General features: G+C 37.4%; 1 protein-coding gene and 1 non-coding gene across 10 annotated transcripts; one reads left to right on the forward strand and one right to left on the reverse strand.

The window, feature by feature from the left end:
- Positions 1-18,781: 18,781 nt before the first annotated feature.
- KIF27 (kinesin family member 27) lies at positions 18,782-100,765 on the reverse strand. Of its 9 annotated transcripts, none has more exons than XM_065946409.1 (19): positions 100,628-100,644; positions 100,125-100,220; positions 93,581-93,965; positions 85,053-85,253; positions 80,667-81,610; positions 77,345-77,488; positions 70,064-70,270; positions 62,440-62,609; positions 61,857-61,960; positions 60,431-60,586; positions 57,219-57,424; positions 52,487-52,684; positions 43,420-43,530; positions 40,487-40,663; positions 34,501-34,716; positions 31,505-31,711; positions 29,883-30,081; positions 26,409-26,573; positions 18,782-20,683 (listed from the first exon to the last, which is right to left on the reverse strand). In XM_065946409.1, the coding sequence occupies exons 3-19, from the start codon at positions 93,876-93,878 to the stop codon at positions 20,199-20,201; spliced, it is 4,188 nt and encodes a 1,395-aa protein (XP_065802481.1). In that variant the 5' UTR covers positions 93,879-93,965; positions 100,125-100,220; positions 100,628-100,644; the 3' UTR covers positions 18,782-20,198. The 9 variants fall into 9 exon arrangements, with proteins under 9 accessions (XP_065802481.1, XP_065802482.1, XP_065802485.1 ...); XM_065946410.1 differs by lacking the exon at positions 100,628-100,644 and adding an exon at positions 99,724-99,794 and having other exon boundaries at positions 100,125-100,168; XM_065946413.1 differs by lacking the exon at positions 93,581-93,965 and having other exon boundaries at positions 100,628-100,765.
- TRNAG-UCC (transfer RNA glycine (anticodon UCC)) lies at positions 82,947-83,019 on the forward strand. Its single transcript has one exon. It is a non-coding gene; the product is annotated as a tRNA-Gly (tRNA).
- Positions 100,766-110,757: the final 9,992 nt, after the last annotated feature.

The raw sequence follows: 110,757 nt of genomic DNA on the forward strand, positions 1-110,757 counted from the left end.
TGCCAGCCGTTTGGGGGCCCGACCTCCGGTCGGTTAAGTAAGGATGGTCCTGCAAACAAGATTTGAATAGAAAGTCTGCGTCAGCTCTGCAAGGAAAATAACGAACATCGATTAGTTAGTTCTCTGTAGAGTTCTCTCCCTTAGTGTTCCATCAAGTAGTAGGATTCCCGTTGCCCAAGCCAAGTTAAGCACCTTAGCCAAAGCCTCACGTCTAATAAATGGCAGAGCAGGAACCCGACTGTCCTGACTTCGGATTCTCTGCTGCTTACCGTTGCATCACGTTATCTTCCTAAATCACTTTGATTTCAACTAATAGTAGACGCCCCCATAGGTAAGACGCTGCAGGGTTACTGAGGGAAATTGAAGATGTTACCTTGCCTTCAGAATAAGGGATAAAACAGTTATAATAAAAAATAAATCATGATAAGTGCCACGTGAAAAATAGAGTACTGCACAATATCAGCAAACTTCTCAGACCAGTCCGGGGAATGAGGAAAGAAAGGCAGTAAGGAGGAGAAGGCGTTTGGGATTGACCTTGAAGGAGATAGGGATGAGATAACATGAGAACAGGTATGAAGGCGAATCAGTGAAAGTCGTGTTAAGGAAAAGAAAATGGTAACACTCTAGGGCATGTTGAGAAGTGGCAGACAGCGACGAGAATGGGGCCTGGAATGCTAAGTGGAAGAATTTGTATTTAAAACATTACTTAGTTTTAGTGGTTTAAAAGATTGGAGGTTTACAACAGGGACCTACTGTGTAGAACATGAAACTCTACTCAATGTTATGTGACAGCCGGGAGGGGAGCTGGGTTTGGGAAAGAGTGGATCCATGTATATGTATGGCTGAATCCCTTCCTTCTTTACCTGAAAGTATCACAACATTGTTAATTGGCTATACCCCAATACAAAATAAGTTAAAGATAAAAAATAAAAAATTGGAGGTTTAAAAGCTTTGCTTTTCTTTCACCTTTTTGTAACTGGATACAGAAATTAGAGGTGGGAAAATGGTCAGAAAAATTTGCAATAGGCCAGGTAAAAGGTGTTGATAAATCTGGACTAAAAGGTAAAGGCAGGAGAAATTTTAAAGGGCTTGGCTGAAAGGTAATGTGGAAGCAGAATCTACAGAATTTGGCAACTGAGTCATTGGTTTTCCAGTAAGAGGGGATAGCATAACATGCATGAAGGAGGAAGAGAAAAATAAAAGGTATTGGAGAGTTTGAGTTTGGAGATAATTATAGAAGACAGAAAAAAGACAATTATCAGTAGGAACAGGAACTAAATAAAAGGTATTGGAGAGTTTGAGTTTGGAGATAATTATAGAAGATAGAAAAAAGACAATTATCAGTAGGAACAGGAACTACTTTTTGAGAGATCAGTTTGAAAGTGAAGTCGCTCAGTCGTGTCTGACTCTTTGTGATCCTATGGACTGTAGCCTACCAGGCTCCTCCGTCCATGGGGTTTTTCAGGCAAGAATACTGGAGTGGGTTGCCATTTCCTTCTCCAGGGGATCTTCCCAACCCAGGTCTCCCACATTGTAGGCAGACACTTTACTGTCTGAACCACAAGGGAATTCGAGAGATTAGCTTAGACTTGGACATTTAAAGGTCTGAAAGGTTGTTGAGTCAGTCAAATAGAGGTGGACAACTAAGAAGTTAGATGTAAAGGTTTTGAAGTAAGGGAAAGAGGGTTGAACTAGAAGATAGTTTGGCAAGTTCAACCTAGCAGTGATTACATGTGAGAGAAGAGAAGAAAACAAAGGACAGAATCTTGGGGAACATCATCTTTAGAACTTTGTGGTCAATGGCCCAGCAGCACTGGCATCACCAGGAGGTTTGTTGGAAAGGTGGAATCTCAGACCTGCTGAATCGGGTCTTTAACAGGAACCCCAAGTGATTGTATCACCTTGAAGTTTAAGAAGCTCAGACCTAGACAAGAAAAGCCAACAAATAAAGAAGGGATTTCATCTAGATAGAGAAGTCAACAAAGAAGGAGAGGAGGAAGTGGGAGGAGAACCAGAGTAACACAGAATCACCAAACCAAGATACATTGGAGTTTCACAAAGACAGGGGCAGGAAGGAGAGTTGATCGCAATATCCAAAACCACAGAGGTCAAAAAAGCACCAGGAAAGAAGGTATGTTTGAACTTGTAATTAGGTGATGTGGTCATTATGACCATGTTGTTCTAATTGAAAGCTTGGACACAGCCCCTTTGGGAACAGCCTGGAAAGATAAGCCCTCCAGTCTCCATATATATGAGACATCCTGAAGTAGGCTTGTGGATCTGATAGCGGGACAAAGTAGACGTTCTTTTCTAGTTGCTTCTATTTTCTCAGTGAAATAAGAAACAACATCATTTTAGGGGACTGCTATTTGTCCATCACAGTGTATTCTCTCATTCTTCCTGGGCACAGAGACTATTTTTCTCAGGCTTTCTTTCAGTTGGTTATGGTCAAATGTGAAGTTATTGCTACTGGAATGTGAGCAGAGATGATGTGGGCTACTTCCAGGCCACTATGCCTCCTTCATTCATTTTTTCCTTCCTGCCAGCTAGATTATGCACATGACTACAAGACCTTGGGATTGGCAGACAGTAAGAAAGAAGGTGTAAAGATGAAGGAGAGTTGCCCTGGAATACCCACTAATACCTGGAATACCCACTCTGGATTATTATGTGAGCAAGATACAAATTTCTGTTGAGTGGGAGCTATAACATTTTTGTTACAGCAGTTTAGCTTACTCTGGTTCCTGTAGTTATTAACTGAAAGTAGTGAGGGGGGTTAGTAGGGGAGGGGGGAGGAAGAGAGGTGAAATACTAGTCTGTGAGTGTGGGAGAGGGAATTGAGAGAAACATGGTAAGGTTTCCAGGCACTACTAAGGGCCCACATGAATTTATAATGAGATCAGTCAGTATAGTGAGGGCTTCCCTGGTGACTTAAGACAGTAAAGAATCTGCCTATAGTGCAGGAGACCCAGGGTTGATCCCTGGGTCAGGAAGATCCCCTGGAGAAGGGAATGGCTACCAATCCAGTATTCTTGCCTGGAGAATTCCATGGACAGAGGAGCCTGGTGGGCTACAGTTATGAAATAAGTCAGTATAATCACACATTTTTCTCCAGCCAGATTTGGTTGCCCATGTGCAGGTACTGAGTAGGCAGTCCGATTACCCAGGCCTGAGATTTGGTCAGGCAAGTATGATGGGGAGAAATGGGCAAAGGGTGGTTGAAGACAGATGCAAAGGAGGCATTCCATTTTCAGACACGGTAAGAAGTAAGGCTTTGAGAGGGAAAGGTGGAGAACTGAGAGCTGTGGGGAACTATGAAAAGGTGGGAGAGTGCGCGGAATGTGTTTCTCATCAGGTTGAAGAATTGCTGGAGTTTAGGTACCATAGAGAATGACCTGAAAAAAGAAGAGATGGGTTGGAGAGTTGTTGGCTTGAAATTAAAATTAGAAGTAACGACAAGGCATAGGGAATGACCATAAGAGTGGGTACCTGAGATAGCAGAGGGCAAAGATCATTCCAAGAGAGGTCGAGGACTTGAGAGGCAGAAGGATTGAAAGATATATCTGGGTCTTGCAAAGAATTATCTGCGAAGTAACAGTGAAGTTGCAGTATGAGTGGCCTTGGAGAGAGTGATAGTGAACCTTGTCCTCAAATCTACAGAGAATGAAGAGCTAAATTCTCTGAGTAAGGGTGTTCAAGGCCATCAGTGCTTTAAGATATTAAACTCTGGCAGTTATGTTTCATTTACCCAAGCGTTTTAGTGTTGTGTTACTAACATGGGATTTGTAATTGCTTCTCTTTGACCCCTCAGATTACAGACGGTAACTGCTTTCTTTAACAGGAAAGGCCCATCTGTCTGTATTATAAAACAAACACATGCCAGGATTCCCAGTTTAAATGACTCTGCTTTAGAATTTGTCATAAATTACTCTCTTCTACCTCCAACATGTATCTTCAAATAGACACTTCAAAAGTGATGCTAGCCTTGCCACAACAAATAATGTGCTGTAAATACGCAACATCTATGAGAAAAACCTCAGCTATAGCTTAAGTTACCAATAAGTATAGATTGACTAGAGACCTGACAAGTTGAAAATAAGATTTCCTGGGACTTCCCTGCTGGCCCAGTGGTTAAGACTCTGAGCTCCCAATGCAGGGGGCTCAGGTTCGATCCCTGATCAGGGAACTAGATCCCACATGCTGCAACTAAGACCTGGTGCAGCCAAATAAATGAATAAATATTTTAAAAAAAGAAAGAAAATAAGATTTCCTGTAGTTTAGAAATGATGTACCACATTATATAGCATAGGTACTCTGGAGTCAGACTGCTAGGTGTTGAATCACAGAATCCATCTCAGGGCTATTGTGAAGATAAAATGTTAATATGTATATATATATATATATATATAATATATATATATAATAAAATAAGCATTTAAAAGATGGTTTAGAGACTTCCCTGGTGGTCCAGTGGTTAAGACTCCATGCTTCCAATGCAGGGGGCACAGATGTGACCCCTGGTTAGGGAACTAGGATCCTGCATACTGTACAGCACAGCCAAAATGTTTTTTTTCAAGGACCATTTAGCACATATTAAGCACTCAATAAAATTTAGGTGTATTATTGTACTTATATCTACGTCTTATAGAACTGCCTATAGTCATACCTGGACTTTTCCTACTTAGAAAAGATGTTCACTACATCTATGATGTTAATGGTAAGGAGACTTCTGGTTAAACGTGGTTCATTATCACACATTTTTCTTTTCTCACTACAGATACCTCATTAAAATGAAAGAGAAGGGATTTTTTTTTTTTAAAAAGGTATAAACCCATAAAGACAAAGCAAACAGGAAAAGAGATCCCTGCTGAAGAAGGATGTCAACAAACTTAGGAACATGGAAGGAGATGGATGAGTGATAACTAGCTTACCCAAACTGAGAAATTTAGTACCTAAGCTTTTGGGAGGGGTTTGAGCCAGCCAGGGTGAACCTTTTCACGTCCCAGACCCTGGAAAGGCTCTGAAAGTAGAGCTGCCCCCACCTCTGAAAGCAGTAGAGTGGGCCTGAAAATGAGAATGTATGATGAAAGTTTTGTATTATGTATTATTGTGAAGAACAGTGGGGTCCTTCTTACCCCCAGTCCCTATCTCCACTCTCTGCGACCTTAACTCTGCATTCAGGAAGTTTGCTTTCTGGAGGGTTTGACTCAGAGCTCCTCTGGATACCAGGCAGAGCTGAGGGCAGGGGTGACTCACTCCTTAGAAAAGCAGAATTAAACGAAGTTGTGCATATTGAATTAGGAGACATATTCCCATCACCCCACCCCCACTAGTTTCTTTTCCAAATTCAGATTCGTGCTGTGATCTTGTCAGGGAATTAGAAGCTTCCTCTGGGTGGAAAACCAATTGGTACACAAGAAAAGGCACACAAATACTGATAATTGAGGAGAATGGAGAACGTGGCTTTTCACCTCTTTACAGTGAAGCCCAACAGTAGACAAGTCCTAGTCCCACCTGCAGAGACTCTCATCAACTTTTAATCACCTCATTCTTAAACATGGGTGGAGTCAAGGGTCTCCAGATATTTGAAGACACCTCTTTACATGAAAGAGCCTGAAATGAACAAACAGGAGAAAGAAAGAAAAACAGAAAAAGGCAGAGAGAGAGGCAGAGGAAAAAAGAAAGAAGAAAAAAGAAAAGAAATAGAGCCAATGCAGGGAGCAGAAAAAGATGTCAAAGCAAAACTTTTCCTTGCCTGTGCCCAGGAATCTGCTAGAGAGAGGTGTGTGCCAAGTTGCATCAGTCACGTCCCACTCTGTGTGACCCTATGGATTGTACTCCTCTGTCCGTGGGATTCTCCAGGCAAGAATATTGGAATGGGATGCCTTGCCCTCCTCTAGGGTATCTTCCCAGCCCAAGGATCAAACCCACATCGCTTATGTCCCCTGCATCGGCAGTAGGGTTCTTTATCACTAGCGCCACCTGGGAAGCCCAGCAGAGAGGTATCTCATCAAAATAAGGGTAGAAACCAAGAAAACCTACCTGGTTTTCCTCTTAACCAGGAGCAACAGCAAAGGAGAAAGTAGGGAGAATTCCTGAGATAAAGGTGAAGGGAAGTTCGAAGAGGACAACTGTGGAGCCGACCCAGAGCACAAAGCATCTGCTCTGACACAGAATGCAGGGCTCCAGGGAGGGATGTCTCCAAGAGAAAAAACATAGCAGTGGCAACCGAAGCCCCCCACACAACATGATCCATTTCCTAACGTGTTGGAACCTTCTGTTTCACAGCTCTGGTGGAACATAGATGAAACGGTGATACATCTAGAGAAAACTAAGCAGCCCAAGAAAGAAGGGACTATAACTTCCAGGGAAAACAAAACAAGTGTAGTGGGCTGTATGACTGTTTGAGAATGCCTGATGTTACTTCCCTGGAGGAGAATTATACTTCCCTGCCCACTGATGTCAGGCCTGGCAGTGTGAATTACAGTGGCAAAGGAAATACGATCACAGGTGAATGCGCCACTTCTGGGCAGAAGCATTAGGGCCCCGTCTCTCGGCCTGCTACCAGGCGGACCCTTGTTGGAGGCTGCCTCTGGCCATCAGAGTCCCAGGTGCTGACACTCTAGCATGAACTGCAGCTGGCCTGCTGCTGACATGCAGTGTACATGAGAAGTTACCCTTTATTGTTGTAGGCCACCGAGGTTTTTGTGGTAATTTGTTAATGCAGCATAACTAACCTCTCTTGACTGGTAGAACATGGAATGCGGTGGACAATGTATAAAAGAGGGGTTAAAATATATACAGTAAACACTGAACAATATGATATATATATACTGGGAAATTAGGAAATGGCATAAAATAGCTAAAACGGAACAACTAAGACATGGCAGTAAAAGGATGCTTTTCAGAAACATGGAGTTAAATAGCAGGACAGCAGTCTCCTTTGGGAAGCAGGCATCACAGTGATGGCCAATGAAACAGGGCCTTCTGTTTCTTGTATGAACTTTGTAATCATATGACTCAAACCATATCACTGTCACATTGAAAAAATTAAAATTACATTTCTTTAAGGAAAAATTAATGCCAGGCAAGAAGAGGGAAAGGTTATAGTTTTATTGTTTTTAATTCAGTTAGTTTGTCTGATCATGAATCATCCCATAGTAATATTAAGATTGTGAGTAGAACTACTCCTGATTAATACTTTTAAAAAATACCTTTTCCAGGAGAATTAAACAAATCTAAGCACTAAAGGCTAAACTTTCTCATTCCACCTTCACACTGCCCGCTACAAAACTGAAATGTTAATATGGCTTTGATAGTATTTTGACTCAGCTACCTTTTTCCCTTGCCCTGACTGTGGTGTTATTTATAGTGTACTATTTATATGAAGTCAAATGTCACTAACTTGAAAAATGACCTACATGAATATGGAATTGTTTCATGAAAGGCTATTTTATACTTCAAATATAATTTTTAAAATACCCTCTCTCACACTAGACCAAAAAAAAAAAAAGTATTTTCCTCAGGAGTTTTGCTTGAAATCAGTGTAATATATAAATATAGACATAGATATCACCTATTAGTTATTTGCAAATAATTAGTTCTACACTCACTGTGGATGGTGATTGCAGCCATGAAATTAATGACCAACCTAGACAGCATATTAAAAAGCAGAGACATTACTTTGCCAACAAAGGTTCGCCTAGTCAAGGCTATAGTTTTTCCAGTAGTCATGGATGAATGTGAGAGTTGAACTATAAAGAAAGCTGACCGTCGAAGAACTGATGCTTTTGAACTGAACTAAATGGGTTTTAAACTCTCTTCTGGTATTTTGTACATCATCTGTACTGTGTCTAAAGAAAAAAGATTTCGGGCTGCAAATTAAACCAGTCCAATTGCTGTGTAAATTGCACAGAATAAATGCAACAGGCTTTCCATAGCCTTTCATGTCTTTGGTATGGTCCTTCAGTGATCTCGGCCACCTTGCTATCCTCAGCTCCAGCCATCTGTTACATCCAGTGCTAAATTCAGTCACTCAGCAGACCCTTATTTGTAGTCTCCAATATACTAGGATAATTACTTCCCTGCTTACAGTTCCCTGAGTATATGATCATGTCTTAGCCTTTGCAATGAGGTTTCTTGGTCTAAAATGCTATTCCTCTTGCTCTTTTTTTTTTTCATTTATTTTTATTCATTGGAGGCTAATTACTTTACAACATTGTAGTGGTTTTTGCTATACATTGACATGAATATTCTTCTTGTTCTTATACCTTCTAAAAGCCAAGTTGTCTGCACACAACAGGCACCTTCTGAGGGATGCCTTCCCTTACCCTTGAAAGTTAAAAGCCCTTTGTCCATATTACCATTGTGCCCTCTGTGTTGTTGTTTTTTTTTTAACCAGAGCCATTATATTCTGCTTTAGATTGTGAGTCCCATTAAAATAGAAACCTGGCCTGTAACTCACTTGTATGTCACTACAGTGCCATGCTCCTTCACGCATTCAAATGGTCAAAATGTTACTGTCTTTACTCAGCAGACTATGTGCTCCTTGGTGGATGGATTTGTCATTTATCGAACTATGTTTTGTTTGGGCTTCCCCAATGGCTCAGTGGTTAAAGAATCCACTTGCAATGTAGGAGACACAGGAGACTCAGGTTTGATCCTTGAGTTTTCCTTATCATTTAGCACTTAGCATAAGACCTAGAACATAGAAATTGGCTGAATAAATTAGCTTTCTCTGCATCACCATTAATCTTTACAATGTATAGCATTGAGGAATATACAGAATGTATTCTCATGATACAGAGAGACAAGGTGCTGAGGATTTTTCCTTTGGTGTTTTACTTAAATAGGAAAAAATACACGTGAAAGACCTGAGTATAGACAGCAAAAGCCAAATTACCTGCCTGTGCTCTACGTTCCTCCCACTCACTCCTCACCTAGCAAAAAGAAAAACAGAAGTAATACTTGAAGGAATAATCTTAAAATAATCAGTTAAAAAGTTATCAACAACAATAACAACAAGTTGGATTTCTGCTCATTAAGTCAGTCTATGGGTGAACATTACCTAAGTTCCTTGATTCATGCTATGGTGTGTTTCTAACCCAAATTTACTATTCACCACAAATTGGGATCAATATAGAAAAATGAGTCATATTTCTACACACTATCGATGAAAAACCTGAAATTGAAATTAAGAAAACAAGCCCACTTACAATAACATCAAAAAGAATAAAATATTTGGGAATAAATTTAGCCAAAGAAGAGTAAGACTTGCACACTGAAACCTATAAAACTCGGCTGAAAGAAACTGAAGAAGGTCTAAATAAATGAAAGATAGACCATGCTTATGGATTGGAAAACTTAATTCTGTTAAGATCTCAATACTCTCCAAATATGGCAACTGATTCAACATGCTTCCTATCAAAATTACAACAGGGCTTTTTTGCAGAAATGGACAAGCTGTCCCTAAGTTGACGTTCAAACTCAAGGGACCCCCCCAATAGCCAAAACAATATTGAAAAAGAACAAAGCTGGTAGACTGACACTTCCCAAGTTCAAAATTTACTGCAAAGCTACAGTAAACAAGTGTGGTGCTGGCATAAGGACACAAACCAATGGAATAGAATCAAGAGTCCATAAACAAACTCAAACATCTATGGTCAACTGGTTTTTAACAAGGGTGCTAAGACAACTCAATAAATTAAAGACAGTTTTTTTCAGTAAATGGCGCTGAGACAATTTGATACTCACATGCAAAAGAATGAAGTTGGATCTGTATCTCACACCATATACAAAAATTAATTCAAAGTGGACCCAAGACATAAAGGTAATAACTAAAACAATAAAACTCTTATAAAGTAAGATGGGTATAAATCTGTGTGATACTGAATTAGGCAGTGATTTCTTAGATATGATAACTAAAGCACAAACCACCAAAAGAAGAAAATAAATTGAATTTTATCAAAAGAGAAAACTTCGGGAATGCAAAGGACACCATCAAGGAAGTAAAAAGGCAACATAGAATTGGAGGAAATATTTTCAAGTCATACATGTGATAAGGAACTTGTATCTAGAATATATAAAGAGCTCTTACAACACTGAAAACACAACTCAATTTTAAATGGGCAAAGGGTTTGAATAGACATTTCTCCAAAGAACATAAACAAATGTTTGATAAACACATGAAAAAATCATTATTCATTAGAAAAATGTAACTCAAAACCACAGTGAGATACCACTTCACATTCACTTAGGATGGCTAAAATAAGAAGACAGACAATAACAAGTGTTGCTGAAAATGGAAATAACTGGAACCCACTGTAACTGCTGGTGGGAATGTAAAATGGTGCAGTTGCTATGGCAAACAGTTTTTCAGTCTCTTCAAAAGGTAAACATAGAATTACCACATGAATCAGAAATTCCTCTTAAGCATATAACCAAGAGAACTGAAAACATACTCACATAAAAACTTGTACACAGATGTTTATAGCATTCCATAGTGTAGGTATTCATAATAGCAAAAAGAAACAACACAAATGTCCATTGACGCATGAATGGCTAAACATAGTTGTGGTATATTCACACAGTGGATTATTATTCAGTCACAGAAAAGAATGAAATACTGTTTTAGGCTACATGAATGAATCTTGAAAACATCCTAAGAAGTCATACGCTAAAGGATACATGAAATAAAGGATACATGAAATGTCAAAAATAGGCAATTCCACAGAGCGGAAGAGGTCAGTGGTTGCCAGTGGATGGTTGTTATTCAGTCACTCATTTGTCTCTGACTCTTTGCAACCCATCAACTGCAGCACATCAAGCTTCCTATCCTTCACTGTCTCCCTGAGTTTGCTCAAACTCATGTCCATTGAGTCAGTGATGCCATCCAACCATCTCATCCTCTGCCACCCCCTTCTCCTGCCCTCAATCTTTCCCAGCATCAGGGTGGGGAAAAATGGAAATTAGAGCTGATTGCTAACAGAGACACTTTGTTTTGGGCGTGTTGAAAATGTTCTGGAATTAGTAAGGATGCACAACATAGTGAATATACTAAAAATTACTTAATTATGCACTTTAAGATAGTAAATTTTGTTACATAAATTACATCTCTATTTTTAAAATTTTTAAGTGAAATGTGATCCTGAACTTGAAATAAGTCCTAAGCAATTGTAGAGATCAAAGAAGTAGATCTAGAACAGTTTCCTGTTTGTGAAAGGACAAAATGGCTCAGCAAAATTAGTCAGTGCTCTTCCCCTCCCACAAAAGCTGGCTAGATGTGATTTTTGTTCAGATGCAGCGTATGACACTTGCCCCTTTTGAGCATCCATGAATTAGTCCAATCGAAAAGCAACTTTGAAGTCAGCTTATACCTAGTTTTCACAACTTTGTGTTTGTCTAACTCAGAGACAATTTCCATCTTAAAAAAAAATCATCCTTGATTCTGTTCCCTTACTCTGCTTTATTTCCTACACAGAGTGTTACCACCAGAATGTAGCTACCTTGAGTGACAGGACTTTTAGTTCCCAGTTCTATCCTCAATAATAAAAGGTTAGTAGAAAACATATAGCAGGGGAAATGCCTATAAATTAAATATCTACAGAAAATTTCCCTCTGCTGTCTGTAGATGCCTTTTTTTATGATGTTTTCAGAATATGAGCCACTTTATCAGCTCACCCACCCTTTGAGATAGGCATAGATTCTTCCCCAACATGAGAACTAAACCCTGGGGCACTGGCCCACTTCTGAAAGGTGTTTTGGTTTGCTGTAGCCTGGTGCAAGCGAGTAGGACACAGCTGAGCAACTAAGCACAAGCCTGGCCAATTAAACTCACATATTCAGGTCCTTACATCTAGTTTCCCTCCTCAGTTACTAGCGAGATAGTGAAATTTGTAATAAACCTTACTAAAAGGACCTCAGTACCCACTGAAGGTAACTCTTTCAGGAAAAGCATACGTTAGTATTCTTCCCCTCTGATTTATTTGTTCACAATCCACTGGAATACTTCTGATTGTAGGTTCCATTCTGGCTAAAGTCTTGGCCTTCTCTTTGACTGCTTGGCTGCACAGGTTATGGGTGCTTTGATCAAATTAGAGACAAAATATTCCTTATCATTGGCAGATACTTGCAAACTAAGGAAAATAAGCTTTCCTCAGGATATTAACAGAGAAGTTCACCATTGGTAATGTCAGATTTAATTCTAATATACTTCTCATATATAGTAGCTAAGACTATCAATCCCTCAAAAGCCTGACTCTGCTGTCAATTTGATCACATACCTATCACATAGCAAAAAATTAACTTCTTCAGTTTCCCAGAGTGAAAAATTGGGCTTAAAATATTTACCAAATGGAAGGCAGACTTTTCAGTTTAAGGAAGTTATTTTCTAGCCAGAGGGATCATCAATAACTCAAAAATGTAATTGTTAGTAAAGAAATAAGTAGCAGCCCAAAACTGGTGGCTAAAACCCAGAAAAAACCATATTTTTTGTTCATAAATCAAAGAAATAGTCATGAACTACTTCTTGTGCTGTACTTAGTCCTCAGTTGTGTCTGATTCTTTGAGACCCATGAACTGTAGCCTGTCAGGATCCTCTGTTCATGGGGATTCTCCAGGCAAGAATATTGCAGTGGGTTGCCATGCCCTCCTCCCAGGGATCTTCTCAATTCAGGGATTGAACCCAGGTCTCCCACATTGCAGGTGGATTCTTTACTGTCTGGAGCCCATAAGAACTACTACTTAGGCCTATAAAAATAGACAGCCAAATCTTTAAAATATTTTCTTGTGAAAATAGAATTCACATGAAATTTTCCACAGAATAGTTATTTCTGCTATTGCTAACACATATAATTAAACCTCTGAGAGTTTAAAATGTTTAATATAAATTAAGCAACCACATTTGTCCTAAAGTTATTCCATTCTGTCAGTCAGCTCTATAGAAAACATAATTCTACCATAAACATATATGATGCTTTAGTCTTCAAAGTGATTTATATATTCAATTGATAAAGCAACAGGCTATTTACATATAGTAAAAATAGTAGAGCTCCCCATTTATTAAATAGAGTTGCATTTGAAAAATAAGATTTTGATTTTAAATATAAGGGAGTGACTCATAAATTGCTTTTTCTAGAAAAAAAAAGTCTATTTGGTGCTTTAGAAAATATAATTATTTAATGTACTCTATTAATAAGATTATAACCTGGATCACTCTGATCATGTTCTGGTCATCATCTAAGTCCTATTCTTCAGTTTGTTATGGCTGAAAAAATTTATCCAAAATAATGTTTCTTATAATTCTCTATTGAATGGCTCCACAATTTCCATTCAGATTCTGCCTAGAGTGTGTTTTCACATAATCCTGAATAAACAGTATTCATAAGAAGAGGAACTGGTGTAAAAACTGAGATGTGTATTTCCAAATGGCAAATTCAGTACCAACTTGAGTATTCTTCAGGTTTTAGAGATAGCCCATGGGTGAAGTTAAAAGTTTGTGTTGTTGCAAGAAAGATAAAATATATTCTCTCAAAATATTTTTGAAATTCCTTGCTGGCCTATGGAATGCTTTAAAGTAAAGCTCTTTTTTCTCCTGTTTTTATCAGAGCTTTTTGAATCCTGGAACTCTGTGGGGAGTGAGGGGTAAGTAAGCTATAATTTACCTATATTTTGTTCTTGTTACTTGGGGCAAGGCTCAAAAACTGGTTATTTTATTTTTTTTTTTTTGGCTACGCTGAAAGGCTTGGAGCATGGAGTCCTAACCACTGGACTGCCAGGGAATTCCCAAGAAGTGTTTCTTTTTAAGATATCTCTCAGATCAAATATTTTGAACAATATTTACCACTTTGGACTTGAAAAATCATATCTTGCTTTCCCTGGTGGCTCAGTGGTAAAAGAATCTGCCTGCAATGCAGGAGACGCAAGTTCTATCCCTGGGTTGGGAAGATCTGCTGGAGAAACAAATGGAAATCCACCCCAGTATTTTCGCCTGGGAAATCCCATGGACAGAGGAGCCTGGAGGGCTGTAGTCCACAGGATCACAAGAGTGGGACATGACTTACTGACTAAACAACATATACTGTAATAAGCTTGAAAACACAATAATACAGTGTGCAAATATTATTTCACTTCATTGATACATTGCTTTTGTTCTGCTTTAATCACAAGTATTTTTAGTTTTCTAGTCTTCTGTTGTGAATGGTTGTGGTCCTTGGGCATATAAGGATCTTGTTCATTATAACAAAGTGTGAGATTGTTGTATTTTTCTCTTCATGTAGTGCATATAACTCAGAAGTAGTGTGTTGTGTAATAATTTACCAACAAAAACTAATACCTAAATTTAAGTCAATATATTTGGGTTCAATTAAATTACACAATTGAATTAAATTTAATTCAATTAAATTAGCATTTCAAATACTGGCTATTCTGTTGATGCATTGTGGAAATTCCTAGGAAAAGAGATATTAAAAAGGGACAAATAAGAACTATGTAAAATATCAAAAGCCAATACTAAACATCAAGTTTTGCCGAGCTTTCTTTTTATAATTTCTATTGTTCTAATTACTGCCACACTGGGGTATTGTTGGGGTCAAAATGAAAATAGCTTTATAAAAATCAAACACTACTCCAATATGTGGTGTTATGTATGCTCTGTATTCCAAAGCAACGAATGGAAGTAGTCACCCCTGTTGCAAGCACTAGCCCACTTCAGTTCAGTCGCTCAGTTTTGTCCAACTCTTTGCGACCCCATGAATCACAGCACGCCAGGCCTCCCTGTCCATCACCAACTCCCAGAGTTTACTCAAACTCATGTCCATCGAGGCGGTGATGCCATCCAGCCATCTCATCCTCTGTTGTCCTCGTCTCTTCCTGCCCCCAATCCCTCGCAGCATCAGGGTCTTTTCCAAAGAGTCAACTCTTTGCATCAGGTGGCCAAAGTACTGGAGTTTCAGCTTCAGCATCAGTCCTTCCAATGAACACCCAGGACTGATCTCGTTTAGGATGGACAGGTTGGATCTCCTTGCAGTCCAAGGGACTCTCAAGAGTCTTCTCTAACACCACAATTCAAAGCATCAATTCTTAGGTGCTCAGCTTTGTTCACAGTCCAACTCTCACATCCATACATGACCACTGGAAAAACCATAGCCTTGACTAGATGGACCTTTGTTGGCAAAGTAATGTCTCTGCTTTTAAATATGCTATCTAGGTTAGGCATAACTTTCCTTTCAAGGAGTAAGTGTCTTTTAATTTTATGGCTACATTCACCATCTGCAGTGATTTTGGAGCCCCAAAGAACAAAGTCTGACATGGTTTCCACTGTTTCCCCAGCTATTTCCCATGAAGTGATGGGACCAGATGCCATGATCTTAGTGTTCTGAATGTTAAGCTTTAAGCCAACTTTTTCACTCTCCTCTTTCACTTTCATCAAAAGGCTTTTAGGTTCCTCTTCACTTTCTGCCATAAAGGTGGTGTCATCTGCATATCTGAGGTTATTGATATTTCTCCTGACAATCATGATTCCAGCTTGTGCTTCTTCCAGCCCAGCGTTTCTCATGATGTACTCTGCATAGAAGTTAAATAAGCAGAATGACAATATACAGCCCTGACGTACTCCTTTTCCTATTTGGAACCAGTCTGCTGTTCCATGCCCAGTTCTAACTGTTGCTTCCTGACCAGCATATAGGTTTCTCAAGAGGTAGGTCAGGTGGTCTCGTATTCCCATCTCTTTCAGAATTTTCCAGTTTATTGTGATCCACATAGTCAAAGGCTTTGGCATAGTCAATAAAGCAGAAATAGATGTTTTTCTGGAACTCTCTTGCTTTTTCGATGATCCAGTGGATATTGGCAATTTGATCTCTGGATCCTTTGCCTTTTCTAAAACCAGCTTGAACATCTGGAAGTTCTCGGTTCTCATATTGCTGAAGTCTGGCTTGGAGAGTTTTGAGCATTACTTTAGTAGTGTGTGAGATGCGTGCAGTTGTGCAGTAGTTTGAGCATTCTTTGGGACTGTGTTTCTTAGGGATTGGAATGAAAACTGACCTTTTCCAGTCCTGTTACCACTGCTGAGTTTTCCAAATTTGCTGGCATATTGAGTGCAGCACTTTCACAGCATCTTTTAGGATTTGAAATAGCTCAACTGGAATTCCATCACCTCCACTAGCTTTGTTCGTTGTGATGCTTCCTAAGGCCCACTTGACTTCACATTCCAAATGTCTGGCTCTAGGTGAGCGATCACACCATCGTGATTATCTGGGTCATGAAGATCTGTTTTGTACAGTGCTTCTGTGTATTCTTGCCACCTCTTCTTAATATCTTCTGTTTCTGTTAGGTCCATACCATTTCTGTCCTTTATCAAACTCATCTTGCATGAAATGTTCCCTTGGTTTCTCTAATTATCTTGAAGAAATCTCTAGTCTTTACCATTCTGTTGTTTTATTTCTTTGCATTGATCACTGAGGAAGGCTTTCTTATCTCTCTTTGCTATTCTTTAGAACTCTGCATTCAAATGGGAATATCTTTCCCTTTCTCCTTTGCTTTTTGCTTGTCTTCTTTTCACAGATATTTGTAAGGCCCCCTCAGACAACCTTTTTGCCTTTTTGCATTTCTATTCCATGGGGATGGTCTTGATCCCTGCCTCCTGTACAATGTCACGAACCTCCGTCCTTAGTTCATCAGGCACTCTATCAGATCCAGCCCTTTAAATCTATTTCTCACTTCCACTGTATAGTCATAAGGGATATGATTTAGGTCACACATGAATGGTCTAGTGGTTTTCCCTACTTTCTTCAATTTAAGTCTGAATTTGGCAATACGGAATTCATGATCTGAGCCACAGTCAGCTCCCGGTCTTGTTTTTGCTGACTGTATAGAGCTTCTCCATCTTTGGCTGCAAATATAATCACTCTGATTTCGGTGTTGACCATCTGGTGATGTCCATGTGTAGTCTTCTCTTATTTTGTTGGAAGAGGGTGTTTGCTATGACCAGTATGTTCTCTTGGCAAAACTCTATTAGCCTTTTCCCTGCTTCATTCCATACTCCGAGGCCAAATTTGCCTATTACTCCAGGTGTTTCTTGACTTCCTACTTTTGCATTCCAGTCCCCTATAATGAAAAGGACATCTTTTTTGGGTGTTAGTTCTAAAAGGTCTTGTAGGTCTTCACTGAACCGTTCAACTTCAGCTTCTTTCAGTGTTACTGGTTGGGGCATAGGCTTGGATTACCGTGATATTGAATGGTTTGCCTTGGAAACGAACAGAGATCATTCTGTCGTTTTTGAGATTGCATCCAAGTACTGAATTTCAGACTCTTTTGTTGACTGTGATGGCTACTCCATTTCTTCTAAGGGATTCCTGCCCATAGTAGTAGATATAATGGTCCTCTGAGTTAAATTCACCCATTCCAGTCCATTTTAGTTCACTGATTCCTAGAATGTTGACGTTCACTCTTGCCATCTCCTGTTTGACCACTTCCAATTTCCAATGCAAGCACTAAGGGGTGCATTATTTGCAGAGAATTTAAAACCAATAAAACTTATGAAAAGTCAGTCTACTTTTTTATTATCAGCATTAGGGAAACAATGACAGCGATAAAATACTTCTCCCATTAGACCAATGCTCCCATACCCACTCTTTGAACACTACTGCCCAGATGAGCTCAAAATACTGCATACACAATGCATTTGAGGTATTTATCACAGAGGGATCTCACTCGGCTTCACTCTCAATTTTTGAAAATACACGTTTTATCAATACTAGTCAAGTGAGACTGGCAATCTTTAAATGTAAAATACACATGAGTACTTTAAAAGATTCCAGTGAAGTTGAGAGAGGAATTATGTACATGAGTGGACAATGAACTTTCATTATTAATACACCAGTGTTTTATAAAAATCTTAAGTATGTGCCTAAGGAAATAAATGAAAGAGCAAAACATGTCATACTTTAATAACATATGTCATATCATTTAATGTGTAAGAATTTGTGCCTACAGAACCAAAATCCCATTAAGGACTTGACTCCTTAGCAATTCATTCTAAGACTCTGTATAAGACCCTTTGTTTTAAAATATAAGATGCCTATCCTTAAATTAGCGTTTATCACTTTATTGACCTGGGCTGTTACGAACAAGCCAATGGCAATCATTACAGAAGATCATATATGTATTTTTTTGCTGACTTCTTGGACCCTGACTCATGAAGATATGCAGAACTGAGGGGGAAAAAATTAGCAAAAGAAAACAAGCATTAAAGCACAAAAGCACCTCACTGATGTTCTTGCTACTCACGGTTCCCATATTCACAGTTCTCCAACTCTGTTATCTACAAACTCTGGAGTTAGGGAAGGAAGTAGTAGTTTATGGAGGCAAATATGTTTCTTTCCAAATGCTGTTATAGGTGGAAAAAATATAATGAACAAAAAACCCCCCACATATTTCATACACATGCAAAAAGGCAAACACAATGACAAAATATTCAGACTTAAAGACAGCATGTGAAATAAGAATAAAATTTATTAGTGGTATATGTAAGAAAAATTGTACTTGCTTTTGGGGAGGTGCCTTAAAATTTTTCTTTTTTTCCTTTGTGAGTGCACTGACTAAAAAGAAAAACAAAAGTTTCATTCCTAGAATATATTATTCAGGACCTTCTTAACATATGTGTGTTTGAGTATGTACATGAAATCCATTGTAGCATATAAAGGATATATGTTTAACCAAAAAGGGGAAAATTTGTATATTTGTTATTTAGAAGTCAGTTCACATTTGCATTATTAAATCTACTCACTGTTGGTTTAATATAAATTTTATTGCTTTGTTAGAGAGCTGGTTTTTAGAAAATGCATTTATATTTCCACAGGTAAAACAAGTATGTGTCAATTGCTTGGGCAGGCAGCAGAATTCCAAAGTCAAAATACATTTTTATATGAATTATTTCTAAATATTACTTAATCTTAGAAGGAATTTAAAATTAGGACCTTCATTAATAAACCTGTACTTATTATTAAATATATGATTGATATGCTTTTTTAAGATACTGGCCTTGTGCCATTTTAGACACATATCAGGCTTCCCTGTGGCTCAGCGGTAAAGATTCTGCCTGCCAATGCAGGAGATGTGGGTTCAGTCCCTGGGTCGGGAAGATCCCCTGGAGAAGGAAATGGCAACCCCTCCGGTATTCTTGTCTGGTTATTTCAAGGACAAAGGAACCTGGCAGGCGACAGTTCATGGGGTCACAAAAGAGTTGGACATGATTTAGCAAAACAACAATACACACATATCACACATTATATATGGTATATATTAAGTATATATCATACAAACCAAAGACAAAAAAAAAAAAAAAAAAAAACTGGCTTAAAACCAGTCTGGCTTCAAATAGCCCCTGTTACAAATAAAATTTCTAACTTGGTTTGTAAATTTGCTGGATGAGGCAGTTTCTAATTGGCTGACATTACATATTATGGTTCCATTCCCAGGTAAGTCCACAGAAGTCTGTTTAATCCATAATTTAAATTATTTTTAACACCATACTTTAGAGATACAAAAACTATTTACCAATTTAGAAGCTCGTTTTGGTTTCATTTTCTTCTCCTACAGGAACTGGTTTATACCAGTGAGACCAAGGAATCCTACTCCCTAGAGGCTAGAAATTAGAAGTCTGAGCACAGGGCAACAGTTTGCGTGCCAGGTAAGATGGTCAGCGTCGACAGCAAGAGAGGAAAGGAAAGACAAAATTCGCAGCACCAGGTAAGAACAGCTGGAGTCAGTAAGAAAGTGGGTTACTCTAACGGAGTAGACTTCCATAAATCAGGGTGGTTTTGCTGCTGTTCCACTCAAACATTAATTAGTTTAAGAAAAAACTTTATTTTACAAGTGAAAGGTTGGAAAAGTAACAAAATAACAAGTAACAAAATAGTAAAATGGGATATTTTCTGTGATTGAAAAATATGAAAATGTACAAACAGTATTTGTAGGGCAAATCAGTATTTAGTTCTTAATTCCAAACTGAAGTTTATATTATATAATATTTAGAGCAAAAAAATCTTGGAAGAAAACACACATTCACAGTATACAAAAGGATTGCTTCCTCCCCTTCTTCTTTATCCTGAGGGAAGAGCTAGTGAACTTAAACTTTAATTTTTAACAGGTTGGAAAAAGGAATCTTACACATCTGCTAAATTAAAGTTTTTCTTATTAAATGCCTAAATTTTTAAGTCGCTTGCTTTCCTAGCTACTTCAAGTGAATCAGCAGTCATAGATCCAACCCCAACTCCAAGATTGGAACGTCGTAATGATAGTTCCAAGGCAGAAATCTGGCGTAACTCTTTGCGACACAACTTTACAGGTGTGACGCCATGCAGCTGTCCCACATTTCTGACTGGCTGAATTTGGGATGATGGTCGACTGTTAGATTTTGTAAACTGATTTTCTTCTATTTCAGTTTTGTCCTCATTGCTTAACAAATGCCCACTAGTGGGTGCTACAGAGTTATACATTGGAGGTAATTCTGGGCCATCTTCCCAAAGCTTCTGAGGATTTGGTTGTGTTCTTAAATTGCTTGTGGAACTGTCTAATTGTCTTTCCCTTCCACTTAATTTCATACTTTCAGTTCTGGATGCCCATTTTAATTCTTCTGAAACCATGCCAGCTTTTTCTGGGTTCTGAACTCCATCTCCAGCATCATGATCTAAAAGTAATCAAAAAAGCAGAAAAATAATTAGAGGTTTCCTTAAAAACAGGTATTTTAATTATAGTATCATGCAATATAAATTATGTCTTCCAGCTTGTGTTGTTAAGTGACTTAAGTGTAAAAATAAATTATTTCACTTAGAGGCATTTGCATGCGAATAACTCAGAATTCTTTTATTAATGGAACAAAATTGAAAGAGATTTCTAGAGATTTTGGCACCCACAGAAACATAGGAGTGCTTTCGGCCTCTGTAGAGCCCTTCCACACCTGCCTCTGCTGGGCTTATCACTGGTGAATTACATCCCAAATCCTGGTCATATTTCCAGAGAATCTTCTGACTTGGCATATATATGTGAAAATCTAGTCTTGGTCGGGACTCCAAACAAGACAGCAGGGTTCTTCCACCTGAGCCTACTCTGGGGTACATACCTCAGCTCCCACCATCAAAATGGAAATTGACAGCATACCCCTCAGAGGGGACCATCTCGCTGGAATGAGTGATAGGAATGAGTGAAGATATCAAAGCTTGAGGCTGTCAAATCATAGATTCATCTAATATCAAAGACAAAACTTAAAGTCCATATAGGTACTAGACCTAACGCAAAGAAAAATGCAAACTTTAACATATGTTGATGATGCAATTAGTACACTTCTGGTCCTGTGTATATCGAGTTTAAAAACAGAAGGTGCACACTGGCAACTCCAAAGCCAAATCTGGCCCACAGATTTGTTTTACTTAGCCTATGAAATAATATGTGATGCAAAACTTAAAAAGTGGAAAGTTTCACATAAAAATACAGATTTCCAGATTTTATAGAAAAAGGAGAGAAACTGACAATTTCTGCCTGGAACAGCAGCCAGAGCAGCAGACTGCCAGTGTGGACGGCTATTGAGGCCCACCGCTCACTCTGGCTTCCTGGCTCCTGCAGCCATTTTAGTTTGTGAACCTGGTTTAAAATATAATTGATTTTCTATATAACCTTTAAAAATTGTGAATAACTCTGTTGTATACCTGAAACTTACATAACATCATACATCAACTTTATCTCAATAAAAAAAAAGATTGATTTTCTAGTTTTTAAAATTCTCAAAAACAAAAACCCTGAACTGGCAAATGACAGATCCTCAAATGGAATTAGCAGGTACAAAGTTAATCACAGTGGCTTCCAAAATTTGCTGCAAATTAGTGTCACCTGGAAACTTTTAAAAGTCCTGATGCCTAATAACCTATAATGGGAAGGAATCTGAAAAAGAGTGTATGTGTATACAAGTGATAAGTGAAAGTCACTCAGTTGTGTCCGACTCTTTGTGACCCCATGGACTATACAGTCCATGGAATTCTCCAGGCCATAATACTGGAGTGGGTAGCCTATCCCTTCAGCAGATGGTCCTGACCCAGGTATTGAACTGGGGTCTCCTGCATTGCAGATGGATTCTTTACCAACTGAGCTATCAGGGAAGCGTGTGTGTGTGTATCTGGATCACTTTACTGTACCCCTGAAAATAACACAATATGTAAATCAACTATATTTTAGTGAAAAAAAAAAAATTCCTGATGCCCAGGTCATAGTGTCTGGGGGAAGAAGCCAGGCATCTTAGTTTTTAAAGATCATAAGAGAAAGGGCAGAGATGGGCTCATTGGAAAGTTTCACTCCCAAGCCCACTTAGATTCACTCCCAAGCCCACTTAGATTCCTCACAATACAGTTTCCCTGTTCCAGAATTTCACCACTAATGGAACAGACTAAACAAAGATTTAACTCATCCATAATTACACAGGCAGTAAAAGAAATCAGCATCCCAACCAGATCTTCTGACTTTAATATCCTAACACATACAGTCTTATAAGTGATTTAAATTGATATGAGGATACTCTGTCAATATCAATTGCACCAGGGTGGCCATCTCTTCCACAAAGCCCACCTCAGGCCCACTGAGGAAGACTTGGCCCTTAGACTTTAACCTCTAGTTGACCATTTACTGGCTCTGCTCTGGTTTACAACTGAACCCACCATGAGACTATCAGCTCCCTGACAAGGACCTGAGTTCCATTCAGCTTTAGGTCCTCCATCACTCACAGCTAAGCCTACAAAATTTAATTAATGGGTGACATTTAAATAAATTAATTGATATAAGGATAGTTTTAAATAGTTAAACAAGTACATAGATCGCATTGGCATATTAACTGATTTTATCGTCACAAAATGTTAGAAAACAGATGCACTGGGCCAGAAGCATGATCAAGAAGTGACCAAGATATTTTAGTTAAAAGAGTAATTCTTTGCTACTTGAAAATACTAAAAATATTCAAAGCGTATAAAGTCTGGCAGGCAGACAATGAAAAGATGACTACTGAAACCCAATCAACTGAATACCAAAACAGTTATGTGTTAACTAGGATACTGGTGATTAAGCATGTAATACTTCATTCATATAGTTTATATATAGAGAGTTTTATATATATATAAATCTCTACAGCTTAGGGAACTCAAAATTTGATATATTTAAACAGCTATATTTTATAACAAATGGTCTCATTTTTAAAATCTCACACCAGGCTGTACCCATATCTGCAGCAGGTCTCCAAGGTGAACAGCCTCTGCCATGTTGGAACGTGAAAAAGGGTTCCATTATATTAGAGCAGCATTTTGAAATAGGATATAGTACAAGCTATTTCACCAATATAAATTCAAATGAATTTTTTTCAAAGCATAAGGAGATCACTGAAAAGAATTATGCTAAAATATTAATAGTTGTGGGTAGGATTATGGGTGAATTTTTCTGATTTTTTTCTATATTTTCAAAGTTTTCTATAATGACTATGTTACTTTTTACAGCTAAAAAATAAAGATATTTAAGATGGTTCTAGAGGAAATAGCAAATTAGCTGAGATAACATCTTCAACATCATTAAGACGTCTACCTCCAGGAATTCCTTGGTAGTCCAGTGGTTAGGACTTTGAGTTTCCAATGCCAGGGGCCTGGGTTTGATCCTGGTCAGGGAACTAGGATCCTGCAAGTTACAAGGTGTGGTCAAAAAAAAAGACTAGACTTCCCAGCTAAGTTGGTAAGATAGGAGTTATCCTTACTTTACACATCTCCAAGATTATTTAACTTTCTTTTTTTTTAGCTTTCTGTGTTTGTTTCATTAAAGAGCATGATGAGCCTAGGTTTTTTAAGCCTGTTTACCACCATATATCACACTGTCATTTTAAGAGATGTCTAGTGAACTCAGGAGTATAAAAATGGGCCATTTAAACAGTAAACAGTTAATTTCAGATACCTCAAATTTGAAAGTGTATTTTTAAAGCAAAAATATGGCTTTACACTAATTGCTTTGTTTCCTACTTAATACCTGTTTACATTATAATTTTTTGCAGATAGCATTTCAAGTAAAAGATTCAGCTACATGTCACAGGCAGAATTTCAAGTATATGTTTTAGTTATATGAGTAAATAATTCTGTATTACTACACTGAAATCAGAAAGGTTGGTCCCTTTGGCAGAATTGCTATGTTTGTATCACAGCTCTATCCTAAAATGACTTTTTACTAGAACACAGAACCAGGAGTTAGAAGACCAGGGACCTTAGACCATGTTCTATTTACTGGTCTGTTTTGGAGTCATTGGGCCACGCTAAGCTTTAAACTCCACATCTAAAAATGGGGTTAGCATATACCGGCTTACTGAAGTTTAGGACTAAATAGAACTGCTTGGGAAAATGCCTATAAATGATACATATAATAAATATAAGGTAGCATTAGAACTACTTTTCTAAAATATTACTGAGTTTTAACCACAATGAGGTACCATCTCATGCTGGTCAGAATGGCTGCTATCAAAAAGTCTACAAACAATAAATGCTGGAGAGGGTGTGGAGAAAAGGGCATCCTCTTACACTGTTGGTGGGAATGCAAACTAGTGCAGTCACTATGGAGAACAGTGTGGAGATTCCTTAAAAAACTGGAAACAGAACTGCCGTATGACCCAGCAATCCCACTGCTGGGCATACACACGGAGGAAAGCAGAATTGAAAGAGTCACGTGTACCCCAATGTTCATTGCAGCACTGTTTATAATAGCCAGGACATGGAAGCAACCTAGATATCCATCAGCAGACAAATGGATAAGAAAGCTGTGGTACATATACACAATGGAATATTACTCAGCCATTAAAAAGAATACATTTGAATCAGTTCTAATGAGGTGGATGAATCTGGAGTCTATTATACAGAGCGAAGTAAGTCAGAAAGAAAACACCAAAACAGTATATTAACGCATATATATGGAATTTAGAAAGATGGTAATGATGACCCTATATGCAAGACAGCAAAAGAGACACAGATGTAAAGAACAGACTTTTAGACTCTGTGGGAGAAGGCGAGGGTGGGATGATATGAGAGAATAGCACTGAACCATGTATATTATCATATGTGAAATAGATCTCCAGTCCAGGTTCGATGCATGAGACAGGGTGCTCAGGGCTGGTGCACTGGGATGACCCTAACGGATGGGATGGGAGGGAGAGGGGAGGCGGGTTCAGGATGCGGAACACATGTATACCCATGGCTGATTCATGTCAATGTATGGCAAAAACCACTACAATAATGTAAAGTAATTAGTCTTCAATTAAAATAATTAAAGAAACAAAACAACAGCAACAGAAAAATAAAATATTACTGAGTTTTAAGATTTAAAACCATGTTAATTCTGCTTACATATTCAGCACACATCTTTTCATTGTACATAGGTATCATTCTCTACTGGACTATTTTTTATGGTTTCAGTTTTTATAATTATCTTTTTAAGTTGAAATATAGTTGATATATAACATTATTAGTTTTAGGTGTACTCTTTACCTCTTGTAATCATCTTTAAGTACTGGGTTGGGCAAAAAGGTCATTCCGGTTTTTTCATAAGCTGGTACAGAAAAATCTGAATGGATTTTTTGACCAACCCAGTAGTTTTCTTTACAGGTACAAAATAGCTGTGTTCTTAAAAAAGACTATAAAGTCAACTTTCAAAACCATTCTTAACTTATTAGAAGAATACTTTCTCTAAAGGAAGGCTAATTCTTTTATAAAAAGAGAATATATTATTTTAGAGATATTGGTTGCTCTCTACTGGTGGGCTTAAAGACAGTATATTTTAATCACAGATATATCACGTTCATGGCAGGTTTTGCTTTCACAAAGTTCTTTGTCATGTTTTATCATTTCATTGAGGAAGGTGGTATTTCTACATATCTACATATAATTATGCCAGAAATCATCCTAGTCTCAACAATGGTTTTATTATGTTTTTGAATTTCCAGAGGTCACAATATGGAAAAACCTGACTGATCTCAGAAATACATATGATATTATTTTACTTTTAATTTTATTATTCTCTATTTATTGTAGTTTCTTACGATAATCATAAGGCTTCATTTCCTATAAAATAGGAAAACAACAGCTATCCTATATTTAGGGTTATTTTAAGAATTTTAGTGAGTTAGAAAATATAGGAACCCCTGGTACATGGTAGACAATCCAATAAATGATCATTTCCTACACACATATACATTTGTTCTTTTATTCTTTTATCCAGTGGTTCTGTCTTACACATAGACTAGACAACAATTTTTGTTACAGAGACAGAATTCTAAATAATCCAATCAGTTGGGAGAGGCTCCATGGCAAACCGTGCTATGGTGTTGGCACAACAGGTAATGCTAAATCTCTTACTTTCTGATGGTACTAGTTGCCGCCGAATTGCTTCCCCTACCAGTTCCTTCAGTTTCTTCTTCAGATCTCTGCTGGTTTTCTTATAGAAATAAAGATCTCTTTCCAGCTGCTGGATTTTATCTTCATAATTTTTTAAAGTTTCCACAATGCTTTCCCCATCTCGCTCTATAAAACAGAAACTTACATTTAAAATCAGTCTAAGATAAATGACTGAAAATCCTAACAGAGCTCTAGACTCTATTTAAAAGATGAGAAGTATGTTACATGTATCTGTTCCTTGAATGGATTTGTTTTCAGCTACAGTTTGGATTCTTCTGCCTGTAAAATGATTTCAAAGTAGGATGAGCCCTTCTCCATCCTAACCCTTAAAACTACGTATTTTTCATGATTCATAAGCACTTTTTGAGTAGTTACTAAATTTATCCTCAGAACATCAGAAGTAAGGTCTACATTTGGAACTCTGTTCAGCTGCATCAGTGTCTTAAAGTTTGTATCAGGAACTGTGGATATATAAAAGTCATAAGCCTAAGGTTTATACGCCCAAGAAATAGACGACTGGGACTTCGCTGGTAGCACAGTAGATAGGAATCCACCTGCCAATGCAGGGATCATGGGTTCGATCTTTGGCCCAGGAAGATGCCACAGGCCGAGGAGCAACTAACACCACGCGCCACAACCTCTGAGCACTGCTCTCGAGCCTGTCAGCTGCAACTACTGAAGCCCCTGCGCCTGGAGCCTGTGCTCCACAACAGAGGCCTTCGTGATGAGAAGCCCGCCACATCGCCGTGAAGAGTAGCCCCTAATCTCCGCAACCAGAGAGAAAGCCTCTGCAGCAACAAAAACCCAGTGCAACCAAAAATAAATAAATAGATTAATTTTACAAATAAATGCAATGCTTTAAGAAAAAAAAGACTTAAAAAAAAAAAAAAAGAAAGAAACATATAGCTAAGATCTTTCCAGTAGTTAAGACTCTCTGCTTCCAGTGCAAGGGGCATGGGTTCCATTCCTGGTCAGGGAACTGAGATCCCACATGCCTTCTGGCATGGCCAAGAAAATTGAAAAAAGAAAAGAAAAGAAATATAGAACCAGAAAAAACCAGAAACCTGTTGGAAGAGGCTGAAAGATTAAATTACAAAGGAAAAACCACCAGAAAAAGAGAAGAGGGGAAAAAGTCACAGGTAAACCTCTAGTTCATGCCACAATATAACTTAAAACTTCTAATTAATATTTAGGAATGTTTACAACTGTCCCCTTTAAGTTATGTTCTACAACCAGTAAAATTCAGTTTATTGATCTCTAGAAATACACACTTTCAGACCTACTCTCTCCTACTGGTAAATTCGTAAAACGGTCCTGTGCTCAGTTGCTCAGTTGTGTCCGACTCTTTGCGACACTATGAACTGTAGCATGTAGGCTTCCTGCCCTTTGCTATCTCCTAGAGTCACATCCTTTAAATCAGTGATGCCATCAAACCATCTCATCCTCAAACCGTCTCATCCTCTGTCACCCTCTTCTTTTTTTGCCTTCAATCTTTCCCAGTGTCAGGGTCTTTTCCAGTGAGTCAGCTCTGCATCAGGTGGCCCAAGTATTGGAGCTTCATCTTCAGCATCATTTCTCACAATGAATATTCAGGGTTGATTTCCTTTAGTATTGATCTCCTTGCTGTCCAAGGGACTCTTGAGAGTCTTCGCCAGCACCACAATTCAAAAGCATCAATTCTTTGGCACTCAGCCTTCTTTATGGTTCAACTCACACATCCATACGTGACTAATGGAAAAATCCTAACTTTGACTATACAGACCCACCCCTTTGTCGGCAAAGTGATTATCTCTGCTTTTCAATACACGGTTTAGGTTTGTCATGGCTTATCTTCCAAGGAGCAAGCGTCTTTTAATTTTGTGGCTGCAGTCACCATCCATAGTGATTTTGCAGCCCAAGAAAATAAAGTCTGTCACTGTCTCCATTGTTTCCCCACCTATTTGCCATGAAGTGATGGACCAGATGCCATGATCTTAGTTTTAAAATGCTGCATATTAAGCCAGCTATATTTCACTCTCTCCTTTCACCCTCATCAAGAGGCTCTTTAGTTCCTGTTCACTTTCTGCCATAAGGGTGGTATCATCTGCATATCTGAGGTTGTTGATATTTCTCCCAGCAATCTTGATTCCAGCTTGTGCTTCACCCAACCCAGCATTTTGCATGATATACTCTGCATATAAGTTAAATAAGTGGGGTGACAATATACAGCCTTGACGTACCCCTTTCCCAATTCGAACCAGTCTGTTGTTCCATGTCCACTTCTAACTGTTGCTTCTTGACCTGCATACAGGTTTCTCAGGAGACAGGTAAGGTGGCCTGGTATTCCCATCTCTTTAAGAATTTTGCACAGAATGTTTCCTACATAAATATTTTCAGTTACAACCTAGTTATGAAAAACTTGTCCCAGCTATAGTAATGAATGATTTAAAAAATGTTCTCATTTGGCTAAAGCATGAGCTTTTTTGTAAAATGCCAATCACTTGAAAAAACATATTAAAAATTCTATTAAAATATCACTTTTAGAGACGTAAGACAGAATAACATGATGTAAAAAGAACATGTTTGAATGAAATGACATATAGAATCCAGTCAAGGAAGTCCTATCATCAGGCAACTAGTTGCTAATTAATTGGTTATAAAATTTAACTTATAGGCAGACTGCCTCAACACTCCAATGCATATATTTTCCAATTTTCTGCTTACTCGGGTTGCTTCTTCCAGATCCCTTTTACCACATTTCCAGCTCTAGATTCATGAGAATGAAGACTCAACAGCTAAGCTGCCTGAACTGAAGCATTCCAGGTACTGATGTATCACCATGCAGTGATTTTGTTGCCATAGGAACTGTTTGTGTACCAGTCATAAGCCCAGGTATTGTGAAGACCAACTGCTATGACAAGCCTTTCCACACCACAGCTGACAGTTGAACTAAACTACTGTGTGCTAAGAAACAGTATGTGCCTGTCAATGGTAGATTAATTTTGACCTAAGCTATAATCTTTAATGCATAAAATTTACAACTGATATAACTAAAAGGAGAACTATAACCAGAAACCTTACAGAACCTATCACTTTAATTTTATAAAGGTAAAGTGATATAAATATCAAGGTTCTATATCCTAGACATGAGGAACTTTTCAGCTCTATATCACCAAGCCAGATGTCATCCCACATTCCTACATAGTAACCAAAGCAATAATTAACAGGATTGCAGCAGTTCTCTGTGTCGCTGGGGACAGGCAGAGGAGACAGCACTTCAGGCATGAGGTGCCTTACACTCACAGGGCTATCCCAGCATGTGGGCCCATCACACAGAGCACAAAACACCTGTTAGTAGTAATTATTCATGCGTGTTAGGCTTTAGCTGACCCAATTCCTTTCCCGATCTCCCTCCTCTACATCATCTTTACACAGCTGATGAGAAGGGGCAGTTACCTTTGAAATGATGTAACAGCAGCTGCACTTTTTGCTCGTGTTCCTTTTGCTGGAGGATCAGTCTCCGGTCACACTGAAATTTCAGATGTTCCAGTGCAGATTCCAACTCACGAACCACGTTATCCCGTTCCAGAACTTTCATTTTAATTTCTTCATTCTGTAACTTTAGTTTCCGTTCAACTTCTCGCAAATTAACCACCTAGCAAAGACATTTTTTGACCTTTTAACTGTCTTAGACAGCCTAATATAATAGATTAATTTACTTCTCCTTAGACTTCATAAAGATGAAGGCCCTTAATCACCATGGTATAACTATGCAAATGCTTTGTAACAAACCCACAAAATAACCTAACAGCCTTTTTAATTTGTTGGGATTCTGAATTGGTAACAACTTCATTTTAAATATAATGTTGGTCTAACCATCACCTCTCCATCATTTCTTAGACATAATCTTTGTAGTTTACATTTGTAATCCTATAACTATTTTCCCAGTCTAAAAAAAATCAAGAATTCTAAAGACTCTTGCAACATCTAGATAATTCTCATTTTTAACTCCAAGGTGGATGTTATAAATAAGTAACAGAATTTTTTCAGCTATAAACAGAGTTTGGCCTGACACTGTACTTTTAGTCCAATGGGTTCCTCTCTTCACTGATATAAAGTAAGAACACCAGACAATATCTGTGTCATAGTACTTGTTAATAATGTAAAGACCTTCTCTCCAGAAAAATAATAATTTCTACAAAGGGGTCTTAAGATCAGAAAAATCCACTGACCTTGGTCCTTGCACTAATACTACCACAAAAGAGTTATCTGTATCAAAGCCTCAGACAATATGCACCATTATTTCTGCCCTCCAAACACCCAGTGATGGGATACACTTGCATCAATGATAGAAGCGTACTTCTGACAGTTATTATCCAAGAGGAGGGCTGTGTATAACACTTCCATTAATTGTTCATCTTTATTTCACTTGTCTCACAAAATTAGAACTTTATTTTAAAACTTCAGTGTTTTATTTTTCATTAATTATCTATTATCTTAAACTGAATGTATTTTTCGAAGAGAAAAGGTAATCTACTTGTTTAACATTTCATAATATATATCTTAGGAGGAGGCATTGGAGAAAAGACGGATATAATTTTCAATGTTATGAAACATCTCTATCAGTAAACTGTCAAATCTATATAAAATATCTTAATTTATATTAAGCACATCCAGGTTAATGCTAAAATAGATCACTATCTTTGTCACTGATGTACCATTTCATCTCTATTTCAGTTCATAGAGTATGATGAGAAAGTATAGGCCCCTACCCAGCAATGAAGGAAAGGGAACCCAAACCTGGAGGGTCCCTTGATTTTTCATGAATGCTAAATAGGAACAACCTGAAGAATATTTGGACTAAATTCTTTGGATTTTAAAACTATTTCAAAAAATGTCCTCCTTTCAAGCAAACCTTCAATTTTAAGAACTTCACTAAAAGTTAGGCCTACAATACTTGGATAAGCACAAAGATTTCCGATGACAACATTCAGTACTATAAAGTCTACATATATGTGAGCTGTATACCCATCTTGATCCCTATTTATAAGAAAACCCTCTGTCCCTGAAAAACAAACCTTATTGAAATATCTGAAAAGAATAGCTCTAATCTCAACAGGACTCAGGCAAATTAGTTTTTCTAAGACATTTGCTTCACTATGAGAGAGGTTTTGAAATGAAGCTCTGAGCAAGTTCTGGCGACTCTGGATACTTTCGTTCTTGTATTCAATTGCGGCTTCCAAAGCTTCAATCCCTTCTTCAAGTTGAAAAAGAACATGTTCTTCCTAGATATAATACAATAGAAATCACTCATTTTAAATGAAATAGTATAACTAGGACTTTGTCATATTCTAAGATCTTACTATGCTATTTGGGTCTAATGGACATTACCATTCTTCTACCCTTCCCTCAAACCAATCCATGGTGGTTGCCAAATAAGTATCATGCACTGTGCTGTATTTTCACTACAAAACATTACAGTGTTTTTAGTTACAGAATTCCTCATAAAACAGAAACTCAAATGTTTCTTGAAGATAAGAACTGACCCTCTAGAAATGCAGATGGCTAACAGGTATATGAGAGGATAGATACTCAACATCCCTAATTATCAGGGAAATGCAAATAAAAAACCACAATGTGATACACACCTGTCAGAATGGTCATCATCAAAAAGAACACAAATAACAAATGCTGGTGAGGATATGGAGAAAAGTGAATTCTCATACATGGTTGGTGGGAATGTAAATTGGTGCAGTCACTGTGGAAAACAGTATGGAGGTTTCTCAAAACACTAAAAAAGAACTACTATATGACCCAGCAATTCTACTCCTGGGTACATACCTGGGAAGAAAAACTAATTTGAAAAGATACATGCACCTCAATGTTCATAGCAGTTTTATTTACAATTGCCAAGGTATGGAAGCGACCTAAGTGTCCATCAACAGATGAATGGATAAAGAAGATGTGGTATATAAACACAAAGGAATACTACTTGGCCACAAAAAAAAACCAAAATTTTGCCATTTGCAGCAGCAACAAGGATGGACCTGGAGGGCATATAGTAAGTGAGTCAGACAGAGAAAGACAAATGGTATATCACTTATACGTAGAATCTAAAACTTACAACAAACTAGTGAATATAACAACAAAAAAAGAAGCAGACTCACAGATACAGAGAACAAGACAGTGGTTACCAGTGGCAGGGCACATACTAGGGGTTGGGCAGCGGGAGGTACAATCAATTGGGAGTAAGCCAGGCTACAAGGATGTATGATACTACACAGGGAATATAGCCAATGTTTTGTAGTAACTGTAAATGGAGTATAACCTTTAAAAATTGTATTAAAAAATAAATAAAAATTAAAAATGGACACTACCACTCTGGAAACATAATTTGCTCATTCCTATCTCTATGCCTTATTTAACAGTGTTCTATCTAAAATGACCTTCTTTCTTATATCTATCAATACATACCATGTTTTTTATAATCCAACTCAAGATTCTGATTCACCAATGCTTCCTTAATTCAATCTTCCACCAAATGATCACTGCATTGCTTTGGATAAATAATGTATTAAGTATAGCTTTATTAGGTTTCCCTGGTGGCTCAGTGATAAAGAATCTGCCTGCCAATGAGGAGACGTGGGTTTGATCCCTGGGTGAAGAAGACCCCCTGGAGAAGGAAGTGGCAACGCACTCCAGTATTCTTGCCTGGGAAATTCCATGGACAGAGGAGCCAGGCGAGCCACAGGCCATGGGGTCACAAAAGACTCAGACATGACTTAGTAACTAAACAACAACAACATAATAGCTTTATTACATTATCTATGACTTGATTTTTATATTCATCAAGATTTAGAGTTTTCTCATCTTTCTGTCTCTTCTCCTCAGATGGAGTAGAATTCCTTAAGAGAAGCATAATGTTTTCTACTTTTTTGTTTCTTCCATAGGGCCCAGGAACTGTCCTGGGCATTCAAGAATTCCTTAAATGCTCAAATGTTTTGCTGAATTTTAGGTTCTCAGACCTTTAGATCTGCAGGGCTGCGGGCTGACTTTGACAACCTTGAGGGGAAAACCTCATTCTGTGGTCCTTGGCAAAACTACCCAAATTAAGTTATAAAATAGGGCAGTAGAAGTTCATGACGTCACATAGCTTCCAGTCAAGTTTATCTTCAATTTCTTTCATCAACTCAATGAATAATAATGTCATCAAATCCTCTCCCCTGTTCCTTCTTAACCAGCCCCTTCAACTTCTTCTCATACTTGCTCAAATCTAAAACACTACAAGATACAGTAAAGTGTGTGATTCCCAGTCACTTACTTTTTGCTAGCAACTTTCCCTTACTTTGGACATTGACCATAAATATTTGCAGAGAAAATCCGGGCTCAAAAGTTCATTTTTGTCTGATAAAATAATAAGTTACTGTTACCACTGCCAACTGAAATAAAATTTTGAAAAAGGACAAAGTCTGGGACAATTTTGTAGCCAATAAATGCAACACCTTTTACATAGTTAAAAAAGTGATGAAGAGAAGCCACATGTCCCCCTGAATGAAAACTCCTTGAAAGGTATTTCTACTGGCGGTTGAATTGTGCACATCTCCTTGGCCAGGACTTAGTGTGGAACAATGCGCCCGTACTTTCTAAAACAATTAACCCTTAATGCTCTAGGCCTCTGTCATAGATGATGAGTTGCCAAGTATCATCCAAGAAAGATGCGTAAAGAAAAGGTGCCCTCTAAAAATGAGAAAAAGAGTCCCTCAAATCATTTTCTGTGTTCTGTGAAAACCTCAGCTGAGAAAGGCCATACTCAAAGCAAGTGTGAGTCTCCCTGTCCCTGGCAATGCTAGGAAGGGGCCACATCATGTACCTCCATGAGAGGACATCACAGTCTCGAGTCAAGCATGGCTTATGGCACCAGACAGGTGCCAAGGAAACTCAGTACATCTGACAAAGTCTCAAGGAAACAAAGTTGGTCAGGTTTATCATTTTTATGTTTAGGTAACAAAGGTGAAGGAAATCATCCAAGTGATCCATCATACAGTACTTCCAGTTCCAAAGCATACTGACTTACTTCAGGTGACAACACGCTACCATTTTTAAGTTTCTCATCCACGCTGTTTTTTTGTCTCTGCAGCTGATCCTTTTCTCTCTGGAGGGCTTCTACTTGTTCTGAAATCTTTATTTTCTCCTCAGCTGTGCTGCTCTGGAGCTGCACATTCTTTTCAGACAACTCTTGGTCCAACAAGCTCAGGCGAGTTGATATTTTTAAACTGTCTGTGTTCAAAGCCTAAAAAGATAATCAACCAGACACCCTAAGGTCAGTTATTAGAAATATAGACTATAAATAAATCAGGAAAAAACAGAGAGAAAACTACTATGTAAACATATTGTTAGCTCTTACATTATTATTTTCTCCCATGGATTTTTTTGGGGGGCTTCATTTTCTAAGTCTTAAATTGAATCTTTTTTTTTTAAAGTGGAGATTAAAAAAAATTTTTTTTATTATTTATTTGGCTATGCCTAGTCTTGGTATTTCATCAAAATAATTACATGTATATACTACCATAAGGTTTATAATTTTTTTAAAAAGTAGTCTCCTACACCACCCTTTCCCCTGATTCCTGCTTCCTAGAAATGACCATCTTTAACCTTTTGAGCTTTTTCTTCTGGTTTATGTCCATGTTTTTAAATAACATTACCAATTTTAGATACTGTCTGCTGGTTGTCTATTACAGAAGATAAGGATTTAGCACTCTTATGCCTCCTTGTCTGTATTTCCCCTCCTTGTATTCTCCCAACTTAAGTTGTATTACAGTTTTTACTCAAATCAATAGTTTACATGACTTCGTGAATATTATTCATAACTGAACTATCTAGGACAAAATAATCATATTTCCATGTGGAACACTTTTTTCTGGTTACCTTATAACTAATTCTTTTCCAATAGAACTATAAAATTCCTCTCAACATTATTTTTTCAGTTGATCAAAACTTAATCAGGGAATATTTTCATTCTCTTCTCTTCTGGAAACATTTTGCCTGGAGTCTCCATCCTCCTGCTCCAAACTAGACTATAGTTGTTCCTAGACTTCCTTTGGTACTGTTGAAAATTTCCAGTCAGAGCACATTTTCTGGGTCCCAAGTCTTTCTTTTTCATAGCTTGTGTCCTCGTATTTAAGGAGCACATCTTCTAGTAGTTTCCTGAGACAGGCTGGGTTATAGATAAATTTTTTCACTTGAAAATGTCTGTATTCTACCTTCCCATTTAATTTATATTAGTCTAAAAAGAGACTCTTTGTTTGGATACCATTTTCCTTATGAGTTTTAAGACTGCTTCAGGTCTAATGAAGACGGCTGAGAACTCCAAAGCCATTCTGACTCTCAAGATTTACACAATATGCTTTTGGTGGTCTTTGCTATGCCCTTGATAAACTATTTCAACCCAGAGTTTCATATCCTCAGTGTTGGCAATTTTTTTTGTATTATGTCTTTGATAATCTCCTCTTCCCCTGTTTCATCTTTCCGGAATTCCTGTTACTTGGATGATGGACTCTGTGGGTTTATTTGTCAATTAAATTTTATTCCTCTTATTTTCTATTTATTTTTTATTTACTTTCTGAGATGTTTCTTTTAACATTATCCTTCAAAGCTTTTAATTTCCAAAAGTTCTTTCATGTTTTTTATAGCCTGCAGTTCTTGTTTTATGGATGGAGTATCAGCTTTTACCACCTTGAGGATATTAAGATTTTTTAAGTTTTTTCAACTCCTTGTTCTATCTCTAACTTCTCTGATCATCTTTTTTTTTTTTTTTCTTTTGTTTTGGCCTCCATCTTTAATGTTAGTAGCATTCTTGAGATCTCCATCATACTTAGGAGTCAGGTATTAAAACGCTGATACTGTAGTGGGTTAAGATTTATGACAGGAGGATATACCTGGAACATGGACATTTAGTTGGGGGCTCCCAAATTAAATTTGTAGGGTGTTTTTTCCTGGGACTGTTTCAGAAAAATCTACCAATCTTCTGCTGGGAAGTACAAGTCTGGCTGCCTGCATTTTGGGATCTATGAAGGGGTTAGGAAATGGATATCTCAGGATTAAGACTTTCACTCATTCCCTGTTTATTCTGACTTACCCCAGGCCTCTGCTGAACTTGGTTCAATCTTCAGAAAATAAATCATCTAGTCCAGAATTAGAAAAGGATGGTTTCCCGACCACGCCCTGTTTTCATTCTTAGGCCTCACTCCTCCCTTCTAAAATTCATGGTCCCTTCATTTCTGAGTTTTTTTTTTTTTTTCATGTTTGTGTGAATTATAGCTTGTGAAGCTGTTACTAAAAAAGCTAAGGATAAAGGTTTGACTCTCATTGGTGTCCCTCTTCTAGGCACTTGGATTTCAGCTTTTTCTGTTCTGCTAAGCCAGTAACCACTTATCTGCTTTCCAGCTTACATTTTTTTGGTAACTTTCTGTCTTCTGTTATCTCCCCTATTGTTTTTTCCCTTTGTGTGTTTATAGGTTTTTTTGAGTAATACCTTTACTAAAATATAGTTCATATACATTGATTTAAAGTGTATAATTTGATGACTTTAAGTATATTTGCAAACTTGTGCAACCATCACCATAATCAATCTTAGAACATTTTCATCAGTCTCTCAGAAGAGACCCTATGCCCACTAGCACTCATTCTATTTCCTCGCCAAGCCCTGATCCAGTTCTAAGTAACCAGTATTCTACTTTCTCTATGGAATTGTCTACTAAGACTGAGTTCTTCCACTTAACATTCATTTAACATCATGTTTTCAGGGTTCATCCATGTTGTAGCACATATCAGAGCTTCATTCCTTTCTACTGTTGAATAATAGTCCATTATATGAATGTGTACCACATTTCGTTTATACATGATCAGTTGAAGGACACTGGGTTGCTTTCATTTTTTGACTATTACGAATAATGCTCTTATGAATATTCATATACAAGTTCTTGTGTGCACTTATGTCTTCACTTGATTCGAATGTACACCTAGGAGTGGATGCTAGTTCATTTGGTAATTCTATGTTCAACATGCTAACCCAAGTAACTGCACCATTTTACAATCCCACCAGCAATGTGTAAGAGTTCCAATTCCTTCACATTCTCACTAAAATTATTTTTCTGATTATAGTCATCCTAGTGGGTATGAAGCAGTATCTCATTTAAATTTTGATTTGCATTTACAAGATGGCTATGATGTTGAGCATCTTTTCACGTGCTTACTGGCCATTCACAAATCTTTGGAGAAATTTCTATCTGAATCCTTTGCCTGTTTCTAAACTGGGTTGCCATTTTATTACTGAGCTGTTTAAGAGTTCTACATCTGTTCCAAATACAGACTTAATGATGTACAAACACCTTCTCCCATTCTATGGGTTATCTTTTCACTTTCTGGATGGTGTTCTTTACATTACAAATGCTTTTAATATTGATGAAGTCCAATTTATGTTATTTTTTCTGTTGTTTGTGTTTTAGGTATAATATTCAATAAACCACTGCTTAACCTAAGGTCACAAAAAGTTATACTTATGTTTCTTTGTAAGATGTTTATAGTTTTAGCACTTATATTTAGGTCTTTGATTCATTTTATTTGTATATGGTATGAATATAGACTTTTTAAGATACATCTTTTTTTTTTTAATTTACTTTGGGCTGTGCTGGGTCTTTGTTGCTGAATGGGCTTTCCTCTAGTTGTGGTGAGAGCAGGCCACTCTAGTTGTGGAGTGAGTTTCTCATTGCAGTGGCTTCTCTTGTTGTGGAGCACGGGCTTTAGCACGTGGGCTGCAGAAGTTGAAGTTCATGGGCTATGGGGTGCAGGTTCAGTAGTTGTGGCACACAGGCTTAGTTGCTCCACGGCATGTAGGATCTTCCTGGACCGGGGACTGGACCTGGGTCTACTGCATTGGCAGGTGGATTCTTTACCAATGAGCCACCAGGGAAGCCCTGAATATAGGCTTTTTTATACTGTGTTTCTTGTCGGAAATGCATACAATCGCATCTTATAGTATTTCTTAAATACTGAAAAAATACGTAATATGCTTTATCCTTTGTAATATCCTTTGTTCAAAAAGAACCATGAAATATGTCTCAAGTGTCTCTTCTGTTTAATTAAAACTATCTTCAAAGAATCAATTTTGCTATGATCTACTGTGGGTTTCATTTATTTGCACTCTATGCTTACCTCAGTATGTTCTTACTTCCTAAATATTACATCTTGTTGAAACCAGAAAACACCTATTTTCTTTTCTTTGTTTTTCCTGCATCATAAAGTAAATGTATTTCAGGAATAAGAGTTTCCTTCTCACTCCTTTCTTTTTCTCTTTTTTTCTTTTCTGATACAAAACATATCATAAAGGTCCCAGGTATTTCCTTCTATTTATTCACTTGATACACTGATTTGTAAATCCTCTTTGCTGTCATTACATGTTTCTTTTTTGCAGGGAGGTGGGCAGCTTCTAAAACCTGACGCTGACAGCCAGTGTGGACAAGTTACCTGGATGGAGCACCAGCAACTGGGCTGGTTAGAAGGGCTGCCCCTACCCCAGTGTCCAACAGCCTGCTGCCAAAAGCTATCTCAACATGTTTGGGAAACAGAAGGCAGAGCAGAGGTAACTATAGATCTTGTTCACATGTTACACTAAGGTGGAGAAGTTAGGAACATGTCACCATCACCCCAGACCTAGTAGTACATCTATGCTGGATGAAAGGCAGGTTTTTTAATAAAGAGGCAGAGCTTATTCCATGATCCCATGACTGACTCCAGACTCAAGGTCAGCTGGAGGCAAAGGTTTGTGCAGAAAGTCTTTTTTTACAATTTTTATAAACTGAAGTACAATTGATTTACAACGTTGTGCCAATCTCTCCTGTAGAGCAAAGTGACTCAGCTGTACACATATATATACATTATTTTTTATATATTCCATAATGGTGTATCACAGAATATAGTTCCCTGGGCTATACATTAGGATCTTGTTGTTTATCCATTCTGATGTAACAGCTGGGATCTACCAACCCCACCCTCCCAGTCCATCCCTCTCCCTCTCCCACTTTCCCTTGGCAAACACAAGTCCATGAGTCTCTTTCTGTTTTGTAAATAGGTTCATTTGTGCCATATTTTAGATTCCACATACAAGTGATATCATATGGGATTTGTCTTTCTCTTTGTAGAGAAAGTTTTCTTAAAGTCTAGGGCAAGTCAGCTTTATTTTCAGATGCTATTGTTGCTACTGCTATTATTAAAAATCTCCTGGTCCTTATAATACTTGTACAGTCATTTTTCAAAACCTGAAACTGAGGCAAAGTCCTTCATAAAACCACTTATATGAATGGCTCATAAAACCCAAGTCCTACAACAGAAATTTTTGTAAAGATACTCAAGTCTTTATAAGTAGAAAAATAAGCAAATCTGTATTATACAAAGTCTTTTTTCTTTTATAGGAATCCTGAGTAGTAGTATAGTTAGATCATTTTCAAGTCTATTCTTCCAATGTTCACGCAACGCTCACCTAAATGTTACCAATGTTCACGCAATGCTCACCCAATGTTCACTCTCTGATGGTACAGATTATTTTTAAAATATCCACTAAGACTAGTAATAGAGGCTTCCATAGGAAATGGCAAGCATGCTATTCTAAATGGTTACATAGTTTCTGTTTGGGATAATAAAGTCTGGAAATAGATAACAGTGATGGTTGTACAACACTGAATATAATTAATGATGCTGAATTGTACACTTTAAAATGGTCAAAATGGTAAATTTTATGTTATGTATAACACACTACAATTTTTAAATACCACCAAAAGTTAATAACAGATAACTCATACTTGGTAGAACACTGAACATTTTACTTCAAAACTGAAATAGATTTTCGTGATGGTCATTAAATAAGCACTAGTAAGTCAAATACACTGAAAACCAGAAGAGTTTTCTTTTGGTTCTAACTTCACAGTGGTTTGATTTACTTTATAAAAAAATAAATCTCAATTTATATGGCTTACAACCAGAATCAAAGAGCATATTAAATAGAATACCTGACTAGATCGCAACTTCTTACTTTCCAGGTGGCTCTTCTCCTGTAACAGGGCCTCCTTCTTTGAAACTATGGCCTCCCGTTTCTTTAAGTCTTCTTCCAGCTCCTCTAATTCTTGGCGTTGGTTCAGAACTTTCTCTACTTCTTCATCTAACCATTTCTTTTGCTTATCCAATTTCTACATTAAAATTCGAAAGAAATGTTACAATTTGTTTTTCTTCACCATAAAATTTATATGGTAATAATATAACTTCAGACTGACTAAAACACCTTAAATGAACATTTAAAAGCTATCTGGAACACCTTAAATGAACAGTGAGAATAACAAAATAGTGTCTGTCCAAAATTGTCAGGAAGTAAGTGGTTCTAAGTTAACATCTTCCTGTGTTGTTTTATAAGGAGTTAAAATTTATTCCTTGAAAATGCTTGAGTCTGGGATTTTTAAGGCTGACAATTTTCTTTATATATACTGAGAGTCAGTTCTGAGAACATGCTGGAAATCTTGTCTGTTCCAGAGGTGCTTACCTCCACCTCAGCACTAATGAATGAGCTCCTTGCCTGGCTGCAGGGACAAAGCTTTATGCCTCTCTAGCCCCAGTGCCTGCTATACTGCCTGGCTCATGATTGACTTTCAATAAAATGTTATATGAATGACTGAATGAATTTCTGATTCAATTAACCAATGAGGTGAATAAATGAATAGACATAGTGGAAAGACATAGGTGATAAGGCATGAAAATCTACTCTGCATTGTAACCTGTCGACATAAATTACAAAATAAATTGAGCTGTAAAGATTTCCAAAACAAGCTTCTCAGTATTATCTTGAGCTAAGGGTACCTAGAAATAAGTACAAACAAAAATATGAATGGGATAACTGTCCAAGATGGACTCTACCAAGTGCCCATCTGCACTGGGACAGAGTCATGAAGCAATGCTTCCTAAATAACAAGAAAACAAATCAATATAGTACTATTTTCCAGTTCTTCTCAAACTTGATAAAAAAACAAAACCTGTTCCCAGAAATCTATATTAAGACAATAAGACAGTGAATATGCACAAGAAAAAGTGAGCAAAGTGACCAAGGCAAAGTGAGATCCAGAGTCCAGAGCTCTGCAGTTTTTCATCCAGACCTAGATAGTATGGTTCTATAAGCAACAGCACATCTGAATAATACTAAACCCTAAAATAGCAGCTCTACAATTACTAGCAACAGTAAGGATACCCCAGAGCAACAAAAGAAATACTTTAGTTTTGTTATATCCAGCTCTATCTTAGAAACTCCACACAAGACCCTATGAAGACTAGCAACTAAAACATATTCTACAAACATTTCTTGACTGGGTGGGGTTTGAAAGTTAAGTAAGAGATCTTCTGTAAGCTCCATTCCAATAAAACAGCAACCAAAAAATGATGATTGTTGATAATAAATGCTGTATACAGCTAACTCCTAGGTATATGGATGCAAAAATGGAGGGCGGGACGGGTTCTGTCTGAGAGATGGAAGTAACATCAATGCCTGCCTCAGAGCAGGCAATACTTTAGCTGCGCTTTGAGGACTGGGTGCTGTGCTGTGCTTAGCCACTCAGACGGACTCTACGTCCCCATGGGCTGTAGCCCGCCAGGTCCAGGGAAGCCCTTGAGGATTGGGTAGCAGTCTGCTAACATAATAGGTTTTTTAGAGAAACAATAATGAATGAATGAATTTTCCTGCACTGGAGATAATAAAGTTATGATTTGTGCAATTCACAGTATCTTAGTAAGTTTTCTGAAAATTTCTTACTTTGTCTCTTCTCTCTTACAGTAAATAGTCCTACCACGCAGGCCAATTTTAAATACTTTCTTCTTATAAAAGAGTTTCATATCAAAACAAGGTCCTATTATAAGCTTTTTGGATAGTCATATTAATTAATTTATAATCTTATTTAGAGTCAAATTCTGGAAAACGTTGTTTCAGAACACTAAAAAGCAGGAAGGGTTTGTTTGTTTATTATTATTTTTAACCCAACAAAGTCAATGCAGGCTGTGAGAACCTATTATTGTATCCATTTAAATTTAGATTCTTAACATTCTGTAAAGCAGTGCTAACTATTCTATGCTTTCCTACCTCTTCGACTCCTCCACATACCCTTCCACCCAAAAATATTATTACCAGGCATGTCAGAGAGAAAGCTCTTTAACCAATTTCTAAAAAGCACTAGTAAAATAACTTAGAATACATGCATGTCCTAAATCTTACTGTTAAAATATTAATATATAAGATTTAAGAAGAGCAAATAATTTTTTTAGAATTAGGTTGATGCATTTGCATTTGAGGGTAATTATAGTTTTAAGTACAGTCATTTTTAAGACTTTTAGTACTGCTATTCCTAATTTACATAAAATTTTGTTTCTTTGAACTTTGATGTTAATTTATGAATTTCATTTTTTAAATGTGGCATTAAGACAATAGCTTTTTAATATATTACACATGGTGCATATACAATTTGGTTGTGCATATACAATTTGAGTAGAGAGCTCTTATCTTGAGAAATATATCTGTTTCTAGGGGAATAAACCAGTCTTGACATAAGGATAAACACAATCTAGTTTTCATGTTTACATTTCACAACATTCAAATAAACTCATTTCTACTGAAGTAAGAATACAGCATTCATGTTGATGTTTGGTAGAAACCAACACAATACTGTAAAGCAATTATCCTTCAGTTAAAAATAAATAAATTAAAAACAAAACAAAAAAGGACAGCACATTTCTGGATGAGAAATTAATTTTTAATAACAGAAAAGTTTCAAAAGAAATATTAGAAATTTTGTACTCCAGCAGCAAAGTCTAGTGTTTGAAGATTTTATTTACAGTCCACCTCTTTTTACCTCTACTTAGACAATCATCAAATCGAAAAGAAACCAGGAAACACTAAACAGAATCGACAAACCTGGAGTTGGTCTATACTTCCAAACGAACCTTTTCTCCTTTTCATCTTAAATGCATCAAGGTCCTCAGCTTTCAGTTTTAGATCTTTCTGTTCTGTTTTTAACTGTAGTTCCTATAGAAAACAGGAATTAAAATCACCTTATTGCTTTTACTACATGGCCATCATTAAGTATTTATGCAGATAATCATTTTAATATTTACTTTCCTAGTTACAAAAAGAAAGAAAACAAGTAGATGAAGCTTGGGGCTATTAAGGAAGAAAATTATGTTAGCCCTTCATTCAAGCATTAAAATCTCACAGCAAAAATCAGCATTTACTAGAAAAGCTAGGTATTTCTCTCATTTTTCTCCAGTGTTACAAATTAGAGTAACAGGGGTAAGAGTATGAAAATTATAAATCCACTTTTCTCTTGCCTTTCTGAGTTCATTACCTTCAGCGAGTCCACCCAAGGTACCCATCTGCAATAGGGATATTAGAATTTATCACAGGAGAAATGTAAAAAGAAAAGTAATACTCAGGTTCCAGCATTCAAAACTCAGATTTTGCAGCATGAGAATAGTATTTCAAGACTAATCATGGTCCTCTGAAGAGTATTTTCCAAATTCCTTGAGTTTCCATTCAAATCTTAAGAGTCAAGTCAAGAGGGCCCATGTGTTCTACTGGGGTTTAGAGATGATGTTACTGTCCACCACCAAAGCTTAGCAGGAATCTGGAAGGAGGCCATGAACTCAAAGTGGGCTGGTCCGCACTGCTATTTCTTACTGGTCCATGATGGATAAGTACAGAAATTAAAAGTAAGTGTTTAGAACCTTTTACAACAATTTAACAGAATAATTTTGTCTATTGAATCTAATAATTAAAGGAGACTTTTATTGTTTAATTTTTATTTCATTTTTCTACTAGTTCTTGTTTTACAAAGGTATTGGGCACTGACAAATTCATAATAAAATGAAAATTGTACCTTGTGTGTGTGTTAGTTGCTCAGTTGTGTCCAACTCTTTGTGACCCCATGGACTGTAGCCCACCAGGCTTCTCTGTCCATGGAATTTCCCAGGCAAGAATACTGGAGTGGGTTGCCATTCCCTTCTCCAGGGGATCTTCTCCGTCTAAGGATCAAATCTGAGTCTCCTGCATTGCAGGCAGATTCTTTACCATCTGAACCACCAGGGAAGACCCCCAAATTGTACCTTTTCCATACGGAATTTTGGAAGTATGGAAAAAAAGTAAGTAAAAGGGAAGTCCACCATTTTCCAGGTCTGGAAATGGCAGAAAGGAGGAAAAACAGAGTAAGAAATGTGTGTGTCCCAGTTCTCCTCTTGAGTTTTGACCTAGGAAGGGGATGGATAAGTAAAGGTGTCACTGAGGGCAGAGAGAATGGGGACTGCAGTGCAGAGGCTTCACACCCACATAGGTCCATGCAGCCTTGCTGAAAGAATAGAACTATGATCAGGGAATGGCGACTAATGGGACTCCTTGCACTTGGAGAATGAGGATGACAAGTTGAGGACAAATAGGGGTCAGTTATCCTGGGGAACTGACCCCAGAACTGAAGGTGAGGACAGACGCCTGGACTAGCAAGCTACATGGAAGACCTAGTAATCTCAAGAGGGATTTATAATGCCATTAGGAAAAGAGATGAAGCCAAAGTTCCTCCACACTCTACACTGAAAGTGAGACCAGTCTACAGACTACACTGGTTTCACACCAGGGGGCCAGGAGGGAAAGGCGGACAAGGGATCGCAGATTCCAGCCAGTCACATGCAAGAACCAACCGAAACTCAGGAAGTCCCTCCTCCTCAACTCCATGTGATGCAATAAAGCTGCACAATGGAACACCGCATACACTAGAGCTTATCTTTGAGAAGCATGGGGAGGAAGAAATTGAATATTCTTATTCAAGAGAACTGAGAATTATTTGAAGGAAATGTCTGAACTATCAGAATAAGGTTTGAACAGATTGGATATTTGGTTAGTTCCTATGATATGTCGAGCAGTTTTTATGACATGGATTGGGCTGGGCAGGGTGGGAGGAGTGTCATAAAGAACACGAGGCTTCTATAGACTCAATAAAGAAATTTTCTATGCCCACTTGAGTTGAATTATGAGTGAATTTAGACCCTCTTATATTTACTAACCGTTAATTTTTCATGCTTCCCTATTGGTTGTTCACAGGTGTAATTCAGCTCCTGTCACAGTCACGGCGACTTTAGGATGCTGAAATAAAGGCACCTTACACCAGGGCTGACTCTCTACTATTTGTTTTTCTGCACATGCTTTGAAAGTATATAACAGGTGATCTAATCCCCTCTTCTGTATGTTGCTCTAGACCTTATTACCTTTACCATATATTGTAATCCCTAACATAATATTTGGAGAAGGCAATGGCAACCCACTCCAGTACTCTTGCCTGGAAAATCCCATGGATGGAGCAGCCTGGTAGGCTGCAGTCCATGGGGTCGAGAAAGGTTGGACACAACTGAGTGACTTCACTTTCACTTTTCACTTCCATGCACTGGAGAAGGAAATGGCAACCCACTCCAGTGTTCTTGCCTGGAGAATCCCAGGGATGGGGGAGTCTGGTGGGCTGCCATCTATGGGGTCACACAGGGTCGGCCACGACTGAAGCGACTTCGCAGCAGCAGCAATATAATATTAAAATAGCTGTCTACCAGGTACTGTGCTATGCTTTTTACATCTATTTAATTATCTCATTTAATATTCACAATAATCCTATGAAACAGATACCATTATAAATCCCATTTTACAGATGAGGAAATTGGTGCTTAGAGAAGTCCCGTATCACACACTGATCCACAATTTCAGGGCTTCCCATACCTTTTCTTTACTATTTCAGTTAAGAACTGCTGCTCTAAAAAGAACCTATGCAGCAGTCCTAGTATTCACTGGAAATGGTTTAGTCATGTGAAAAATGAAATGTTAGAAAGCTAGTTCCAAAACAGCAAACAAGATGTCCCTTAAGACTCTGAGCAGATGCTGTTTTTGCATGAAGTAATAGAAATTTCAATATATTTTCAGGGCAGACTGTTTATTTTCCTGGAATACTCATTCTTGCCCTTAAATGGGTCATATTTCCCTAGAATAAGAGAGATGGCCAGAAGGAACAAAATTACCCTAGATAAGAAAGTGCCAAGTTTTAGTTACCAGAAGAGTTGCATTTCAGCAGACTATGTGTTCTACTCAAAAGTTTCTTTCTTTTCCCCAAACAAAGATTTAGACAGTGCTATGTCCTGTTGGTTTAAGCCAGGGTTCATGAGAGATGAGAAGCTGAGACCCAAAGACCACAGGACTGAGAGACAGGGCTGCTCCTCAGATTGGAGGAAGGACTGCAACAAACAGACCAGGCTGTTGGCAAGGAAATGAGAACTGACCACCAGAAGAGTCAGTTTATAAAACTTTTTGGTTCATTGGATACGGGTAAGGAGGAAGAGGACATGAGTCAAGAATGACTGATAAATTTCTAGTTTGCTCAACTGAATGCACTGAAATGTCATGTACAGTACTCTGGAAAACTATACTTTCTCCCCCATTAAGGGAGCAGGGAGGAAGAGCAGTGGGGAGATAAGTAAGGAAGATACTGAATTCACCTATAAGTCAGTCAGTTCAGTTGCTCAGTTGTGTCCGACTCTTTGCAACCCCATCGACTGCAGCACGCCAGGCCTCCCTGTCTATCACCAACTCACGGAGCTTACTCAAACTCAGGTCCATTGAGTTGGTGATGCCATCCAACCATCACATCCTCTGTCGGATCCTTCTCCTCCCGCCTTCAATCTTTCCCAGCATCAGGGTCTTTTACAATGAATCAGTTCTTCGCATCAGGTGGCCAAAGTATTGGAGTTTCAGCTTCAGCATCAGTCCTTCCAATGAATATTTAGGACTGATTTCCTTTAGGATGGACTGGCTGATCTCCTTGCTGTCCAAGAGACTCTCAAGAGTCCTCTCCAACACACCGTTCAAAAGCATCAATTCTTCGGTGCTCAGCTTTCTTTGTAGTCCAATTCTCACATCCATACATGACTACTGGAAAAACCACAGCTTTGACTAGACAGACCTTTTTTGGCAAAGTAATGCCTCTGCTTTTTAATATGCTGTCTAGGTTGGTCATAACTTTTCTTCCAAGGAGCAAGTGTCTTTTAATTTCATGGCTGCAATCACCATCTGCAGTGATTTTGGAGCCCCCCAGAATAAAGTCTGCCACTGTTTCCCCATCTATTTGCCATGAAGTGATGGGACCAGATGCCATGATCTTAGTTTTCTGACTGTTGAGTTTTAAGTCAACTTTTTCACCCTCTTTCACTTTCATCAAGAGGCTCTTTAGTTCTTCTTTGCTTTCTGCCATAAGGGTGGTATCATCTGCATATCTGAGTTTATTGATATTTCTCCTGACAATCTTGATTCCAGCTTGTGCCTCATCTAGTCCAGCATTTCTCATGATGTACTCTGCATTTAAGTTAAATAAGCAGTGTGACAATATACAGCCAATATACATACTCCTTTTCCTATTGGAACCAGTCTGTTGTTCCATGTGCAGTTCTAACTGTTGCTTCTGGACCTGCATACAGATTTCTCAGGAGGCAGGTCAGCTGGTCTGATACTCCCATCTCTTGAAGAATTTTCCACAGTTTGTTGTGATCCACACAGTCAAAGGCTTTGGTATTAAGATATTAAGAATAGGTGAAAGAATACACAGAAGAACTATACAAAAAAGATCTTCACAACGCAGATAATCACAATGGTGTGACCACTCACTTAGAGCCAGACATCCTGGAATGCAAAGTCAAGTGGGCCTTACGAAGCATCATTATGAACAAAGCTAGTGGAGGTAATGGAATTCCAGCTGAACTATTTCAAATCCTAAAAGAAGATTCTGTGAAAGTGCTGCACTCAATATGCCAGCAAATTTGGAAAACTCAGCAGTGGCCACAGGACTGGAAAAGGTCAGTGTTCATTCCAATCGTAAAGAAAGGCAATGCCAAAGAATGCTCAAACTACCACACAATTGCACTCATCTCACACGCTAGCAAGGTAATGCTCAAAATTCTCCAAGACAAGCTTCAACAGTATGTGAACCGTGAACTTTCAGATGTTCAAGCCGGATTTAGAAAAGGCAGACGAACCAGAGATCAAATTGCCAACATACACTGGATCATTGAGAAAGCAAGAGAATTCCAGTAAAACATCTACTTCTGCTTTATTGACTATGCCAAAGCCTTTGACTGTGTGGATCACCTATAAGACAACCTAATAAAGATGCCAGTGGTTGGATGTGTGAATCCATAGTTCTAATGGCAAATCTGGTATCAAGGATTAAATCTGGGAGCTGTCAGAGTTAAACTGTAGCCACGGGAAAAGAGATGAGATGTCAGCCAGGCCAAAGTACGGAAGATAAAGAGGACATAGGCTAGAGTCTGGAGTAATCCTTGTAAGTAAAGAAACAGTAGTGTAGGATAAGCTAGCAAGGACAAAGAACAAGTAATCAGAGAAGAAAAAACAAGGTGAATATAACTGCACAAATGCAAAGGGGAAAATATCTCAAGACGGAGGAAGTGGTTAACTATGCTGAATGCAGTGTTAATGACTTCAGTCACAGAGCGAGCACTGATGTACTTCTCAAGAGCTTTGAAGTGAATGGTACAGCCAAGACCCAGAAACCAGACTGGAGAAGACAAGAGAACAAATGAAAAGAAAAGATACAGAATCAAATATAGTAAACTTTTCCAAGCAGTTTGGTTATAAAGGGAAGAGGAGAGAGAGACAGAAGTATAAAGTTGATGAAGAATAATTTTCAGATGAGAAAAACCTAAGCTGTTTAAAGAAAGAATCTAGCAGAAAAAGAAAAGCTGGAAACATAGGAACATAAAAAGACATAAATGAGATGAAGCATGTAAGCACTGAGCACAGTATCGAATGAAGATAAGTAATAAATGTTATTTATTTTCTAGAATAATAATTATCACAGTATTAAGAATAAGTAACTCAAGGGTATTAAGATAGCAATTCCATTTACAATAACACCTAAAAGAATAAAATATCTGGGAATAAATTTAACCAAGAAGGTAAAAGACTAGCACACTAAAAATTATAAAATACTACGAAAGAAATTAAAGCAGAAATGAGAAGATCACCCCAGGGCTTCTCCCATGGCTAGGTGGTGGAGTCCACCTGCCAATGCAGTAGGCACAGGTTCAATTCCTGATCCCGGAAGATCTGACATGCTGTGGAGCAACTAAGCCCCTGCAGAACAACTACTGAGCCTGTGTTCTAGATCCCAGAACTACAACTGAGCTCACATGCTGCGACTAATGAAGCCCTTATGCCAAGAGCCCATGCTCCCCAACAAGAGAAGCCACTGCAATGAGAAGCCCGCTCATTGCAATGAACAGCAGCCCTTCACTTACCACAGCTAGAGAAAAAACCCAGAGCAATGAAGACTCAGCACAGCCAATGAAATAAATAAATAAATAAAATGGAGAAAACACTAAAAAAAAGACACCCCATGCTCCTGGATAAGAAAACTTAATATTGCCACACAGTCAACACAATCTGTATCAAAATTCTAATCACCTTTTTGCCAAAATGGAAAAGCTGACCCTTAAGTTCATATGGAATGGCAAAGGTCCTTGAATAGCCAAAACAATGCTGGAAAAGTACAAAGTTGGAGGACTTAATTCCCAATTTCAAAATCTACTGCAAAGCTACTGTAATCAAAACAGTGTGTACTGGCACAAGGACAGACACAGAAACAAATGGAATAGAACTGAATGTTTAGAAACAAATTCATAGATCTATAGTCAACTGATTTTTGACAAGAGTACCAAGTCCATTCAATAGAAAAATAACTGTCTTTCAGTAGATGGTGCTGGATTTCCACATGCAGAAGAATGAAAGTGGTCCCCTACCTCACACCACATACAAAAATTAACTCAAAATGGCCCAAGGACCTAAACACAAAAGCTAAAACCATAAAACTCCAGAAGACAACACAGGGGTGGGTAAATCCTTATACTCTGAGACCTGGAAATGAATTCTTAGATATGACACTAAAAGCACAAGTGAAAAAAAGGAAACACAGATAAACTGGAACATCATACAAACGTAAAACTTTGGTGCATCAAGAATATTATCAAGAAAATGCAAAGATAATCTACAGAATGGAAAAAAAATATTTGGAAGTCATGTATCAAATAAGGTTTAAAGTCCAGGATACAGAGTGAATTCCCACAACTCAGTAACAAAAGACAATCCAATTAAAAAAGACAACTTCAAAAGACTTTTCTCCAAAGAAGATATACAAATGGCCAATAAGCACATGAAAAGATGCTCAATATCACTAGTCAATATGGAAATGCAAGTCAAAATCATAATGACATTCCACTTCACATGTACTTGGGTGACTCTTTTATTATAAACAGAAAATAACAAGTGTTGATGAAGATGAGAAATCAGACCCCTCACACATTGTTGGTCAGAATGTAAAATGGTGCTGTCACTATCAGAAATAGTTGGTGGTTCCTGAAAAAGTCAAGCATAGGAATCAGCATATGACCCAGCAATCCCACATCAAGGCATTTCAAGTTCAAACTGAAAGCAGGGACTTGAACAATTACTTGTATGCCAATGTTTATCACAGCACTATTCAACAGCCAAAAGGTGGAAACCCAAGTGTCTATCAGATAAATGTAGAAAAAAAAAAGCTGTGTAGGCATATAATGGAATATTACCCACTCATAAAAAGGAATGAAGTTCTGATATATACTACAACATGAGTGAACTTTGAAAACTTTATGCTAAATGAAATAAGCCAGACACAGGACAAATATTATATGATTTCACTTTTATAAAATGCTGAGAATAGGCAAATTCATAAATATAGAAGTAGATTAAGATTACCAGGCACTGGGGGGAAGGGAGGGAAAAGGACTCACTGCTTAGTGGTTACTGAGAGTGATGAAAAGGTTTAAAAAGAGATAAAGATGATGGTTGCACATCACTGTGAATGTAATTAATGCCACTGAATTATATGCTTAAACAAGGTAAAAATGTTCAACTTCATATTATATTTTACTGCAGCTTATAAAAATCAATAATGTAATATACCAAAACTCACTGAACTGTACACTTTACATTGGTAAACTGTATGATATGTGAAGTATATCTCAATAAAAGTGCTTAATAAAAAATAAAGAAACAGTAACTCGGCTTAAATGCTCTTTAAGTTCCCTTCCATGTCTAAATTCCGTCATTCGTTTTTCTAAGGTCTGAGAATATGTTATTTTCCTAAATTTAAAATCTAGGAAACCTCCAATTATGTCCCAAACCTTGGGTGCGGCTTAACATTTCCATAGAACAGAGCGTGGAACACAGTGCTAGATAAGTGTTCGTTATTGGTGTTGACATGATTATTATCAGCCTCCTTTTCTTCAGAAGAGTCCTACTGAGGCAAGCATGATAAGGACACTTAAGAATTAACAGACACAGAGAAGGTAAGTGATTTTCCCAATAAATGGTCCAGCCAAGAATGAGAGAGTTGGGATTTGAATACACACCAGCCAAGCTCCAGAGCCTGGGCAGATACCATTAGTTCCTCCCCAGAACTGCTAGGGACACAGGTCTGATGACTTTTCTGCACACTAGGAATGAAATGGTACCATCATTTTTAGCTTGTACTTTTTCCTATGCTGACACATGGACAAGGCATGTCAAAGCACTTTGAAAATGGGGAATCCTAGTCAAATATGAGGTATTTTTTAGAAAGTCAGCTTCATAAATTTATGTTTTTGACAGCCTCAACTGAAGTTAAGGTACTAGTTAGAGAAATTATCATTGCACTTTCTTTTGTGAAGTCAAAGCCTTCAAGACAGTACTCAGAATTCAATAAATAGCTTTTACTATGTAGATCAACAAAGTTATAAGGTGAATGGGAACAGCAGCCAAGGACAGGCCAAGGTTAGATACCTCACATGCCAACTGAATCAAGACCTTGGTTTCATTAGCTCTGAGCCGTTGAACATTTCATATTATGCTTAGCAGGAAAGTATGACAATATTACTTTGATTTTTTGTTGATCCCGCTTAATTTCTGCATCCAGTTGCTTCCTTTTTTCGTTTTCTTCTCGAAGTCTTTTTTGCAGCTGTACCTTTTGATATTTCATGTGATCTACATTCTGCTCTAGTTCATTAGCACGTTTCTCATTTTGGATTGACAGTGATGCCAATTTCTTACTATTCTGATGCTTCTTCTGTAAGACCTGGATCACATGGAATATTTAAAAATGAAAAACTGCATCTCTCATATCCTTCCAGTAAACTTAAAACTTTCCATTTAATTACACACGTTGGCATTTCTTCCTAGATTTTAATTTATTCTTGACAGTTTCACAACTGTTTTCTATACTTCTACTTTTACAATCGGTCAACTATCATAATTTTCACAAGATGTAAAAAATGATGAGCCTTCCTGGTGCTGGCAGCCAAACAGAACAAAACCAACATCCCTGTGTTTTTTTTTTTTTTTTTAGTGTTTTAATTTAAAAATACTTTACGTACACAATAAAAATTAAAACAATACAAAACTGAACTTATATTTAAAAAGACTCTTATCTCAGATGCCTAATCTACCTGTCCTGCTTCCTGAAACAAAATTACCAATTTCTTAAGTATTCTCTGAGAAATAATTTATACACATATAAACAACTTTATGTATATATATTCTAGGTAGACTATTCTCCACCTCCTTTTTTTCCTATATAATTTATCTTAGAGATCTTTTCACATAGATTTGTTCTTTCTATGTGACTGCATAGTATTCTATTGTACTTGTATTTAAAATCCAGCTATAGTCTAAATCATTAATCCCTGAGTTAAAATGATCAGAAATGATACCATATTCCCAGAGAGTAACCATTATAGTTATAATTTTAACTATCATAAATAAAGCTTTTCCTCTCTAGCAAAAGTTATCCATAGAGAGCACTAAAAATCTATGAACATCTGTGAAGTTTACTGTACTAATATAAAATACCAGTGTTTCAATTTAATCTTGATCAAACAAACATAGATTTGTATTATGTACTTTAGCATTGCACTAAGTACATCTCACATGAAAGTTAAGGTGAGGTTATTTGTAAGTCATGCAGACTACAATTAATTATTTCTTTTATCTTGGCAATAAACTGCTGGGGAAAAAAACATTTTGTTTTAATTAAATTAAGTATTCACAGATGCATTGTAGCTTAGGAGCAGGGCTATTCAAAGGGTGGTCTGTGGACCAGTACCACTCACAGACTGCTGTCAGCCTGTACCATGAAGGACATTATTAGATTCAGCTGATGGTGTTTCCATGCAAGACTTTTTTTGATGAGGGAAGCTGTGCTCCTATTTACCTTTATCCTACTGCAGACCAATAATGAACAATCTGCAGTGGACGACTTTGAGTACTACTAGCTTGGATGCCACAGAACTCTGCAGTTTCCCAAGCCTGAATTTGGACCCTGGTTTTGTCACTTATTTTTGACAGTAATTGCAATACTGGAGCAAAAATGTTAATATTAGTACTATAGTGTCTTTTCTACATGATATTGAAAACATCAGTATAGGTACTGATAATCTTATTTAAGAGTGAGATAGGTTATCATTGTCTTTTGTGCTTATTCCACAGATGCTCAAATGTGGAATGTGCACTCTGTTAGCATTAAAATATTAATACAGCATACAATGCTATATATATCTAGAGGCAAAGAACACAGATTTCAGATTTTTTAATTAAAACAAATTTAAGTTTTAAAAACTAAAATAACTTCATTATACCAATAAAACAACCAGTATTTCAATATTTTTAAATGGTATGAAATGTTAGTGTACTGAAAACCACTTTTATCATCACAATTATATGACTATGAGTAAGTTATTTTATCTTCATAAACCGGTTTCCTTGTTTGTAAGTATGTAAAAATACACACTTCAAAGGATTAAATAATGATTAAATAATACATATAAAACATCTCATGTGTATAGAGTACTTTGTAGACACTTAACCATCACCCTTCTTCTTCTCCCTACCACCATCCTTGTCATCTTGAGCATCCTCAGCTGTGCATGCATATGGCAAAGACACAGAAATTTCTAAAACTATATGGGAAACTTATTTCAGTCCTTGGCCTATCAGTTTCTTTTGAACTTAAGTAAGTTCTTTCCTTTCCTTATCAGTACTCTCAGCAGAAAAAATTACACAGCAAGAAACATGGAAAACAAAAACAGACATGATAATTCACAAATACTATAAATAATACTTCATGTAATCTTTTAATCTCAATCATAAAAATAATCTTTGCTAAATCCACAAATAAGGCTTAAGCTATAGATTTCTATGGCAAATATAATAGCTTCCATAGAAAAATAATAATTTTGGCTATAACCTCCTTAGAAAAATGATAATTTTGGCTATATCAAGAAAACTGAGAAAAAACACAAACACGTGAAGACTAAACAATGTGCTACTAAGCAACCGATGGGTCAACAAAGAAAAAAATCAAAAATACCTTGAGACAAATGAAAATGGAAACACAACTGTCCACAATCTATGGGACACAGCAAAAGCAGTTTTAAGAGGAAAGTGCACAGTGATACAGGCTTACATCAAGAAACAAGAAAATCTCAAATAAACAATCTTCTAACATTACACCTAAAGAAACTAGGAAAAGAAGAGCAACCAAAGCCCAGAATCAGTAGAAGAAAGAAAATAATAAAGATCAGAGCAAAAATAAATGAAACAGAGACTAAAAGAAAACAACAGAAAAGATCAATACTAAGAGCTGTTTCTTTGAAAAGATAAATAAAATTGACAAGTTAGCCAGGCTCAGCAAGAAAAAAAGAAATAAAATAGAATCAGAAATGAAAGAGAATTTGTTTCTGAATTTATATTCTGATACCACAGAAATGCTTTTGAACTGTGGTGTGGAGAAGAGTCTTCAGAGTCCCTTGGACAGCAAGGAGATCCAACCAGTTCATCCTAAAGGCAATCGGTCCTCAATATTCATCGGAAGGCCTGATGCTGAAGCTGAAAGTCCAATACTGTGGCTACCTGACGTGAAGGACTGACTCATTGGAAAAGACCCTGATGCTGGGAAAGACTGAGGTGGGAGGAGAAGGGGACAATAGATCAGATGGTTGGATGGCATCACCGACTCAGTGGACATGCGTTTGAGTAAACGCCGGGAGTTGGTGCTGGACAGGGAGGCATGGCATGCTGCAGTCCATGCGGTTGCAGAGTCGGATAAGACTGAGCAACTGAACTGAACTGAACCACAGAAATACAAAGGATCATAACGGACTATGATCAATAATTATAAACCAAAAAATTGGATAACCTAGAAGAAATGGATAAATTCCTAGATACCTACAATCTTCCAGGACTGAATCATGAAGAAATAGAGAATCTGAATAGACTGATTACCACGAGATTCGTTCTTGCTGATTCTAAGAATTCCTATCAGGGAGGGGGGATTGGGATGGGCAATACATGTAAATCCATGGTTGATTCATGTCAATGTATGGCAAAAACCACTACAATATTGTACAGTAATTAGCCTCCAACTAATAAAAATAAATGAAAAAAAAACAAAAAAAAAGATTACTATCAGTACTAAAAATAGGGTATAAACCTACAAAATTATTAATTTCACAATAATCACAAAGGAAAATTCTTAATTGTTTTGTTCTACTAATGTTTTGTTAAAATGAGTGCTTTGTTAGGTATCATAGCCCTAATTTAAATGGTTGAGAAATAAAAAAGAATTGATCCCTAGACTCTCTGAGGTGAATTGCTAAGGGAAAATATGTATTCAGAAGGAAAGTGCCGAGTATCAAGTCATGTTATTTTAACTTGGTGTTGACTTGAGAGGCTACTTAAGTAAAAAGAACCTTTAATGGCAACATCCATATATTTGAGGTTAGCATTAAAAACTCTAGAAGGAGGGACTCTTGCTCTATTCACTTTTGCATCCTCATCTAGAATAGAACCTGGTACACAGGAGGTGTGCAACGAACACTTATCTTGTTTAAAGAAAATAACTGTGCCACAGTTAAAAAACAGACAACTAATGCACTGACTAGGTTAACTACAATTTCATTCTACCTAAAGTGGAAACAATATGAAAGCAAAAGATTATGAATCAAAAGAAATAGAAAAGGCATTTTAGCAAATTCACTATAAGCAGACTAACAAAACACTCTGACCATACCGAAAGCATTTGGGAATAACCTCATACACAGTAACTTTATATAATGGAGTATTTCTCATAGAATATAAGTTTTTAACTAGAGCTATATTTGAGGTTATAGCAAAGTCCAGCATTAGGAAATTAAGAATAAGATGTAGTAATACTCAGTTATTAACCTTTCTTAAACCAATCAGTTATAATTTCAGAAAACTATCTGAAAGTTATCATTGTTGAATGTCAAGAAAGTGCTATATACATACCAGATGTTTTATGTATGATTATTTAATCATTAGTTAATCTTTTATCCTTCAGAAAATAACACTATTTCTGTGGTTATCTTCATTTATAATCATGTGGTTTTGATAAAAAGGTTAAAATACATTTCTTGAATGAAGAAATACACTACACAGACTAAAACTATGCAAACCCACCATACTGGAAAAGAAAACTTGCCTTCCAGTTCTTCTGGTAAAAACTGAATCCTACTTCTTTGCTAACTAGGTATAAGAATACTCAAAAGCAGGAAGCCTTAAATAAGTTTTCTCAATTGCATTTTTTAAATTACCTGGACTCTTAGCTTAGCGGCATCCATCTTTCTACGGAATTCCTTCTGTAATTTTACCTTCAAAGCAACATCAGAAAGATCTTTGTTTTCCAGTTCCTGTAGCTGCTTTTGTGTTTCAGTTAATTCCACTTTTGCTTGTTCTGCCTCATGTTCAAGTTTTGTTACTTTCAGAGAATACTGCTTGCTTACGGACTTGGCATCATTACCTTCATAATAATAGTAATAGTAATAGCAATTATAAACTAAGTAAAATACCAAAAACATAAGATTTCCCTACTCTTACAACGCTGGCCATGTAACTATTTAAGACAAAGCATTAAAAACCCAGCTGTCCCTTCACAACCCAGTCAAACACAACCTGTCATCTGGCCTCTTAATAATTAGATCCTTAATCACTGTCCCCATCTGGTGCCATTAAAGCTTCTCTCTGGTTCATCTTTTGCTCTGAATTTGCAGTTTACCTTTGCTGGCATCAAGCTCCAGTTAGAAAGGTATTTGGGGTGACTCTTTGGCCCCTGGCTTACTATAATTTGTCTTCCTACTACTCATAATCTATCTCTGAATTCTTTTTTTTCACTACTATGAAAATTCTTCAACATACCAAAAGTAGGGAAACAATCCTTATAATGAACCTCCATCACCCAGATTCAAGAGTTACCAAGATCTTGCCACTGCTTTTTCATCTATGCCTTTTTTCTTCTTTAATTTACTTAAAAACTTTAAAACAATTCCAGATGTCATAACATTACCTATATATATTAATACCTCAATAAGCATTTATACAGAATATGGAAATAACAAAAAAGTCATTATCATACCTAGCAATATTAATACCTACCAGTCCCTATTCAGACTTCCCCAATGGTCTCAAAACATCTTACAATTAGCCTATTTTTTTTCCAATTAGTCTATTTTAATCACAATCCAAACAAGGTCACAATACATCTTACTGTTATGTTTCTTAAGAATCCTTTAATCTAGAGCTGGCTCCCTCTCCTTTTTCATCTAATTTGAACTTGTTAAAGATAAATTTTTTTGAAATGCTTTTCTCATGAATATTTAGAACATAGAGAAAAACAGAATATAAATATTGTTTCTGTATCTCTTTTCATTCTAAGCCCAGCTACTGACCCTGAAAACTTGGTTCTGATTTATTCTGAATAGTCAGATAGCCCTGGACTAGCAATCCCATGGCAGTGGGAAGTAAGAGTCTAGAGCTCATAGGAGGAATAATCATAGGGTCCAGTTGTTATACTGGTATACTGAAAGTCTCTTAATTTTTAATAAAAGTTTATTAATTTTAATAATTTAAAATCTCTGAATTTTAAAATTCTAACTTTTTAATAAAATCTTTTAATTTTTTAAAAATTTATTTTTTAAAGTAAAAAATTTTAATAAAAATCTTTTAATTAAAATCTCAATTAATTAATTAATTATAAATAAGTACATGTAATTGTCTTCTGGCCCTACAATTCTGATTCTGACTAACTTTAAAATATGACAATGTTTTAGTGACTCTAAGATCCCCAAAATTGTTTCACACACCAATATTTTCTGAACCACTAAGAAAAACTACAGTACCAATTACACCATGATAAAATGCTAAAATGCCACTGATTTTTAAGATGCATTCTGATTTCAGAGATATTAAAATGTGAAAAAGTGTATATTAAAACTGACGAAATACAGTATAATTGTCAAATTGTTATTCATTTTGGCTGAAGTAGCTACTGTTTGGGGAAGTCTTCAGTGAAAGGCCTTTGAAAAGGAAGTACACATTGACCCTTCTGCTAAACACCATGTCTAAGGGTCTTCAGGAAGCTTCAAATTGCCTTCCATTCTAACGAGCAAGAAGAGAACCTTCTCAGTTTAAGTACAGATATCCTCTATTTTAAGGCAACCAGGATGGGTATGCCAGTCTACATAAGTGTGCTTGCTATATATCCTATGGTAGGATAATCTATCTGAAAGAAAACAATTTATTTTAGAGCAGTAAATACCCTCAAGTTCTATGCACACTACCTTGAAATCATGGGAATGCAGAAGCTATTTAAACCCCTAAACTGTTTCCTAGATTCACCTAAGAGAGGTGTTTTTGCTTTTGTTTTTTCCTAAGAGAGGTTTATTGGCATCGATCCTGCCTATGACGAAGGAGCTGAGTCAAAATCAAACACGTGGAATAACTGGAGCTGGAAGGGTGTGTGTGTGTGTGTGTGTGTGTGTGTGTAGGGGAAGGGAAGTTGAGAAAGGAAGACTGACAGCTAGAAAGCAAGCGTGTGTGTGTGTGTGTGTGAAGGGAAGTTGAGAAAGGAAGACTGACAGCTAGAAAGCAAGCCTGCAAGAAAGAGGAGGGGAGAGGGAAGGCAAGTTTCTCCTTACTGGCAGAGGATCTGGTACCCAGAATTTGCGTAGTCTGAGTGTGATTATAGTCCTGGCCTGAAGAAGAGAAAGGTATTAATAGTATTTCCTTCAGTTCCCCCAAAAGACTAGAGAGTCATTCTGCATTGGAACTGGGGAAAAGAAATGTTAGTGGTCTTATCCCTTCAATTCTTTACTGAATTTCAGAGTAGTCAAGATTTATACTTTGAGTATATTAGTTGGGGGAAGTAAAAAAACTTGAGGTGTGCATTTTAGAGCAAGTCTAATGGAGCTGGATGGTGAGCAAAGGTGGTGGTATATACATCCAACCTGGTAGAATTTGAGACTAAGGTGAGGAGCTGAAAGCCTGGCTCACTCAAGAGGATAGCTCTCAAGGACAAGTCCTTACATCTTCAGAAAAACAAAAGTTATCTACAGTTAAAATACAAAGTTTGAAATTAATGCTAAAAACAAATTATTCAAGAAAATAAAGACCAATAATTTAAAATAGGTATTTACTAAAACGAGTTAGGAAAACATCTCAGACATCTTATTTTCAGATGCCAAGTATAATGTTTCTTTAAAAAGTGACAAAAAAACATTAAGGGCCACAGAGATTCAGGACAAGACAGCGTTTACACTGGTTAGGAAAATTCATAGATAAGATAGAACATAATAAAGTTATTTTGATAATTAACCTCCACATATTGGCTTTAGAGCCCACCCTGCTATACCAAATTCCAGACTGACGTGGATAGTCCTGAGCATCAGAAATTAAAGTAAATGTTACAAAATAAGAAGCACCTTTAGAAGCTTTTCTTTCTCATATAAGCTGGTTCACAAGATGCTATTACCTGTTTTAATTAATTCTTTAATCAGATCTTCCTTCATCTTGATGTTAATAGTAAGTTCTCTCATTTTTTGTTTAGCTTCAGTAAGTATGAGTTCTGAATTTCTTAATTTTTGCAAATTCAACTCTTGACTCTCCTGGAGACATTCAATCTTTAAATCTTCAAAATAAAAGAAATAAAGCTGACAAATAAAACTGTCTGCTCAGAAACATTTAATAGAAGTAGAGTTTCAAAATAAAAAAAGCAGATGCAGAAGCAGTCTACAAGTACCAGAGGAAGGGACAGACAGAGAAGGAGAAAACATGGCAATTGTGATTCTAGTTTTCCAGCTTACAGTGAGTTTTCCTTTCCTTTTAAAACATATATATGCTCTAGTCATATCCTGCAGGTTCTGAAACAGTTTTTCATTGCTCTTAGATATTCTGCAATTTGACTTTTTCTTTAATCTGAGCTACTTAAAAAAGCTATTAAATCTCCAGATGGGTAGAGGTTTTCATTTTTTTTCACTAACTTGTAGTTTTACTGTAATCAGAGAACGCATTCTATCCCAGACTAATCAGAACATGGCCCCATACTGTTTGTTATATTCTGTCTTGTACCAGAATATAAATATAAATTACCTCACTGTTTTAGTTCAGCTGAGCCTTTTTTCATAGTGAGACTTCCTCAGTGAAGGAGTTGGTGCACTGATTTACATTCTGGCATAAGTTTCTTACCTGGTTGTAGACCAGTAACAAACGGTTCAAGGATGGTGACTATAGCACGTATCTACACTACCATACACTTTTAAAATCTATTTTCGTTTCATGTTTTAATATTATATGCATAGGCTCTTAAAGAGATGCTATTTTCACAGTGTAGGACTTATTTATCATGTTATTTATATTCTCTGTACTCTTTGTGTTTTCACCACTCTTACCAAGAGAAATGAGCTAAAATCTCCTCATACAGTTTTTGCAACATAAACATCTTTTATGCCATTTTTTAATGCATAAAATTGTGCATTCTCATCAGTTGTGAACATTACAAGCAACTGCTAGACTAAGTTGGCTCTAATGCCATATACATCACTAATGGTAGGTATGGGTGCCAGTGAAGCAGTGAAGAAACACCCAATAAATTACTTAAGATGGATTTTAAAGAAGGCAAGAGTGAGAAGTCAAACTCAAGTTTGAATATAAAATCCCCATTCTGAGAGATTTAGCCCATAACTCTAGCTAGAATTGACTGGTGAAAAAGCTTTACTAGGGAGTAAAAAAGAACAGAAAATCAGAGCACAGAGCAGAGGACAGAAAGGAAAAGCCAGGAGAGCCTCCAAATCAAGCTTCTGCCTCTGAGAATCCCTAGATGCTGCTTAAATTATTGCTTGAAGAAAAAGAGAACTGTCTTATAAATATTAGATCTAAAGTACTCGAGAGAGACTGTGTACCTTCATTCTCCAATCCTGACTTCTGTGTTTGATCCCGAACATCATTCAATTCAACAAGTGAACAAACAGAGCCCGACTTCTGAATCCATGAGCAACTTCTACGTCTAAAAAAGGAAAAGACCAGGACCAAAGGTAACTTGTCTGTTAGTCATTTTTAATCTGCCCTCAAATTAGTTTTCCCCCAAATTACTCTTTAAATTATGGCTTACATAAAATAAACGGAATTTACTAATATTTCACCAAGTAAAGAGATACCCCCCACCACGTTGGACCCAGTGGAAAATTCGTCATGTTTTTTGCCACCATGGAAGCAGAATTAAGAAATCCAAAATAATTTTCTCTGAAAATTAAACTCCAATCACCATAAACATTCTAAAACCACAATTATTTTACAGTTGTTAGACTGACGTGTTCAAATACTGGTTTTGTAACACATGAGTTGACAGTACACGTAGCAAAAACCACTTAACTCTTCTACTAAAATTTTTTTAATGTAAAAAAAAACCCTATTTCTTTATATATTTACTGTATCATGTAATTATGCTTATTAAATCAGTCAATATTAATATATATATTAACATACCTAATTTCTGATTTCTCTTGGCCTTCTGACTCTTCATCATCACTGTTATCAGAAAATTGGCACTGGAGGACTTCATCCTGTTCTTCTAAGTGACCCAGCAGCATCTGACTTCGTGTTCGAAATCCCGCAACTAGTCGATCCAGAGAGTATACAGAAGGACTTGTGTGGACCTTACAAGTGATTCCCCCACCCAACAACAAAAAAAAAAGTGATTTTTTTAAAGTGTCTATTTTTATCATATTGCTCAAAATGTGTTTTCTAAGAGGTTATGAGACAGGTACTCTTAAAAGAGCCAATCACTGAAAACATACATTTCCCTCCCCCCACTGCCTACAAGACAGTCAAAACTCATTTCACAATACTATTGTGTCTCATGGATATACACTTCTTTCAGAATCTATACAGTTCTTCCTCTTCTAGAAAGCTCTTCTGGTTTCAGTTACAGCGTCAGGGAAAAACAGCACTCAAAAATGAAACCAAAAAGAGGCATGAGTGGAAACATCCCAGCTCCTGAACACAGCTCAGGCACTCCCCGGCCCACGTGAAGCCCACACACAGTGTAACGGCACCAGTGCTGCCCTGCCCCCAGCCTCCCCGTGCTGAACACCTGGAGAATCGCAGTGTTGCTAGGATCTGCCATTTCCCCCTAATCCAAATCCTGCCACATGAAGAAATCTAGAACCACTGCCACTCACTCTGCCAGGGTAAGATATTCCTGATTTGGAAATTCTAAAGCATAGACTCAGGCTTCACATATGGTAGTAAGGGATAGCTGATTAATGCCCTAGTGACATACTTAATATGTATCATGGGATAAGGAGATTTTCATGGACTGCCTGCAAACTTTCTATATTATAACATGCTTCTTTGGGCCTTAAGTTCTCAAAAATTCACCTTGGAAAACAACAATAAATTAGAAATTGCTTTTATTTTCATTTTTGTTACCAAATGTTTCCTTTCTAACCATGTCTCTATAAGTGAAAGTGTTAGTTATTCAGTCATGTCTGACTCTTTGTGACCCCATGGACTGTAGCCCACCAGGCTCTCCGGTCCATGGAATTCTCCAGGCAAGAATACTGGAGTGGGTTTGCCCTTCCCTTCTCCAGGGATCTTCATGACCCAGGGATCAAACCCGGGCCTCCTGCATTGCAAGCAGATTCTTTACCATCTGAGACACCTATCTGTCTCTATAACCAAACCTCAAGGTAATTTATCCAAAAAGGTAAACAATAAGATCTCAGAGGAGGCATTCAATTTATTAATATAAATTATTATAAGCTATTAAAATTACAACATATAGTAAAAATGTATATACCATACAGTGTTCAAGATTCAGTTGATGTAGGTTTCTTACACATCCCCTCCCAGAAAAGCCTATCTGATACTGGATATTCCTTAATATCTGATTTTTGTGCCTCCACTGTTGGTCACCTAATAAGGCCATGTGTCACATCGGCACCATGATGAATGGAGGTAAGGTTTTCTAGGTGGCCTCCCAATTCTGGGATATGGGGCAGGGCAAGGGAGTTTATTTACAGAAGAACCAACTCAAGAAGTATTTATCTAACAAGCACATGGTACCAAGCATGGCCATCTGCATTATAACCAATAGAATTCAAGGTTTCTCTTTGCTGGGGGTGTGGGTAGCGGGCTGAGGAGGGGTTTATTTCAGGAGCAAATAAAACTTTTTGTTTAGAATCAAGTTTTGTTCTCTAGGATTTCAATTGGCTTTTAAATGTTCTTTTTACAAAGAAAATCAAATGACCCAGCTTAATCATGAAACAGGCTTTGCCACAATGATTAAAAAATTCAGAAAATTAACTCCTTAGCAGTCACTCCACACAAAAGAATGGTTAACCCCTTCTGGCTCATAAAGCCTTCTATAATCTGTCCCCTTGCTACCTAAGTGATGGATCCTGCTTTCTTTAGCTGCTTCTGCACTCCCTGCTCCCCAAAGACTATGCTTGCATTTTCAACCATATCCTAAATAATACTGGTCATAATGTAAATACTCAATAAGCTGGGTAATAATTCAGATAATTGAGGTGTATCCAACTAGAAAACAATTTTTTTATTCTAATTGTGTTTTCTGAGAATTACACAGCAACAGGACTGGACAGAACTTTAAAGATTAGAGTTCAACTCATCCCAGGTTTAACTCTTCTCTGTAATACTGCAAATTATCATTCAGCCTCTGCTTAAACAAATTCACTGAGGGGACCCTATTAAGCCCTGACACCTCTAGTATTATTTTGATAGTTTTCACTAATAAATCCCTCTTCATATTCCCTTAGCACTGCTTTTCACTGGTCCTATTTCTAGAGACAAAGTCTAACAATAATGATAAGCCTTCAAATATCTAAACACAGTCATTATGTCCCCTATAATTCAGACTAAATCTAGAGTTACTTCAAGATTTCCCCCAAGGTCCTATAGCAACTTGGTTGTTTTCCAAAAATAATCTAATTTGACTTAAGGTGTTATACCCAGACTTGAACATAATATTCTCAATCATCATACATTAAGATAATCTCTTCTCACTAGTGATGCATTTGATTTTGTTTCATTAGATGTGCTGCAACTCATTTACCATAGATTGTGGCTTTCACATTTAATTTTGTAGTTGAATTTGAAAATTCCACAAAGGTTCATGAGATGCAATTTGTCATTTTGCTACTATGAAGTTGCAATGTTTTGCTGGAATGAGTGTTTGGTTGGCAAGGGAACCTGCCAAGAGAACCTCTGTAGACACATCCCACACCGTTCTGCTTCATCATGAGCAACCATGTATGCAAAAAAGTGATTAAAAAGCAAAATTAATTATTTTGGGGTGGGGAGGAAATTGCCATTGTGTGAAAGATAAAATCTTAGTGAAAACTAAAAAGGTAGCTGATTTCAGTGTAAGGGATTTAATGCACAAGAATTCTGTGACTCAATAAAAATGTAATTCATTCAGGAAAAAGAAAAGATTATACAGGTATTACCACTTTCGTGAATTTGGAGATTCCATAAGTTTTTAAAAATATACCCCTTAAGAACATTCTGGATGGTTTTCTTACTATACAATTATGTCAAGTACTGAAAGTGAAATTATTTACCTACTGCTCTTATTTCCTTTTCATAATGTCGTATTTCATCAAATCTAAAATGTCATCAACTAAGACACATCACGAAAGAAGAAAAGCTATCATCTATAAAATACCATCCACTGTAAAACATATCCTACCATCATAGTTGATAAAGTGTGAAAAAAAAAAGTGAGGCATATAATCAATGAAAAATTGTAGCACCATCAGAATATGTGGTGTTATTTTAAACTTATGTAATGACTGCTACCAGCTTCGTATTTTTTTCCTTCCAAAGTACCATTTTGGTGTGTATAACACTGGCATTTGGCTTTAATTATATCATATTAATCACATTAAGAAAACAGAAACCTCTGTTACATTTTTTCCTTAAGTTTAAATCTAGGTCAATTTTACATTTCATTAGATGAGTTTCCAGTATCTGTTAAAACAAATGAGCCCCGCACTCTTTTTTTTCCTATTAATTTGATAAGTTATATTATTACATTTAGTTGTGAGGGGCAATTTCTTTAGGATTTCTACTTAAGTAGATAAATCCCAAAATTCCATTTTGGTGTTAAACCTTTTAGATTAAGAGATGGTTGAAAACAAATGTGTGACAACAGGAAAAAGTACAAAATGACATGCACTTAGAATGTTATTATTACCCATCAAAATCATGATATATTCCAGAATATTTAATGATTGTCAAGTGTTCGTGATACATTAGGTGAGAAAAGATAGCTATAAAAGTATATATACAATTATCCTTCAATTAAAAAATAAAAAAAATTTTTTAAAGTGTCCAAAGTAGGTGCATCTAAATAGCAATTTAGTATTAACAAACAAAAAGTAAGTGTGTGTGTGTGTATAGCATTGACAAATATACACTGCCATGTGTAAAACAGATAGCTGGTGAGAAATTACTATGTAACACAGAGAGCCCAGCTTGGTGCTCTGTGATGACCTAGAGGGGTGGGATCAGGGGAGTGGAGCGAGGTTCAAGAGGGAGGTGATATATGTATAGTTATGGCTGATTTGCATTGCTGAATGGCAGAAACCAACACAACACTGTAAAGCAATTTTCCTCCAGTTAAAAATAAATGTAAAAAGTACACATATATGTATACATACACACATAAGTAATATATTTTTTAAAGAAATATTTATTTATTTGGTTGCACTGGGTCTTAAATGTGGCATGTGGGATCTAGTTCCCTGACCAGGGATCAAACCCAGGCCCTCTGCATTGGGAGCTCAGAATCTTAGCCACTGGACTACCAGGGAAGTCTCAGAAATTTGCTTTTAAAATAAATAAGATCCTTTCACTGTTTCCCTCCAATATATCCCTTGTAGTTCAGTTGGTGGGCTTCCATGGTGGCTTAGATGGTAAAGAATCCATCTCCAGTGAGGGAGACCTGGGTTCAATCCCTGGGTTGGGAAGATCCCCTGGAGGAAGGCATGGTAATCCACTCCAGTATGCTTGCCTGGAGAATCCCCATGGACAGAGGAGCCTGACAGGCTACATCCCATGGGGTCGCCAAGAGTCAGACACAACCAAGCCACTAAGCACAGCTCGGCTCAGCTGGTAAAGAATCTCCCTGCAACACGGCAGACCCAGGCTTGATTCCTGGGTTGGAAAGATCCCCGGGAGAAGGAAATGGCAACCCACCCCAGTATTCTTGCCTGGAGAATCCCATGCACAGGGGAGCCTGGAGGGCTACAGTCCATGGGGTCCAACAGCTGGACATAACTTAGCGACTAAACCATAGGAAATAAAACTCTTTTTGTAATCAGTTAAAAAACCTATTCAAGGACTTCCCTGGTGGTACAGAGGATAAGAATCCACCTGCTAATGCAGGAGACAAGGGCTCAGTCCCTGGTCTGGGAAGACTCCACATGCCAAGGAGCAAGTAAGCCTGCACACCCCACTGAGCCCACTCTGCAGCCCGGGAGCCCCAGCTACCGGGCCTGCATGCTGCAACTACTGCAGACCATGCGCCAAGAGCCTGTGCTCTGAAGCAAGAGAAGCCCTGTCACCGCATTCAGAGCAAGCCCAAGTGCAACGATGAAGACCCAATACAACCAAAAATAAATATTTTTTAAAAACCGATTAAGCCATTGTCCCCCTTTTACTTTGAGAGAATTTTAAGATGAGGAAATATTTCCCTTGTCAAGATTGTTTTTACTTCAGAAAATATTAGAGCTAACTTCCAAAAGAAAATATTAGAACTGGAAAATATTAGCCCAACTTCTGCCAAGGAGACAGAAATCCAGGAAAAAAAATGAAATGGTATTTCAGATGTCTTCGTTGGCTTAATTTAGCTAGTTTTGGTTATTTAACATGAAATTCTCCTCTCACTCTAGAACAATGGAACAGGAAGCAAGGCTTGAACAAGGCTTGGTTGGCTTTGGGTCTTCCCATACAAGCCTGTGTCTGCTGCAGCAGTCTAAGCAAGAGAGCGGCCGAGAGTCCTGGACACACAACAGGAGAAACAGAACTCTCAAAACTGCCGGTTATTTTACCTTTGCATTTTCTCCCTTTTCCCCTTCTTTTAATGGCTGGAAGCCACTAAATTTTAAAAACAAAACTAAGAAATTGCTAATTTGAATACATATGCCCATCCGTAGTGAAGGAAATAGCACTGGGAATAAGTGTTCCCTTTGTCAACATAAGGGGCTGTCCCTGGTCAGGATCTTTTTCTTCCATGTCATAGCAATCTTCTGGCAAATTCACTGGTTCTTTCTTCCCATTACATTTTAATCCCACTTGGTCACGAGTAAACTTGGAGATCACCTGTAACCACAAAGGAGCTACAAGTCTTATAGTGTATCTGCCCTCTCCTAAACTATGGTAACCACAGAATATGTTTTCCAAACTAGAACCCTTGAAAGTGAAAGGGGGCAATAAAATTAATTAAAATTTTTAAAAAAAGAATTTGTTAATTTGAAACAATAACTGTGGAAGTCTTTATTCCAATCATGGCTGTTTCAGGTCTAATCAAACAACTAGAGATAAGAACAGAGGGGCCTAGCTCCTTCTCAATACCCTGTGCAGCTGTCTCCTCAAAGAATGTGTGTGTGAGTATGTGTGTGTGAAAGCCTAGTAAAAAAGAGAAAGAAACAGACACTGAGAGATATAATAAATGTCTAACTTTTATAATCAGAAAAAAATGTTATTTTTATAAAATAAAAGAATGCACAGAAACAGGAAATTCACATTACTAGCCAAGACTAAAAAAAAAAAAAATTATAGATTTGATATGTAATTATTAAGTAGAATTAATAGATATCCAATTTCAATTCTATAAAGAACTTATCTTTCTTCTTAAACGTCCTATGAAAATTTACCATACATTCAACCAAAAGAAAATAGCAATAACTCTAGAAAGTTCAACTGAAATTAATAGTAGCAAAAGTTTAAATTTTAAATCCAGCCAATCAAAACTGAAAACTCTACAGTGACAGTAACATCTGTCTCACTCACTCTGAGGCACAGAGCCGGGGACACAGGAGAGGTGCCCCATAAACATGTGCGTGTCAGGACGCAGTGTGCCAGGCACTTTTGGAGTCGCCATCTCATGCAAGTCTCTCTATACCCCTCACAGGCCCCCCATTCTGACAGATAAGGAGCCTGGGTTCACACAGGTTTAGTCATCCCTCCAGGCCTACATCATAGAGCTGGGGTTCACACACAAGCCTGCCTGACTGCAAAGCCTATGACACCTCTCACATTTCTTATCCCTTGGACTGTATTCAACACATCAATCTCAAATACATCATTTCCTTTCCTAAAATTAATAAATAGAAACCAAAATTCATGAGTCTGTTAATTAGTCTTTTCTATGGTGGAGATTCTTAATCTTGATTTTTCAAGAGAAATCTGTGCATCCACATATATATACACATTTTATAAATAAAATTTATAAATTAAAATTTAAAAATTAAATGAAACGTCATACTGATTTTTATATGGTCTTAATTATGTCAGAGGGAGAAGGAAATGGCAACCCACTTCAGTATTCTTTTCTGGAGAATTCCAGGAACAGAGGAGCCTGGTGGGTTGCCGTCTATGGTGTCGCACAGAGTCGAACACGACTGAAGCGACTTAGCAGCAGCAGCAGCAATTATATTAGACAAGATTGAATAATACATGGATATCATTTTGAAAATAGACAGACCAAATAAGTCAAAATAAATACCTCCAACCTCATCAACTTGGTGTGATTAAAGAAACAAAAAAATTTATGAAGACTGGACTCAGTCATATCTGAAAATATTAATATGATGGCAAAGAGTAGCTTTTTTTCTCCTTGATAAATCTAAGCATTATCTTCAACTCTTCCTTTCAAATACAACTATACCCTCTCTTAATCATTAATTTTACTGAAAAGAAGCATGATTTTAAAGAGAGTATACATAACAAACAGAAAAAGAGTATGCACAAAAGTCTATGAAACCAAACAGGAAAAAAAAAACCTGCTAAGACTATATAAATACACTGTGATATAATATAGTATACAACCTCAAAAGAAACAAGTTAATGCTTAAGACTTTACCTTCCTGGAATCCAATCTTGCTGGACTATAAATATAATGCCCCAAACGAGTATCAAATGGTACAGTGTATGGTCTCTTTTCAAGTATCCTGGTATCTGGCCCATCTCCACAAGTTTCCTTTACTGAAGAAGTCATTGACAGGTTAAGTTTTGTTAGTTCTTCACTCAGTTGATCCACAAGAAGTTGTTGTTCTATTATTTTTTCATTCTTTGTAGAAGAAAGAGAAGAATTTTAAAAATGGAGAGCCTCAGTATGAGTTAATGATTAAAAATAAACTGTACATTGATCACAAAATCACAACTACCTTAACAAAACAATAAAATCTAACTTATCCAGAGATTAGCCTTCTGGGACTTCCCTGGTGGTCCAGTGGCTAAGATTCCACAATTCCACTGCAGAATTCCACAATTCCACTGCAATCCCTGGTCGATAAACTAAGATCCCACCTGCTGTAAGGTACAGTAAAAAAAAAAAACACAAAACCAAAATTCTAAAAACCAACCAAACAAACAAAACCTCAAAGACTAGCCTTCTTCTGTTCCCAAGAATTTAGGACTGTCCTGAGTGTTAAAAACTTTTGAATAGTAAGCAGGAACAAATACAGCTAATGAGTTAGCGCAAGATACTGTCCCATACACTGTGATTGGTTAGCTTGCCCACCTGAAGCACTATGATTAGCTGATCTTTATAAAAGTCTGAACTTTCAGAGTGAAATCCGAGAAGTAACAAAAGACTAGAAAGTTGAAAAGTGTAGAAAACGGCAAACAGCTAAGATGACAGCAAAGGAGACAGAAAGTGGTAACAGGTGCAGTGAAGTGAAAGCCTTTACTCAGTGAAAAAGAAAGCCACAAACAGAGATAAAAGACAGGCAATTGAGAGTCGTGGGAGAAAGAACTTGGAAATAAAAGGCAGAATAAGTTGTTTATGGGTGCATGGGGGAGAGAGAGAAACACTATGTGTGGTTTAGCTTTCTGTGTATCCTCTAAAGAAAAATTTTGAAGTATGTAAGTTTTGTTTTATAAGCACAAAATTATATAAAAAAGAAAAGTCATTCATCTTAAATACTTCACATGTACCATAATGTTTAGATAGGGGAAAAAAAGCAAATCCTAAGGTTTCACTGTGTTAATGCTAAACTATAAAATGTAACATGTTTTTAAAAACCACATATTCAGATAATTAAAATATAAAACAATAGCATAAAAGTTGAAGGGGGATACTAAATGGAGTCCTTTTATTCTTCAGGGAAAGGGTAAAAATACCAATTAATATTAGACTGTTTTAAGTCCAAGGGTGAATGGTATATATTCTCCAGGATAACCACTAAGATCAGTGAAAGTACAACTTTTAAAGCAATTAAATCCAAAAAAAGGTAGGAAGGAGAGAAAAATGAATATAGAGCAGATAGGATAAGTAAAAACCACGATGGTGTGATTATAACCAGAACAGAACAGTAATTATATTAAATTCAGAAATGAACTCGCAATCCAATTAAAGGATAAAGACTACCAGAAAGAACTGTAAAACTGTATAACCTGCTAATTGCAAAAAACATAACTAAAATCAATAAACAAAGATTAAAGGGAAGATGGAAAAAGAGATACCATGTAAATATTAGTCAAAAGAGTCCTTTTAAAAGAAAAAAAGCTGGTATGGCTATGTTAATATAAAATAGACTTAAATGCAAAAACTGTTGGGAGATAAAATGAAGTTAAAAAAAGATTTTTTAAAAAAAGGTTAATTCACCAGGATGCTATAACAATTCTACATTTCTATGTACTTAATAACCCAGCTTCAATATATACAAAATGCAAAAATTGTATTTGCAAGACAAATCCAAAAATTATAGTAAGAGATCTCAACATCCCTCTAAAATACTAATAGGACAAAAAAACGACCAAAAAAGTGAGTAAAAATATAGATTTGAATAAGAGGATTAACAGAATTAGGAGAACCCAATGATTACAGAATATAAATTCTTTTCAAGCATATCTGTAATATGCACAAAAACTGGCCTTATGCTGAGCCATAAAGCAAATCTCAACACAAAGAACTGAAGTCGTGTGGACAACAACGCAATCAGGTTAAAAATTAATAAAAAGAAACCCTTCATGTGTTGGAAATAAAATAACTAACTATATAACCCACAGGTCAAAGAAAAAACTCACAATAAAAATCAGGAAAAATTTTGACCCAAATGAGGAATTCAGATAAAGATAAGCTTAGGAGGAAACATATAATTTTAAATGCATATATTTTAGATGGTTAAAAATATACAGAAAGGCTAAAAATCAATGAACTGAGCATCTATCTAAACAATTCAGAAAGATAGCATAGGATTCTATGCCCCTAAAAAAGCAGAAAAAAACTAAATAATAAAGATAAGGGTAGAAATTAATTAAATAATAAATAAACACATAACAATGATCATCAAAGTCAAGAATGGCTCTCTGTGGGCTTCCCCAGTGGCTCCGTGGTAAAGAATCCGCTAGCCAATGCAGGAGATACAGGTTTGATCCCTGATCTGGGAAGATCCCACATGCTGGGGAGCAACTAAGCTCATGCAGCATATCTATTGAGCCTGTGCTCTAGAACCCGGGAACTGCAACTATTAAGCCCGGGTGTGGCAACTACTGAAGCCCATGGGGCCTAGAGCCTGTGCTCGAAAACAAAAGAAGCCACTGCAATGAGAGGCCTGTGCACTAGAGTAACCCCCACTTGCCACAACTAGATAGAAACGCTGGAGCAAAGCAACGAAGACCCAGCACAACCAAAAATACGTAAATAAATAAAATCATAATTTAAAAAAAAGAATTTAGTCTCTGAAGAGACTAAAAAAATTGATAACCCTCTGGTGAAGTTGATCAAAGAAAAAAAAAGAGAGAGAAGGCACAAATAACCAGGAATGAAAAACGGGATTATCGTTACACGTCTAAAAGCATTAAAGAGATGAGACTATTATAAACATTTCAACATATTTATTGAAATATGCAACAGCTGTCACATTCTTAGAAAAACAGACCTTACCAAAAAGGGGCAAAAGGAAAATGTGACTGAAATCATATTAAACATTCCACAGAGAAATTTTCCAGGCCCAAGTATTTTTCAAGTGAATTCAACCAAATATTTAAGGAAGAAATAACACCAATTCTTCACACACTCTTCCCAAGTATAGAAAAAGAAGGAATGCTACCTAAACTATATTATCAGGTTAACCTAATTTGTTACAGTATCTGACAAGAATATTTTGAGAAAAGAAAATATACACATGAATAGACATGCTAAAATCCTAAACAAAATCATTACAAACTAAATCAAGGACATTTGTAGAAAAGAGTAAATTAACACAGAAGACTTGACTCCTATCCTTTAAAGGACCTGCACACGAGGTTGTTCATTGGCTGGTGTCTGGGATTGGATCCTAACGGTTCCCAATACCCTATTGAGTAAGAGTGGCTCACTGTGCCCAAAGTGTTTGTGCAGACAAGGTGGTTTATGTTGAACACCTGCTTCCCTTTCCTTCTGCTAGTCTGGAATTCTGGTAGATGCTGGTCAAAGAATGCCTTCATGGCCAGTTCTCAATAAAACCTGAGTCTCCTCGGCAGACAACACTTCACATGAGTTGTCACAATCTTTGTTGGGGGAGTTAAGTACATGTGGGTGACTCCACAGGGAGACAGTTCTTGGAAGCCTGTGCCTGATTTCTTCTGGACTTCACTCTATGTCCCTGTTCCCTTTGCTTTCTCTTATTACGCCCATGCCTAAGAAATCTTAGGTATGAGCACAACTGTATGCTGAGTGCACCAAGTACAGCATCCAACCTGAGGGTGGCCTTGGGAACCCCCAGCATAACAATACATCATGACCAAAAAAAAGGTTTATTTCAGGAATATAAGATTGGTGTAAAAATTGGAAGAATCACTACAATTCACCACATTAACAGAATAAAGTGGGAAAACCATGATAAAGAAAAATCATTTGATAAAGTGTAATATCCATTCATAATAAAAATGCTCAGCAAAGAATTTTTGCTTGGTTTGATAAAGAATAAATAACAAATACCTATAGCAAACATGATGCTTAATAGTGAAACAGTGAAAGCTTTCCCTTTATAGTTGGAAACAAGACAAGAACATTTCCTATCACCACTTGTATTCAATACTGTATTGAAGACCCAAGTCAATGAAGAAAGGTTAAAAAAAAGAAGGCATAAAAAGATCATGAAGGAACAAAAATGTCATCATTTGCAGATGACACAATTATAAATGAAAATCCAAAAGAATTTACATAAAATATCAGAATTTAAAAATGAATTTTATCAAGTTGCTTGGTATAAGCTATCAATATTCACAAACCAATACAGTTACACATACCAACAAACAATTAAGAAAATGAAAATCTGATGATTCCATTCATAGTCACATAAAAAAATAAAGCACCTGGGAATGAATCTAACAAAAGATGTTCAATACAAAAACATAAACACAAAAAAGTCATTACTGAGAAAAACCAAAGAAAAGATGAGTAAATGGAGGAATATACCAAGTTCATGGGTTAGTGAGAAGACTCATGATCAAAAGATGTTGATTCTTTCCAAATGTATCTTACAATCCCAAACAAAATCACAAGTGTGATGTTTTTTTTTTTCCTGGTCCTTGAAAAGTTGATTCTAAAATTTATATAGAACAACTAAGACATTCTTGGGGAGGAGGAAAACAGAGCAGAGGCCTTGCTCTAGAGAATAGCTAGACTTATCAGGAACCTATGATAAATAAGAAATGTGACACTGGTCCAAGGACAGGCGAGCCAATGGGGTACAACAGAAGTCCCAGAAATACACAATACATTCACGCATGAATGAACCCTGACTTAACAACAAACAGCACTCAAAACAGTGGTGAAAAGATGGCCTTCTCAATAAATAATGCTGGAACAAATGGATATCTACCTGGAAAAAAACTGAAATTTGACCTTTATTTTATCCCACATACAAAAATCAATTTCAGGACTATAGGGTTTAAATGTGAAAGGCAAACATAATAATGGAAGACTTAGTCCAACAGGAAAACAAGCAAGAGACTTGAATGAGCATTTCACAAAAGAAGGTACCCAAGGACTTCCCTGGTGCTCCAGTGGTTAGAATCTACCTTGCAATGTAGGGGATACAGGTTCGATCCCTGGTCTGGGAAGATACCACATGCCATGGAGCGACTAAGTCCAAGTGCCTAGAGCCCATGCTCCGCAACAAGAGAAGCCACTGCAATGAGGAGCCTGCTCGCTGCAACAAAGAACAGCCCTCACTGCAATGAAGAGTAGCCCCTGCCGCAACTAGAGAAAGCCCAGGTGCAGCAACAAAGACCCAGTACAGCCAAAAATAATTTAAAAAAAAAGAAGATACCCAAAGACCAAAAAAAGAAAAAACATGAAAAAGTGCTCAACTTCACTAGCCATCAGGGAAATGAAAATTAAAACCACAATAAAATAACATTACATACCTGCCATACACAACTACTGAGCCCACACACCCAAGCGCCCATGCTCTGCAAAAAGAGAAGCTACTGCAAATGAGTAGCCCCCACTCTCCACAACTAGAGAAGCCTGTGCGCAGCAAAAAAGACCCAGCTCGGCCAAAAAATAAATAAATAAATAAGTATTTTAAATTAAGAAATACATTTTTAAAAACACAATAAAATAACATTACATACCTACCAGATTGCCTAAGATCTAAAAAATTCACAATAACAAATGCTGGCAAGCAAGTGGAATAGCAGGAATGCTCGTACAGTGCTGGTGCAAGTTTAAACTGGAAAACAAGTCTGGTTCTATTCACTAAAGCTGAAGATTTGCCTACCCTATGTATGACCTAGCAATTCAACTCCTAGGCACAAATCCAAAAGAAATGCGTGTGTGTGTGCACCAGGGGACATGTACGAGAAAATTCATAGGAAAAAAAAATCTATCAACAGTAAAAAGAAAAATAAATTGTGAAATAGTCATACAATGATATCCTATACAGCTATAAACTAACCAAGCTACAGCTTCACACAAAAACGTGGATGAAGCAGAATAGACAAAATGTTCAGTAAAAGCAACCAGATACTAAAGAATATATATTGAATGATTAAATTTATAAAAATTCCAAAACTTAAATTGCAGAGTTCAAGGATACATAGTAAAACCACAAAGTAAAGCAAGGAAATTATCACTATCAAAGTTAGGAGACCAGCTCTCTCCAAGGAGAGACTAAGGGCTTCTGGGGCTAGCAGTTTGCTGTTTCTTGAACTGGTGGTGGTTACCTAGCTATTCTCTTGGTGATAATTCACTAAACACCACATTTTAGTTTATATATGTTTTCAGACAGTAAAGAATCCGCCTTCAATGCAGGAGACCTGGGTTTGATCCCTGGGTTGGGAAGATCCCCTGGAGAAGTGAATGGCAATCCACTTCAATATCCTTACCTGAAGAATCCCATGGACAGAGGAGCCTGGCAGACTCCAGTCCACGGGCTGCAGACTCAGACACGACTGAATGACTAACACTACTTTCACTCTGTTTTTAAATTAAAACAGAGATAGAATGGTTAAAAAAAAGAAGAAGAAAAAAGTAATGTCAAAATCAAAGTCTAATTTTTCCTGGATCAGACCATTATTCAGGACAGTAGTTACTCCCTGATAAGAAGCTAAAGGCTTTAAATGAAATGAACTGTATGGGGGACGGGACAGTTCACAGCCAGGGTGTATAAAATTGGATTGGTCAAAAATATCTCATGGAAAAATCCAAACTAAATTTCTAGCCAACCCAATACTTAGGGACATACCATGTTACACTGCAGGCACATCCATGTTAATACAGAAAAACTAAGATAGAGAATTTGAAAGACTTAGCCAAACTGAATGAGCAAATCACTGACAGAATATAAAACGCAATCTAACAAATCAAAATTTTAAATGATGTGTTTACCTTCCAACACTGAACAATATCCCATTGCCTATTACTCTGGCAAACAACAGAAGGGAAAGTATAAACAGAGGATAACTACAACATGACTTGCAAATTAAATTCCTGGGTATTAGGCTCTATATTTGTGAAATATAAGTCAAGCTGACAATAAAAATATTTTCCCTTCACACCAATTTAGGGGAAAACTGTAACTCGTTCAGGTGCTTGTGTTCAGAACTCTTCAACTGAAACCTATTTTTGCAAACATTCCTACTTACTTACAATGCTACTTTAGTCAGGTACTGCTCCAATGAAATACAGAGCAAGGCACATTGACTCTACCTGCAGTCTGTTCACTTTTTGTGCTTCTTTCAAAGAAACAACATGTCCTTTGTTCTCCTGCACCATCATTTGCACTTGACTCTTTAGCTCCTTCACCTCCAAGTCCTTCTGATTAAACACGACTTCATCAGCAGCAAGCGCACACTGGGAGGGGGGAAAGAAAGCACAAGAGAGTCACCGTGGGAAATGCTCAAGAGAAGCCGCATAACACCACAAAAACCGGGGTTTAGTGACAGCTTGATGAGGACACAAAATCTGCTTACCCTTTTTTTCTTGTTTCTCTATTATAAGCAAGGGAGAAACAGCTGAGAGGACCCATCACTGGTATAACGTAAGAATTAGTCACCAAAGAGATAGGAAGACAGTCCTTATTTTTATTTCGTGTATTTTAAGGCTGAAACCAGTTATTCAAATTCTATAGTACATTCAACAAGGTGTTTACAAGTTTTCTAGAATTGCCATGAGATTTTTAATATGGGTCTTCAAAAATCAAAAAGGTCACCATTCCCAAATTGACCTTATAGTATAAGAATGCTCTATATTTATAATGGATATTTAAATGAAGAATATTTGCTAACTTTGCACCCTTTCACTACAAAGAGATATATTTTGAAGATGTTCAGGAATATGGTTAAACATATAGTTTTCTTAGTTCCTAGTGAATTATTCCTGTCACCAAATAAACTTGGAATATGCAGATAATACTTTTAAAATAAATTTTGAACTAAATAAATAGAAAATTAACATTGGTCAAGGGCCTACTTTATACTAGATTGTAATTTGAGATTTTAAAAATATCTCATTGAAGAAATTAAACATTTTCATGAAGAAACTAAAGTTTAGTGAATGAACACCACTCCAGGACAACACAGTGGATAAACCAAACTCCTGACAGTCAACCTCAGGGCCTGTCTGGATCCAAAGCCTGTGCTCTTTCCACTAAGACACAGGAAAAGAGAAGAATGAGTAGCTCTATGATGATTTACAAACAAAATTGCATTCTCAAAAACACAGCATGCACATGACTCCTCAGGTGGTGGCATGGAGATGGACAGGCCTCTCCACTGGGAACCCATGGACTGAGGCCAGCCTTGATTCTGCCACAGCCTTCCCTTGGGGCTTTGGGAGCGTTCCTTCTTTTTTCTGCTTGGGATGTTCAAATGACCAAATAGGACAGTGTGCATGACCCTGATGGTCCTCATAACCCTATATGTTTATGTGACCTTTATGACTTTTCTCTTTTTAAAATAAAATATAACTATAATTCTTATTAGCCCATATCCTCTGCTCTGGGCAATTAACTGTCAGTCTGAGAGCTTACAATGTAATTGTTCTCCCAGTGCTGCAGATGGTGTTGTTACATTTACTTTATAAACTACAGCTTTTTTGTTTATTTTTTATTTAAGTGTTTTTAAGAAGAGTTTATCTGTAGAGTATATTCATGTTCACATACTGCTCCTGTGTTCAAATCACAGAGGAAAAAAGCAACAAAGTCCCTTAAGAGGTATTTAATAGGGGATGGAGAATCACTTAAGAATATCCTGATGAAGCAATAAAAATTACTTTATTAAATCTCAGCACATGAGCATTTTTTTTTAGTATTCCATGTGTCAAAATGGGCAGGCATAAAGTAGTTCTGTATACTGAAGGGTAAGAGTTACCTGGTGCAAAAACCCTTGTGCAATTGCTGAGTTACAAGCTAAACTAGCCACATTTTTCATAAGGTGCTATTTTTACTCTAAAGAACAACAGATAAGCTATTAACACTTGGGTGTGTGACATAATTTCAAGGAAAACAACTAACAGTATTTACTGCAAATGATAAAATTCAAGTTTCATACAAAAATCAGAATTTTGGAAAACATTTCTGCTACTATAAACTTGACCGCTACCAATACTTAAGTAGATGGGAGGTGATATTAATGAATGTGATTTTTAAATATACTATGAATATGTTAACACTGAAAAATCTTCATAACTTAGTAAACAAATATTTCTCAAGTGTCCAATACATGCTGATTCAAAATCACGTGTGGATAAAAGATCCATTCAAAATGTAAGATAAAAATCAGTGAACTTTAAGGTAACAAAATGGTTTCAAATCCCACATCACAAGTAACCTTTAGGAAATTTCTACTTGTTGAGTTTTGATGTAATATCAAAGGATATTCACAATTACCTGAAAAATCACTAATATATTCTTCCCCTCCAACTACAAATCTAGATGAGCCTGGATTTTCTTCACACACTTCAACTACATATACTGCAACAAATTGAATGCTGAGAGATATGAGAATCTACTTGTCTTCTATTAAGTCAGACATGAAAAGATTTGCAAAAATATAAAACAACTCCACTCTTACTAAATTCTTTGTTTTGGAAAATAGTTATTTTTCATGAAAAAATGCTCCTTATGTTAACATTAATTGGGTTATTGTTGTTAGTTCTGAGTGATCTACTAGTTTACCTTTTTTGTTTTAATTCTAATATGGTAAATATGAATAGATACAAACTACATCAACAAAAGATCTTTAGGGGACCTCAATTTGGAGAAAGTAGTCTTGTGAGAAAAAAGTCTGAGAACTGCTGTAATTGAGGTTTCTTTCTAATACACATAAAAAAAGATACTGAAGAAAGATTTCTAACTAGAAAAACTATCTTATTACCTATATGTTTTCCTATTTTTTTAAAAAATGGTGGAATATTCATTTGCCTACCAGAATGCAAATGCCACATAAGCATAAATAGATATGTCTGTTCTCCTTTATTTCCCCAATGACACATAATCTTTAAATAATAAATGTCTTTATGAATGAAAAGTAGAGAAATGTAATTCTTAGTTTAACATATATATAATATGTATACATGTACATAGCTACATTCCTTAAATGTTATCAAACATGATTTGTCTAAAGAATCAAAACTCCAAACTCAAGAGATTAAGTATTTTTCTTTCAAAAAGCACTGACCTAAAGAGGGATTAAAAACAATAAAATTTAACTTAATTTTATTTCTGAAACTGTTTCTTTTCATTCTCTAAATTAATGACCAGGTTCACAAGAGTCTACTTAATAAATACAACAAATTAAAATGTCAGGAGAAAAGAGGAGGAGCTAAGAAAACAAGGAAAAGGAAACAGAGAAAAAAACAGGGTGACAGGAAAAGCAACAGGGAGAAAAAAACAGAGTAAAAGCAAATGCGATTTTACATAACTCTTAAAAAAAACAAAAAACAAAAACTTCTGAAACCCCAAAATGACTCTTACTTGCCCAAATAAATTTAGTCTTTAAACAAGTTACCTACTAAGGTGGTGTCTAAGTACCTGGCATTTCTTAAGCTCTCGCTTCAGCTGGAGAAGTGTAATATGCTGTGGTCCTTCTTCCAGGTTTCCAATGCCCCGGTGTCCTCTGAAAAAGGTGACCTCCTGGGTCATGTTAAACCACTCCTGCAGTTTGTGTTGCTGTTTTTCGTTTAGTCTCACAGAATCTTTTAAATCCATCAGGAAGGTAAAGGCTTCCTCTAAACAGTTTTGGTAACCCAGACATTCTCCTTGTAGCTGAGTGACTTGCTCTTCAAGAGAATGGATCTTATTTTTATCAGGAGTCCCCTCCTGATGGATCTGGCTAGTTTGGCTGCTACTAGCCTGCTGGCTTTGCAAAGCTTCTCGAAGCAACTTAATCTCAAATTCCATTTCATCCATACGGTCTGACTCGGGGCTGAAGTTTAAGGTGGGTTTGTTTCTAATGTTGCGTGCTCTGTTGGCATATTTGAGAGAATTTAAGGACTCGTCAAAATCCGAGGACGATGGGCTGACACAAGTGATCATAACGGTCTTGGCACTGCCTCCCAGGGAGTCTTTCAGAAGCCGGGTAATTTTAGCATCCCTGTATGGAATATGTGAACTCTTCTTGCGTGGATCCCCAAGAGCGCTTATTACATTTCCTAAAGCCAGCAACCCACTGTTGATCTGAATGGATTCTTTGAAACGTTCGCCGGTATTCCCTGTTTTGGTTACTCTTTCTGATCCAGCCAAATCCACAAAGTGGAACTTTGAGACAATATGCCGGTGGGAATGCCATGATCCATCTTCAGCTGCCTTTCTATTTTTGTCCACTTGACAAAGGCTGATGGTGAAAATCGCGTGTGATCTACTGGAGTGCTCGTTCATTTGGGTCGTACCCGTATGCCTGGCTGCATTCCCCATCTCCAGGAGACTCATCACTTCATCTGCACTCTCCACCTGGCATTCCTTGGCCCCAACAATCACTTAAAATAGCAACAGCAAGTTTGTAAAACAAGTTTTAATCAAAATACAGTAGAGTTAATTAAACCACACAACAATTTTCATTTGCTAAGCTGCCCAGCTAAGACAGGCCCTTAGGAAAAAAAAATCAGTATCTGTATTTAAAATGGATAACCAACAAGGACCTACTGTATATAGCACATGGAACTCTAATCAATTTATATGGCAGCCTGGATGGGATCCAGGGGAGAAAATAGATACATGTATATGCATGGCTGAGTTCTTTCCTTGTTCACCTACAACTATCACAACATTGTTTATTAATCAGTTATACTCCAATACAAAGCTTTTTAAAAAAAAAATCAATAGCATTAAAAGAAAAAAGTAACATCAGCAACATCATTAAATAATTTTAGATAATCTTCTAACAGGATTATTTTAATAGATGGCATTCATTTTGATGTTTAAATTCTAAAAGATGTAATATATGCGTGTATGTTTTAAATAATTTGGGGTTTTTTTTTTTGGAATCACACTCAATTCTTTAAGATGGCTAACAAAAGAAAAATTCTTTATTCCAGTATTTTGACTTGTAGAGTATAACATACTGATTAAAAAATTATAGATTAATTATCTTTATAACTCCAAAGAATTAATCAGTAGGAAATTAATTGAAAGAAATTAGCCTCTTTTGAGTTTCTTTAATATTCAAGCCATCTAAGGTTTAAGGTTTTTAGAACATAACCAGTGATAAATGAAAATTTCAGTATAAATAAAGCTGGTTATTCAATCTAAAAAACAGGTTTCCCCTATGTAACATTTGAGTGGCAAGGCAATTCAAAAAAAGCAAAAAAGCTTCTATTTCAATGGCAGAAGAGAACCCAAAAAAACCGAAGCTTACATATATTTCAAAAAGGAGTAGGTAGATTTGGGATTTGAATCACAGCGATAAATCTGGGCTCAAGTTACAGCACCACGCTTCCTCTTTAATCAGATCCTAACATGTCACTCTTTCTTGAAGCAATATTCAACTTTTTGCCTTGTTTTCAACATGACGACTCTTAACAGCCCAGTTCATTTAAATTTCTAAAGTACCTGTTACTACAACAGGGAGTGCTAAACTGTGGTGATTATAAAATATGACAATGTAAACATAAATCATAGCATGACTTTTATAAACGTTTTCTAATGTCAGGCTATAGCTTGGCACTAACTATGGTCCTCAGACCCAGCTGAAAATCACCTGGGACCTTTATAAAAGTCCAACACCCATGCCCTATCCTAGACTACTTCATCAGAATTTGTGAAAAAGTGGGGCCCAGAAATCAATATTTCTTAAAAAACTCCCAAGGTGGGACTTCCCTGGTGGTCCAGTGGCTAAGACTCTGCATTTCCAATGCAAGAGGTCCAGGTTCAATCCCTGGGCAGGGAACTAGATCCCGCATGTCACCCTTGCACCATGGCTAGAGAAGATTGCACGCTGCAACGAAGACCCAGCACCGTCCAAAAAAACAAAAATGCTTTAAAGGAAAGAAAACTTCCAAGGTGATGCTAATTGTGCAGCATCCAGGCTGGATACCAACTACCACTTGACAGAGATAACGCTATACATGTGTCAAACAAACGCATCTGAGTTGTGAGTGGGACATTTTACAAGGTAAGCAGCAATCTGTCTTGATGTACATTCTACCAAAATTTTTACAGGATTGCTATCAGTTATGAAGTATTTTGATCATTAAGCTTATCAGGAGTGACAGTGTACACTTCTGTACTCTCTCTTTTACAACAAACATGTATTATTTTTGTACTTTAGTAGTGTAACTTTTAATAAAAGATAAAAACATTCAATAATTACATTTTATAAGATACAGAAGCTCAAAACATCAGTCTGAATTTTGTTTAGAAAAGATAAACTATACGAAATTATCTTATAAGGCCACAAAGTACCATGTATGTTTTCTTTCTAAAAAACAAAACAAAAACCAATTCCTTCAAACACTCAGGAATGCCAGGGCTGCAAAGACAGGGCCTACAAGGAGGCAAGCTTTACTGCCCCCTGCAGGCTACTGAAGGCGCTAACCATCTTATTTTCCTAACTACTAGGAAATCCCTCAGTCACAGTCATCCCTCTGGCTTGATCCTTTATCTCCACCAAGATTCTACTCAATGTGTTTTCTAGCAGAAGACATGCAGTAACAGTCACTGTTACTAATAATCAGGAAAATCCGAAACCTAAATGTCCAACAACAGACTGTTAATCAAATAGATTATATATTCAGAAGATAAAATTACCACATAAAGTCAAAAATTTGAAAAATATTTAATGATGTGAAAATTCTTACAATATAAATATTTAGCAAAAATATAAGATATAATATGACATGTGGAGTTGCAAGTGTAATTTTTTAAAATCAGAGAAAGAAATCTGGAAGAAAACATAAAAATTGAGCTCTGAACTTTAACTTTCTTCCTTTAACTTTACTATGCTTTCTAAATGTTTTGTGTTGAACATATTACCTTTTAAAACAAAAAAGTGGAAAGTGTTATTCTTTAAAATACTTGTATTTCGAGCTTCCCATTCTCACCTTCTCCTATTTCCAAACAGACATTTAATGATATTAACAGGCTGACAGCACAGAAAGTCAGACCTTGAGAAGCACAACAAAGGACAGATAAATGTCAGTATGAAGAAGCAAACACAAAAACTCTAATTTTTTTTAAAAAAGAGGAAGCAATAGGTATGCTGGGACAAAAATCAGAAAGGCAGAAAGGACAGTTCTGGATCAACTTGGATGAACACAAAAGGGAGACGCCATCCCCAATCTCAGGGTAACTCTGCGAGAAGGAAAAAAAAAGTACAAAACTAATTTAGCCTATGTCATAATCTTTCTTAAGGTCAGACCAGGAGGGGGCGAGAAGGAAAAAAAAAGTACAAAACTAATTTAGCCTATGTCATAATCTTTCTTAAGGTCAGACCAGGAGGGGGCGGGTTATTGGAAATAAATACAGTTGATCCTTGAGCAACATGGCTTTGAGCTGTGCAGGCCCACTTATGCGTGGCTTTTTCTTCAATAGTAACATACTACAGGACTGCAGGATCTGAGGTTGGCTGAATCAGCTGATGCGGTACCATGGATACAGAAGCCGACTGTAAGTTATACTTGGATTTATGACTGCATAGGGGGTCAACACCCCTAACTGCCAACCCCCTCCACTTTGTTCAAGGGTCACCTGTATTTTGAATTATAACTTATAACTTCATCATACCAAGTGGTCTGAACTTCTGCTTTTCACCTAGGTGAATTAGCTGCTACTGGTAATCAGTAAGTTACTCCATTTAAAAGTAAAAACAAATGCATTTTGTTTCTATGTCTATTTTTAAAGAATCCTTGGAAAATGTCCAGAAACTGGACTAGATCATATTCATTTGTTAATGAGGGCTATTAATTAAGTAGGTTACTTCACCTGTGTTTCCCTTTTCATCTTCTCGGATGTGAAGATCTTTTACTGATGTCTCCAATTCTAGAAGATCTCTTAGGTCTTCCTTGTATACTTCTATATAAGACACTTTTATATTAAAGTCAATGCTAGGCTTTTCAGAGATGTTTTGAAATATTTCTTGGATAGCACGAGGAATGATACCTTTTTGACCCTCCACAACTGAAGCTGAAAATTTAGAAAAAGAAAGTCCATCTGAAACTTAAGATATAAGAAAAGCTATAAGCAATAAATTTACAATCGGAGAGCTCAATCTAGAGCTCTGTGACAACCTAGAGAGGTGGGAATAGGGAGGGGAGAGTGGGAGGGAAATTCACGAGGGAAGGGACATATGAATACTTATGGCCGATTCACACTGCTGTGTGGCAGAAACCAACACAACACTGTAAAGCAATTATCCTCCCATTCAAAATAAATTTTTAGAAATAAAAAAAAATTACTACCATCAATAAATTTATTTTCTCAAATTTCTATTATAAATTTTTAAAAACCGTAACTATAAAATTCAGAAGCAACCGTTTTCACATGCGTGCGCTTACTCAAACTTCAATCATGCATTCATTAAATATTTATATAGTACCTACTATGTGCCAGGCAGTATTCTAGGACCCCAGGAACCATCAGTGAACAAATCAGGGAAAAGATCCCTGCCCTTATGGAACTGTACTAGGAGAGACAGACAACAGCAAAAGAAGAATAAGTGAATTATACCATATATTAAAAGGCATTAGGTATGCCTGGAGAAAAAAATAAGGCAAGGTAAGGGGGACTGGAAGAGTAAGGGTATTTGGGTGGAAGGTGATTGCAACTTTAAACTGGAAAGTCATAATGTGGGCATCACAGAAAAGCTGACATTTGAGGAGAAACTTGAATGAAGTGGCAGAGGAGCCATGTATGTATCTGAGTGTCCCAGACAGAACAGCAAGTGCGAATGTGCTAAAATAGTGTGATCCAGAAACAAGGAAGCCAGTGTAGCCGGAGCAGAGGGCGCAAGGGGAGAGAGGCAGGGTACGCGGTCAGAGAGGTGACAGGAATCAGAGCGTGTAGGTGTCTGCGGACCACGACAGACTTTAGGTCGTATTCCGAGGGAGATGAGTCACTGGAGCAGAGCAGTAAGTTGGAATTTAAGAGACCACTCTATCTGCTGGGTTTTACATCGATCATAGGAGGGCAGGGGTGGAAGTGGGAGACCACTTAGACCAGTGCACTCACCCAGGAATCTAGAGAGTTCAAGGGAGAGGAGGACCTGATGGTAACACAAAGTTGGAAGCAGAGAAAGATGACAAGTGACCAGAGTCCAGATTGATGTTGAAGAGAGAGCCGTTAAGATTCCCTGACAGACTGGATGCAGAATGTGAGAGAGTGATGAGTCAAGGACAACTCGAAGGTTTTGTCTTGAGCGAGTGAAGCGGTCATCATCTGAGAAGGGGAAGAGTGTGTGCTGAGTTAGTTTAAGGGAAGTAGGGATACAACTAAGAAGGGTGCAGTTGGATATATTAGATCACAGTTCAAGACAGTAGTCTGGACTGGAGGTTAAAAACTAGAAGTCAGGTAGCTACATACAGATGGTATTTAATATCATGGGGCTGGATGAGATCAAGAGGAAAAGCAGAGAGTCAGAAGAGAAGAGCACCAAAGACTGAGCTCTGGACATTTAACCATTTGTGGGATCACTTAAGAGGAACTACTAGCAAGAGAGGAGGAGGAAAACTATGAATGTGGTGACCTGAAATCCAAGTGGAGAGTATGTACCAAGTTTGCTGAAAGGCCAGTTTGACTGGAATGACCAATGAATTTAATCAAGTAAAGGTCATCTGTGATATCCTAACTGCCGTGTCAGATGGAGAGAACTGACGCCATGAGTCACAGATGAATGACACTTTCAAAGTTCTTCTGCAAACAGGAGGAGAGAAGTGGGATGGTGGATGGCAGGTGGAGTGGGTAGAGAAGAGGGGAGGTGGGCAATGCTATTAATTATTTTAAGATGCAGTAAAGACTGAATTACCCAGCATTCTCTCAATTATTAACACTAAAATACTATTAAAATCACACTGTTGTAACTGATGAAAGACTGTGTTCACAATGATCTGATCACTGTGATTATTCACTGTTTAAAATACCATGTGAGCAAAGATTTTTAAAGTTGATTATGCTCCATTTCCTCAAGGTGGGCAAATTGGTCCTCTAAAACACAATGAGAATGTAAATTCCGACAGCTTTTTTGGAGAACCATTAGTATCAACAGTATCAAAAGTTGAAACCATAATCACTCTCTGACTCAGAGATAGTTCTACAGAAATACATGCACATACAATCAAACGTGTTATATAAGGATCAGCAAAGATGTCTTGTTTCTGCTTTACTGACTATGCCAAAGCCTCTGAATGTGTGGATCACAATAAACTGTGGAAAATTCTTAATGAGATAGGAATACCAGACCACCTGAACTGCCTCTTGAGAAAGCTGTATGCGGTTAGGAAGCAATAGTTAGAACTGGACATGGAACAACAGACTGGTTCCAAATAGGAAAAGGAGTATGTCAAGGCTGTATACTGTCACCCTGCTTATTTAACTTATATGCCGAGTACATCATGAGAAATGCTGGGCTGGATGAAGCACAAGCTGGAATCAAGATTGCTGGGAGAAGTATCAGTAACATCAGATATGCAGATGACACCACCCTTAAGGCAGAAAATGAGGAAGAACTAAAGAACTTCTTGATAAAAGTGAAAGAGGAGAGTAAGAAAGTTGGCTTAAAGCTCAACATTCAGAAAACTAAGATCATGGCATCCAGTCCCATCACTTCACAGCAAATAGATGGGGAAACAGTGGAAACAGTGGCTGACTTTATTTTTCTGGGCAACAAAATCACTGCAGATGGTGATTGCAGCCATGAAATTCAAAGACGGTTAACTTACTCCTTGCAGGGAAAGTTATGACCAACCCAGATGGCATATTAAAAAGCAGAGACATTATGTTGCCAACAAAGGTCCACCTAGTCAAGGCTATGGTTTTTCCAGTGGTCATGTATGGATGTGAGAGATGGACTGTGAAGAAAGCTGAGCACCGAAAAATTGATGCTTTTGAACTGTGGTGTTGAAGACTCTTGAGAGTCCCTTGGACTGCAAGGAGATCCAACCAGTCCATCCTAAAGGAGATCAGTCTTGGGTGTTCATTGGAAGGACTGATGTTGAAGCTGAAACTCCAATACTTTGGCCACCTGATACGAAGAGCTGACTCATTTGAAAAGACCCTGATGCTGGGAAAGATTGAAGGCAGGAGGAGAAGGCGACGACAGAGGATGAGATGGTTGGATGGCATCACCAACTCAATGGACATGAGTTTGGGTAAACTCCGGGAGTTGGTGACGGACAGGGAGGCCTGATGTGCTGCAGTTCATGGGGTCGCAAAGAGTCAGACACGACTGAGCAACTGAACTGAACTGAAAGATGTCTTGTAATTGAGAAAAAATTCCAAACACTAATAAATCCATTAGTAGGAGAATGGTTAACAATGGTATACCATGCATCTATTTTTAAACAGATGTCTAAGATCCATAAAGTAAAAAAAGAAACTGCAGAGCAAATTTCACTTGGGTAAAAGAAAACATACATACATATCTATGTGAAGGGTACTTCTGAAAAAATTCACAAAAAATGGTTACCTCTGGGGAGTTAGGACAGGGAGAGAAAAGAGAGGAAAACTTTCATAGCTGTAATACCTGAATTTTTACCTTTAGAAATACATATATAGTCTAAAAATTTTAAATACAGATTACAAAAATAAACTAAATATGCTCTATAGAATTGGAAAAAGCACAAAACAAAAATGCTTACAATCCAATGCAAGACAACAACAAAAACCTAAATGATACTTATGTAACAGTTTAAGGCAAAAATAAAAGACTTAATAAGGAAACATTGAAAGCCCCAGGAATGCAACAGGCATAACTGGTACCAATGAAGTTCAAGACAGAGGCAGTAGCAACTGAACCCAGGTTAGGTCGCTTATCCCACAGCCCTGTGCACTAAAACATCTCTCTTTAGACTTTATTATAATGCAGGTGGACTATTTATTACTATATTCCAAATCAATGAACTGCAACTCATTTATGTTAGCAAGAACCCTTTAAAAAAAAAAAAAATGGTGTCATATTTCTTGACACTTAGCCAAAAAGCTCATTTTGAAAAGAGTGTGAGTTTTTCCCCCTGGTGGTTCAGAATCCACCTGCAATGAGGGAGACCTGGCTTCGACCCCTGGGTTGGGAAGATCCCCTGGAGCAGGAAAATAGCAACCCACTCCGGTATTCTTGCCTGGAGAATTCCATGGACAGAGAAGCCTGGTGGGCTACAGCCCATGGGGTCGCACACGACTGAGGAACTAACACCTTCACTCTAATGGAAAGTACATTCCAAGCTACAAAAAAATTGGCTTACAAGTGAACCTTAAAAACAACTTGCTTCCAAGTTGAAGATTATCAATGTTTAGATTTTAGGCAACAGACATCCTGAAAACCTGAGCCTTATTAACCTGGACAGTCATTCACTTAAACAAGATGCAAGACAGGGGAACTCCCTTGTGGTTCAGTGGTTAGGACAGCACTTTCACTGCCCAGGGCACCACGAAAAAAAACCCGAAAAAGATGCAAGATCTCCATCGTGTGGCAAGTGAAGGAAGCTGCAGGTTTTTCCAGCACAAGAAAGTGAAAATTCCTTCTAGAGAGCTTCCAGGAACTAGCCAATAGCACTATCTATAAACTCCAGCATTATATATGCATTCTACCTTACCCAAAATATGAGGCTGATCAGAAATAGCTCATTCATTTCCCATTTCAATAGATAACAAAGCACAGCAATTCAAAAGATGTATCAAAAAGCTGAATTACAAATAATACTTATAAATAAAGCTTCAAAATGGATTCTGGTAACCGAAAGATCACATGTGCAATGTCAAACTTATACTCCTGAAACAGACTATTTCAGAAAGAAACTATAAAGTTTTATTATACTTCAACAGCCATCATTTAGCTTTTACACACTATTTAAAGAGTATGCAAATAAAAATGTTTAGACATTATGCTTGGTAAAAGTTGGTAAATTCAAGGTTCCGGAAAGCAAGATAATGAGTGTGACTTTCAATAAGTATTACACTGAAAAAAAACAGATTCTCATTTTGCCACAGTGCCTAACATGGTGCCCTGTGCTGTGCTTAGTTGCTTAGTCGTGTCCGACTCTTTGCGACCCCATGGACTATATAGCCCTCCAGGCTCCTCTGTCCATGGGGAGTCTCCAGGCAAGAATACTGGAGTGGGTTGCCATCCCCTCCTCCAGAGGATCTTCCCAACCCAGGGTTTGAATCCAGGTCTCCCACACTGCAGGCGGATTCTTTACCATCTGAGCCACCAGGGAAGCCCTAGCCACTGCAAATGCAATCATTTACTGGAGAAAAAAACAACATTAATTGCATGGTCAATAATCAAACAGTAGATGGCTGACCTAGAATTGGTGTTCTATAGGTAGCCTGGGAAATTGAAAATGCTATTTTCACAGATACATCAAGAAATGCAACTTCAAACAAAGTGTAATTTTTCAACTACCACATGGTGAGAGAAATATTTTGAATTTATGAGCTGTGACTGGCAAGGATAAAAGCAAATAAATGGCTTTCATATATTGGTAGTGGGAATATACACAGGTACAGTCTTTTTGGAGGATAATTTGTCACTATCTATTCACATTTTAAATGTGCATACACGTGGCACTAGTGTAAAGAAATGGCCTGCCAATGCAGGAGACATAAGAGAGGTGGGTTCAATCCCTGGGTTGGGAAGATACCCTGGAAGAGGGCATGGCAACCCACTCTAGTATTCCTGCCTGGAAAATCTCATGGACAGAGGAGCCTGGCAGTCTGCAGTCCATAGGGTCACACAGAATTGGACATGACTGAAGCAACTTAGCATGCTCCCACTACTCAACAAATTTACTTTTAGAAATCTGTTCTACAGAAATACTAGCACATGGATCCAAAATTAAATGTACCAAGATACACACTGCAACTTTTTTGGGGGGCACCTCAAAGCTTGTGGGATCTAAGTTCCCTGACCAGGGACTGAACCTGGGCCATGGTGGTGAAAACGCCAAATCATAACTACTAGACCACCAGGAAACTCCTTGCAACTTTTTATAACAGTAAAAATCAAATCTAATCATTAATACTGTCCCTTAATGCTGGAATGGATGAACTATGATCCATTTAAACTATGGAATATATATGTGCAGTCAAAAAAAAGGTGAAATTCTATGACCTAAATGGGAAGAAATGAAATGATATTTTATACTGTTAAATGAAAAAAGAAAGTTAAAAGAATTACAGGTATAAAATACCTCAGTAAATAGACAAATAACAAAAAACAAAAACTACATGTGTGAATACATGTAATAAGCCTAGACAATGTCTACAGGACTCTAGACAGCAATGTACACAGCCAACTATTATTTCCTAGGAATGAAAGAAGCTTTCATTTGTTCATTTTGATTTCTTAAGCATCATATGCAATTCTTTTTACAGTGAACATTAATTTTTTTAACTGGGGCGGGGGGACATAAAAAACTGTTCCTAATGGTGATATTTCTTCTGGAATGAAGTATTTTAGATCAATTAAAATGTTTTAGGACAATAGATAACTTTAATAACTTTTTTCTGTAAGGAATTAAAATTGGATTCATGGCCTTTTAAAAAACAATTTAGCTATGTGTCACCAAGCTGTGAAAATTTTATAACTCTTATTAGTATATGGCATATACTGAGTCTTAAAGAACATAAAACATTTGCCAGTCAAAAAAACAAAGCTAAGTCCTCAAGAAAACCCACAACTTGTAGTAGAAAAAAACTGAATTATTTATCAAGAGACCCTAAAATAACCTAGTAACTTTAATCTCTTAATTGTATATCACTATGATCCTAAAAAACGGGAAGGGGTAGGAGATACTGGGCACTTATGACTCCTCCATTTAATCTTGGAATGAGAGCTTCCTTGGGCAACACAGCTGCCCTCTAACTCTCCCTACCAATCCCTGCTTATAAAAAGAGATGTTCTTAAAAGTCACTTATTTAGTGTTTGAGAAGCACCAAAGCAATCACACTGAGAATCATTACACATAAACAGAATATTAACAATAATTTTAGACAATGATACATATGCACAACATTCAAAGTTTGTTTTTAGTGGAGAAAAAAAAAATGAATACAGTAAACGATCTCAGCAGAGAACCTAGCTTTCAATCTCAGCTCCATCATGAGCCACCTAACTGAACAAGCCCTTCATTGCTCTTTGGCTGGAGCCATAGAAAGGAAGAGAAACTACTTTCAAGGTTCCTTCCAGCTCTAAAGAAAATCCTATGATCCCACCTTTCCCAACTAGAATTACAAACATGAGAATCTCTATCCAAAAATATTCAGTTATAAAAGTAAAAATCTGCTTATACATGAGGTGATAGATATGTTAACTGGATGGGAGGAATCCTTTCATAAAGTATACATTTATCTAATAACAACACTGTACACTTTAAATATTTTACAACTGCATTTGTCAATTATACTTCAATAAAGCTAGAAAAATAAAAATCTGGCTAGAAAATGTTTAAAAAACACTTTACATAATACATTTCTCCTACTGCCTCTAAGTCTTGTACACTTTAAATATTTTACAACTGTATTTGTCAATTACACCTCATTAAAGCTAGAAAAATAAAATAAAAATCTGACTAGAAAATGTTTAAAAATACTTTACATAATACGTTTCTTCTACTGCCTCTAAGTCTTAGTTGCAGGACTCTCAACATTTATAATACTAAAAGATGCAAAATCTGATCATGTTAACTCATTTCTCTCTTACTTTAAACTCTGTTCAAAATAAGAAAGTGTTTCCAGAGGCCAGCATTGGGAGGTGGGGAAATGGGTGAAGTTGCTCAAAAGGTAAAAACTTTCAGCTATGAGATAATTAAGTTCTGGGGATGTAATGTATACAGCATGGTGACTATACTTAACAATATGTATTGTGTATTTGAAAAGTGTTAAGACAGTAGAACTTAAAAGTTCACATCACAAGAAAAACATGTAATTACGTGAGTGACTAATGTTAAGCTGTATCATTCTTCAATATATAGATATATCAAATCAGTATGCTAAATACTTTGGACTAACACCGTGATACAAGTAAATTATATCTCAAAACTGTGAAAAAATGACAAAGAGCTGAACACTGAATATTGTCTTAAAGGCCTTTTCTCAAGCAAATATAGTAATAAATTAAACTGTTTAATGAAACTTCAATATTTAAAAACAAATCTTTCAAAAATGATCTTATGAACACATCTAATTATCCTATTCATTATTTCATTCAATCAATATGCTAAGCACCTACTATGTGTCTGGCACTGTAGTATTTCAACTTCTTTCTACTATCTCAAATAAAAGTCAGAGTATGAGAACCTTACCAACATGGCCTCCTCCGATGGTGTATGTCTTCCCAGATCCAGTCTGTCCATAGGCAAAAACGGTTGCATTATAGCCCTCAATGAGAGACAACACTAATGGCTTTATACAGGTATTATAAACTTCATCTTGAGTGGAATTTTTGCCAAAAACAAAATCAAAAGTAAAGATTCTATCTCTCCCAATGATAATTTGTTGGGTGTTTGGAATAACTCTCACACAAGCTTGATGATTATGAAGAATTTCCTTGTATACCAGAGGTCTAATTCTTATAGCAACTTTAACTGGTATTTCTTCCATGGCAGCTTAGATTTTACTAAATAGATTTTCTACTTAATATCCATCATCTAGTGTGAGACACATCCATTTTACGTAAGATCTGGACCCCTGTGTATCAAAATAAAAACAAAATTTAGTTATTGTCTCTTTCTTTCCTAATAAACTAACCATCTTCTAAAGCAAAGTCAATTAGAGCAGGCTTTATTCCAATATAAGATAGCTACAAAGAGTAAATCTGTCTAGAAAAAGTATACCTATATAATTCATAGATGAAACAATACAATGTCCAGGTTTACAGCAAAATAATTTAGGGGGTGGGAGCCATCAGTTAGTAAATGATAAAGGAAAGTGATAAGTGAATGGGATTCAATCATGCCATTCTTTCTATAATGGTAATATGTTTTCCAGCTCATTTACCTAAATATTGAATAACTGGGGAGTTAGAAACATACAGCAAGGAAATAACTGGTAATTGTACATATGTACACAAGTAGTACAAAGCAAACCCTTATATTAGACTTTATAGCTATGTACTGAAAAATAACATCTCCCCTTTGTCACAATGTTAGAAATTAATCCATGAAAACAGTTTAAAGGATTTCTATAAGTCAATGTAAATTTAAAATGAAAATTTTTATTCAAAGATAACCAAAACTAACAGAAAAACTGTTGTTTCATTCATGAATTATGTGGTACTTTTTCTAAAATTCTCTAGCGGGATTAATACACTAAAAATTAAATTGGTAGCTATATTTACAATGAACAACCTGAAAAATAAATTAAGAAAACAATTCCATTTACAATAACATTACAAAGAACCAAATGCTCAAGAATATATTTAACAAAAGACATGTAAAACTTACACTCTGAAAACTACAAAATATTGTTGAAACTAAAGAAGATCTAAATAAATGGAAAAACGTCTCATGTTCATGGACTGGAAAGCTTAAAATGGCAATATTCCTCAAACTGCTTTCAAGATTAAACAGAACGCCTATCAAAATCCCAGCTGACTTCTTTGTAGAAATTGAAAAACTGAAAATTGAAAATTTTAAAATTCACATGGAAATTCAAGGGACACAGAATAGTGAATACAATACTGAAAAAGGACAAAGTTGGAGGATATACTTCCCCAATTTCATAACCAGGCAACAGTAATCAAGACAGTATGGTACAGGCACAAAAACAGAAATACATAACAATAATTGGAGACTGCTCAGAGATAAACTCACCCACCTATGGTCACCTAATTTCTATGACAAAGAAGGCAAAAACATACAATGGAGAAAGACTCTTCAATAAGGGGTGCCGGGAAACCTGAACATCTAATGTAAAAGAATGAAATTAGAACACTCCCTAACACCATACACAAAAATAAACCCAAAATGAATTAAAGACCTAAATGTAAGGTCAGATACAATGAAACTCTTAGAGGAAAACATAGGCAAAACACTCTGTGGCATAAATCACAGTAAGATCTTTTCTGACTCACCTCTGAGAGTAATGAAAATAAAAACAAAAATAAAGAAGTGAGACCTAATTAAACTTAAAAGCTTTTGCACAGCAAAAGAAACCATAAGCAAGATGAAAAAACAACCTGCAGAAAGGGAGAAAAGTATTTGCAAGTGAAGCAACTGACAAAGGATTAATCTCCAAAACTTTATACAAACAGCTCCTGCAGCTCAATTAAAAAAAAAAAACACAACACAACCAAAAACTGGGCAGAAGATCTAAATAAACATTTCTCCAAGGAAGATATACAGATGGTTAAAAAGCACATGAAAAGATGCTAAACATCACTAATTAGGGAAGTGAAAATCAAATGAAAACTACAACAAGGTGTCACCTCACACTGTCAGAATGACCATCATCAAAAAATCTACAAACAATAAATGCTGGAGAGGGTGTAAAGAAAAAGAGAATGCTCTTACACTGTTGGTGGGAATGTAAATTGACATGGTCACCAGAGACAACGGTACGGAGGTTTCTTAAAAAACTAAAAACAGAAGTACCATATATGATCCAGCAATCCCACTCCTGGGCATTAACTTGGACAAAACCATAATTCAAAACGATATATGTACCCCAATGTTCACTGCAGCACTATTTACAACAGCCAGGATATGGAAGCAATCTAAATGTTCATCAACAGAGGAATGGATGAAGAAGATATGGTACATACTAAATACAATGGAATATTACTCAGACATAAAAAGGAACAAAATTGGGACACTTCCATAGACGTGTATGGACCTAGAGACCTACAGAGTGAAGCAAGTCAGAAAAAGAAATATCATATATTAATACATATATGTGGAACCTGAAAAAATTGGTACAGACGATCTTATTTCCAAAGCAGAAATAGAGACACAGACAGAGAGAACAACATATAGATCCCAGTGGGAAGAGGGGTGTGTGGGACAAACTGGGAGACTGAGATTGTGATTCACATATATACACTAATGAAATGATGTATAAAATAGACAATTAATGAGACCCTGCTGTACGGCACAAGGAACTCTACTCAATGACCTGTGGTGACCAAAATGGAAAGGAAAGCTGAAAAAGACGGGATATACGGCTTCTTTGATGGCTCAGCGGTAAAAAATCTGCCTGTAATGCAGGAGATGCGGGTTCTATTCCTGAGTTGAGAAGATCACCTAGAGAAGGCAAGGGCAACCCACTCCAGTATTCTCACCTAGGAAATCCCACGGCAGAGGAGTTTGGCAGGCTACAGTCCATTGGGTCACAAAAGGGCCGGACACAACTTGGTGACTAAACAACAAAACAGCTGATTTATTTTGCTGTTTTAGAAGCTAATACAACACGGCAAAGCAAGTATGAACCACCAAAGTCTTAAAAGGAAACACAAGGGTAACTCTTTGTAACCTCGAATTTAGCAATGGCTTCTCATTGACGTCACCAAAAACAAAAGCAATAGCAATAAGCGGTGAAAGGAAAAGTACATAAAACGAACTCAATCAAATTGAAAGTTTGTACCCCAAAGGATACTACCAAGAAAATGAAAAGACAGCAGCACTATTCACAACAATCAAGACATGGAAACAACCCAAATGATCATCAACAGATAAATGGATAAAGAAGACGTGGTATGTATAGACAATGGAATACTACTCAGCCATAGAAAAGGAAAATAATGCTGTTTGTAGCAACATAGATGGACCTAGAGATTATCATACAAAATGAAGTTAGAAAAATACAAGTACATATGACATCACTTGTATGTGGAATCTAAAGTATGACACAAATTAACTCATCTACAAAACAGATAAAGACTCATAGACATAGAGAACAGATCTGCAATTGTCAAGGTGGAGAGAGGAGAGGGAAGAACAGAGTGGGGGTTAGTAGATGCAAACTATTATATGCAGAACAGATAAAAACAAGGTCCTACTGTATAGCACTGGGACTGTATTCAATATCCTGTGAAAAATCAATCATAAAGGAAAAGAATGTGTGTATATATATATATATATATATATATATATATATCTGAATCACTTTGCTACACAGCAGAAATTAATATAACATGGTAAATCAACTATACTCCAATAAAAATTTTAAAAAGGAGTATAAAAAATAAAAAATACAATATTGATAACAGAAAAAAAAAAGTGAAAAGACAATTTGTTGAATGCTGCTGTTGTTTAGTCGCCCAGTCATGTCTGACTCTTCTGTGACCCAACGAATTGGGATTCTCCAGGCAAGAATACTGGAGTGAGTTGCCATTTCTTTCTCCGAGGGATCTTCCTGACCCAGGGGTCGAACCTGCGTCTCCTGCATTGGCAGGAGATCCTATACTGCTGAGCCACAGGAGAAAATACTTGCAAGTCATATATCTAATAACCATTTGTGTCTAGAATACATAAAGACTATTACAATTCAGAAGGAAAGAAAAAAACACCAAATTTAAAAGTGGGCAAAAGATCCGAAAAGAGAGTTTTTCAACGATGATATAAAAATGGCCAGGGGGCTTCCCTGGTGGTCCAGTGGTTAAGAATGTGCCTTGGAATGCGAGGGACATGGGTTCAATCCCTGGTCCAGGAAGCCCCCACATGCTGTGGGGCAACTAAGCCCTTGTGCCACAACTACTGAGCCCTTGGCCTAGAGCAGACAAGAGAAGCCACCGCAACAAGAAGCCCTTGCACTGCAACAGAGTAAGTAGCCCCAGCTCACCGCAACTACAGAAAGCCAGGGCAAATCAACAAAGACCAAGCAAAAAATAAATAAATAATAAATAAATAAAATTATGTAGTGTAGCAGTTAGTTGCTCAGTCGTGTCCTACTCTTTGTGACCCCAAGGACTGTAGCCCACCAAGGCTCCTCCGTCCATGGAATTTTCCTGGCAAGAATATCGGAGTGGGTTGCCGTTCTCTTCTCCAGGGGATCTTCCCTACCCAGGGATGGAACCTGGGTCTCCAGCTTTGTGAGCAGATTCTTTACCTGGTCTGAGCTACCAGGGAAGCCCATAATAAATAAATTTTATTTATATAAAATTTTATATATATATATATATATACACAATTTACACCCACTGACATAGCTATAAAAAAGATCACGTAAGTGTTGGCAAGAAGGTAGAGAATATGGAACCCTTAAGGGAATATACAATGATACAGCCGCTTTGGAACAGCCTGTGTGCGTGTGCAAAGTTGCTTCAGTTGTGTCCGGCTCTTTTCGACCCCATGGACAGGCTCCTCTGTCCATGAGATTCTCCAGGCAAGAATACTGGAGTGGGTTGCCATGCCCTCCTCCAGTGGCAACAGGCTGGCAGTACCTCAAAATGTTAAACACACAGTTATCACTTCACCCAGCAATGCTACTCTCAAATATATTTTCCAAAGAAATCAAAACATATGTTGACATAAAAAGTTGTAAATGAAAGTTCACATCTTGTTAGTATAAAAGTTAAAAGAAAAAGGAAGTAATAAGTAATCTATGTTTAAATGCAGATGAAAAGTAATCAGTTTGGGGTGGGGCTGAGCCCTATGGAGAAGGGCTCTCTAGTAACCGAGCAGACTAATGGACTAAAATAATATTTTCAGCACTACATGCAATGAAAATGTTAATTAAGGCACATTTAGTATTCACTAGCCTCTAAAAAGAACTCTGCAGCAGTACTGTGCATTTATAATTTGGGGAGTGGACAGTTTGAAAAGGATCACAGTAACAAAAAAAACATTTACATCACAGTACTAACAGCCCAATGAGAGTTAAAAAAATATCAGCTCCCCTGGGCTGTAAAATCCCAAAACAAGAGTCAACAAACAATCTTTAATGGCCAAACAGATGCACTTAACCTTGGCAGTTTTAATCATTCTAGTGAAATTCGGCACTGAAAAAACAAATACTCATAAATATGGGGAATCTTTTCTTGGATAAAAAAGGACTATACTCCATTTGGTATTGGAAACTTTTCCAAAGAAACTACAAGGATGTAGTATGATTTAGTTCTTCCAAATGTCTCTGAACACCTATATTAGGAGTTTTTACCACACAGATTAGTTTTTTTAATACCATCACATTAAAACAAAACAGTCTATGTTAAGCTAAACCTAACTACTTCCAGTAAAATTGCTAATAAAAGGTACAAGTATAATTGAGATGTTTTCACTTTATTGATTTTTTAAATAGGAGTATCTATAAACAATCTGAATACAAAGGCAACAAAAATCCACCTACTCTAATCACTAAAAACCAATAAGGGCCCATAAACATATAGCTAGCAAAAAAAAAAAAAATCAGTATAAAAAAATTTATTTTTCTTTTTAAAAAAATTCATAGTACTTATACTTCTTTAGATACTGATCAAATACAGCCATCAAAAGCATATATATTATCTCACCAGTAAATCTGACGAAAGGTAAAATATGACTGGCTGGTGGTATTTACGCACACGCAATGGAGTTTTGAAATCTGATCAAAGGAAGGAGAAATGTTTGATTACTGATGCCGTTACTGATTAGAAAGATGTCTCCAAATACTGTAGTCATCTTGTGCCTCTGGCTTTTCAATAGTAGTTATTATCTAAAAATTGTAGTTTGTAAGTAATAAATATTTTCGTAAGAAACTTTCTGGCAAATGAGTAGTGAGTCTCATAAGGATCTCAGAAAAGGCCCCAAATGCATTAAGAACTAGACGAAGAAGACAGGAAGCAAACATGGGGAAACAACGAAGCTTTCCAAATGGGAGGGGGCGAGGTTTTATTTTTAAAAGGTTTCAAAGAAAGAATCTGGGCACCCTTACTCTCAATTATCTCCGGCTGTAAGGGAGAGGGCTTTCCGACTTCTGCAGAGCTTAGAATGCAGCAAAGTTCCAACATCCGCAATGGAAAAAGGAGGCCTGTGGGGACAAAACGAAAGCACCACGGAGGGTGGGCCTTTCCCGTCCCTCTTCAGATCCCACAGCTCAAGTATGAACACAAGATAATACACAAGATCCGACTTCGTGCGGCTCGGCCCGGGGTTCCCGCGCGTCCCTATTCCTCAAGCCCCTCTATCTCATGGGGCACCCAACTTCCCCGGCCACTCGCCGGGGGACCCCAGCAACGACCTCAGGCCCCTCGGGCGCCCTCCTCCGTCTTGCTGACGCCCCAACCGCCCACCCCGCCAGCCAAGCCTCGGCGGGTCCCAGTCCCCCGGCCCGCACCCTCGCCTTCCAACCGCCTGTCGAGGACGCCGGCGCAGAGGACGCGCTGTCGCCGCACCAGACCCGGACCTCCCGCCCGGCCCGGCCCGCCTGCCACTCACAGACCGGTTCGAGAAAGCCCGTCTCAGGCGGCCAGCGCAGCGCAGGACTTCTCGGCTTCACTTCGCCCCGCCGCGCCGCCGCTACCGCCGCCGCCCGCGCCTTTTGTTGTTATGGGTTCTCCAGGCAACCGGCGGAGCTCGTGCTGACGTGCCCCGGCCCGTCAGGGCGTCCGGCGGCTCCCGGGCCCCGCCCCTGTCTGCCAAGCCCCGCCTCTGGACCCGCCCCGTGAGGGAGGAGCCAAGAACCGGCCGCCTCCCAGATTCCCTCCAAAGTAAAACCCCGGGACCCCTCTCACAGTGCTCAGCTGAAGTAACCCTCCACGAGTTTGTAAAGTGATTATGAGAAAGAGTCACATTGCTTTCAGTATTTTAGCTACGAATTCTATTTATTTTTATTGAAGTTACGTTCATAAAATGAACCATTTTAAGGTGTACAATTCAATGGCATTTTAGACATTCACAGTGTTGTGCAACCATCACCTCTACTTCCAAAACATTTTCATCATTCCAAAAGGAAAACCTAATACTGGTTAGCAACACTCCTATTCCTCTCTCCCCCAGCCACTGGAGACCACTAATCACCTTTCTAAAGAGTTACCTGATTTGGGCATTTCATAGTCGTAGAATCATACGTATTGTGGCCTTGTGGTGGCTTTTTTTTTTTTTTTTTTTTTTGGTTAAAAAACAATTCCCAGGTTTACTCCTGTAGTAGCAAGTATCAGGACTTTAATTCCTTTTTATGGCTGAATAATATTCCATCATGAGGACATACTACATTTTATGGATCCATTTATCAATTAATGGACACATGGTTTATTTCCACTTCAGGAATACTGTAAATAATTCTGCTGTGAACATGATATACAGGTATCTGTTTAATGTCTTTTTTTAAGTTCTTTAAGGTATAGACCTCACAATAAGAGATGAGGTCTTAAGAGGCCTCTGAAGACCCTCTCTCTCAAGAAGCTGTAAGAGTGACCCAGAGAGTCTAGGGAAATGGCACCAAGTGGAAAGCCCCCTTCTGGTTGGACATGGCTGGGGGAGGAAGCTGTCTCTATCTCTAACCTGAAGCAGAGTAATTGAATGGCAGCATAGGGAGAGCCCTGGAGTGGAACAGCCTACACTACCACCATCTGTTAGGGCAAGAACCTGTGATTTTCCTGTTTTCCATCTTGCCATCACAAATCCATCCTGTACACTTTCACCTGACCACAAATCTGCCTTTTGCCTATACTGTTTTTGCAGTGTTATGGAGAATATTACTACTTAGCAGCTGCAATGAGAAATCCATGTATGAAGAGGCACAATTTTGCTGAGAAGATGCTTTGTTAGTCTATACCCAGGTGGAAGTTAAGCCTCCTGAGAATGACTTGGTAGGTATTCAGGCTTCAGAGAAGAGGATGGTGATGCTCATGTGAACCTAGAGAGGAATATTTGACTGTTCTTGAGAAGGAATGAGAAAGACGGAGGAAGCCTCAGATGTTAGGAAGAGGCTGAGAGGCTGAATCAGAGAGGAAGGAAAGGCTAGCTGATAAACGAATTCCAGGGAGAACAGACATAGCTAAAGGAGATCTTTAGGTTGCATACTGTGAGGAAGGTGAACCCCTTCCTCACTTGAGAGGGTAACAGGCAGGAAGGCCAGGGGTCTCCAAATGGAGGAAAGAGGCTGCAAGTGCCAGACATTTTTATCTCTCTTAAGCAGCAGGAAAAAACAAACCAGAGATAGGTTTTTCCTTCTCTATACAAATTTAAAAGGAAGTTTCTCTTAACATGCTGTGTTGCCATGACACCTGGTCTCACCTAAAGCTAACTACTCTCAAACCTTGAGTTAACCAATGCATTTCTTTTTCTTATGGAAATGTTGTCTTAAGCTATGTTAGTGTACCCCAGACTCTATCTTCAAGTTGGTTCAGCCAAATGGCCTAACTTACTTACTCAGATATTGTTCCCTAATCTATGTAAATGAAACTATTTGTTGGTATTCTGCCCTTCTACAAGATTCAAGTCAATCGTTGTATGGCCAGGGATGAATTATCTGGTGCCATTCTAAATTTTATGACACTCCTTTCTTTTCATTAACAGACTGTGAGTGACTATACAACATTCAGCTAAAGACTAGGAGGGGGTACTCCTTTGCCCCCTTCTGATGCCTGTGTCAGAAGCTTTCTCTATCTCCTTTATACTTTAATAAAACTTTATTACACAAAAACTCTGAGCGATCCAGCCTCGTCTCTGGCCCCGGATTGAATTCATCTCCTCCGGAGGCCAAGAATCCCGGCGTCTTATTGTTCAGCAACAACCTTTCACACTGTCCCCTGCAAAATATTCAGTAAAATCTACATCGCTAACCAAAGTATTTGTGACACAAATTGTTTATAACAACCTGAAGATCTGCCAGCCTCTAAGTCAAGTCTGGTGCTGGACAAAAACCACGTGAACCTTGAAGGCAGAGAAGAAAGCTGAAATCTGGCTTACATGTCGATGATGCTTTACCTCACTTAATAAACCAAGGCAATGTAAATTAAAATAATAAACCATTTTACCTATAAAGTTGGTAACAACTTTTTATAGTGTAATAGGCAAGCATTCAATGAGACAGACTTTTTTTTTAAACCTTTTGAGTACGCCTCATGGCTGCCCCACTTGACTTGTATGATCTTAGTTCCCCCACCAGGGATCAAACCCATGTCCCCTGCATTGGCAGTGAGTGGTCTTAACCACTGAACCACCAGGGAAGTCCCCAAGACAGATTTTTATACACAATCCCACCTCTTGGCATCTCTCCAAAGAAAATAAAAATATAAATAAAGAATCATGTAGAAGGATATTCATTATGGTATTATGTGTAACAGCAAAAACTTTGAAAGTTACGTGTATGTTCAATGAAAGGTATCCCTAAATTAACAATAGTATATTTATAAAAGAGAACATTATGTACATATCGAAATTCAATTTTACAAGAATTTGATAAAGGAAAATGCCTACAAATTAGGCATATGAAGTACTATCTAGTGTTCTCATCTGAAGAATTGGAATAGAAGTCATCCCTACTTCATAGAGTTGTTGTGAAATTTGAAAAGTGGAACTAATTGTAAAGCAAGGACTTGAAAATTATTAGGTACTTAGAATGATGGTGGCATTTTTCTCAAACTTGTTCAGGGGAGAAACACACATACACACACGCATATATATATATATATATATATATATATATATATATATATATATATATATAAAAGCAAAAAAAATAGTTAAAATGTTCAACAAAGTTCATCAAAACAACCATCATTAAAACTGAGTTAAAGGTCATTTATAATTTAATCAACTAGGGTCTTGATTCAATGAATAAAACCCAATTCTGGAATACTTAAGAAAAAAAAAAGACTTTATTGAAAAGTGTATCATTAAAATGCTTTATGTTACAAGTAGTGGCAATGCCAAGTCACATCTTGACTAAGAAAATATATTTCAGTTCATATAACTTGAAATGAAATATGAAAAATCAGTCTTAGAATTGGTAAAATAGAACATACTCCTACATATTCATGAGTTTATCTGAAGGGGCCTCTATTCTGTGGCATTATTTATTATTTCTGCACCAGTACCGTACTGCTTTAATTACTATAGCTTTGCCCTATATTTTACTGATAGGGCAAGCCGTTCCTCCTTATTCTATTTTTTGACTATTCTTGGCATTTTTCCTCCAGAAGAACTTTTGAATCAGTCTGACAATTTCCAGAAGAAAGTTCCATTGAGATTTTTTAATTGGAATTGCAATTTAATTTTAAAAACCTATAACTTTACTTTTATAAACATAGAGGACAAATTTTTAAATGTAAAAATTTCATGGCTTTTTAGGAAAAAGATAAAATGCTTCTCATGATAAAGTCTACTCTTCTTGACATGATATACTTTTTCATTTGTCCTTTAGAATGTCTCACATTCTAGATTTGGCCGTTACATCTTTGTGCTGCCATTAAACAGGTTCCTCTCTTTCCTACATTTTCTGTAAACTACATTTCCTGTAGATCTAGATTCTTGATTAGATTCAGGCTCAATTTTTCTGGCAAGAATAATTCATAGACAGGGTTGTGTACTTCCCTATTCAACACACCAGGAAGCATATAATGTCTGAGTGTCCCACTTCTGGTGATGTTAAGATTACTAGTAAATTCAGGTGCTTTCAGCCTAATCCATCCATTTAAAATTTCCCCATCAACATTTTACCTAACGGTTTTAACAACCATTGATGATTATTTTACAGATCCATTATTAGGAATTCATTAGGAATTCCAAAATGGTAATGTTCTAACTCTAATATTCTTTTTTGCATTTATTAGCTAGAATTGTTCTATAAAGAAGTTTCCCTCTATCAAATTATCCTAAAATGCAGTTAGTAGAGGACCTATGCTTGATTTTTTTTCTCTTCTATTTATCAATTTTGAGAATAATGAATTGATCCCTACCAAACTCCAAAGTTGACCAACAGGGTTTCTTTTTTTGGATTGGGTAGGAGTGATTATGAACTCATAGAATTTTATACTTTCTATTTGCTTTCCAAATACCATTTTCACCCTTCAAAGTATTTCTAGACTTCTTATTAAGAACCACTGTGACTTACTGTTTCTTTTCATTTTAATCCAGGCTTCATGAATGGTGTCAAGTTTTAATCATTGAATTCCATTCCTACAACCAAAGAATACTGATTAATTCATATGCCAACCAACCCTCAGTCTTCCTGAGAATGTTGAAATAGAAATGGCAAGGGAAGGGAGAGTTATTAGATTTTTCCCAACTTCATTAGGAAATTCAGTCAGTTCTTTCCTTAGGCCAACTCAGAATTTAAGACTTATTTGTTTCCTAGCTCTTCAATGGTTCCCAAATTGAAATGATCCCCACCTGGTGAAGAATTCTGATTACACAAAGGTATAGAAGACAAAGTTGTTTGGACTGCCTACCATCCCCTTTCCTTTCGATAAGCAGACCTCATCTACTTATTCAAGAACTACCCCTATTCCTTGGCTCAAATGGTAAAGAATCCGCTTGCAGTACAGGAGACCCAGGGTTCGAGAAGGTTATGGAAACCCACTCCAGTATTCTTGCTTGGAGAATCCCATGGACAGAGGAGCCTGGCAGTTACAGTCCAAAGGGTTGCACAGAGTCAGACATGACAGAAGTACACATGTACACATGTACCCCTGCAAATTCATTGGAAGGACTGATGCTGAAGCTGAAACTTCAATTCTTTGGCCACCTGATTGGAAGAACTGACTCATTACAAAAGACCCTGATGCTGGGAAAGATTGAAGGTGGGAGGAGAAGGGGATGACAGAGGATGAGTTGGTTGGATGGCATCACTGACTCTATGAACATGAATTTAAGTAAGCTTCAGGAGTTGGTAATGGACAGGGAAGCCTGGTGTGCTGCAATCCATGAGCTTACAAAGAGTCAGACATGACTGAGTGAACTCAACTCAACTGAGTGTACCCCTGATCCACCTGCCAGGCCAGCCAATCACTTGGCTCTTACCCCAGGCCCCAGGCAGGGGACCTGGGACTCAAGCCAGGCTAATTAGCCAAGCTACAGATTTTTTTGCATGGACTACTGGCAAAGATTTGCACTCTGTTGCCTGTAATCACTAGCTATTAGAGTCATCTCTTCCAACAGAGCAAAAATGTATAATCTTTGTGCATTTTAATCCATTGATCGCAACTGGGCATTGCTAAGACAAGCTCTTTCCCTGAATTTATCTTTTTTAAAAAATCATTACATATCCTTTTTCATTAAACTAGTTTGAGTCTGTTTTTTTTTTCACTCAAAACTAAAACATCTTTAACGCAATGGGAGAAATCAAAACAGAAAGGAAAAGAAGGAAAAGAAAATAAAAAGGAAAAGAAAGGATATAGTGAATGGGGAAAAAGAGAAACTTAGATGAATGCCACTATAATAAATTCTCCAAACTTCCAATTGCTTTACTCAGTGAGTCTTATACCTAAAAGGAATCATAAAAATTACTTAGCCCCATTATGTTTTATTAATTTCTTACTTTATATTTGATATCCCTAAGTTAGACAAAAATTACTTTGCAATATTATCTATTCATGCTCGTATTAGGGTCCTCCAGAGAAACAGAGCCAATATGATATATATAGAGAGATAGATGTAGATCGAACTTTAGACCTATAATCTATATCTGTCTGTACATCCATCCATCCAACCATTCATCCATCCATTTATCTATCTATCTAGAGAGAAAGATGTATTTTAAGGAGTAGGCTCATGTGATTGTGACGGAGAAGGCAATGGCACCCCACTCCAGTACTCTTGCCTGGAAAATCCCATGGATGGAGGAGCCTGGTAGGCTGCAGTCCATGGGGTCACGAAGAGTCAGACACGACTGAGCGACTTCACTTTCACTTTTCACTTTCATGCGTTGGAGAAGGAAACGGCAACCCACTCCAGTGTTCTTGCCTGGAGAATCCCAGGGACGAGGGAGCCTGGTGGGCTGCCGTCTATGGGGTCGCACGGAGTTGGACATGACTGAAGCGACTTAGCAGCAGCAGCAGCAGCACGTGATTGTGGGGGCTATCAGGTCTGAAATCCATAGGGCAGACTAGCAAATTGGAACTTCAGATGAGTTGATGTCTTGAGTCTAAAATCTTCAGGGCAGAGCAGCAAGTGGAAAACTCAGACAGGGTTTCTATGTTTTAGCCTTGAGGCAGAATTGTTCCTTCTTCTGGAAAGCTCAGTCTTTGCCCTGAAGGCCTTCAACTGATTGGTTGAAGCCCCCGCATTGTGGCATGTAATTGCTTTACTCATCTATTGCTTATAAATATTAATCATATTTGAAAAACATCTTCACAGCAACATCTAGACTAATGTTTGACCAAACAACTGGGCACCCTTGCCTAGTCAAACTGACATAAAATTAACCACCAAAGTGTTGTCCTACCTCAACTGGTAAATAACTAGAGACATGTATATATTTTATAAAATGATACAAAAAGAAAATTAGAACCAGAGCCAGAGACTCAGACTATCCTCTGCCTATGTAAATTAAATAGGCATAAAGATTTTAACTGATTTGTTCAAAAGCTGATGATAGAATCAAGACAATGAGCATATGATGATTCTCTGTAGGACAGCCTAGACCCTTGGATCTTAACACTAGGATCTTAGCACTATACTGTGGAGAACTCACAATTCTGGACTTCCTTACTTTGAGGGTGATTACCTCCCATGGTTTGAGAGCAAATAAAAATATTACCTACGCCATGACAGCCTTTTTTGTTCCCAGTGAACACACAGTACAAGCACAAGAAAGGGCAGATGATGAAAATGTTGAATTTTGGCTGAGCCCTGTTCTTTTGAAATGACAATAAGAAATTCCCCCAACTTTGTTTTCTGAAACCCCCTACCCTTTTGTGTTCTGGGAAACAGTATACCCAACAGAATAACCCTTCTTAATGTGACTTAGATAGGACTGACAACTCTTTCTCATGTCTCCTTCGTTGACTTGTGATTGTGATAAGACCAAATATAGATCTTTCCCCTTTCGCCTAAATCTGCTGACAAGGCCAGACACAAACTCTCCAATTTCTCCTTGTCTCATGAATGATTAGCTGAGATTAGAACTGTTGGTCTGCCTCAAATTAGCTAGACACAAAAGTAAACAGTTCCTGTTCAGCCAACTTACTGAGATGCCGCATGACTGCAAAAAACTGCCTATTAATCCCTCACTTGTAACTTGTGTACTCCACCCCATAAAACAGTAGGGTAATACCACCTGCCAAGAAGATCTAATCTTGGTATCTGGGGGGCTCTCCGTACTGTAATTAACTGGATGAGATCAATTTCCTTACTTGTTCAGGTTTTGTCTTTGGCAATAACATCCATCAAAGGGCTGAGAATTTAAAAAAAAAGAATTTTTTTTTTTTTTTAAAGAAGAGGGACTTCCCTGGTGGTCCAGCAGTTAAGACTCTGTGCTCCCAATGCAGGGGACCCAGGTTTGATCCCTAGTCAGGGAACTAGATCCCACATGCCATATGAGACCAGGCAACCAAATAAATAAGAAGAAAAAAGGAAAAAAGGGGTCTAGATACATGGGGAGACAGTTGGGTCATAGAGTTACAAGGAAGGGGAAGGTGTAGTTGCCTCAGATCACATACTGTGGCTCATTAAACCTGTACCTCCTCAACCGAATTATTAAACCACTACCCATTCAGCTTCAGAGGACCAGTGAAGGAGTTCCTTAACTGCTTTGTGGATTGAAATGAATGAAATCTATTAATTTCTTTAGTGCTAATCAGGGGAAAGTTAAAGGTTGAGGAAGGAACGAAAGTAGCCCCTGACACAAGCTGGCCTGGCATTCACAGCTATGCCAGGGCATTCTCCTGTATGTATGTGTGTGTACATATAATACACACACACACACAATCTCAGGACACCTTAAAGTGAACCAAAATAAGGCCACATGTTAGTTTGCCCTAGGCCACTGTGCCACACACACAGTACCAAACATCCTGCTATCTTGGTTCAAATGAGTGATTGCAGCTTCTTAACCAGCTTTTCCTTGCTCTAGTCTGCCCTCCTTAGAGGTAAGATTTGAGACAGCCAAAGGCAGAGCTGTTAGAGCCTTCCTGTCAACTCTTGCACTCTTTAACTTCGTATCTTCTTCAATCCTGTTGCCCAGAATGCAGACTTCTTACATCATGAGTCCAGGCTACACTCAGCGGCACAAGAGAAGACAGCTGTGTCTTGGACATCGAAGAGCACCATAGAGTCTTGAACTGCCTTCCCTGTCTCTTACATGATGAAGTAAATGCGGAAAGCAGGAAGGCTAGAGCTGGCTGAACCTGGAGGAAGGAAGAAGGGGAGGAAAGTGGGGAGGAAGGAGAAAAGGGGAAAGACAGGAAAGGAAGAAATGGGTACAGGGTGGGCGGAAGAAGGAAAGGAGTCGGAAGGGACAGGATGAGGAGTTGGATTAGTCCCAAGGTCTAAGCAACTCTTTTGCTTGTTCCTACAGCCTTAAAAGAGTGGGTTACATTGGAAATTATTAACTATGATACTTTCTACACAACACTAATTCAAAATGATGGCAATAATGAGGTGCTGTGTTCATCATCTCAGAAATGAAAGCCAGAGCCAAGTTTGACTGAAGCAGGGCAGGGCCAGGAGGGCTCTGACTCCACACAGTGGTTACTACAGCTTCAGGGATCACGTTTAGACAGAATGTTGCTCAGGGGAAGAAAAGGGATCTCCTTCCATGGCCCTTTCTTAAAAGTGGAGAAACCCTTTGCCGTAAGCCTCCCTGCAGACTTGCCCTTTAGTGTACTAGCCAGAGCTAGATTATATATCCATTACTAGAGCAATCACAGAGAACAGGATTACCATGAATAATAAACCATTCATATTAACTTGGGTCCACCTCCAGAACTAGGGACGAGATCATCTTCCCCTTAGTCACATAGGGGAGAGGTAGATACAGGACCACTACTTCTGGGGGTGCGAGCTTTTTAACTCAGCCACAAAAAGGAACAAAATTGTCCCATTTGCAGAGACATGAATGGACCTAGAGACTGTTATACATGGTGAAGTGAGTCAGAAAGAGGTGATAAATATTGTATATTAACACATATATGTGGAGTCTAGAAAAATGGTACAGATGGGCCTATCAGAAAAACGGAAACAGAGACACAGATGTAAAGAACAAATGTATGGACACCAAGGTGGGAAGGAGTGGGATAAACTGGGAGATTGAGGTTGATGTGTATATGCTACTATGTATAAAATAGATAACCAATGAGAACTTATTGTATAGCCAGGGAACTCTACTCAGGGCTCTGTGGTGACCTAAAAGGGAAGGAAATTCAAACAGGGAATATATGTAAACATATGGATGATTCACTTTGCTGTACAATAGAAACTAACACAGCATTGTAAAGCAACTACACGCCAATAAAAATTAAAAAAAAAAAAAAAAAAGTGCAGTATAGGACTCCAGGGTGTCCCGTTCACATTCCCACTCATTGTCATTTGTAAAGTTACTCTGACAAGTTTCCAGCAGATGGCAGTAAAGTGCTTGGAGAAAGGACAGCTTTCCCTAATGTACACACAGTGAGGTGACGAGG

The sequence above is a fragment of the Muntiacus reevesi genome, chromosome 10, assembly GCF_963930625.1.
Source record: "Muntiacus reevesi chromosome 10, mMunRee1.1, whole genome shotgun sequence".
NCBI classification, from domain to species: domain Eukaryota; kingdom Metazoa; phylum Chordata; class Mammalia; order Artiodactyla; family Cervidae; genus Muntiacus; species Muntiacus reevesi.

What these genes read in the sequence shown, in the direction of transcription:
- KIF27 (XM_065946411.1), bottom strand. Translation starts at nt 93,878, where the DNA reads ATGGAAGAAATACCAGTTAAAGTTGCTATAAGAATTAGACCTCTGGTA. An exon ending in AAAAAGTGAACAGACTGCAG is followed by an intron (nt 70,271 to 77,344) that starts GTAGAGTCAATG and finishes TCTTCTACAAAG; the next exon opens with AATGAAAAAATAATAGAACA. An exon ending in GCTGTTACATCATTTCAAAG is followed by an intron (nt 26,574 to 29,882) that starts GTAACTGCCCCT and finishes TCTGTTTTATAG; the next exon opens with AGCGAGATGGGGAAAGCATT.